We start from the raw sequence: 115544 nt of genomic DNA on the forward strand, positions 1-115544 counted from the left end.
AATCATGAATTATCCGGCTGTCTTTCCTGCGTCCATTCATTATTATTATTATTATTATTATTATTATTATTATTATTATTATTATTATTATTATATCAGCACTGTCTGTTCGAAAAAAGCTGGTTAAAACTCATAGGAGACGCTTGTATTTTAACACTGAAGCAGAGCTCAAAATAAAGAAATGTCCCAGCTTTTCTCTCATGACTCTTAAATTAGAAAGAGAGACAGAAAATAAACCTCATGACATTTTGCTAGGGTTCTCAATAAGCATAAAATACCCAACAAAGGGCACATTTTCTTTTGACATGTTAGTGCTGATGCTTTTCTTGGTTGCCATGGCTGCTTGAATTCAAGTGCTCAGATAAATCAAAAGAGAAAATCCAGCATAGTTGGGGATGCTCAGTGACCTTGAGGACATATGTAAAAGCTTCCCAGGACTTCAGCTGCTTACATCAAGGTCCAGGCAGAAACAGCTGTGGTGTGTTTGTCCCCTCTGGCTCTGAAAGGGGAGTAGAGTTGTTTCCCACAAATCCCCCATAGACTCTCATTGCTGCCCCCCCACATCCCATCCATCCCAAGCAAACCACCACTGCTGTAGCCTTTTACTCGCCATTACCTAAATACTAAGCCTGAATGACACGTCGGTAATGATTGTCACATCGTATTAATGGCAATGACCACTGGCAGTTTCTGCTAGTCATCTCGCTGTCAGGGAAATTTGGCCCATTTAGTCTGAGGGTATTACCAGTGTGTAGGTGTCAGCAAATAAGGGTCAGGTTTCCAGTGTGGAAAGCCTGCGAGGCGAAGACTCGGAGCTTATGCAAAGCAATCTGTCAGCGTGTCATTGCCTCCTTCAGCCCCATAGCTCTGGTATGAAAGGGTTAAACATGTATGTATTACTGTACACCTAGGAATGGTGGGTAGGTGAAAGCACATCCAGCCTTTCAACTGCTTCCTGTGAAAACACATAATTGTTGTCAGTTTGTTCTTTCAATTTGTTTTGTGCATTTATAAGGTCATTTTTCAGCTACTTAATCATCTTTCCACCAGTAAACCTGTACAATAAATAAAGCATTGCCAGCAAAAAAAAAAAAAAAAGAGTGTAAACTGAATGTCCAGGAAACGTAAGCAAAACTGTGTTTTCATCTTTCTTGCTTGTAAAATCTACAGGAGACGGTTTGGATGCTGAGTATAATAAATAAACCCCATGTGGGTGTTTGTGACTTTTTCTGGTTCCTTTATTATTTGAGGAGTCACAAATAAAATACAAAATATCAGCATTGCTTTTTCATTAGCTCATGCATGCTGGCTTTTCCTTATCTTTTTCACCTGCAAAATTTTTCACCAAGGTATAAACCACAAACTGTAGCTGTGGCAGGTAATGCCATTTAACTGACTTGTTATAGTCCGCCTGTGTCTCTTTCATGAAGCGGGATAATATTATCTGCCAGTCAGCAGAAGCCTACCCTCAGATGCAGATTATGACTGAATGCACACAGGTGGACGCTGTCTTTCTTTATGGGCAGCAGCGAGACAAATATAACTTATTTGGTTTTCTTGGTGGCAATTTGAAAGAATGTAGATTGAGTTGAGGCTGGAAAATATATTGATTTCAACATAACAAAATGCGTAAAGGAAAAAGTCATGGAAAATACTGCTGTGCAACATATTCAACTTCATTTATGAAGTACTTTTCATAGAGTAAAAATGCAGCTCAAGCAATACACCATCTACCCATGGATGTTATGAGGAGTTTTCAGTGGCAAACAGAGTCTAATGAATTTTCTGGCATTTATTTCTTTGTCCTTTTCACTCATCTGCATGAAGTTTGCATGTTCTTCCTGTGCAGTCGTAATTAGTCCCACAAGGAAACAAGATAGTCATGCTCAGGTGATGTATTTGTGAAAGGGGGGGGGGGGGTGTTGTCTTTCTCTCGGTATTAGCCTAACAGCTGGAAACTTACCCGAATGAGGATAATGTAGATTTAGATGACAGATATGGATCCCATGTCATTGATGAAGACTTATTTGTGTTATTTTGGACTCTATTTATCTTACTATCACGACATTTATAGACTTCTGTTTCTTTTAAATCACAATCCTGAACAGGAAAATGCAAAAAGAAGATTCGTAGCCAACTCATGTCTGCTGTTGCGTTCTGAAACAGCTTGAACAAAGTGTCTCACACTAATTGTTGTTTGGTTTGAAAAAAATGAAAAAATACCAGCAACAGGGAGTCTAAATACAAATTCACAAACACCTCAAACTCCTCTGGGCTGAGAAGTCCCAGCAGGTACCCAATTACTGACTACCACCCCCATGAATCTGCCCAAATTAGAATGAAATAAAAGCACATCCCACTGCTCTTGTTGTACTTGAGCTGTTCACGTTGGCATTTTGCCGCAGAGCTGTTCACAGTCCACAGTGAACAAATGACACTGTTTCAACTGCTCCCTCCTGGGGCCACCGCAGCGCTGAGTACCAGATCATCTGCATGGTGCATTTGGCAAAAGATTTACACCAGACGCAACCTGAACCCTGAAGTTAAGGGTTGAGGCTCTCGCTCAGGAAGGTGACCTGTGAGCGAGGTGATGTGAAACTTTCAGATACAAGATTAGCACTTTCTGCAACTTCTGTAACCACCCCTAAAGGTTCCTTTACAGACACGTGCTGTAATTTTTACCTGAACGTTGTAACCGTTGCATATGTCAGACTGCACTGACATTTGGTTCTTCATATACGAATCATTGAAAATCTTTCAAAAGAACATGTTCAACATGAAGATGAAGAAGTCACAAAACTACAAAAATTAAAAAAAATATCATTGTGTGACAAAATCATTAAATTTGCTCATATTTCTTGGTTGATAGCTCAAAGATTTTGTCTTTATTCCTCACTGAATTTATAGAATCAGTAATAAATTGTTGATGCATCTTATGCATGGTATTGTGTTATATTTGCTGCAAAGGTTTCAAAGCATACCTCTAATTCATACATTTTCTCCTGTTCTATTGATGCTGGGAAGAAATTTGGTATCACCGTTTGTTAATATTCTGGTTCTTTTGAAGTTGAACTGCCAGGTTTTTTCATTGCACCAATTAGCTATTCTTTCAATGTATGTTACTTTGAAAGAACAGCAATCAACACTGGAATTTGCCAAGTATTGTCACTTGTCAATAAATGGAAAGTGGATCTACTCATCCAGGACGTGTTTCTTCACTCTGATGCAGTTTACAGAATCTGTCAGCAGATGGCAGTGGATTCCTTCAAAATAAAAATAACAAATTGTCCTTTGTTTTCACGTGTCCAAAAAAGAAAAAGTGGTAACTAAAGACCAGCAGACTGGTTACTTTATGTCACAGTGATTAATTTATTCCTTTAGAGACCATGTCAGGGCAAAATGCCTTCACCTTAAACCCCCGGAGAGCCTTTTCTCATTATTTCAAATGAGTTTAGGACTAATTGCCGAGGCACCTGACCAGTGACCTGAAAACAAAGCCCTACGGACTCTTTTATACTTTTAGGACTGCCTCCATTGACATTCCTCATCACAGCTTTTTTGTTCATAAAACTGCTTTAAGTGGATGTTAGCGGTTGACCTTGGGTCTGTGGCGAGGCATCTTTTCGTTCATCTTTACACAATCGTCTTTGTAATTGTGGCAGTCTGAATGAAATAAACGTTTGAAGTTAAGAGGTTTGACAAATACACAACGCGGTGACTCATCAGAACTGTTTGATTCACTCGTTTGAATCAAACTTAATCAACTCGAAGATAAAATGTGGGGTTGTAGCAAATTTTGCATTCATAAAATAAAATCCTTCAGCATTGCATGGAGGCTGAGAGGGGCCTACGCCACAGCGCAGAGACAGAAGCCACAATGAAACGGCAAAAAGCCTCAACGCAACAGCAATTTGCAGTTGTATTCGAGGCCACCCCAGCGATGTCCAAACAATTTTAACTGTATTTGGAATAAAAACATAGTATCTGTAAATGAGTTCTTTATCATGAAGGTTCGACACTTGGTTGGTTTCATGTTTGATGGTAAATGGTTTGTGAACTGCAAATGTGAAAGAAAACACATGAATTTTCAAAAAATGTTGAAATATAGTTTTCAAGTTGGTCACTCACAAGAATCAATTGTGATTTTTTTCAGTGGAGATGTTAATTAATATGTGAACTCTTTTGAGAAACCTGTGCTTCTTTTTGCCTCAAGTAAAAAATAGTTAAGTTGAAAATATCTTGGTGACACTGAAATGGTAGTCCTTACTGTTGCCATCTGATAATTCTTCCATATCAATGTCCCGATAACTCTGTGTGAGCTCTGTGCGCAGTGTGTTGGCGAACTGGAGGATCTTAAAGTTATCTGAAGTAGGAAGGCACAGCTTTATCTGACTTATGGTGACTGAGGAACTGGAGTCGATCCCAGCTATCACTGGGCAAAGAGACAAAAAGCCCATCATGAGAGCCATGCGCACACACACATACACCCACAAACACACACACACACACACACGCAGAAAGAGAGAGCTCCAAGCTCAAAATCTAACCAGGACGAAGACTGGGTTATGCACTTTATCCCACAGAGATGTTTTCCTTTTCGTCATCTCTTTTAAAGCTGACTGATTGAGCTGCTCTAGGTTTAGACTATAGAGCGACTTTCTCAAAGGCAACAGATCTCTGTCTGTTATCAATTGTGTGTATTGTTCCTCTGTAGTTTATGATTGTCTCCTCGTGTCTTTTCTCTCTGAACATTTCTCCAGATCAATATATGTTGTTTCTGTATTATATGTTTTCTGTTCTTATTTCTGTTGCAGGCAATCTGTGTATGTGGACCCTCACCATCTCAATTCTTGTCAGACCTTCTCATCTATCTGCTCTGGGGCTGACCCAAACACCCCACCACCCTCCACCCCACTCTACTTCTCTCCGAAGAGCCCCTGGTCTGCATTATTCAGTGAGGCTCAGGTGAGAGTGTCTGATCATTCACCAAGAAACATTCATGTGAATCTGAATTTAGGAGCAGAAAATAATGACTCATCCGGGTTATTATTATTTTTATTATTTAATAATAATCACCAAGAGTTTCCATTAAACAATAGATTTGACTTTTTTAATTACTTTAATCTCAATAAGGAGAAGATAAGCCTTTTTTCTCCTCATGCCTTTCTTAATCACATTAGTTTTAATGTATTTCAAAAATCTTGCAAAATCTTGCAAAACAGCAATTGGATGATAAAAAGTGATTGACAGATGATTTAGCCAATGGCTGCTCCGGAATATATTTGATCAGCCAATCAGAGCGGGTGACAGATAGGGCTTCTGGACTTTTTTTTGGGTATCATCAATTGGACTGTTGCAGCCAGACTGTACGGAGGCCTTCTGTCAGTTGTGCGTGAGTTGTATTGTTCTAACTTTAATGTATTTTAATTATATCTGTTAAACATAATGTTGAGTTTTGTGTGAGTAGTTTTTCGGTACCTGTCGTTAATTCGCTCGAAGCACGTGTGCCAATTAGCTAGCTAGCTAGCACGTGTCAGATTCTGCACGGCAGGTAATGGCGCTAAAATAAGCTTTTTTTATTTAACTGATTTTAATTTTATAAAATTGAGAACTATAAAGTGTTTTTGAGCGTCACCAAAACTGTGCGTATTCGGATATGTTTTTTTTAATCAGGCGTAATGTGAGGAATTCTAATTTCTTCATACAGGTTCTCTCATTTTGAAAAAAGTCAGGTGTTTTTTTTATTGAGGGCACTAATTGTGTTTTTTCGTCTTTTTAATATACTGAATTGAAGCTTTTATCGACATATTATTAATTCACGTCACTATGGGAGATACATTATAAAGTAACCGAATCTTTTCCAGTGAATAAGGTGACTGTAATTTCCAGACGTGAATTGAAAGGCTGTACAGCAGCTTTTACTGGAAAAATAAACCCTCCCACACATGTAGCCGTTAACACAATATCAGTTCAAAGCGCTTTATGTTTGTTAAATTCTTCAAATCAGAATAAATGACATGAGGGAGGGGTGCTGTGGGCTGTGGCTCTGTTGGATAGAGAGAATCGTCCCAATGTGAGTTTGCATGTTTGATATCTCACCACACGTCGAGGTATCCTTGAGCAAGACACTAAACTCCAAACTGCTTCCAGACGATGGACTGAGCACCTTGAATATATATATATATATATATATATATATATATATATATATATATATATATATATATATATATACATAAATTTGATTTGCATGTGATTGACTTTGCTTCTCATTCCAGTTAAATCAGCTGATCTCGTCTAGGTTGATGAGATGGATCCAAGCAAACCCCCTGACTCCAGCGATAAGCCAGGCATCCCCTGGTTGGGACGTGGAAGAGGACTCCAGCCTCAAGATTTGGCTGTAGGACGCGGTAGGGGGCAGCTGCTCTTGACAGAAAGCCAGACTGTAGGACAAGCCAGAAGTTTTTCCACTCCTGGTGATCACCCACATGGACGGGGAGTGACACTTCCCATGACAACGTACCCCGTTATTGGACGAGCTAGAGGTCTGTTGGCACCTCATGATCAGTCTGTTGTTGGCCTAGCCCGGGGTCTGCTCCTCTCTGCACCTGAACCACAGATAGGTGTATCCACGACTGTAAGTCCGCCCAAGCCAGATCACCAACTCAGTCATGCACATACACTTGAAACTGAAAAACCAGGCCCAGCTGGGGACGCACCTACTGTGACAAAAGATGAGGTACGGCCCACAAATTTGCCTCGAGACTGTTTTTCTACATCAAATATGCTCTTTATTCCCTTACATTGGAAAATGCCAATAAATTTGTCTCCTTCTAAAAGGTTGCCTTGCCAGCACAGGGTCAAAGAACGCTGGTGTCCATGTTCAGAGGAATTGGTCTCGAGCCGTTGACTTCACGGGGAAGAGGAGACCGACCTGTTGGTCAGTGTTAAGTATACATTTTACATTATCAGGTTAACAGAAGCTCTTGTGGGTGTTGACTAAAGAAAATTGTGTTGATTTGTTTATGTGAACCACTTTCTTAAACTTTTATTGACAGAAAAGGAACATTTTTAAAGAATATTCGTTTACCATAAAAGTGACATCATAACATACAATGACATTGAGTATATTTCCCAGTAACTAGCATGATTTATTAGTTTCACCTGATTAGCAACATGAAATTCTATTTGCATCAGTTTGTCAGCATTGTTGGCCAAGTGTCAAAAAATCCACATTAAATTTCATGTAATGGAGATTGGAGTTAATATGTTATGACTTTTCCTGAAATTGAAGGAATTTCGTCATGAAAGTAGAAATATATATGGTCAGTGCTCAGATCTCAGTCCAAAATTGGGAGCGGTTTTATTGTGTGCTATTGCTAAATATATCACAAGCTCTTCTCCAACTGTAAATAAGTTAGAATAAGTGGGGCTTGTCTTAATATTCTGGGTGTGTTATGAAAAAAAGCACGACGGACTCAAAAACATGGTGGTGTTGAGTGTAATCTGCATACATGATGCAAAGTGTTCTTGGTAACAAGCAAGTCAGAGATGTTAACGTGCTTCATGGCAAAGGCTTTGATTGGTACAAAGGTTGAGGCATGACAGCTGGAGAGTAAGAGAGCCAGAAGCCAGAGGTCTGAAACACTGGCCAGTGTAAGTGTAAACTACAAGAGGCCACCCGAAGAGTTTCATTGTTAAGTTTGTTTGCCTCCATGTGTCAATGTGATGTTAGTATTTAGAAAATATTCAACAAATATGTAGTTCAATGTTATCTTTGTTCTGGATGGGAAAAAAGCATATTACAGTAACTATTCTCAAAAAAATGTTTAATAATATGAAAAATGCCCCGTCTGCTATGAATCGTTAGTGCTGCAAATACACAATTCAGGTATTGTTCGGACATTGGTTAACTAGGTGTTTAAGAAAGTCCTTATCTTGATAGCAAACTGGCGGTCGTACAACCGGCGTTTGGTTTTTCGACAGTTTCAGTTACATTTTCTGGATGTTGAGCTCAATCTTCTTTTTCCCCCTCCCAGTTGGTGTGCCGTTATCACATCAGTCACAGTCAACTGAACAAATTCAAAACGACACATTCCATGCAACTGAAAAAAAATGTGCAAAGTTGATTTGATGATTTATTTATTTATTTATTTTATTTTATTTTATTTTATTTATTTTTTTTTGCAGGTAGGGGATTTGTGGGCGACACAAAATTTCCAGGTGCCTCAGTGAGTGTTGTCAGCAGCCCCGAGAGTGTTGGCCAGGCTGGAGACACAATGAGTAAAGGCAGCAGGTAGGAGTGACGCCGAGCGCCCACATACTGCGGAACGGCTCCGCTGCGTTGCGCCGCGCAGGTCGCAGACGTTCCACAGCCGTATTAGTGCACCCACCTGATGCGGTACGGCTGCGCCACAGCACTCCGCCTTTTGACCAGACATGAGCTCAGCGCATGCATAGGATTATGTTTCCATGACGATCGCCATGAAAACATGGTTGAACAGGCACTTTATATTGTTACAATATACTTACTGCTTCTGCTGGTGTCTTTATTAAAAGGATGACTGGTGTCATAGGGTATTTTGTGCTCTTGTACCTCCAGGATCAGTTTCTCTTAGTCAACCATGCTGCTCTCGAGTTTAAAAACTTCAACTACTCCTTTGTTTTGCGATGCCAGGGCGTGTTCAGGTTTCAAAATAAAACACTCATCCATAAAAGCATATATTTCCATTTTTATTTACATGTAAAAACATGTGTGACAGCTTCAAAAGTAATCTATATAGATATTTATATAAATAATATGCCTAGGAATAAAAAGCCAACTTTTGTAGTAATTTGTTTTGATAAAACAGATGTTGCACTCTTTTAGTTTCCTGTTGGTGCTTTGACATTATGGGAAATTGACTCTGTCTCCGCTGCGCCTCCGGCAAAAATAGACCTGGACCGAAGTTGTGCGGAGAGCTCTCCGCAGTACGACGGCGGGCATACGCTCGACGCAGCACTCGCACAGGCAGTGGGCGCGCTCTGCCTGCGACTTCATTGACTTCAATGGGTGCGTAATTGCTGCGTGAGTGCTGCGAACGGCGGCGCGGCGCTGTTCCGCAGTATGTGGGCGCTGGCCGTGAGTGGAGAAGCTCACTGTGGTGAAACTTAGATAATCTAGATAATCTCTTTTCACCATTAGAAGTACTGGGTGGTTTTTAACCGTTCAAATCTGCATAACTTGCCCACATGGTTTTTGACTCCATTTAAATTTGGAGCTTGAGTCAGTAATAATTTTTAAATGTATAATTTTCTTTTGTATATGTTGTTTATATCATGTCATCTGCCCATACTTTACAAATGTAATTCCCCTCATAATAACCTTACTGAACAGTACATTTAGCAGTGTAGCTGGAAGCAGTGACTGTTTTATTAAAGCCATTGTTGGCCCTAGAAAAGTAATGTAACCATGACTTTTGTTACATTTCACCTGTCTACAGTGTTGTTCTTGGTCAACCTTCTCCGCCGAGTATGGGCCAGGGACGAGCAGCACCTTCACAGCTCACAGTAGGAAGAGGGCTTCCTATGCTGTCCTCTTTCCCTCCAGGTCAGGTTGGAGCTCTGTCTTCAACAGTTGCTCCCCAACCAGCCCCTCACCCTCATCCTCCTGAATCAGGTATTGAAGCTTAACTGTGAAATGATTCCAACATCATCTGGGTTCTGTTCAAAAATACCTCTGACTAGAAAAAATGATTGCAGTTCAGCTAACATTTGACATACAATGCAATGTCTTTAGAAAGTCATTCTTAACACACTTTTCTCAATCTAAATACTGTAAAGGAACTGAGCCCACAACTCCAGACCCACCTCAGCTTTCTGAAGATGAGCCAGGAAAGACGGCGTTGACAATGGAGGCGATCAGGTAAATGTGCTTTTTCACTTTTTGCATTTGAATCTTTAGGTCGTGAAGCTGACACACAAATAGATACTCATCATCCATTACTCTTGTTTTGCTGTATGAGCTCCAGTCCCCTTTCACCTGCTGTTGAGTCCATTCAGCCAGTTAGAGACTTCTTTACCTTGCAGTTTATAGCCGAGTTTTTTCCTAACATGCATATTTTTTGTACATCATCCCTTCAAAACATAGTGTAATTTATTTTGTTGTTGAGGAAAACCAAACCATGTGATGTGTGTAATATTTATTGAGCTTATAATGCAATGCTTTGACAGAGAACTAGACATTAAAGGATATTTTCTCCAGCTCGGCGTGTACAACGTGCATTTAATTAACTTGTTTTTGATCAGCATGCTCAGGAACACAGTGCATTAAAACGGCTCCTGTTGTACAACAATTTAATGTGAAAAGGAACCTAGTGTGATCTCACTCTTGCCTCTGTTGTGCACTGCAATTTTCTTTGATCACAGATGTTGTTTTGAATCATTCTCCTTATTATTTGAGGTTATATTGACTTTCATTGAACTGAAATATAACTCACTGTGCTTTTTAAGCCTAATCAAATGATATCTTTTTTTTAATTTTCTTTTTGTGTGCTCACAGTGAGCCACCAAATAAAGCTGGAACTAAAGGAGCTCCTTTAACGATTGGATCGAACCACATCCCTGTCCGGTGCAGAAATGAAGCAGTCTATCAGTACCATGTTACATTTACGTAAGTAGCACATAAGGTTTTTTCCCCCTCTGTGTAGCAGCAGAGCAACAGAAACTGATTTGGATTTTAAAAAGACACAGATCACTGTGGTCTGTTTTTCTGTGATGCAAGAATGTGTCTAATGTTGATAGAGATTTCACAGTTTGAACTAAAACTGAGCACAAAGAACAAGTTGAGATTACACCGGAGCGCCACAGTCAATAAAACCCCTGAAGGAAACGTTTAGTGAGTCAATGTCAGTTGAAGGGAGAAAAAGTGGGAAAGCGGCAGTGTGAGGGCTTTGAATGTGCTCCTCTGATTTTATTTTCAGTCCTCCAGTAGAGTCCATGTCCATGCGGTTCGGCATGATGAAAGAACATCGCCCCACTACCGGGGAAGTGATGGCTTTTGATGGCTCCATACTGTACCTGCCTGTGAAACTGAAAGATGTAGGTATCACTCATGCTGTTGATAAGCTTTGGTGTGGTGACTACACAAGGACAGATTCTTGACGCCAATCATACATTTTTATTAAAAAAATAATTATTTTTTTGAAGTTTTCCACTGATTACTTGTTTTGCAGTTTGAGTAAACTCACTTCCTATAATGTTCAGAATAAAAGTAAACATATCATAGAATTGTTGAACTTTTCTTTTTTTTCGTCTGTGCTTATGTTTTGATGGCATGAAGGTGGTGATTCTCCAAAGTGTGCGATTGACCGACAACGAGAAAATCCAGATCAAAATCCAGATGACCAAGATTTTGCCACCGAACTCTGACCTTTGCATGCCCTTCTACAATGTGGTGATCAGGAGGTAAATGTTGAAAATTCTGCTTCACGGTGGCCGTATTGCAGGGCATCTGTGATAACAGATGTTTCCTTTGATCTTCTGTTTGTCAGTGTGAATATTTCACAATGTCAGACATATGTAATGAATTTGTGTCATCTGGGTGTTGTTGCACACTCAAAGTAATAGCAGCCCATTCTATCCATAGCTCTTTTTTTTTTTACACAACAGGAAGTTCACATTTCCCACAAGTGACTGTGCTCAGAGAACAACATGCAGCAAAGTGTGTTTTCACGGGAATTACATGAAGTTGCACAGACATGATCAACTGAGGAAGTCCCCGCATAAAATTTTCTAAATTAAATCGCATGCTTCCCTTCATTAACATCGTACTTGGTGATTAACGCAAAATTGAAAGGTGAAAAATCAGGTTAACTCGTGTGTTAACATGAAAGCGCCATGCCGTCGTGATGCACTGCAGCTCCAGACAATGTAAATTTGTCCTCGTGCTACCCGACCTCCTGATGGAGACTGGTATTGGTGCTCCCACAATCTGTAGACAGATGGAAGACAAGATTGTTCTCCTCCATGAGCTGACGTACAAATATTGGAGAAGTTCTGATGTGAAAATGGATCTAGAGTCAGATATAAATAATATTGTGATGCTGTCAGTGTTTCTGTGTAGCAGCAGCAGAAATATTAGCTTTTTTTTTTCCTCACCAAGGTTTTATCTAATTTAATTATCTCTGAGATTGAGGTGGAAATGTTTATGTTAATGCTAAAAACATTAAAGATATTCCATAATGCCTCAAAGCTCAACATGTACTCACTTCTATTACTACGTGCGGTAATACTTTCTTTATGTTCATTGGTTTTCTCATTTCACCACCATAATTTTCCCCATGAGTTGATTCTATGGAATAACTTCAGTAATCTGCTGAATCTTCTTGTGTTTAAAGGATAATGAAAATCCTCGGACTGAAGCTGGTGGGACGAAATCACTACAGTCCTGAAAATGCCGTCATTCTCGGGAAACATCGGTTGGTAATCAGTTGTATTTTATTATTGAACCATGACGTTTCTGCTTCATCTTATCCTCTTTTGTTTATGTTGTTCTTGAATTACTGCAGGCTTCAAGTGTGGCCAGGTTATGAAACCTGTATGAAGCGCACAGACGGAGGGATCTACCTGTCTGTGACAGTCTCTCACAAAGTCTTGCGAAACGACTCTGTACTGGATGTTATGTAAGTTTACCTTTTTTTTTTCTTCTTCTTCTTCTTTTTTTAATGTGACTCAATCATCTTTGTTACGTTCAAGCAAAATATTTATATTTTAACCAAAATTTGAAAAAAACATGGACTAAATCCATTGATGTCATTGCTGTTATTGGATGCTTCATGTTTTCTGCGTCTGCGGACCACTTTGGGGCATACGCGGCCGCTGATGCACACGCGGCTCCTCTGCATTTTGAGCTCACGTCGCCAGCCGTTCCACATGCACAGATTAAACAAGCTGTGCGCATGTATAACCAAAATGGCGACCCAGCGCTCTGGTGCTTGCGTGATGGGCATGTTCAGTCTCAAAACTTCGGCAGGATCCACGTGGACCTGGGTGGGGTCGGACGGGTCGATGACGATTTTTACCACACTAGGACACGGAAAGCATGAATGAGCCTTGAGTCTTCAATTCATTTTCATTTTTTTCTTCAACATGGGCCCTCAGACATTCTCGTTAAAGTTTAAATCTTGTCTATGCCATGACCAGCCCACAGAGATGTATAAATATCATGTTCTATGAAAATAGCCATACATACTTTAATGTCACATTTGTTGTGGTGTCTGTCCTCTGAGACAGATCTATAGATAACTTCAGCTGCCGTACTCATTCTCTCTGGGGCTGAATAGTGAGGTAAACTAGAGGGTGAACAACTATACTAATGCAACAGGCTTGCAGAGACGATGGATTATTTATTATCGCGCCCCAGCTTTTTCTATGTATGTCTAAAGTGGAACAATGTAATTTTTTATTTTTTTTTTTCTGTCTTGCCTGGCAGGAATCTGTTGCACCAACAGAGCAGGGAGAACTTCAAAGACGAATGCACCAAAGAGCTCGTCGGCTTCATCGTCATCACCCGCTACAACAACCGTACCTACCGCATCGACAACATTGAGTGGAACAAGTCACCCAAGGACACCTTCACTTTGATGGATGGCAGCAAGACCACCTTTGTTGAATACTACAGGTGAAGCGACACTGGACACAAACACGCCAAAGCTGTACAGCAGCAACATGCCCAAAGTTGATTTGTGAAATTAAATGTTGTGCTTCAGTTCTCAGCACAGACCAGCTCTTATTATATGACTGACACTAACTCGGTTTGATTAATTTATAATATTACATGGTGTTTGGCATTTTAACAGCAAGAACTATGGGATTACAATCAAAGAGCTGGACCAGCCCTTACTTATTCACAGGCCAAAGGAGAGATCCAAGCCAGGAGGGAAGGTGAAATTCTCCTTCACACAAGTTGTTTGTCCATATAATAAAATGTGAATGCTTGCCTTTTAATGCCATCTTGTGGCTACAAATAGTCTCGCACTGTGGAATATTCCCCAGAATTTCACAGCATTTCTCACAAACACACGTGCTTACACTCAGTGGCAGCAATATGTATTGGTCAGCAACTAAAAGTATGAATGTGTAAATTATCTGTGTGTGTGATTCATTGATGTTTTGATTTTTTTTGCAGCAACTCATCACAGGGGAGATCCTTTTAGTGCCCGAGCTTTCCTTCTTGACAGGCATTCCTGAAAAAATGAAGAAAGACTTCCGATTCATGAAGGTAAATTTGATGGGGTAGTAAAAAAGAAAAAGGTTCTTCCTTTGAATGGGTGACACAGCTTAATCAGTCCAGTGTAACTATGGGTTTAATTTGTGTAAATGTAAAGCTATAGTGCGTAACTTTTAAATGTCTATGAATGTCCGTTTTAGCCAAGCCACTACTAGTGGAGATGACAAAGTGCAGATTAAGCCGATCGGCTCCTCTAACATCTCGCGGGTTTTTTCAGTATATATAATTCTTGCTTTGCTTGTCGACCGGCGACATTCCCGTGCTGGCGCAGGAAATTGCGCATTTTACGTCACAACAAGAAAGGAGGGGCAGGACGCGCAGAGGGTCTCATAGCAACAGGCAGAGCGAGGCAGACCGAGGAAGCGACATGGCGGAGAATCCAAAGAAACGGCCGAGAAAGTGTCCTGAAGTGGATCCTACCAACAAAAAAAAGCCTGGACAGTCTGGAGAAGGATTGCTGGCAAAGAAGGAACCACTAACCTGTCAGTTACAAATTAGCAGGCACCTTGTCTCCCGTTTCTAATAAGCTATTTGCGTTTCTGTGGCAAAAACAAAGAAAACAATAATTACCTCTTCAGAAGAGTCCATCTTTTTTTCACCAGGTGTCCTTATTCACACAGAATAAAAACCGTTTCCAACTGTGATTCGCGCTGTGGACGACACCGTGGCAGCGGTTGAGGGGAGGGGGGGACACCTGGGCGTACGTCATGTGGAAGCGCCGCCTTTATTGTTGTAAAAGCGCAGTATTCCGCTAGAGGGCGACCGAAGTTACGCACTATAGCTTTAAAGAAAGCAGTCAGAATCAACAAATGTTTTGATCATGCAGTGCCACCACAGTTACAGTTCTGCATTTTTATGAAGAGAAATGTTATCAGTGAGGATCATTAAGGTATTGTCATGATTTTATAGCATATTGCAATTCACAACAATGTCCCAAAACAATGTGGGGGGAAAATTGAACAATTTGCAAACTTTTTTTTTTTTTTTTTTACACTATAGGATTTGACTACACACATCAACGTGACCACTGAGCAGCACCTCCACTCGTTGAATCAGCTTCTGAAGGACATCAGAAGCAGTGCAGAGAGTGTGCAGGAACTGAGCCGATGGGGACTGGAGTTGAACTCGGGCATTGTGTCGGTAGGACGGAATATGCATCGCTGACAGAAGGAAACACTTCATAGTTTGTTCACCTTGCTCGATATCTGTAAGGAGGACACACATGCTACCATGCAGCCCTCATCCTGCACAGATATGCATGCAGTTCTATCACATTGAACATAAACATTTGTCTTTATGTTTTGTTTTTTGTTTTTTGCAGCTCAATACATCTGAATGAATAATAATGCAAAAATGACACAAAGTGATCTGGTACTGAGTGAGTTTCTAAGGGGCTTGATCACACCCTTAAGGTTTCCTCTGATTAAATCAGACCCAAAAGTGATTGTTGCATTAAGGTGGTAAAATTGTACGGTTATGAATGGTCCCCTTCAAATGTTGAGGTGCGACTAGACAGGGTTAAACGCTTCTAAAACTGTTCGTACTTAAATGGAAGTGCATACGAATCCACAAACAAAGCCACGCTCAGAATAGGATGGGCTTCAGAAGCTCTCTACACTTGGTAGCAGAGCCTTCTTTCATGGTGGGTGCAACAGGAAAAACTGCTCTTTTATAATCTGTTTCTGCACTCACTTTTATTAAAGTTGTGTAAAAGAAAGCCCCCTCACATCGGTAGCACTAGCTTTTAGCCTGGTACAGTCAAGTGTGTGCGTACACGTGAGACATACTGTTTGTCTTTAATTCAATGATGAAAATGTGAGTGTTGGTTGAAACAGAAACAAGTTTGTGTTCAATTGTTCCAAATTAGAGAATTTGCAAACAAAAACACAATAATATCAGTATAGAATGTTTGTCAATTTTAATGCTGCTGTCTTTGTGAAAGAGAGAGAGTGAGTGTGTGCATGTGTTGTAAACCTGTTGTGTTATTTTGCAGGTTCAAAGTAGAATTCTGCCAGTTGAGTCCATCTGTCTGCGGTCTTCAGTCTACGCGACTGGATCCAATGCATCTTGGGCCAGGGAGGTTGTGAATGACACTTCAATCAGTTCTGTAAGTGTAGCGACTGTAGTGATTACAGTCACAGCAATGAAGTTTTACTGAATTGATTAAGCTGGACAGCAACAGCATGGCTCAGCCTGGAGCGTTTTGTAAAAAGGGGAGGCTTAAATTTAGAACGCTTTCTTTGAAACAACAGTTGTTAATATCACTCCTTGTGTTTTTTGTCTTGGCTGTTTCTTCACTCACTGGCTCGCGTGACTTCCAGGTCCCCCTGAACACCTGGGTCATCATTCACCCTCGACACTGCGTACAGCAGGCCGACGAGTTGGTTTCCACCTTCAACAATGTGGCCAGGCCCATTGGGTTCCAGCTGGGGCGGCCCATCCGTCTGACGCTGCAGAATGATCGGACCGACACGTACATCAGCATGATCCAGCAGCAGCTCACCAGTGAGGTAACAAGGAAGGAATTCTTTTGAAAGCAGGATTTTGGTCCAGTATATCATATGGATTTGAGAGTGCCCTTCTTCAGCAGTCATTGCTGTCCTCATGAAGACGAACTAAAGTGCTTTGAGCCAAACTGTGTCTCTTCTCTCAGACATTATAGGCTTATTTGCGGTAACCTGTTCATTATTATTGATTTAATGCACCAGAATCTCATGTGTGCCACATCTTCTCTCAGTATCTTTTTAACAATGTTCATATTAATACTTAATCGTAATGTATTTATAGAATGTATATATACTCAAAATTAATACAAAAAGGACTAAAGACAGTAAAAATACAAAAAAACTTGTTTGTGTTGAGTAAAGAAAAAGAATAAAATCACCTTCTGCTGAAATCTGTGTGGAAGAACTTTGTGTACTCGATCTAACGGTATGGTTTGCTGTTATTTTCTTCTCTGGTTTTACTCTTAATGGTGGTTGCTGGAGTAATGAGACCTTAAAATGATTGACAGCACATTCAGGCTGGTTGCCAACAGACACCTAGACAACTCATAGCTATTAAAGTTTTAACGCAGCGAAGCCAATTCAGGACAAACTGCGCTGACACCGCTAATGGTGCTAAAATACTCAGAGTTGGGCTTATCTTATACACTTTTCCACCACAATTTTTTGACGATGTTTAACAGTTGGCATGCTTCAGGTTCCTGTCCTCTCTTTACAGCCCAATTTGCAGCTTGTGGTGTGCATCTTGGTTGGAAACAGAGAGGATCTCTACAGCGCCATCAAGAAGCTGTGCTGTGTGCAGCATCCCATCCCATCGCAGGTTTTTGTACTCAAAGGTTTATGGTTTCTCTTTATAAAACGGGGATTTTGCTGCTAAAACTAATTTTATTTATCTTTAGGCAATCAATATCAGTACAATTTCCCAGAAACCGAAACTGAGAAGCATTGCTCAAAAGGTGCTCATGCAGATGAACGCCAAACTGGGAGGAGAACTGTGGACCATCAGCATTCCTCTGGTGAGTGTTACGAGCTTGTAGTTGGGGAAGTTCTTGAAGCAGGGAAACACCACTTTTATATGTTTGTATTTGATAAAAAGTGTGTGAGAGATTGTAACCTCGCTCCAATTGAACAGAAAAACATGATGGTGATTGGAGTTGATGTCCACCACAACACCAGCAAGAACCGCCAGTCCGTCATGGGTTTTGTTGCCAGTGTGAACGGGTGAGCAGTTCATTAAATTGTACTTAAGACAGACTTCTGTTTTTCTCTGCTGATATGTGTGAATGAAATGATTCTCTGTTGACGTTGTTGTGCTGTAATCTGCGGTTAGCTGTTTTAAAGTTCCATCAACAGATGGAATCAAAAAGCATTTTAACATGTGGTAATAGTGACTAAAATCTTACAAATAAAAATCTTTTCTTCTTTTCCAGTGCACTGACCCGCTGGTATTCCAGAGTGACTTTCCAGAGGCCCAACGAGGAACTGATCTGTGGCTTCAGGGTTTGTTTTCTCGCTGCCCTGCGGAAGTATTACGAGGTAATAAATTGTCCAAAAGCTCATTAAGGCTCCTGAAGTTGTTTTTCTTATTAAGAGATCTCTTAATGAAAGACAGTCTGGCTTTGTTTAGGACGAGCCAGTGAAGCTCGTAAACGCAGTTCAGCAAAACTCTACCACCGACAAGCGAATCACCTTTGCCAGAAATGCTTAAACCTGAAAAAGTTTCTTGGTCTTTTCAACGCGCAGGTGAACCACAACTTGCCGGACAAGATTGTGGTGTACCGGGACGGCGTGTCTGAAAGCCAGCTGAAGGCCGTGGAGCAGTACGAGATACCACAGCTGATCACCTGCTTCAAGAACTTCACCGACTACGACCCCAAACTCACCTTCATCGTGGTCCAGAAGCGCATCAGCACCACGCTGTACTCTACCGCCAGAGGAATTGGCCCCCCTCCACCGGGAACCGTGCTGGATCACACCCTCACCAGTCAAAACTGGTCAGTTGGGGGGTAATCACATGGGATGGGTTGTTTCTGGAGCGGCGTATCGTAGTGCTACTTTAAAATTTTAGAGTTTCAGCCTAAACTGGAGGTGTCCCCGACTAAGAATTTCCATAGTCGAATCTGATTCGTCTGATTCTGCCAATAGTCGACTAATAGTCGACTCTGTCATCTTGTTGGTGGGGGGGGGGGCTCACACGGACTGTCGGGGCCCCTATGCCTACAGCCGGCCCTGATTGCACTCATAATAATAAATAATAAAAACAAAAAAAATTAAAAAAAAAAAAAAAAAGCCGCAGGCAGGTAAAACAACACTTATTTTTTTTCCAACACACTGAAAAACAGACTGGAAAAAAGTGTCGGTGACTCTAAACATCAAACAAATGAAGTATAGTTCAAATGACCAAACCCTCTTCTAACAAACGGGCTAAAGCGTGTTATTTCTTTGTATCTATAATCTGTGCAGATCAGCTCACATTTTTTGGCTAAACAATTTCTCACATTATCTGCTCAAATTAAATGCAATAGGCTTAATTGCGCTGTGTCGGGTCCGTTTCGCAGCGCAACATCCATGCAAAAACAAACACTAAAAAATTAAATAGAATTAGCCTTTTAGATAAATAAAAACAATTATATAATAATAAACCAAAATCTTACAATCAAACGAAATAAAAGTCAGCATTAAAAATGAGAATTGAGTAACAGAACCGTCTTTTATTAGCCCAATTATCTGGCTACTTACCCGTTTAAGGTGGAAAGCCATGTTGTTGTGAAGTGATATGAAAGGACACAACTTGCATTTGACTTTTTTTGGATCATCTTTGACTTGGTCTGAAGTTCTGTTTGTTTTGTTTTGTTTTTTTTTTATTGACATTTTGAGCCTTTTAAAGTGAAGCCAAATCACCACCAAGACGCTGCTCTGTGATGGAGCTCTGCGCAAAATTGGATTGTGCCACTCACCATGGTGGTTCATTCACAAACACTAAATAGATAGAATATTGAATAAAAGTACAAGTACATTTATCCACAGTGTATTTGATAGGCTAACATGGATATCAAATAGGCTTTATATCATGTTTATTTGGAAAAAAAAAAAAAAAAAAAACAAGCAATTCTATGTAAATTCAGTCATTCAGCACCCCCATACAGCTGGAATGGAATGGTCCTCATTTAATAACCACATTTTTTTCGATGCTTCGACTGCGTGATTGGCAGTCGAATCAGGCCCCTTCGAACGAATCATCGAATCGTCGACTATCTGAGGACACCCCTACTAAAGACTCAGTGAACCTGAATACTTCCTTACTGCTTCGATTGGATTAAAGTCAAAATTAGTCGCTAGGAACACCATTAGCGATGAAGTGATCAAATGTAAATATGAGCTTGAATCCATATGAAATGCACCCAAGGAAACATGCTGTCTTTTGGTTTCACGTGTTAAAGACAAAACAAACGGATGTTAAATAGTAAATGAGCTTCTTTGTCTCAGTACCTCTCTGCTGTTTTCTTTGCACATCTCCTCAGCAGTTAACCTACTTTTCACTGTGAGAATGACTGACAGCCTCTTCACTGGCTGCAGAGTTGCAAAGAAATGTTGTCCAAGTGAAGGTTTTAATCTGACAAATCTGCATGTATTCACAGTAACAGTAATTAATCAAACGTCAGATAAGTGACAGCAGGCGTTTGTACCTTAACCGTCTCATGATAAGGAAGCTCTGAACAGCTGTGATGAAGCTGCTGTTGATTTTTTAAAGCATGTTGAAATGAGGTTTTTCGTCTCCTGAACAGGGTGGACTTCTTCCTGATTTCCCATCACATCATTCGAGGCTGTGCGGTTCCCACACACTACGTCACCTTACACAACACGGCAAACCTCCCACCGGACCATTTGCAAAGGTATGTTTTTATTTGTCTATCCTGAATCCCATTTCTTAAAGCTTTATGTAATGGTTTGGGAGTTATTTGGTCATGTCGATATGGAGTACATTATTTCACTGGAGCTTTACTTGAAATGGAATCAAAATAATGAGTTGACATGGTGTAAAGATTACAATTAATGGTCAGTATTAGTACTGTGACGTGACCGTGCGCTCTCTCCATATATGTAGTCAGTCCATCAGCACTATGATCATATATATTACATGCAAAGTCAGTGAGACAAACCAGTAAGTTTTCTTTCTAATTTGGCTCTAGACCTGGATAAAAAACCCTTTTATGAGGAACCTGCTGAACATTGTCAATACTTAGTGTTATAAGTCCGTTGGAAAATGGGGGTGTAGTTATTTTTGATCTGTATTTTGCTTCTAATTTGTTTTTGTGCATTTCCCTATTGAGATTGAGCCGCTTTAAATGGTCGCGTCCATCTCCATGTAAGACACGTGTAACTGTGTTGATTTTCTTTCGTGTCAGGCTGACGTTCAAGATGTGCCACCTGTACTGGAACTGGCCGGGAACCATCCGCGTCCCGGCGCCCTGCAAGTACGCACACAAACTGGCCTACCTGGCGGGCCAGTACCTGCACTCAGAGCCGGCCATCCAGCTCTCAGAGAAGCTGTTCTTCCTCTGAGCTTCACACTGGAGGACTTGACGGAACAAATGTTATGAGGGGCAAAAAAATGGCAACAATTTTAGTTTGTTTTAATTCTCAGTGAAACGTACACAGTTCTGTTCATAAAGGGTTGTTGTGTTTAACAGGTTGTACCTAATATAACGTAGTTCATGTGTTCAAAATAAAGTTAAAAGCCATCAGTTGTTTGTTTTTTTTTCCAGCTGTGCCTTCAATATATCATAAGACAAGATGAGTGTTGTTCTTCTCAGTGTGAGTCTTTTCCCATCAAAGTGCTTGGTATCACAGGGGAGAAGACCCCAATAAGCCAGGTGCTGCCAGAGTAGCATGTGGAACTCATTTTGTTGATTATCCTCGAATAAAAATCCAAAAAGTCCACAAATCCATCAAAGGGAGGAGTTCGCCACAGACCCGGGCGCTAAATCCAAAAACACCGATCCGCCGCAGCTGAGAGCAGAACAGCGGGAGCACACAAACAAACACTCGTCACAGGCCAGGTGTGACATGAAGACTAGCACGACATCAGAGGGCACAACCGCCTGAGACATTAACCATGACAACAAATGTCAGCATTTGACTAAAAATTAAAATAAAAAATGTATGTGCTCCATAAAAACCCAACTTAAATAAGTGTAAACCTGTTATTGCTGCTACAGCTTCAGCATTATGGAGTTTAAGTGTTGACGAAGTGACCAAAGGTCACTGCGAAGGTATTATGCATTAAATATTTTTGACAAAATGTCCATTTAAAAAAAAAAGCTTTAGTAAATGCAGACCCTTTTATACTTTAAGCCTACAGAATAATGGTCTCCGTAGCCATAGTTTCAGAGAACACATTCGTATTGTATCTGTGAGGGGTCAAAGTTCGAACTATGCAAGAGGAAACTTCCCCTGAGAAAATAATTGTGAATTTCCTGGTTGTCTGGATTCATTCCAACTTTATTTCTTACCATTTGTAGCGTCTGCACATCCAGATTGTTTTTGACTTACACAAAAACACAAGTCAAGGAAGCAAAAGAAAGAGTTGTCTCAGGAGATTAGAAAGAAAATTATAGACAAGCGTGTGAAAGGTAAAGGTTATAAGACCATCTCCAATCAGTTTGATGTTCTGTGATCACAGCTGCACATATTCAGAAATTCAAGATTCATCGGACTGAAGCCAACCTTCCTGGACGTGGCCGCAGGAGGAAAATTGATGACAAATCGAAGAGACGGATAATACGAATGCTAGCAGAAGAGCCCAGAAAAACTTCTAAAGAGATTAAAGGTGAACTTCAAGCTCAAGGAACATCAGTGTCAGATTGCACCATCCGTCGTTTGATCCAAAGTGGATTTCATGGGACACCACGACCAAGCAGGACACCATTGTTACAAACAAATCATAAAAAAGCCAGAGTGGAATTTGCCAAACTACAGGTCTCAGTCGCAGGTCATGGGTCTTGCAACAGGACGATGACCCAAAACACACAGCTAAACACACCCAAGAATGGCTAAGAGGAAAACATCTGACGATTCTCAAGTGGCCTTCTTTGAGCCCTGACCTAAATCCTATCCAAAATCTTTGGAAGGAGCTGAAACATGCCGTCTGCAAAAAGTACCCTTCCAACCTGAGGTAACTGAAGCAGTTTGCTCATGAGCAGTGGCCAAAACACCTGCTGAAAGGTGCAGAATTCTCATTGACAGTTACAGGAATCGTTCGATTGCAGTGATTGCCTCAAAAGGTTGTGCAACTAAATTTTAAGTTAAGGGTACTATCATTTTTGTCCAGGCCGGTTTCATGAGTTTGTTTTTAATTCTGTTGAAGCATGATTGAAAAGCAATGCCTGGCTTTCATTGGTTAAATTTCATAGAATTTTTATTTACTACTTTTGTCAGATTGGAGTTGTTTCTCTGTCCACTGAGTTTTTCCTTTCACTAAACAAAGGGTACCAACAATTTTGTCCGCGTGTGGACATACTGCCAAGTGCAACACAGTCATTTCTTGACACATTTAAAGAGAAAACCCTACATTTAGGGTTTAGGCATTATAAAAGGGTCTCAGAGAAAGAGACCCTTTAACAAATGTTTAAAAGGATGCCGGGACACAGGAGTAAAGTTTAACTCACGTGCTTTATTTTTACCAAATTAAATTATCCAGGTCAAGGAAAACCCTGAAATAACAAAGGCTGGAGAGCCCCCCCCCCCAGCAAAAAAACCCCCAAAAACCCAAAAGACAGGAAGATGAGAGGCCAGCCAGTCACTCCCAGCATCAACCTCTAAACCTTCCTACACAAAAGCATCTAAGCCTAGTTGAACACAACATGCCAAAACAGAACCACCGGCAACCTCCAAACTAAAATAGACAGGAAAGAAACCCAATGTGCCGAGGGGAAAGAGGGTTAAAAATCCACTGGAAAAAAGAAAGCAGGACCAAGAGCTAGTTCCTCACCCTGCTGTCCACTGCTGCTTTCTGGAGTGAGTGTGTGTGTGTGTGTGTGTTGTCTGCCCACACTGCTCCACTCTGCGTATATCCAGAGCCACACCTGTTTTTCCTTAATTCAGCTCAGGTGTTCCTGTGGCAATATGATGAGGAGGCGGGAGCACACAGATACATGCAAACATGGCGCACACGTGTAACAGCTAAAAACGCATCTGTGGAAAAGAAAAGCTCCCTTTTAAAAGAAAGAAATGTTTGCAGAACCAGGTTCAGAGGTGGCAGCTTTCTGCTGCTACAGTTGAGCTGAGGGGATAGAAGGAGTGAAAAGGAGAGGACGGGCAGACTGATTTTCTGATTGAATTTGCATGTTGTACCAAAGAATATTTAGAATTCCATTCGGTAAAATATCCCTCAAACTCAAAAACCCAACACTTTAATAACACATTGATGTCTCTCCATTTCCAAATACCCAGGTTAAGATATTTCTCAGAGCTTATTCAAACCATTTTATGTCTGAAATAGCTACACGATAGCAAAAAAAAAAATTAAATGTCTTCTGTAGAGAAAATCAAAGCCAAATACAAGAAAACGTTACCTACTTCAAATAGGGAAGATTACAAGCAGTCATGTAATTGTTGCCAAATCTCAGACAAAATGAGCAAAACAGCCACTCAAAGCCCAGTCCCAGAATGTGAAATATACTCTACAAAACCATGACCACACCTTTAAATTAACTTCTAACCACTCACCTCACCACATGGTGGATGTTTGAACGTAATACAGCTTATTCACTTAATTCCACATTTTAAATAACCATAATAACTTCTTTGAAATGTTAAAACTGAAGTATAAGACATCTTTGAACCAAGACTGAAATGTAGCGTTGTTTGCTTCTTGTGACTGTACTACTGTGAAGCAATAAAGAAAGAGAGCAGTCAGCTGGAGAGGGTCGTTATATAACTTGCAGGACAAATAATAAATGACTGAACAAGTCTACAAAGGACATGGAGAGAACACTGTCTGAAGGCCAAGAACTTGAAGGATTCAGTACACAGAAAGCTGCCATTCACTTCATGTGAAAATGTCAAAACGTGTTTAAAGCTTTCATTACTAACTACTCACTACTTACATTGTTGGTGTTAAGCACACTGACCACTGACATCTGACAGATATTTGTTCATTTGTTCATGTTTTTATCAAACACACAAGTAATCCTAAAAATATATATTTATATGATGTGCATTACAAATGTTTATCAGAGCTCACAGAGTTGATTTGTGGTTCAGTTTTGACCTCCTGAAAGTGAAATTGCTGAGAACGGGATGCTACTTGTAGCTAAATCCATAACAATCCATTCAACAGAGGAGCCAGAGGAATTCTGAATGTGTTCTGTTCTCCAGGAGAAGTGTTACCTACAGCTTTGAGGCGACAGCAGAACCTGGAGCAGGTGACACGAGGTTGTCCTGTGTTTTACTGTCACGATGATCACTGACTGATAGGCATGATTCGCGTGTCCTCCGGGTTCAGCGGGTCTTCAGAGGATCCATGTGATGAGAAGCCCCCTGAAGACCCCGCTGCTGGAGAAGAAGATAAACACCCTGACGGAACCTTTGGAGGTTCCTCATCTGCGTTCCATAATCATCAGTAATGACACTGTGGCTGAACCTCTAAAAGAGATGAACCTAACCCAGCCAAGTCTTATATCTAAATAATAATTCTTTGTGTCTAACAGTGCTTGATCATTTCACTGTTTTTCTCAATCTTTTTTGTTTTGTTGTGAATGTTTCTGAGTGTGTGTTTCATGAAAGGCTGCCCCAAAGATGTGAGGAGGAGAACCCTGGTGCCGATCACATGGTCAGTTCTCAGTTATCTCATGTCTGATTGCTTTAACGGCCCTGTTTGACGGACCTGAGACTGCTGCGCTGTAGTTTTCAGTTCTGCTCAGCCACTGACGTCGTGCTCACATGAACTGATTGTGACCGACAGAGTGCTGAAGTCCTGATGCAGATACTGACGTCTCCGTACATCTCTGCTGTCCACTGCAATGAAACGGATGACCTGAAACTCAGCCATGCTGCGGACAAGTCCAAAGAAAACCTCAGCAAACTAATAATTCAGGTTTTCTATCATCTTGCTTCATATTTTCCAACCTCAACCCAATTTTTTTCTTTATTATTTCTGTTATACTAGATCACATTAGACTACTTAACAGTGTCTAATGAAACTTTTCATCTAAATTCCATATTGTACTGTTTTAATGGCAATATTTCATTTTCTGAATTTAAAAAAAAAACATGTTTTTAAAGGATTGATTTTAAATCTGCAGACAAATTTATCTTCCTTGCTGTCCCTGCAAAGAACCAACTTTTAAAATTTTTTTTCCTGCCTTTTGCCTCACATGTCCCAGATATTTCCCATGGGTTACATTGTTGCTACTGTTCATTGAGCAGTTAACAGCTGGCTTGAAGTTGTATTAAAAAAAAAAAAAAAAAAAAAACCCAGTTAAGTCAGAAAACTGAAAACAATCGTGAACGGCTGGAAGGATGAGGAAACCATAGTGGTTTGTTTCACAATCTTGCAGAAGAAGTCACAGAAATGCCACAAGGAAATTAAAGCTTCAAGTTCGAGTAAATTGAATTCCACTTGTTGGTTTTTGTCCTTTGGGGGGATTTCTTGCTCTGTGAGTTGCACATTTTGGCCAAACATTGGTGGTTGCAGATATGTTCAAACGGCACAGTGTGCTTTTTTTTTCTTGTTTGAGGTTACAATTAGGATCAGTCACACTGTGAGATGAGATCTTAAATCCTTTTCATAAACAAGCGGCAAGCAGATGACTACACATGTATTTCAGTTCCCACATTTCCAAATTAATCAGAAATACCTGATGATGATGATCTGAAAATTTGGAAAGCTTCAATACATTGAAGCTGATATAATTTTCCTGATCTGGGACCTTTATCTCTTTGGGATAAATGTTTGTCTCCATGGATTTTTTTTTCTCCAAAATGTTTGACAGTGAAGGGGAGACTGAACTTTGGACACATGATGTGATAACCATGCAATCTTCACTCAAACAAAAAGAAATATGTTTGGGTGAAAAGAAAACAGCAATGAAAGTTTTGATACCTTAGTTAGTCATTGACTGAAAGTCATTTTTAAAATCAGTTTTGTATCAGACACTAAAAAGAAGACAATCGCTGATTGTTTATTGAAGTATTCACATGGCATATAAATGGTTATGAATGTGTGAGATACATGTTTACATGTTTTGAGCCAGTATGGCCGGTCAATAAGCTGATAGCATCTTGTTAATCTTCACATACTATTGGAAACAACGGGTTTAAAGTTTGACATCTGGGGTGATGGGTGGATGACCTTTGGATCTATGGAAAAATCCTCTTGTAGTCTCTATGAAAACAAAGAACATGTTCAAAGGAAAAGCAAAGTAACCTTGTACTTTTTTCTCCTTTTTGTGAAGTTTTTGATAGGTAAATCCCAATATTCACAGGATGAGTGTCTATAATGGTCAAATTTAGGCTTTAAATTCCTAATAATTCTAGTTGTTGAATAACACACCATGTTGTCTCTTCTTTATATTGATCAATAACAGACTTGTCTGCTTGTCATTAGCGGATACTAGCTTGCTGATCTTTTTTTTTTTCTCTCTCTCTTGGGCAGAGAGAAACCAGATTTTGGTTTTTGTGGGATTGCCTGGAAACATTTTTGGGAGATGATGAGGAAGCGAGTGAACCTTGGACGACTGGGACCGGAGCCATGCGGTCCTCAAGGCGCCTCGAGGGAGAAATATTCGAACAGAGAGATATTTCAGGTATCTGAGTGCAGTTTGGATAAGGCAATTTTTTTTTTAAATGTAATCTAAGATCATAAGGCATCGGGGTTTCTTCGCTGTGGGGGAGTAAACAGCTGACAGGAAGCAGGACCACTTTCACCGGAAAGGAGGCGCAGTGTATTGTCGCCTGCGAGCTGCTGTAATGGCGGTGTCTCGTCGCTCCTCGCAGCAGCAGCAGCAGCAGACTACGTTACAGTCCCCGCCGAGGAACAGCTCTCTGTCGGGGGCCCCGCCGGCCTCTCCGCCGATGGCTCTGCTGGCCTCGGCCGTGGGAGCTCCGGAGACGGAGCGCGAGCGGGAGCGGGAGTGCAGCGGAGCGGGGATCGAGATGGCGCTGGCCTCCCCGGACCTGCCAGCCGCGGTCCTCGCGAGCAGCGCGAGCTCCACCAGCACGACTTCGGGCGGCGGCAGCAGCGGCGTGTCGAGCCCCGGCTCCGCGGCGGCCAGCCCCACGGACGGCAGCAGCGGCATCGGAGGGGCATTCCGGGAGCTGTTCGAGGCCTGTCGGAACGGAGACGTGTCCCGGGTGAAGAGGCTGGTGGACTCGGTGAATGTAAACGCGAAGGACATGGCTGGCCGAAAATCAACTCCGCTTCACTTCGCTGCGGGTAACGACGAGCTAAGCTAATAAACAACTCGACTTTCCCTCTGAGTACACTGAAGACAGCTCACTCCTGGACCATTATGTGTTCCATTCGTCATGATCTTTGTTGATCTGTTAAATGTTTGTTGTGTTTTTGTAACTTTGAACCGGAATAACAGTTTTTTTATCGTGATGCTAGTTTAGTGATGCTAACCTGCTAATTTGACTCTCGAGAGTTTCCGTCTTAATCCACGAAAACTCAAATCCTCATCTAAGAACGATATTATTGACACATACAATTACTTACGCATAGTATTAAAATAACATTGCATTAAAACACTTTATATAGCCGGTATGTCCGTTTAGTTTAATTAGATGAACTGTTTCATATTTATTAAGATAAACAACAAGCAAATGGATTCGGTATCATTTTCTGTTTCCATTTTTGCTAAAAACTTTGAATGATGTCCAAAGGTCCATCCTGTAACAGGAGGCCCCCTGGAAGAGAAAATGTCCTGTTACCTGATGTTATTGACAACCAAGTGTGTATTTTCTCTTATGGCTTCAAATTGCTGTCTAGTCAAAGTTTAGACTGATATTTGGGGTTAGATTACCTCTCCAAAGGTGATTACCACACACTGCTTGTTGACCTCTTATTCACACCATACCATTGGGTCACAAGGTAATTGGACTTCACTTATATGGCACATTTTCCACTGCTGTGGCAGCCTCAAATCACATTCACACTCCAGTTGTTCCTGGCAGCTATGCCAGGAGCTCTTGGGCGTTCTTTGTCTTGTTCAAATACGCCGGTGACCAATAAACGGATAGTCCAACAAACATTTTAATAACATTTTATGTCTTCAAACCACTAATAAACCCTATGTCAAAAATATATGGCTAGTAACTTAGGTATTAACAAAAGCTCTCGATGAAGGTCGCCACTAAACTGTACTGCAATTTTTAAGTTGGTAGTTTTCTCTTTACTGGTTTAGTGTTGCACTAGATCACTGGCATAAAGTACTCATCAGCAGCTGGTTACACTGAGAAAACCACACAGTTCAGAGTACTGACTGATAGCCTAAAGATCCAGAGGCTGAATGAACAAGCTCAGACATATTACACTTGAGTGTACCTGTGTCACTGTATTGTGACACAGTGTACTTTTTTACCACTTCACTAAAGGTATTGTGTCACTTAGACCTCTTTTTACCAAATTGTGTAATGAGAAGAAGCTACCTGAAGGTTCATGAGATCTTTTTGAAGCTTCTGGTTTCAATAGAGAGTGCTTCCTAAGCTGTTTGTTAATTTATTTAGTTATTTATAATTCTGGCTTTCTTGCAGGTTTTGGCAGAAAAGATGTGGTGGAGCACCTCTTGCAGACAGGAGCCAACGTTCACGCTCGGGACGACGGCGGTCTCATCCCCCTGCACAACGCCTGCTCCTTTGGGCATGCGGAAGTTGTGAGTCTCCTCTTATGCCAAGGCGCAGATCCTAATGCCAGAGACAACTGGAACTATACTCCATTGCACGAGGCTGCCATCAAGGGAAAGATAGATGTGTGCATTGGTAAGTTTTCCTGTTGTTCATATGTGTGTGTACGAGGTTTTAATTCCGTGCATTGTGTTTTATACATTTATAATGTCCCCGACCTAACTGTGTTAACATACTGAGTTGCACAGTAGGGGGAACATGAAGGATCAGTGGAAAGATTTCCCTCATTCTTTCTTCCAGTGTTACTCCAGCATGGAGCTGACCCAAACATCCGCAACACTGATGGAAAATCTGCTCTGGATCTGGCCGACCCTTCAGCCAAGGCTGTGCTCACTGGTAAAATCCCCCATGGTTCCTTAACTTTTACATTCGGACATTAAACTACTGGCTTTACAGGCAGTGATAAATGAGTATATGACCAAATAAAGCTCTAGTCTGCAGATAATTGTCCCTTAATGTAACTCATTGTAAAACATAGCCTGCTTTCATACAGGAGAAAGCCTTCATTATTCTGTCTAGACGTCAGTGTACTATATTTACAGCTAATCCGATGATGACAGAGTGTGACCATTAGATAATCAGGCTTCTTGTCCCCCAGCCCTAGTGGAGGGGTCTTAATTCGCCAGGAGGACATAAAAGGGTTACAAAGGCTTTTTGACACATCCTCAATTTGTTGGCTTCCAAACTTTCTTTGCATTAAAGAAATGCTATAGTTTTCCTTGGCTTCAAATGAAAATGAAGGGCACAAACAAACACACACATAGTCATATGTAGTCAGGAAGTAAGTACATAAATATCATGGAACATTTGAACTTCTTTTTCACGCATCTTTCTTATAACTTTTTTCCTCCAGGTGAATACAAGAAGGATGAACTTCTGGAAGCAGCAAGGTGAGTGTGTTTTTGACTACAAGGCACATTTGTTTTGATACAGTAATAGGATCATTTTGCAACGATGTATGGTAAATAGTATTTCTCTCCATTCCCCAAATGAAGGACAACAATCAAAACACAAACTACACACTTGGAATTTGCACATACTGTCTTTGTAAACTTTGGACTGCAGCTGACTGGAGCCACTTCCAGCAGGATTCACTCTGGACAGTTCACCTGTCCGTCTCAGGGCAAATACAGAAAGACAGTCACTCAGACTCACATTCATGCTTTAAATTTGATTTATAATGTCGGTTTTTGGACATTCCCAAGCTCAACCCAGGCTGGATCTTGCAGTATTCTCACTGTGAAACCAGACTGATGACTGCTACCCTATCATAAGCGTATATTGCACGACTCTTCAATACTGTCTTCGCCAGCCTCAGAGCCTGAAAAAGAAGTTCTCAGTTTTATTCAGTACTGCATCATTGCCAGTGGGGCAACACCTCAATATTGTAATCTCAGAAAATGTTATATTCTTAGTGACATTGCTTTTTCTCAACCATGTAAATTACAGGAGTGGAAATGAAGAGAAGCTAATGGCACTGCTGACTCCACTGAACGTCAACTGTCATGCCAGCGACGGGCGCAAGGTAAATGATCGACTCGTGTGTGTCACACTTGGTCAAACTGTGTTGGGGAAGGTTGCAAACTGGATTTTAATAGTTGTGAAGGAAAAGTAGCGAAGAGCCTCTGAGTCAGACACCGTGTGAGTAAAGAAATACACCCTGAGGTCTGCTTATCGATGGATTAGTTTGTGTGGTGCGGGCATAAAGAGGATTTGTGTCGTTGAGTGTTTAGAAGGATGTCCATGGGAACTGCTATACGTTTAAACAAACCACTGCCCCACGAACATTTAGGGAGATTATTTTTCTCTCTCATCTTGCATGTGTGATGCCAATAATGATAATATCGTTTTTGCTTGATCGGCCTCATTAATCCTCACTTGTGTGTGATCAGCTTGGGATTGTTTTTCACACTTTTAATAAAAAGCTCTAAATTATTGTAGATTGCTTGGTTAGGTGATTAGTTTTGGGTTTTTTTTTTTTGGCCTTTTTGAAAGTAAAATCGACACTTTTGTCACTTTAACATGTGGCTGAGTGTGTTTGGACACTGTCTTGACACAAGTATAATGTCTTTTTTCCTGGTGACTCCTCCTCGCCACATGCCAGGGTGAAAGTGTTTGTATATTGAACCCTGTTAAAAAGGAACAGTCGATTAAGCAGTTATTTCGATTGAACAACTATCTCTGCCCTTCACACGGTTTTTGTGTGATTTCTAAATGTGTGTTCTCTGAACCTGTATTTTTTTTAACTTACTATGTCATTGCTGGCTTGATCATGTTAGAGTATTTAGAGCGTTGTTTTATGTTGTGTTTTTTTGTGCTTGAGGTACATGTGGTTCAGAGTTAATTACTCTAACTGCAATAATGGGGCAGCCATAATCGTTTAAAGACACACATTTGAAGAGCATATTTGGCTCTCTTTTTTTTCTGACTTCAGTCTGTTTTTGCTGTTGCAAAGTCGGGTAAATTGTCATTTTTGTATTTTATCCCCACATGAACTGAAATATTTAATCCCACTGTTTTGAGTGTGTGAGGAAGTGGGTGGGTTTCTCTTAGTTAGGCCCCTTTTTCTCTTGTTTTTCTTGATATTTCAGTGGTCACACAAGCACTCTTTTGATAATAAATGCTTATAAAAACATAATTCCAGCTCCACCACCGCTCACTGTACAACAGTACTGGTTCAGCTCATCCATCCCTAACTGCATTTTCGTCATCTGTTTACACACTAAGACCTGCAGCGATGTGCGTGTTGTTAACCTCTTTAGAGCCGGATGCAGACGAGTTCACTACAAAAGATGCTATAATTGCTTTTAAAAATAAAGAAAGAGAGAGAGAGAGGGGTAAGAGGTGAAATCACGTTGCACTCGGCTCTAAATGGAGACAGTCGTTCCACCCAATCTTCAAAGAGATGCACACAAATGTCTCCTCTGATCTTGAGAGGTTAAAGTAATACCCCTTCACAGTGGATGTAGAGTTTGCATGGTGTTAGAGAGTCATCCAGTGAAGCTTCTGTGTGGGATTTAACCAGCAGGAATTAACCCGCCCTTGCTTTTTTTTTTTTAACAAAGGCACACAAAAAACCCGAGAAGAAAAAGTCACACTCACCCTGCAGCTACTTATCCTGCCTGACCTCGCGTCACATTTAATCTCCCACCATGCTTGACGGACCTTACAGATTTTTCTTTCTTTCTTTCTTTTTGTATCTGCGGTGTGTGTGTCATTGACTTTAAAGGGAGAGAAGAATTGCTGTGAAAAAGCTACTGTCATTTTTGTAATTTTTGTTTCGTTTTGTTTTCCGTGTGACTCTGGCAACATTTGTCGATCAGTCAACATCACAAAAAATGCTGGTAAGTTGACCTTGATAACGGCCACTTGATTGATGCACTGTTGTGATTTTATTTTTATTTTTATTTTTTTCTTCCTTCATAATCCATTGTTTTTATTTGACCAATAAGCTGGCTGTCACTTGTTAATTGCACATCATTTGGACCTGGGTGAACGGGTCACTCATGTCTCCTCCCCTGATGCTCCTCTGTTGTGTGTCTGTGTGTACGTGAGTGTGTGTGTGTGTGTGTGTGGCATGTGGGCTGAGCGAGCGAGTTGGGTTGGTGTCACGGTGACGACGCGTCCTTTTGTATTTGGAGAGGAGCTCAAAATGTGTCCACTGCCTGCGATTCTTCAGCTTCTGTCCTGTGCACACTCACCCACACTTCTCCAACTTTCAATCACTTGCTCATGAGTCAAATCTGGCCTTGGTTTTTGATTTTGTTTTATTTTCTTTGATCACTCATGCATGCCTGAAGGCCTGCCCCTCTGCATTTTGTTCAGCCGATCTCGAAGTCGTGTTTGTGAATCTGTGTCCCTCACACCCCCTGTTGGATCGGTTGGTATGCGGTCATGAATGAATTGCATCTCACCTGTTGTTCAAGTGCTGTGCTGCCATTTGTGTCATCCAAACCGAATGATGCCTCGTGATTCAGCTCGCTCAAGTCTGATTCCCATCACTGTGGCTCGACGGCTTTCACGTAGCGTTTTGGGTTTTACTTTAACATCACTGCATGGGGACGCGCACGAATGATGTCCACTACTTTTGATTGTAATCTTGAATTTAGCTTGTGATTTGAGGAGCTTTTGGAGTTGGATTTGCAGCTTTGCTTACACTAACAGTCTATTTTCTTGGCTGAAATAAAGCCGTTTGTTTGATCTCTTCAAAGCTTGGCAAAGCGCTTTCTTAAAAATTCCACCTTAAAGTAACTCCGCTGCACCTGATTACAGTTGGGACTCAACAGGTTTTCATTACGAAATCATTGGAATTTCATTAAAATCCTTCACTGTAACATTTTAGATCCATTCAGTGAAAATTATGACCATAAATTTAGTGTATTTCTTTGTTGTTGTTTTTTTTAGTAATCCTCACCTTGAGGTTAACCAATGAAACTTTGATGTTGAATCCCAGTCGTAATTCATACCAGCCATATTCAATTTGACACTCTTAACAGCGCACGTGCCTTTTGTGTTGCCACCTTCCTCCCTTAATCTTGACGGTATAAAGCCTGCAGGAATAGATCATTTTTGTTGGTTTTCTCAAATGGAAGTCGTGGTAAGAGTAATGGGGTTGAAGTTGCTTGAAGTTTTCCACTCAGGGCAGACACAGTAGTGATAATCACAGGATTTCGTCACTGGAATTTTGCCCAAAATCTTCATTGAACTTCCATCAACATCATCATCATCATCGTCATATCTGGCCTTCATCTGCAACTCACCAAGCACAGCCTGCTGTAGCACATTGCTTCTGGCCCTAATCAGCCGCTTGCTCCTGTGGCCATCGAAGGCAGTTCAAACCCACGTAGTGGTGTGTGTGTGTGTGTTTGCGTGTGCTCACACTCTGCTCCCTCCTGCAGTCCACGCCGCTGCACCTGGCCGCGGGCTACAACAGGGTCCGCATCGTTCAGCTCCTCCTCCAGCACGGCGCCGATGTTCACGCTAAGGACAAAGGGTCAGACCTTTTTTTTTTTTTTTTATTTGAGGCATAAATCAAACTTTTCATTTGTTCCTCCGTCGTTATTTTTAACGCCAGTTTTGCCTTGCTCTGCAGCGGTCTGGTTCCTCTTCACAACGCCTGCTCTTACGGTCACTTTGAGGTCACCGAGCTTCTTCTGAAAGTAAGACAAGGCGATCACTTCTCCCCCCCCATGACTGTGCAGGGAGAATTTTACCCAACGCTGAATTTAGTACACGTTCTCTAACTTACGATGATGGGTCACAGTGAGGAAATGGACATTTTAATGTCTTTTATATTGACTTTTCCATGGTAAAATTAGAATTTATTGAAATTATATACTTCACAGCTGAGCTCAGATCCAAGATAACCAGAGGTTAAATCCCTTATGTGTGAAATTATAACCGCTAAAAATTCCGAAGTGAAATAAATTCACAGTCTATCACTTTTACATAGGTTGTGCGGGTATCGTGCACTGTGGAAAAACGGATGCGTTCTGTGCACTGATGGGTTCTTGTCTTGGCAGCATGGGGCCTGTGTCAATGCCATGGACTTGTGGCAGTTCACTCCTCTTCATGAAGCGGCGTCCAAGAACCGAGTGGAGGTCTGCTCCTTACTGCTGAGCCACGGGGCCGATCCCACGCTGCTCAACTGCCACAGCAAGAGCGCCGTGGACATGGCTCCCACCCCAGAACTGAAGGAGAGGCTCACCTGTGAGATCCCACTCCTTCACAGACCATACTTTCACTCATGAAATGTTTTTCAGTCTTTTGCTCCAGACAGAAAACACATTATGGTTCAGTGTAGTAGCGTTAGTCTTTGATAAACTGGTGCAAAATCAGTGTATTTATTCGGGCTGTTGTTTTATTTCTATGTATTAATCCTTTTTTTATTTCCCATGTAGATGAGTTCAAAGGTCACTCGCTGCTGCAGGCAGCCCGGGAGGCCGACATGGCCAAAGTGAAGAAGACGCTCGCTCTGGAGGTCATCAGCTTCAAACATCCTCAAACCAATGAGACGGCTCTGGTAGGAGCGAGATCTTCCTTTGCTCTGGTCTCATCCTCACGTTGTGGTTGCAGCAGCACTTGGGATAATGATTAATGTCCTTGATGGATTTCTGAAATGTGTGTTTCAGCACTGTGCCGTGGCCTCACCCCACCCCAAGAGGAAGCAGGTGACGGAGTTGTTGCTGCGCAAAGGTGCCAACATCAATGACAAGAACAAAGAGTAAGTCAGTGGCGTTAAATCCCAACTGTCTGGAGACCGATCGGTCGAGGTGAGGGAGGGAATTCAGTCACAGGCCGTGTAGGTGGAGACTTATTGATGAAAGCAGCTGTAGTTACAGTGAGAGAAAAATACAAAGGAGTGAGGAGACATTAAAGAGAAAAACAGCCTAATTGCGAGTTAGTCATAAAAAGGTGCCTTTGGTTATATAAAAACGGTCAGATTCACTTTGAAACTAGTTAAACTTGTTCAGTTGCACACATGCTTAAAGAAAAAAAGCTCCCATTTTTATAACACAGTCAGGTCTTATTTTTCCTACAAAGGTAGAATATCACATTATTAAAATGTATCCTTATAATTCCCAGTTCAGTGTCATGTTTGCTTTGCTTTAAGATTCTTTTGATGTTTTATTGATATCATGGTGGATTTCTGCATGTAGCCCTTCAGTTCAGATAAATGTAGTGGAAATAGCCTTGAATTATTGCTTCCTGTATTTAATTGAAGTTGATACATCAGGATTTATGGATATATTGTCATGTATAACTTGATTATAATGCAGCCTAAACATGATGGTGCCGATTTCCTCCGTCAGTCCACCTTAAGTCAGAACTGACTCCCCCACACTGGTGCATCACTGACCTGAATCATAAAGCGTCATGTCTTTAACACCGTGCCTGTTGTGTCTTGCTGCGTCTTGTAGCTTCATGACTCCCTTGCATGTTGCTGCTGAGAGAGCGCATAACGACATCCTGGAGGTGCTGCAGAAACATGGAGCAAAGGTTCGCGTTGATTTTTTTATTTCTCACTTTTAAAAGGCAATTTGAAAGTGCGTATGCAGGAAAGTTGACTGGTGCTCGTGTGATTCCAGGTGAATGCTGTAGACACTCTCGGCCAGACGGCTCTTCACAGGGCGGCGCTGGCCGGTCACATCCAGACCTGCAAGTTGCTGCTGAGCTATGGCGCCGACCCCTCCATCGTCTCCCTCCAGGGTTTCACTGCTGCTCAGATGGGCAACGAGGCAGTACAACAGATTCTTAACGGTAAAATTTACACCTGATATCAGGAGGTTTATATTCTGATTCATGTCAGTCGTTTTTAAATTCTAATATTTGCTGTTATTCCCTCCATAGAAAATGTTCCCACGCGTAATTCAGATGTTGACTACAGGTTTCTGGAAGCAGCCAAAGCAGGAGATCTGGACACAGTGCAAGTAAGTTCGCTGTTTGCTGACACATTATTGTCATATGAAGGTCGATGCTGCACTGTTTTGGGTGATCGTGCCGCTTTGGAGACTTTGTGTTTAACATGTTGTTTCTGTGTTATGGCAGCAACTCTGCACACCACAGAATGTGAACTGCCGGGACTTGGAGGGCCGCCACTCCACTCCTCTCCACTTTGCAGCTGGTTACAATCGAGTGGCTGTCGTTGAGTACCTGCTACATCATGGAGCCGATGTTCATGCCAAAGACAAGGGGTAGATCCTTTATTCACAATCTATTTAAATTAAATTAAATTAAATCTTATCGCAGCAAACAGCCTGCTCCTCGTAACCACAGCTTCTAGACGATTCACGATAACTTAATTCAAAAACTACTTGAACTCTGAGAGCAGGTTCAGTTTTGACAGTTTGACAGATAAGATTCACCAGCTGATCAAACAATTATAACATGCACAGTTTAAAAAAATAATGCACAGTAATTCTGGAAAAAGCCCCAGAAAATGAAAGTTGAACTTAACTTTAAAAAACACTCGTTTATTCCACTTCTTTTCATTGCACAATTCTGTGTCCATCAAATTCTAACAACTTCAGGCAGCTTGAATAATAAACTCATAAGAAGCATAGAAATGCCTTTAAAGTCCTTGTGCGTGTTTCTGTTTTACAATCTGAGATTGTCACTGCCGTGACTGATTTTTCACTTTTCACCCCTTCAGCGGTCTGGTTCCCCTTCACAATGCCTGCTCCTACGGTCACTACGAAGTGGCAGAGCTCCTGGTCAGACACGGGGCTTCAGTCAACGTCGCCGACCTTTGGAAGTTCACGCCGCTCCACGAAGCAGCCGCCAAAGGAAAATATGAGATCTGCAAACTGCTGCTTAAAGTGAGCAACTCTTAGCCTTGTGTTAGTTACCACTGTGGTGATGGTCCTGATACGGATGAAAACTTGTCTCTACCCACTCTGTCTCTGGACTAATAGTGTGAAAGTCTTGAGATTAAAATCCTTTTTTTTTTTTTTTCCCCGTCCAGCACGGAGCAGACCCTTCCAAGAAGAACCGTGACGGCAACATGCCGCTGGACATGGTGAAAGACGGAGACACAGACATCCAGGACTTGCTGAGGGGCGACGCTGCCCTGCTGGACGCCGCCAAGAAAGGCTGCCTGGCTCGAGTCCAGAAACTCTGCTCACCGGAGAACATCAACTGCAGAGACACGCAGGGCCGCAACTCCACGCCGCTGCACCTCGCAGGTAACCGGCTGTTTTGAAGTGACTCTGGTTTAGCCATCTTACAAATGTTTCTCATTTGACATTTACTGTGAAGTTCAAGTATTTGTGTTTACTCTGTCTTGAAGCGTTGCACACATTGTGATGACTTCTGTGATTCATGCTCCTCCTCCACAGCCGGCTACAACAACCTGGAGGTGGCAGAGTATTTGTTGGAGCATGGGGCTGATGTCAATGCCCAGGACAAAGGAGGCCTTATTCCGCTCCATAATGCTGCTTCTTACGGGGTCAGTCCCAACAACATGGACATGAACACTCGCCAAATACAAATTTGATTCATTCATTGAATGTTCTTTATGAAAAGCTGCAGATTTATAAACTTAAAGGGTTTATGGTGTGTTTTTTTTTCTCTCCACAGCATGTGGACATCGCAGCCCTGCTGATCAAGTATAATACATGCGTGAACGCTACGGACAAATGGGCTTTCACACCTCTCCATGAAGCTGCGCAGAAGGGGCGTACACAGCTGTGTGCGCTGCTGCTGGCTCATGGCGCTGACCCCACCATGAAAAACCAGGAGGGTCAGACGGCTCTGGACCTGGCCACGGTGAGGCCATCATAATTTTATCGTCTGAATCTGCCGTGTCGGCTCCTTCCAACCCGTCTTTCTTTGCTCTCGCGGCAGGCTGATGATATCCGAGCTCTCCTGATGGACGCCATGCCACCAGACGCTCTCCCCAGCTGCTTCAAGCCTCAGGCCACCGTGGTCAGCGCCTCGGTCATCTCTCCCGCCTCCACGCCGTCCTGTCTGTCGGCCGCCAGCAGCATAGACAACCTCGCCGGGCCCCTCACCGAGCTGGCTGCCGCCGCCGCCGCAGCCGGCACCTCCGGCGTGGCAGATGGTGCCACAGGCACTGATCGCAAGGAGGGGGAGAGTAAGGCCGCTTTACGAAGATTTATCACAACCAATCACTTTACAAAACAATAATATCTGTGTTGTGGATTTTTTTTTTTTTTTTTTTTTTAAGTCTAATGAGCTGAAGTCAGTCTAACAGGATGTATTTTTGTAGTGACAATGCTGGATATGAACATCAGCCAGTTCCTGAAGAGCCTTGGACTGGAGCACCTGAGGGACATCTTCGAGAGAGAGCAGGTCAGTATGACATTTTCTCACCTTTCAGCTTATTCGATGCTTAACTAATAAACCAATACAGAAAGTCGGTTATTCCAAATGTTATCTTAGAGATCAGACAACACCATGAGATGCATCTAATGTCTGCTGCTGGGTTTAATGTTTTTCAGATCACATTAGACGTGCTGGCCGACATGGGCCACGAGGAGCTGAAGGAGATCGGGATCAATGCGTATGGCCACCGGCACAAGCTGATCAAAGGTGTAGAGAGGCTGCTGGGCGGCCAGCAAGGTGAGCGTTCGACTCTGGATCGTTCATTTGGCTTCATGCCTCCGATTTTTAGGTGAGATAAGTTTCCCATTGCACACAAAAGAAATTCACGCTGTGACTCTTTTCCGCTTCTCAGGTGCCAACCCATACCTGACATTCCACTGTGCCAACCAGGGCACCATCCTGATAGACCTCGCCCCGGATGACAAGGAGTACCAGTCTGTGGAGGAGGAGGTGAGCCCAGCATCGCTCGCCTTTCACATTGTTTCACTGCTGTGGTTAAGTGTCTGTGTAGACATGTTGCCAGAAAGTATAGTGGTGGCATTCAGATAAATGTTTAGAGAACTGATGAATCGTTCAACCTTGTACTATTGTGCGTATCTCAGATGCAGAGCACCATCAGGGAGCATAGAGACGGCGGCAACGCGGGCGGCGTCTTCAGCAGATACAATATCATCAAGGTCAGAACTACTAATCTCTCTGTACTCCGATTGTTTTGAAATTTCACGCAAACACAGAGCAGAAGACAGAAGCCACAGCATGTCCTTTTTAACAAGTCGTATTTTTCTCCACAGATTCAAAAGGTGGTGAATAAGAAGCTGAGAGAACGTTACACTCACCGGCAGAAGGAGATCGCAGATGAAAACCACAACCACCACAATGAGCGGATGTTGTTTCATGGTAAACACACACGCCATCTGTTTGTGTGTCAGCATCTGGCACCACTCACGGCCTATTTAGTTTCTTCAATCTTTATTTTGTTGATGAAAATCTTAACACCTGGATGATGTTAACATGTCTTCTCTCAGGTTCTCCTTTCATCAATGCAATCATCCACAAAGGCTTCGATGAGCGCCACGCATATATAGGCGGGATGTTCGGAGCAGGAATCTACTTCGCAGAGAACTCCTCGAAGAGCAATCAGTACGTTTACGGCATTGGCGGAGGCACCGGCTGCCCGACACACAAGGACCGATCCTGCTACCTGTGCCACAGGTAAGTGACTCCACTGCAGGCTGCTGAGTGAAAACGCAGTGACCGGAAAGCTGTTGTGCACTGTACATCTGTCCACGGTGTTTGTGACATTTTTCTTCTTGCATAAACTACTAGGCAAATGCTGTTCTGCCGAGTGACCTTGGGGAAGTCCTTCCTACAGTTCAGTGCCATGAAGATGGCTCACGCCCCCCCAGGACACCATTCAGTCATCGGGCGGCCCAGCGTTAACGGCCTGGCCTATGCTGAGTACGTCATCTACAGAGGAGAGCAGGTAAATCCAGGCAGCACTTCATTTGAATGTTTGCCAGCATATTGGCTGGATTTCAGAATGAACATGAACAGAAGCAAATGTGAAATAAGAGCACAGGAAAACAGAAAGGCCACTGTTTAAATTGCTGAATCGTGGTTTCATGTGCCTCCTGGAGCCTGAGAATTAAGACCGTCTTGATGCATTTTCCCCCAGGCCTACCCGGAGTACCTCATCACCTACCAGATCCTTAAGCCGGAGAGTGCAGCCCAGTCTGCTGCGGGAGCGGAACAGAAGTCGTAGTTACTTCAGCTTACACAATCTGACACACGGACTTGATGCTCGTTACTTTCTTTGTATTGCAAATGCCTAAACACCTTTTATTTACCAAACACATTTCCAGTCCTCTGTCCAGTAGAACCCATGGTGACCAGTGCTTCATGAGCATATATGCTGTATAATACTCTCTTAGTCCTGGTGATGACACACTTTATTTTGTATTGCATTGGTTGCATGTTAAGAAGCATGTGAGGCCCAATAGCGTGCGTGGGTTAGTTTTTGAGTATCTCTCCTCCCTCTCTTCATCGATCTGGAGGACGCTTGTAGAGACTTTGAAGTATCAGCATTAACAGTTTGACACTGTTTTGTTGTCTCATGTCATGTGACCGTGGAGAATCACCCCCAGCCCCTCATCCTCCCACCTCCACACAGACCGCCGAGGCCCGAAACCTGCAGACTGCATCTCCCCGGCTGTGTTTGGGTTCATCTTGTATAGAACAGCCTGTGATAACTGTGATTTTAATGCTAACCTGTAACACTACCAGACTGGTAACAGTGCATTGTTGCTATGCTGTAGATCAGACCTCCTCTTTAGTCACAGAACACTACAAAACACTGAACTGAAATGGTTTTTAGTAGTCTATCGGGGGCTGAACATGCTCGAGAGAGAAGGGGCTCTCAGTAAATTCACAAACTCGGACTCTTTCATCCACATTAACACATTTGCATTTGAGAGGATGCGTGCTCAGCAGTGCAATGTAAGGCATCAAAATTACTCAAGATGAAGTTGTACATTAAAAGCATTATAATATATGACTGAGCTTCATGATGTAGAGCTGGTATATATGTTGAAATGTGTTTGTGATGCCTTACACGTGAACGCCCCACAGCCGGCCAGCTCATCACAGCATCCTTTCCGTCGCCATGGTGTCACTCACACATCCCACGCATAAGGATTTGCACTTTTACATAGAAACCTATTTAAGTTATTTTGAAATTAAAATGCTAATTTGCTGAAAAAATATTTGTACAGGTTGTGTAAATGGTTGTGTATAACTATTGCTGTTTAACAGTCTCTGCGTTAAACTGTAAATGTCATCTGAATTTTTCCTTTCATGCCTTTTGATTCTTTTTTTTTTTTTTTTAATAAATGTCCCATTAACAACTATTTTTGTATTGATGTCTGAGGTTCTTGATGTGACTTGATAAACAGGAAGGCGTGTCTGTGTGGTTGTCCTGTGATGGACTGGTGGCATGACTCCAGCGATCCCGCACAGGATTACAACATATAAAGAAAGATCATGGGAAAAGTCAAAAGGCATATCTAAGGATAAAAACAACTGAAGTGATATAGAAATACTGCAAAACTAATCAAAAATCGAGAAAACGACACACCAGATGGCCTTGTTTTAATGCCATAAAGTGAAAAAAATGAATGCTAAATTTTACAGTGGTGGTCTAAAGGATATGGGATGAGGAGTTTGCAGGTTTGATTCAAACAGCGGTGACCACTGTGTCTCCCTGCGCATGGTCCTCGACCCCCAACAGAGGCTGATGGGAATGTCCTCAAGGAGATTAATAAGTATGATTAATTAGGTTAAAAACATAATGTTTCCTTTCTTTATCCACCAGTTTCTGAAGTAAACCTCAAACCAAATACTGCAAAATCCTGTCAGGGCTACCTCACATTAAATATATTATAAAGTCAACTCTTCAGCGGACTTTTATCATCCATTGTTCGCTGTATTGTCATTGTTAGCAGTGTTTTTATTATTTGTTTGGTCTTCCTTCCTCGCGGAGCCCCACTTCCGCCCAAAAGACGTCATCGCGTCACGTGACTGCTCCGGTGCGTCACATGTTGACGGAAGTAGTCTAGTTTTGTATATTTCATTTTCATTAGAAAGAAACATGTCTCATTGTTCTTTGTATTCATAATTCAATAATGTTTGAACCGTGAATTTAGTAGATAATTTGAGAGTTTTATCGTGTTTTTTTCGGCTGTCGCGGCGCACACACTGGAATGCTGAGCTGCAGACATGCTTTGGAGAACTTTTTCTCTCTTAGTTTTCCTCCTGAGGATCTCTCAGACTTCAGGTGCTTCTTATGTAGTCTCTGTTGATGCAGGAACAGCGAGAGGAGATCTAAAACACTTCTGGAGAAGCACTGGTTTCTGGTAGGTAAAAACAAAACAAACAAAAAAACAGTGGGAGTCATGAGACAGATTTTTTTTGTGATTTAAAGTATTATGTTTCTGCATATTGCTTTAACATATTGCAAAATTTGAGATTCTTGGCATGTCTCCAAGATGTGACAGCTGAAATCAGGGCTGGTTCAAAAACAGAGAGTCCCAGGTGTTAACAGCTGACATCTTGAAGCTTCAGTATACTTTGTTATAAAGACTGATTAGACTTTATTTTATTGTCCGTCCAGCCCTCCCCTCCCTCACACCCAGGCCCACCTGTATGACCTGAGCACCGACCAGCAGCTGAATCTGGCCTATGTGGGCTCGGTGCCCCATGGGGGCATCCAGCAGGTCAGGATTCACTGGATGCTGGAGTTAGTCTCTGCACAGTAAGTCACTGCAACACCTCACACTTCACCTGTTCACCTGAAAAAAACACTTTTTTTGTTTTTTAATTTGAAAGATGACAGACTGAGAATCAGTCAGTGGGCTTGTTTCATTTTTAAACTGGTCCTGATTTTATTGTTACAGAGATGTTGGAGGACAACCTCAGTATAACTTCACTAAACTCGACCAGCTGATTGAACTGTTATGGATTAATGGACTTCGACCAGGTGCTGCACCACAGTCACATTATTGTTTTCTGCATTATTAAATTCATATGAATCTTTTTTGATTCATTATTTTAATCACCACATTTATACCATTACAGATTGCTGCTGATTTTTTTGTAATTTAGTCACAGTGGAGCGCCTCCTCTGATAATTTCATTAAAGTTTCAGGCAGAGTTCATTCAGCAGCCAAATTGTGCTTAACTACATTTATGAAAAAGTTTCTCTGTGCTATTTTTAGGTTTCGAACTGATGGGCAGTGTCTCCAACTACTTCACTGATCTTGAGGATAAATTACAAGTGATCAAGTGGAAACAATTAATTTATCTCATCGCCAAGAGGTACATTGGTGAGTGAATGTCTATACTTAATGTCATTTACTGTGAATTGGAAACTGAAATATGAAAGCAACTGTAAGAATTGTAAATGAAATGTAGACTGAGTTTGTGGGTCTGGTGTGATAATAGCTGCTTTGGCATGAATTCCTCCCTGCCTTTCCAACTATAAGAATAATAATAGTAATTTTAATAATAACAATGTGTACTAGTATGTAAAAATATTAGAACTACATCTCATATGTTCATATAGTCCAGCTCACAAAGTGCAGAAAGACAAAAACAAAACTATGTTTTAAAGTTAAATAAAGTTTCAGATTATTAATGCATCATCTTACAGTTAACATATGTTTGTTTGTTGTTTAAATCTAATTTCTAGATAAATATGGTCTTGGAGCTGTTGCTCAGTGGAACTTTGAAACCTGGAATGAGCCCAACAACCACGACTTTGACAACGTCACCATGTCAATTCAAGGTAACCCCATCATCCAGATTGAATTTCACCTGGACTTTATGAGGGAATACCCATTTGTTTCCGTGGTTTGTCTCTTTTTTGTAAAAGGTATCATTAAAATGTGTCATTTGATAAATAATCAGTGTAAATACATAGACTTTTTATCAAGGGCACACATAAAAATACTTAGACCACCTGCGCCAAACCTCTGCTTCCCCATGCGGTCTAAGCTTGAACGCAGATGGACGGAGTTATTATCTAAAGTCTTTACAGCAATGTCCACATGTGAAAGTGTTATTTTCTAGCAGTTAAGGTTTGTCAGCTGATGGTAAGGTGATTTTTTTTTTTTTTAATTCACTTCATAACATTTTGCAGATTGAATTTTCCGAGATGAAATAACACTGAAACATATATCTCTTAGGATTTTTGAACTACTACGATGCCTGTTCAGAGGGCCTGCGAGCTGCCAGCGGTCTCCTGACGTTTGGAGGTCCGGGAGACTCCTGTCATTCCCCCCCACACTCCCCGTACTGCTGGGCTCTGCTGCAGCACTGTCACAACGGCACCAACTTCTTCACCGGGGAGACTGGAGTCAGGATCGACTACATCGCTCTGCACAAGAAGGTGGGTCACTCCGAGTTTAAACATTCAATTTGGTGCTTTATGTTTCCTGTTTCCTGTTTCTGCCCGTCGTCCTCTGGGATGGGCTGCAGCCTCCCATGGCCCCGGCTTGAATTGTTCACTTTGTGTTTGCGTCTTTCAGGGAGGAGGATACTCTTTGCCCATCCTCCAGCAGGAGATTCAGACTGTTGGGGAGATCCAGGAGCGTTTCCCCCGCTTCCGCAGCCTCCCTGTTTTCAACGATGAGGCTGACCCTCTGGTGGGGTGGTCCAAGCCTCAGGAGTGGAGGGCGGATGTGACGTACGCCGCCATGGTGGTGAAGGTGCGGAGAGTGAAGGTGCAGGCGGGCTGAAGGGTGCCAGTTGTGAGTTCATGTTCGTTCGCTCTCCACATGCCCTCCAACAGGTCATAAACCAGCACCAAGACCTGCTGCTGGCGAACCCAAACAGCACCATCAACTACACCCTTCTGAGCAACGACAACGCCTTCCTCAGCTACCACCCGCACGCTTTCACCCAGCGCACGCTCACCGCCCGCTTTCAGGTCAACAATACGCAGCCGCCGCACGTGCAGCTCATCAGGAAGCCCGTCCTCACCGTCATGGGCCTGCTGGCCCTGCTGGGTAACGCTCTGCTGGTCCTTCTTTCTTCAGCAGTTCACATCCACATGAATTAGTTTGGATGTATTTCATGATTTGTTTTTAAAGTAGCCGCTCCGTTGTTCGTTTAAAGGAGAGACTCAGGTCGTGGCTCAGGTCCTGAACCCAGCAGGAAGCAACAGCGGCGGCGGCGGCGGCGGCACGGTGGGGGTCCTGGCCAGCGTCCACACACCTGTAAGACCCGGCGGTTCAGACAGCTGGCAGGCAGCGGTGTTAATCTACAACAGTGACGACAACAGCACATCCACAAACACCGACGACGTCACCGTCTCACTGAAAGGACTGGCTGCTCACAAAGGTCGGATTTTTTGTCATGCGTTTGGATATTTGTCGAAGAAGTATTTCTTGGATTGAGGGAAAGAGTTTTAAATGTTGGACGGTGTTTGTGTCTGTTATCCAGATCTGGTGTATGTGACGTATTACATGGACAATAATGTGAGCAGCCCGTACCAGCTGTGGCAGAGCATGAGGAGCCCCGACTTCCCCACAGCAGAGCAGTTCAGACGCCTCCGGAGTCTGCAGGTACACAGTGGAGCACTTCAACCGGACCTCCTTCTGCAGATTGCATCAATATTATCCTCGAATAAACTTGACTTGTTTTTGTGAACATCTTATGAAAGCGCATCTAAAAATGGTGCACTTCATTAAAGCATTGTTTAATATCTATAAATAGGTCAGTTTTTTTGGATGTTTTCTTAGTGTATGTTGTGAAGAAAGCATCAGCGTGTAGCAGCTCTGACTGCACTCTGGATTTTGTTGAACTGAGTCCTGATGTGTTGTCGTGTAGGACCCTCGTACCGATGGACCCTGGGACGTTCCTGCAGGAGAAGCTCTTACTCTGAAGGCCACACTTCCTGTGCCCTCTGTCCTCCTCGTGCATGTTTGTGCTCGACCCAAAGCCGAGCCGGATCAGGTCAGTGCCAACGCACAGTGTCATGCTTCAAGCTTCCTTTCCATCAGCTGATTCTGTCTTCATTGCCACATTTCGTTTTGGACAAATTCCACTTCTTGTATTGTTTCTTTTCTTTTCTTCCAGCTGTCTGTTGGAGCTTGAAAGGATGTGCCAGTGTTTTTGTTTTTTTTTTAATTGTGCAGATGGGTTGTGTAGAAGGTTTATGTATTATTTCCTTACTGGCTGGAAGTGGCTGAGCTGAAGATGTCCAGGAAGAATAGACGGGTTTAGAAATGAGCACTTTTAGCTCCAGTTGGATAATCTGAAAGGAACGTGAGAGAAAGGAGACGGTGTGTTCATGTGTGGTGGGGAGATTATGTGTGTTTGGAAGGAGATGCAGTGAGAGAGGACACGGAAATGGAGAGTACAGGAAGGAAATGACCTGTGACCCTTAATGAGAAGGAAATGGGTCTCCAGCGGACTCCTCTGTCTTCTCTCTCTGTCCAGGTGAGCTCGCTGCGCTTCATCAGGATCACGAAAGGCCAAGTCCTCGTTATCTGGTCGGACCACTGTGTCCATTCAAAGTACGTATTTATTTAACTGTGCTCCTTATAAATTAACAAAAACTGAATCAGAATTCAGAGGAAAAAGTAATCATCTTGTGATTGTGCTTTTCAGATGCATTAAGACGTTTGAAGTGGAGTTTTCCACAGACCAGAAGGATTTTAGACGAATTAACACGCAGGACACCATTTTTACCTCTTTCGTCTATTCACCAGGTAACTATCTGCGGGAAACACTGTTCCCATCCAGAAACAGTGATTTGTGGTCTGACTGCATCTTTAAATGTGTCCCGTGTTGTGTTGCAGTGAACGAGGAGGTCAGCGGAGAGTACAGGGTTCGAGCGCTGGACTATTGGGGACGGCCCGGCTCCTACTCGCTCCCTCAGAGGTACTCAGAACAGGAGTAGAGCCGGCTCCAGGCCTTTCTGTAGATACTGAAGACTTAATGCACATGGATCAACGTGCAGATCTTTATTTTTATGTAGAATTTGTGAAAAAAAGTGTTTTCCTGTTACAATAAGAAGAACACAAAAAAAACCAAAAAAAAAACACGGCATTGGTTGTATTTTAGGACTTTTTAATTCCACTCTGGATTTATAAATTTGTCGATTAAATGAATAAATCTATATTTTTAATTCACCTCTTGGAGTGTTAACTACTCTATGAATGTGTAAATAAAATTGTTGCTGTTTCTATAAATTGTGTTCAGTGATTAAAACGTTTCAAAATAGACCAAAGCTTTGTAGCTCTACCCCTTTTTGACTTTGCCTATATAATCAGAAATTATTTGCACAAGTTCTTACATCCCAAAAAACACCCCAAATTCTACTAAACTATAGTGAATAGAGTATAGACCATCTGTTACTTGGCATTCGATGAGTGAAGTCGACACGGACAGCAGCAGGTTTCTTTACAAAATTTATTGTCACCAGTGCAGAATGTTCACACAGTGCAGATGTTTCCCCTCAGGGTGACACGTTTTGTACGGTTGGTTAGATGTTTACATTCACTGAGTCGGTCGTAGTTTCCAACAAATTTGCCTTCAGAATTACACATTAACCTTGGCAAGTTTAAATCTTTTGAGGGTCGTCGGATTGGAGTCGTCAATTAATTTGCTCCTCGTGACGTTGGGCCGTCACAAAATGATCCTAACCGGAGTTCTGTCTCCACTTCACGCTTGATCTTTGATCCACTTTGATGAAGAATCGCCCAAGAGAGTCCAGCTGAGTTTAGCAGGCTCCTGTTGAAAATGGAAAAGAAACGTGAGTCTCTCAGAAGAACAAGACACTTTAATCTGAAGTTTCCGGGACGTGTTTTACGCACCGGACTGCAGCACGGGCTGGAACTGTCCGGCCATGCAGATTTCCTCCTGCTTCTGGCGGACCACTCTCTGGATGGCGGGGGGGAGGCCGCGGGGGTTGCGGGAGAAGACCAGGGAGTAGCCGTCCTCGCAGCTTCCGTCGTCCTTCACGGTGCGGCAGGCGTAGGTGATGGCGTAGTTGTCGTAGTCGGTGTCGATGACCCAGTAGTTGTCGCCTAGGGAAGCAGAGATGGAGGAGGAGTTAGTGTCAGCTGAGTCAGGATGGAGAGAAAGAAGGGATGGCGTGTTTGAGGGGAGGGGGGCTCACCGCCGCTGGACAGGTAGCTGGCCAGACCCTGGTAGTTCATGAACATCTTGCCGGGGGTGCCGGGGTCAGGCACAGAGTACTGAGCAGCCATGTCAGCGCACACCACCCAGAATCTGCATGTTCAGCGGAGATGGGAGGAAACGTTACAAAACAGGAATCCTCTTAATCCCGTCTCGCTCTGAGGCTGCTGCTGTCCGTACCCGAAGAGAGTCACTCTGCCTCTGGAGGAAGCCACCATGGAGCCGTCGTCGCCGACTGTGTATTCAGCAGAGATGTTGTCCTGCAGGAACAGGCCCTCGGGGTCCTTCTTCTGCAGAGCGTACCACTTTCCAGCATACTGTAACACAAGCAGGAAGAAAAAAACCCATCAGTACAGAGACAGGCAGTCATGTGAACTGCCAGGAAATCAGATTCTCATGCTCTACATCAGGGAGTCTCAAGTTGTACTCACTCTGCCGGGGTCGAAGTCCTCCTTGACGGTGAAGCTGTCCACCACACATGAAGCCAGTCCCTGCTCCACACAGGCCAGGAGCAGCATCACCAGGGCGAAGATCTGGAAGTCCATTCTGGGAGAAGACCAGCAAAGCCTTTATTTACATCTGCATATTCAAAACGTCCAACAACAGCGAGCTGCAGTCGACTAAATAGTGCAACAACAGTGAATTATTCTCCATATTCCTCTGAACGCGGCGTCTTCTTACCTGAAGTGTCGGCTGAAGCCAGAAGAAGTTCTCAGCTCTCGCTTGTTGCAGCGTCTCGGTTGTGGTTAGGAGGCGGCGTTGTGAGCCTTTTTATACCCGACACAAAGACGAGCTCACTGATTATTTTCACTTCTTGAACCTAAATGCAGAGTTTAAATCTACCGCTAATCCAGTTAAGAAAATCCCCCGCCGTAAGCTGATGAACCCTCGCATTCAGCAGTGTATGGGCTTTATGTAATTGTTTGCATGGCTACATAATGGAATATGTAATGGAAGATGTCCTGACAGGGAGGGGTGAACGAGGTGGCCTGAGCCTCTCGTCACACGTCCACAACACAAGTGTTTACATGTGCAAACAGACATGTTTGGGCCTTTATCGTTACCTGAAAATGGAAAATACCACCGAGAATGAATCGAAAAGAATTCGTGATTCATTGATAATCACTGAAGTATCTTAGTAGTGCATCCCCGAAAACCTGTTTGAACACATTTTCACACATATTTAACTCCTGACTCTTCAATAGACTGTGCTATTTTCCATTTATTTATACAGAAAAATGTTGGAAAGTGTAAAACTCACTGAAATGATACACATTTCACCATTTACTCGAAATGTCATTAATTTTAGTAAAGGTTGTGAACAGATGTGTGAGTGTTCACAACTAAATATGAATCACTATATTCAATGGTTATTTATGTAAAGCTGGAAAAAGAAGAATGAGTTTCCTGTTAAATATGTCAAACAAATAACAATACTATAATCTAACTCTTTTCCTCTGTTTGTCTCGTTTTGGTTTAAATGTTTTACCCGAAATAACTACATTTACCCCTCAAAGTATAGATTTCAGGATCCCTAAATGGCAGAAACATAAGCAGGAAATGTTTAATGTGCAGCTCTGACGAGGCGCCTCACATGGAAACCTGCAGCGCAGCATTGAATAATGAACTCATGTCATCTTATGTCAGCACAGCGTCAGGTGTTGCAGCCGCTCGCTCGGTTAAGTAACCCACAGCCGTCTTGTCGGGAAACGCTGCCAGAGCTCCTTCCACCTGTAATCCCCTGTCAAACAGGAAACACCTGAGGTGTGAAAAAGAAAGTTTACAACACTTGTGCATCAGAAATAAAAAAATAAATATAGGCAGAAATGAGAAGATGCTGCTTTTCATAATGTTTTTATTCCCTTAAAGTTTTATTTTATTCATACATGAAGTAACCTTGTTGAGTTTATTCAGTCTGAGCTACTTTTAATTAATCGTGAGGATTTGTCTTAATTAGTTTTGACTTCTTCTACCAGATCTAAGTGTCATGTCACAATGTTTATTTTGGAATCTTCTCTGTTTGTTGCTGTGTACCAGAAACACAATTGTAAGCAGATCATGGTAATCCCCCTAACAACTTGCCTTCAGGAGATATTTTTATTTGACTGTAGGTGAGGCCTAAGAAAAGACGAGCGCCATGCCAGGAAGTCCAGACGTATATTTAGCCGGCCTTGGCATTGACCTTTGCCGTTCACCACTGCCCAATGCGTTCGGCTTGCACGGCGCGTGACATGCCAACGGTGTTAACTGTGGAGCTCTAATCTGAAAACAAAAGCTTGCTTTAAACGATCCTGTGGCAGACACACTGCTGCTGGCCAGGCCGCCTCCGGCTGATCACCTCTGTGCCTGAGCCACGGCGGGGGAAGGCGCCGGCGCCACCGGGCCACGTTGTGTAACGCCGCTCGAGCCTCTGCTCGAGCATCTCAGACAGGAACAGCCACATAAAGAGCATTGCGTCACTCCAAGGACAAATAGGTGGATTTCATTCTCTGTTTTGGTCGGTTTTGATGCTTTTTTCTCCCTGCTAACAACGATGTGACAAATAAGCAACTTTTTAACAGACCCTTCAGTTGTTCTTGACTCTGTGGTGGATTTGTTCTAATCATTGTTCCTGCTCTGGATCACTCTTGAATTTTTATGTGTATTTAAGCTTTTCTTTGCAAACTTAAAGATTTACCTTTGACTGAGTCGGAGGCCTTACTTCAGTTTAAGTTGAAATACTTATTTCCAGAAACCAGTTTGGGATTCCAAATCAGATTTTATTTACATATTCAAGATACTCAAAGATGTCTCATGATGTCAATAAAAATGAAAGGATGGTGCCTGTGCTTATGTATTTATAAAAACATTATTGAACTATTCCTAAAATAATCAGTTTAACAATCAGTGGTGCAAAAAATACTGATGGACATAATGCCTCTTCTGTGTCTAAAAACAAAATAACAGCAGCCTTTTCTTCTGTTTGTCACTGATATATTGCTAAATAATAAAGTTTTTAAAAAATTAAAAAACATCGAGTAATGTTTTCTTTCCTTCTTGGTTATTGTGTCAATAATAGAACAGTAGCCAGACAGAGATCCTTTTTGAACAGATTAAATGTTGTTGAGACGTCCCCTCCCTCTGTTTGTTGTTGGTGAGCATCGTAAAGCCGCTCACGTTCAGCCCCTCGGAGATTAACACAAACACAACAGAGTGCTGGAATATTCTGTAGTGAGTGACAATTTAAAAACACTGTCTCTTAGAAAACTAATGAAACTCAAGCTTTTTTTATTTTAAAGCCTCAAATATGAAAACTGGACACAGTCATGGTGAAGGTGCTCAAAAAACCTAATTTTCTACAGTGGGAAATGTGAAGCAGTTGTGATTAACGCATCATATCCACTAATTATTGTTGATTGTATTTCAACGTCCTACAGGCCGACCGAGAACCATCAGTGTCCGACTAACAAAAACTTCCTGCTGTCTCACTTCAGACTGAGCTGGTACTGATACTTATAACTAACATCAGTTGATCAGTTCAAATGTTTTCCAGTGCAGTGCACCATGAAGTACTGACATACATTATGACTTGAGACTTTCTGTAAAAATCCACTGAAAACTAACACAAAATAGTGCAAAACATGTTTAAACTTGTAGGGCATTAAATAAAACATGTTAAAAACTGCTGTAAAATCTATAATCCCATTTGGTCTTTGGACCAATCAACACCCTCATCTGTTCTGGACTCAGGTCACTCAGAAGCATAAACGCAGAAATCCATTCCAAAAATGTCACTGAGGGTATTTCAAGATTTACTTTTTTACTTGAAAAAAAGAAAATATGAAATAAACGTAATTCAGGTTTGATAAAAGTAGATGTAAAGTTGAAAACTAAAATTCCTACATTTGTGTGATATTCATCATTAAAAGGGTTGACCAATTCATAACGCTAATACAGTCCTGCAATATGATTAAAAATAAAAGTTGAAAATGATCAATGTGATCAGCATTAGGAGCATGTTTGAAGTTCTATTGCACTTTTTTATACATGTATATGATGAAGCTTGGTGCCAGTTAAAGATCACTCACCCTGACAAGATTTCTTTATGGTTTTATGAGAAGTGTAAATCTCATGTTTCATCATAATTTTACAAATTACAGAAATTTGGCAAAAGCTGAGCCTTTGCCAGTGTCTAGCAGAACTATTTCACCACGTTGCAACTTCAGAAATACACAAATCAAACACAGTCGCCCTGGGCTCCGTCACTGTTGTTTTTCACTGATGATTAACAACATGTCTGTGGGTGAAAGAGCATAACAGTAACTGTCCATTCATTTGCATGATAACCGAAGACAAACCAAACTCCATCAAATTATCTCAAACAGGACTGCTGACTGACACTGACAATGAACTTGAAATCTTATTTATTGAAAGAATTTTGGGATCAGGGAAGTTTTCATGAAAAAAAAGCAGAGGAAAGACTGTGTGACAGTCACCAATTTACCACTGTTAAGTTGGAAGAAGTGCACCAAATATAGTCTCTCACCAAATAAATATTTGAAATGTTTCAAGAATGCATTCCATGGTTAAAAAAGACAGACACCAGCAATCATGTAATTGTGTCTTTATAACATTGTTTCATTATAAACATTAACTGTATAAGTTAGGAGTGCAGCCGCATTTGCAGGTATACAGGTTCAAGAGCCATATTTCATGTCATGTAACTAACGTAAAGATGATCTATCTGGTCCTTCAGGGGGGCGTCGGGGTATCTGCGGTAGTAACAGTGTAACAGGGTAACAGTAAACACGTCCACAAAATGGGAGCGTTTGACCGGCTGTGACCTACAATTGTAACTCCAGAAAAAGGAGGAAGAGGCTGGAAAATGCATGGGGACGTGGACATCCTCACGCCGTGGTCTGAAGCTTTACTTCAGGATGGTGTCTTCACTCGCTGTGAGAAGAAAAGCAAAACAAAATAGATTTTAGTGAAACAAATGAGTTTCGCAACAATTAAATTTTAATGTGTAGTAAAATTAACTGCAGCATCAACTTATGAGTGGACACAGGATGTGTAAAATAGCATAAATACCTTCTGCTAGCTGCTTGGCGATGCGCTCCTGCTCTTCACGGACCTTCTTCTCCTCCTCCTCAATCCTCCTCTCCTCAGCTGCGATTGGTTTTAAATTATCTGCACAATGGAAAAGGTTGATTATAAAAGGCTCTCTCCTGGGATTCAGTGGAAAAAAAATCTGAATCGCTCATTTCCCTGTTTCTGTTGATGACAATGAGCTGCACATTCCTGTTTGTTGGTTTGCACAATCATTTTAAGGTAAGGTACTTTATTTTTGTCATCATACAGTCATGTCATGTCTACTTCTATTAAGTGAATTGCTCATTTGACTGAATTACAAATTGAATTCATGTTACATTCCCACAAACTGAACATTGCAACAACTTTGGTGTTACCCTTTGATGTCCTCTAACTGTGGCTCACACTCAGTTTGCCCAATTTCTAACATCGAAAATGTGTTACGCTACATCAGTTTTCCCATAGCTTTGTCAGATCGTGTGCCGTTTCATTAAAGGTCAAACACTTAGAATAACTCACCATATCTCTTCTTTCCATAGATGATCCCAGCGATCAAAGCTGAATACCTTGCTGTCTGTAAGAGGTCAATTATAAACATTAGAAACAATCACAACAACCACTGTTAAATCTTAAAACAAAGATTAGGAGAGTCACCAGATAGTTATCCCACAACTTGCTATTAATACACTAATACATATATTATGACTCACCCTGGTTCGACAGTCTGAACTTTGCCAAAAGTACATGCAACACATCAATCTGACTTAAGTACGATAAACCAAGTATTTAATTATATTGGTACAAAACTATTCGACAACTATCTTGACAGCATTGGATTATTTATTTACAATTTAGTGATTCCCACTCTTCTCCACGTCGTTTCAATGAACTCTATTAGCTGTTAGCAAAGTCAAACACGATGTCTCACAACTGCAGGCTTCACAACATGATGGCAGGAATTAACTGCAGTGTTAACAGTTCAGAAAGCATCTCAATTATTTCTATTTAGATATACACTGATCTCACTACAATAACAGCTTGGTGCAATATTACAGTTCACTATACCTAGCATACTCCTGGCTAACAGCTAGCAGGTTAGCACGCTTCGTCGTGTCGGTACATGCAAACACGAGGGTCTTTTAGTTGTAAAACGCAAGTAGGCATTTTTAAAGATATATTCGTCAATACGAACCTTAATCAGAGGAGATACTGCGACTGGAGGAGCCATGTTTAGGCAGCAGGCTAACAGTTAGCAACAGAGGTCACTTCAGCACCGCAGAGGAGACGCTCTTCTTCTCCGCTTCGTTAATGTGAGAAGAACTGACTGCGCCACCTCACCAGCCCTTTGGGCGCATACCCCCACCTGCTGGCGACACTCGGTATAACAAGGCAGATAGCCATCCAGGCACAAGGCATTCAGTACTAGGAAATGCTTTAAAACTTTAAGAACCATTAGGAAAGACAAAAATAAATAAAATAAAAAAACAGAAGCTTTATTTGGATAGAGTTGATACAATAAATTAAAAACTATCAATCATAAAGTCTGTGCAAATAATAATATTTTAAGCTCTTTTTTAAGATAGTATGTCCTTCTGGAAGTTTGTTCCACATGTGAGGAGAGTAGAAACTAGTAAACTTCAGAAGCATCTTCCTGAGGACCTCATGGTGCCTGTTTCATATATTAATGGTAAATCTGAGATGTATTTAGGCCAGATGCCTATCAAAGTTTAACAGAAAAGATGTAAGAATTCAAGTCAATCCACACAGGTAGCCAGAGCAAAGATTTAAGCACAGGTGTGATGTCCTCCACCTTCTTTGTGTTGGTGAGGACTCTGGATTCAGAGTTGTGTGCTGAAGTTGTCTGACAGATTTTTTTTCATTGAGATTTGTAGACATTCAGTTACAATAATCCAGCCTACTGAAAACAAATCCAGGAACAAGTTTTTCTTCGTCTTGTTGGGTAAGGAATCCTCTAAGTCTTGCGATATTTCACTGATGGCAATGAGCTGATTTTGTTATTTTGTCTGTTGAATTTCAGGTCTGAGGCTCTACCTTCACCCATATTTCTGACTTAAGTCATTGCCCTGAGTGACATGGAGTCACTGGCCTTTAACCTCTCCTCTCTGAGGCCAAACACTCCTTTTTTTCTGGGTTAACAGGCTACTTCTCAAACACATAGGACAGGAATATCTTACCTTCGTGTGATGCTCCAGCTCAGCTGAGGTCAGTTTGTGGATTTATTGATTTTTAATACCAAATACTGAGATTTTGAAGACCAGTCAATACTAGTATACCTTTTGGATTTAGTCTAAGCACTTTCTCTATTCTGGGTTGAAGTTGCAGATATCTTCCTACAGAGGGCAGCACTGATCTGTCCTAATGAAGGAATTAAACTGGCAGACTTTTCCCTGAACAGAACAGTCTTTATTGGAAACAGAGTGGAACTGAATGCCATAAATTTATTTCATTCAAGAAACATAAGTCATGCTGTATGCATTGTAGGCAAAACCGAGTATTGCAAACATTTAAAAAGCAGCACCAGTGTCAGAATGTAGTCTAAAGTCTGCAGGCCCGGACAGATCCAGTAGAGCTGCTATCAGAAGTAAACATTTGCTATTCAGATTTATGCATCTTTAAACTGCTAGAAAAGAGAGCCGCACAGTACATTGTGCAGTGAGAATTGTATATGAGAACTTAAATGTCTGTTCCACAACAAAGTTCATCCAACATTTATGATGTTTAGAGGACATTTCAGTTGTACTTTCATTTAAACATAGAAAACATCTCTCTGCAATAAATAACAACAATACATGTAAACATATCCAAAACTGAACTTCACTGAAGCCATTTGACACTTTAATCAAGAGAATTATTCAACCCCATGGTGACATGTATGTGTTTAAAAACTGTCATACTGACAGAAACAACATATTTGCTTCATTTAGAGTGAAAATTTGCTGTGTTCTGTATATTTGAGGGAAAATCTTAGGGTTCTCAATTAAATAAATGTGACTTTCTTTACCCACAGCCTTCAGATATTTTAAGAGTTCAGTCAGTCACATCCCTTTTCCTCGCTTTTCCTCAGTCCCCAAACTGTTGCGTAAAAAAAATACAAGCTGCCGAATACCGAAGCACACAGTCCCACTTCCTCCTCTCAGTCCTTTTTCACATTGAGCATTCCTGGAAGTCCTACATTAAAGCATTATATACACACATAAAAAGAGCAAAATGATAATAATAGTTAATGTGTGTGGCAGGGATGGCTTCCAAAGCAGTCATTCAGCTTTTGCACCGTCCGCTCGGCAAATCGGATTCTCCCTCGTTTCTTCAGAGAGGCTGTGTACTGATTGGACTTGAGCTTGGAGTAGTAGTCAGAGAACTTGTTGAAGAGGATGGAAATGGGCAGGCCGTTGAGGATGATGCCAAACGAGATGCAGATGAAGGCGAAGATGCGGCCCAGTACGGTCTCGGGGTAGACGTCTCCGTAGCCCACAGTGGAGATGCTGACCTGCAGTGGGATGAAGAGAGGAGTCAAGAGTGAGGAATGAACTGCTTATCCACCTTAACATGAGCCATGTTGTCTTGAAGAAAATCCATTACAACACAGTAGAGATGGATATATGTATAATATGTTTATAAATTTGTAAATCTGTAATTTTTAGTGTATTTCTTTCTTGTTCTGCTTGAGTATGATAACATTTCTTTCACGATGCCTTCTAGGCTTTGAACCCATCCTATTTATATTCATCCTGAACCTTTGGTGAACTCCACCTGGGTGGAGCAGTGCTCTGCTGCCGTGTGGTGCTCAGGGAGCAGCTGGGGGGTCATGGCTCTTGTTCAGGGACCCATAGTGGGATTGGAGCAGATTTGAACCCTTGAACTTACAATCCTAAATCCACTCCTCTAACATGAAGACCTCAACGGTCCATGTGAAACAGAGCTTAGCCACACAGAAAAAGCACAATCTGACTTCAACAGGAGCAAAAACTGCCTTATTGTTCTTTACAACATGATGGAAATATGTCAGCCGCATCATTCCTTCAACTGTTCCCATATCTTCTGTGAACTGCAGGCACATGTATACATTAAAAAGCACACCCTTCAACAAAACAAAAAGGATATTCACAATCCCATTAGCTCAACTCTGCTTTGTTCCTAATGGTACACATATAGCCCACTCACCTGATTAAATTATTCATTCACTGGATATGCTGTCTGTTCCCTTTCACCATTCACTCATTAGTAGATGCACGCGCTGCACCTATATATTGTATGTTGGCTGTTAGGAGGCATGCAATGCTTAAGTGTCCTTTTTCCTCTGCAGAGGCTGCACAATATCTTCATTTTCATACCTCTTCCTGCTTGAAAGGCGAACAATAGAGCCATGTTGTTTACAAATCACCCAATCAAAACCTGAAGAAGTGTGTTTTCGGGCATCCCTCGTCTTCTCCATGTCCTTCACTAAGCTATCCTGCCAACAGGCTGCTAACAAGATGGTGCAATGACTCACATGAGCTCATCGTGCCTCCTTCACTATGCCCATCAGTATCATTCAGAGGATTATCGTTTCCTGGCCATGGATTAGGAGCAAGATTCCCCACCAGCTTTAAGAGGGAGGGGGGTGATCTGTTAATGGGTTTATAAATGACAACCGGACAGACACACCGAATCAAAGTTTTGGGTGACAGTTCAAATAAAAAAATCACTTCAAACAACTTCAGACTTTCTGTTATTAAAACTGCCCTGTAAAATCAGAAAGGCGCCATGACTAAATTGAAAGGCAAATAAATAAATAAATAATTTACACTTTAAATCAACTCGTTAAGTGCAAAAGACGTACAAAGGAAAGGAGGAGGAGATGGTGCATCATGAAGTAAGGCTGACCTCAATGGGTTTGTGAGCCAAGTAGTGCTGGGGTGTAATCTAATAATGTCTGTTCACACGGCATTCAACAGTCACATGAGCATTAGACAGAATGAAGCGCGGCTCCATTTATATTGACACAGATAACTACAGGTCGTCCCTGATCTGTGCAACATTTCAGCATCTTCAGTCGTATAATATATTTTCAAAAATTAATATGCTTAAATACAATTTCCACCTTGTGGATAGATTATGAACAGGCAGCTTTGATCATTGTGAGGCTATAAACGTTTCCTCTTCTCGACTGAAGTATTAATCTGTTATTTAGCACATCTGACAAGCAAATTTATGAGAAATTATAACAGTCAATTTAATGAAAAGGCCTGAATGCATTTCACTCATTTTAATCAACATGCATACTTTGATTGAGATAAACAGTGCAGAGTGTTGATTCAATAGTGCTTAAATTGATGACCACCCTTTGCTGTGTAAACAGTAATGTGTTAGTTTTTGGTGACTGGTTTGGCAACTTGCGGCTGAGTGTAGCCGGGTTGCTGATTTCCTGCCACTGCCAGTAAGTTTGATCTTTTCCCAAACAAAATCTCAGCTTTAAATCTACAGATGTTCACTAATTAAACAGCAGATATGCAATTTTTATTTGGTTTATTTTTCTGAGGAATGTACTCTCATGGTACTCTATTTTCAAATAATCTAATCATGATGCGATGATGAAACACTTAACTGCAGTAATCAAGTCTCCAATAGCCTCCAAATTTTTTGAAAGCTTTGGAATTTTTTCTACCCTCCCCAAAACGGTGATAAGGAATTTGAGCTTCTGCAAACATGCACTTACTGCTGCCCACCACCAGGCGTGAGGAATGCTGGTGAAGTTTGTGTGCGGCATGTCGTGCTCCACCGTGAAGACCATGGCCGAGAAGGTGAAGATGCCCATGGCGATGAAGAGGAAGAGGCAGCCCACTTGCTGGTAGCACTGGCGCAGAGTGAAGCCGAACGCCCGCAGACCGGTGGAGTGACGCGCCAGCTTCAAGATGCGGAAGATCCGCATCAGTCTCATGATCCTCAGCACCTGCCCCAGCTTCCCCACCTGCCCCACCGCCTGCATGTCGGCCTCGTGCTTCACGTAGTTGTCGTCACTGTCGAAGAACTCGAGGACCGCCTGCAGGTACTGGGGCAGGATGGCGATCAGGTCCACGGTGTTGAGTACACTCCTGCTGAAGGACTTAAGGTCGGGCGTCGATATCAGACGCAGCAGGTACTCCATGGTGAAGAAGGCGATGCACATGGACTCCACGTATTCCCAGTAGGTTTTCCCACTCAGCTGGCCTGTAGCAGTCCTGTACTGCATCTCCTCCACCGTGTTCAGAGTCATGGCCACCAGGGAGATCAGCACGAACAGGCTGGAGGCGACTGCCATCAGCTTGGCTTTGACGGACGAGAAAGGCTTCTCCATCAGGTTCCAGATGGTCCGGCGCTCGTGGCCCATGAACATGTCCTGAAAGAGCTCCTCGTTCTCCTCGATCTCCACCTCCGCCTCCAGCTCCCGCTGGATCTTCAGCTGCTGGTTCAGCTCGTCCTGCCTCTCCTCGAAGGAGATGCGGCAGCAGCGGTGGGTGTTCTTGATCCTCACGCCCCAGTAGTTGATCTCCTCCAGGAAGTTGCGGGGACACAGCTCGTCTTTGATCCACAGCACTCCCGTCCTGTAGAAGTTGAATATGCTGTGGAAAACGTCCGGGTCCCTGTCGAAGAAGAACTCGTTGTTGGTGACCGTGTAATCGTCACACAGGTCGAGCTTCATGTTGTGGTCTGTGTAGGTGGCCAGGCGTCCTATCCTGGTCTTGGGGTACTTGGCTGCCATCTTGTAGGCGATCTGGTAGGGCTTCCCTCCCACGTTGATGTTGATCATGTAGTTCTTCTTGGAGAGATTGATCTGCTTGGAGAAGCCAAACGGAACAGTATCGTCCTCTTCGTCTTCATACTCGGCGTAGATGTCGTAGATGTCTCTGCTCAGCTCCTGCATGGAGTTCCATGTCTTCACGCAGCTTTCCTTCGCCAGAGGGTAAACCAGCTCCGAGGGTCTCCGATTAACTTCTGAATCGGTGACTTTGTAGTTGGGGAACAGGCTCTGCCTCCTGTTCAATATGTTGACCTTCTTGGTGCTCCCCATTTCGATGGCCCCCGGGCTACAGCGCAGACAAAACACTCCGACTGGCCAGCATTACTGCTGTCTAATACCCCCTCCGCCTAAGCATGGAGGACATGAGCAGGATGCCTCATGGCCCCATTAATGTTGCTGACTGAGAGGATCCTCGTGCTTACAGGACATCTAAATACTCTTATCCTCTGCTGAGCTGCTGCGCTGACATGACGTTGGCTGTGTGGCTCCACAGCAAATGACAATGAAAGGAATATGCTCACTTTCAGTAAGAACGTTGTGAAAAATTCATTGTGCCAAAAGGTGTCATGTGGATCAAAATAAAAAACCTTTGAGTTTTTATTTTTATTCACAGAATGCATCGGCACTGCGTGCTGCATTAATCTTTTTAAAATCCCTGCAGATTATTCAAGATGTCTTATTGGTTGACCAGGCTATACTGTTGCATGTCTTTGGTTGTTTTCAACCAAAATATTCCAACATTTAATAGATTTACTGATAAAATGTCCTTATTAAAAATATTTCAAACCTACATATTTTTAATAAATATGTCATTTGTTGACTCAGAATTGTTGGTGTTGATTGTTTTTCTTCAGGGGCTTCAGATTTCTTCAGTGGGGAGAAACAGAAGAGGGCTGGGGGATGCATAAAAGAGGATAAGGTCTTTAAGTATTGGCCTACTTCCTGATTAGGAGGGGGTGCAGGTTTCTTCAGACATGCAGCACGCACTGAAATAGTTTCTTTTTTTTTTTTTTTTGTTTTCAAGGTTAAACCTACAAGAACCCATCAGCTGCTACGCTGCCAAACAGTGTGAGACATTATTCCAGCAAGCACGTGAGGGGTTTTCAAACTGCTGGAATATTTACTCAACAAAAGTCTAAAGTTTTCCAGACACTGAATCCTCTTAATTTGGATCTCAGATTATTGCCCGGCTGATCACTTGAACAGGGCGACCAGAGACGGCGTAGTGAAACGCCACCAGCTGATGGCTTCAGACACAGCATACATTTAAAATAAAACCCTTATTCACCTTCCAAGTGCGAGCCAGCACTGAGTGGCTAACCGAGCTCAGGATTTAACTCATTAAAGGTGTGACACTGAAATACAGCTAAAAGACTTAAGGTAGTCTCGTTAGGGCAGTGTGTCGCCACAGACAGGGCAACGTGAAGGAACCAGGCCGAAATCTCCAAGGACAAAAACATTTATTTATCTTATCAGTCATAGGGAAACTCGTGTGCTACCCCAGCATGAGTCAAAAATAGGAATTAAGTGTGATAACTATTTTTTCAAGCTAGAAATTATAACATTTTAAGAAAAAAATGATACCGTCCACAAAAAAATCTGACTTCAGGGAGACGAATGGCCCAAAGGTTGGAATTTAGATGAGAATCTATTAAACAAATGAATGAGTTAGATGTACTGGTTCACCGATTAGAAGGGAAAGATACTCGCCTGAAGCAAAGAGGCTGCTGGTGTTGACGTTAGTATGAAGACTATTCATAATTTTTGGAAATGTGGCTACTATTATTTAATATTTTATTTTTGATGTGAGGGATGTGAAGTTCATCAGATTTAACAATGTGATAATAATAATCATTTTAATGATATGTGTAAAATAAAATTGCATCTAACTTACAATGACACAGCAGATGATACAGCAGATTATTAAAACTACTCAGAGATTACACTGTCATCCCAGCATTTTCCTTTGGTGTCGGAGTCAACCGAGATGACTCATAACATCCAAAAGTGAACACGCTTTCAATAAGAATGAAAGTTGAATGACTTTGTATTCAATATTCCTGTCTTAGAAGCAATAAAAAGGTAAATGAAACAGCAAATTGATTAAAACTGATAAAATACAATATTCTGCTCACAGATATGTTCAGTATTCACAGATTGTCATTCTAACCTGAGTCCTGACGATAAAACACTTCAAGAGGGTCACTGCTCACAGTCTTTATCTGGTGCTTGTTATTACACAAGAGAAAAAAAAAAGTTAATTCACATTCAAAGTCGACCTTTGTTGGATCATTGATCCAGGAATCCTTCAGGAAGCGGAATAGCAAAACAAGACATTCATCCCTCTTTACATTTCACAGGGATTAGAATCATCTGCTCTGGAGATCTATGGTTTCTTTTCAGTCGCAGCATGTCTTATAGATGAAATTTAGTCAAGTCTCTTTGTAAAGCTGCTTAGTAAAACAAGTATGTGGGTTATAATCCCTTCTATGGGCTAGTGAACCTCTAGCTCTATACATCCTCTGTTATTTACAGCTGAAAGAATCCAAACACAGATTGTTCAGTAACAATGCCAGTGTGTGTGTGTGTGTGTGTGTGTGTGTGTGTGGGTCGACCTCTGCTGATGAAATTATACAGTTACAGTGTCGGATCAAATTATCAAGCACTGGCCTTCATTGTGGCTGTGATCCCAGAGAGGGAGAAACAGAAAACACAGAAAAGGAGAACGTGGTGGTTCCATTAAAATCAAAGAGAGAGATTCACGAGGGCATGGCCATCACTGATTGTTCAACATCTTGGAGGCGGCCCAAGAAAAGTCACAGAGAGATCCAGAAGAACACCCTGTCTTTTCAAGCTTTGAAAAGGACACAGAATAGCATCCAATCGACAGCCTCGCCTCAACTTTTTTACCTTTTGGTGCAGCATTGAACACTATGGAGGACGGCAGTCAGACGTTTGGGTGATGTTAGGGCAGTCGCTCCAGTACAGCTTCGATTCTCCTCTTCAGAAAACGGACGGCGCGCCGAGTCGTTCACTCTACTTCTAGTTTCTTTTCAAACTGGTGGCCTTACAGGGTATACTTCAGTATATGATGCTCTGTGTACAGATGCACTGTATATACAGTATGCCAGTGTATGCAGACAATGTTTGTCAGTGTTGTAGTCTGAGTTGTAGCTGGTTGCGGATCTGGCGTGCATTGTCAACAAGCTCACACCTTTGATTGTGTATATTACACCTTAACTCCTGTGTGTTTGGTTCGGATCTCTTGTACATGATATTGCTGCCGTAATCTTATGATGGTGCAATATTTCCTCTCATGTTTTGATACTGTCTTCAGAGCTTTCTCCCATGACGTTTCTCACTCGAGGTGTTGGGGAGGGGAAGCAGGAGAAAATAAGATTTTTTTTTCTACATGCGCTCCTTGACATTTGAGGATTTTTAGATAAGACTCCACCTTAATTATCAAGCCTGCAGATTTTCTTCCAGTGGCACGCTGGTTTGTAGTTTCACTCCTCTGTGCTTCCAAGGTGATCCACTGACTGGGTGGGTGGGGGGCGGGGTGGGGTGGGCGGGCCTGACTGTTGTGAGATATGGCGGTGTGTTCAGGTGTGTGACTGTTGTTGTGTCGCCTGACGGTGTGTTCAGGTGTGTGACTGTTGTTGTGTCGCCTGACGTTGTGTTCAGGTGTGTGACTGCGCGTTTCACCAGCAGCTGTTAACATTTCACAGGAGTTTGGAGACTCAGGCTCAGTTTCACCAGAGCCTCTCTGCCCTCCGGCTTCATCTTCCAAAATGTTCATGTTGCTCTGCAACATTTCAGCGTCTTATTTCCGCTTCCTGCTGCCGGATGCAGCCAAAACAATCAGCGCAGAGTGTTTCAAATGTGACGAGGAGCGAGAGAAAGCACGGTGATAGATAGATTTCTGAAGCTGCTTCATGCAGAGTTAAATCCTTGGAGGATCATGTTCAGTGGTTCCCAAACTGAGGTCTGGGACCCCCTTTGGGGGTCGCCATGTCTCCCTCAGCCTCTCGCTCTCACAAGTAAATTCGCACATAGTACGAAAGTCCATAATGAGAGGATTTTTACTAATTGGAGAAGAGCTGGGGAGCTTGGAGTGGATTAAAAACAGATTCAGTCTACAGCTGTGACGGTTCTTGCTGATCCAGTGGAGTCCCGGTTCTGACCCCAGACCTGAAGGAACCACCGATCAGCTGATCAAGATCCACATTCTCCACTACGAAGACACACGTCTGTTTTATTGAAAATAAAAAGAACAAAATCAAGGAAATCCGTCGGCTGGTCGGTCAGTAAATCCCTGCTGGAAGAGTCCAGAATCCAGTCACCCCTGACTGGAACTCCGGCCTCACGTCGGTTTCAGACCCCGTTTACACCGAAAACATTTTCAAGTGAAAACGCAAGACTTTCCACAACGGTGCAACGCACCTTTTTGACAGCTGCTCCCAAAGTGGAACTTCTCGAAAACAGTCTGTCTCCATGGGAACGAGGAAAAACAACACTTTGTGGCAATGTTTGGGCGGAGATGCTAATGGCTAACTACTTCGTTTTCAGCGTTTCCGTGTAAACATCAAACTTTCCTGAAACAAATAAGCTAAAACTTTGCGTTTTCACCTGAATCGTCGTCATGCAAACGGGATCTTCCTCTCTTGGTTCTCAGAAATGGACAGTGTGTCAGTCGAAAGACGTTTCCTGATTCGTTGCTCCTGACTGAAGGTGTTTTAGTCTCGTCAGATCAGACTGAACATTTCGGACTCTGGTTCTGTCTCCGTCTCTTCGTGCTGGTTTGTGCTTGAACGTGACCAAGCTGCCGCTCCTCAGTGTGTGCGCGCGTGTGCATTGAGGAAATTTGCAAGTAAAGAATAAAAAAAAGAACATTATAAATTGACCAAGACTGCAGGATATTTTGTCCAGAGTTGTTGCTCATGTTCTACGTATACAGTAGAGTTGTACAGTCTGACAGACAAAACCAAAGGCTTCCTGCACCCGTTCATTAATTACAGTGAGAATGTGTGTGTAGCTACAGTCCATCAGAGCAAATATCAGATGTGGAGCTGCTGATAGAAAAGGAACAAAGAAAAGTTGTTTCATATCAAAAATAACAACAGAATTATTACTAAATGTAGTTTATTGTATATTGTTATGAGTTTTGCATTTTTTAACTTCATTTAACCAGGTAAGTTAATTGAGAACTGCTTCTCATTTCCAATAACGACCTGGGATGAATATTAAACCTGTTGGAAAACAGATGCAGCAGTGAGCAACACAAACATATTCAGACATTGTAAATCTCAGTCCGCCCAGTAATCGATGGTGGATTTTTCTGAGCACAGCTTCCTATCAGTAGATCAGCTGCCACATCTGTGCCTCAAATATTAGGTTTGGACCTGTTTTTTTTTTTACATGTGCAAATCTTTAGACCAGATTGTCTCCAGTGAAGAGTAACTGAAAATAACATTAGCATTGAAAGCCACAGTAAGTAATGTATCAGCAACCTTTTTAAAAACCTCCAAGCTTTCCCTTTTAAGGAGTGTCTGCTGCTGTTTGTACTTTTTTCAGTTTATTTTGCTTCTTAATGTCATTAAGGCTGTTGTCTTTCAAGAGCTGATGTCAAATTGAAGACAATCTTTCTCCCTCTAACTGATGTAACTTTAGTTAATCTTAAGGATTAAATTAGTCATTAAAGTAAATCACAGAGTGTGTGTCATGTGTCACAACAAGACTGCAGTATTGTAGTTATGTGCACACCATTAAGACATATCTAATTCAGAGATAAAGTTGATATTCAAACAAGAGTTACTTTCACAAAACACACGTACTGACACAATCAGCTTCTTACCTAATGTCATTTTTTTTGTACCTTGCATAGTATAACTATTTGAAACATCGGCAATGGTTCTAAATCATGGTTTTCATTCAGTGAAAGAAAGTGGCAGTAAGTCCTCTCTGTGAATGTATAATTAAAAAACACTTCCATCCATCTTCTGTACTACACTTAATGCTGTGCAGGGTCGTGGGGCGCTGGAGCCAATCCCAGCTCACTTATGAGCAAGTCGCCAGTCCATCACAGGACAAATGAAAGTTTAAAGTTAAAACACTGAGAAGGAAAAACTTCAATTCACTGATAAGTAAGAAAACTCTGTGTGCTTTGGTACAGTGTGTCTCTTCATTGACTTCACCCCGGCGATTTAACGCAGCACTTAATTTACATTGTCTTTGTTTCTTGAAGCCTTTGTGAACATTTTTGTGGACAGGAGCGAGGGAAGTGGTGGTATTTATCTCCAGCGGTGGTCCCACCTCAACCCCAGAACTTCATGTGTTGTAAAGTCGTTAAAAAAAAAACAAAAAACAAACAAACATGGTGCTCTGGACAGCTCAGATACTTCAATTATACCTGTAAACTTATGTAGCTAATATAACTTCACAGTTAGAAAGTTGCCACAAAAAGTGACCTGATGTTGAGCGTATTTCTGATCAAATACATCAACGTTTGAAATAGAAGATTCAGACGGTTTCTATGAATTAGTTTGACTTCTACGGGTCAGTCGGACTGAATATTCCAGGCTTAAATGAGACATGATGAGAAACTGGTGAGTTGAGGGATTTTCAGAGACACATTCTTCTCCTTCAGCACCGCGAGGCCGTAAACACGATGAAGATTTACTACTGATGCTGCTGATGGATGTATTTAAAACCTTCACTCTTCTGCTGCTGCGTCACTGACGTCTCCTCCTCGGGGTGCGGGCTGCTCCGATTCATCAGGATCCAGCGAACAAGGAGCTGAGCAGAGAGCAGACACACTGGATTGCTCTTTTATAAAGTTTTTGTGCAGGATAGCAGTCTTCATGCAAACTCACAGCCTCCTCTAGATCTCTATTCCAAACATCCAGGCAGTCCTGCTCCTGTCCTGAAGCATCCTATCCTCAATGGCAGGCTGCATCTCCTTCTGCAGTAAATTGGATAAAGTGAATATAACATTGTTTGTGAGTCTTCCAAGACTTCTTTGATGGCTGCTGATTCACTGTGTTGAAAATTACAGTTGAGGGTGTGTTTGCTTTATCTATGACTTCCCCTTACACTGTTGGCATTGAAGAATGTAACATACTTAAATAAATCTGAATTATGATAGACGATGACCACTGGTAAGCAATATTTCATCTGTTGAATCATAAAATATCAGTATTTACAGTAATTTAATCACACTTTTTTTTGTTTCTTCAAGAACAAACAGACATTTATTTCCTACTTTGTCCACATTTCAAACATTTGACCCGGTGCATGTTTATCTATCCAAAAGATGTCCAAACCCAAAAAAATCCTAAAAATCATTGTTAGTCTGACATTATTAACATGATTACTAACTATTCTCTCAATATTTAGTGCAATTGTGTTCTTTACCTCTCACAGGTAGTGGTTCAATTAGGATAATTCACTCGTTCTTTTCTGAAAAATGCATAATCAAACGTTTTTTTAATTGTTTCACCACTTCACTGCTTTCGAAAGACCAACAAATAAAACAATAGTTTTAGATGACATTGAAACATAACATTTGAATTTTTCCCCCGATTCTTCTCTGGGGCTCCTTCAGCTGGATTTCCAGTGTAAACCTGGATGTTCAATGGTGTTTGCATTACATGCTGCCCAGTTTTTTATCCCATATTTAGCTGTTTTGGAAGGCATGTATTGCCTAAATGGGCGGTGACCTCTGAATGCCTCCAGCCTTTCCTCCACTGTGAAATGAGGGTCTGGGTTATAGAGTAGTGGAGGTGGTTCTACCCACTTGTCCCACACTGTCCTCAGAGCTCCCAGGTTGTCCCTCCTGTCTACCAGCCCTTGTCTTCAGATTATCAAAAGGGATTACTCTGGAGAAAATGTGAAAAGTCTCCAAAGACATTGTGGCTCAAAATCTGGCCCTGCCTGTCTCTGCATCCCACAGACTGACTGTCGAATTTTAGCAATTTCTAGTTAAATACGAGATGGCATCATGCAAATAAAGAAGTGAACGCTAAGATCTCTAATTGATGGAGGTGAATCTTTCACAATCATTTGAACAGCAATATGGAGAGAAATGTCGACCCTTTTGGAAACAAACCGTCAAAGTAGATCTGATAATGTTATTTACATTTACCTAATGACACTGGCAAAATTATACTCCACCTACGTGAATGTTGTGTATTTCAGTTCACACTAATATATACCAGTGAGGGCTTAGACAGGAAGTGCAGTCAAACATGATATTGCACAATCTACCAGAAGGTAAAAACTGCTTTTTGACCTCCAGCGATTATTAATAAATCGAACACTACACTGTTCTGTGTGCTTAGATTAGGTATGTGACAAGGTTTAATTGGATTTTTGTTCTTGCTATGAAACTGTGTGCTCAGTTTGACAGCAGGTGAGAGTGCCAACACCCCCCTCGGCAGGCCACCCCTGCAGGGAATCATCTGAACACTGGAGTCATATCTATCTGCCTTTTTCCAGCTTTGTAAAAAAGACCATCCAAGCCTCTCGTGGAGACAGTGGGATATTGTCCTGATGAATTACTCATGAATGACTCAATTTTGTTCACACTAAAGCAAAAATTTGTGAAGTGTTAATAAGATGACTCAAAAGAGTGTTCAATTTTAAGTTTGCATTGAAAGATGAAAGATGACAGTGAGGCACAATGAGGGACTCAAGAGAAAATACAACACCAGGTCCATAATTAAACAGTGAACTATGTATAATACAGTATAATGTAAGTGTATAAACAATATAAAGAGCTTAGTCATTGCTGGCTCTGTTGAGCAGATAATAAATGAAAATATAGAAGAAAATAAAGTCTGAATTTTTGCTTTGAGCAGAGATGTTGTGCAAACTAAAATACAGATGGATATTGCAGCTTATTATAGATCAAATCAGATGTACAGTTTCTAAAGTATCCTTGGAATAATGCCAGCTATTTTTTGCTTTTAATTCCAAATTATTCCAAAGTATAAGAAACAAAGACAACATTCGACCTACTGCCCATCTGTGTTTTTTCACGTAGGATTTTGGGAGCTGGTTCTGATCCCAGGTGGTCACATGAAAGACCAGGTTCACCCACCAATCGTATTAAACTGGCTGTACATATAAATTAATTTTCATGTTTTTTAAACCACAGTGAATGTCGAAAATCATTTTCCCATTTTTCCATCTGTCCATGCATCATCCATGCATCTCTTTCTCCAGCGTTGGGTTGCTTGGAGCTAATCCAAGCCAACCAAGGCAGCCTACATCCTGGACATGCTGCCAGTCTATCACATGGCACAGAGAGTCATACACACTAACATGATGTAACATATTGCTGTGCAGTCTAACTAAAGGCAGCAAGTGAATGATAACAAACTATGATTAACTATGTTTTGAATTAAGTAACTGTCTAATAATGAAATGAAGTTATAAAAATATTCCATTTGAGAAATTCCTGTTTGAAAATTTTAAACAATAAAGAAAAAGTTTTTTGGAACATCGTTTTTTGTTATTCTTTGTATATAACTATCATACAGAGCCACAGACATGACACATGAAATGAAACTTGAAATTGTTGCCCACAAATCAGTGTTCTGTGGCCATAAATAATATGTTTTCTCAAACGATTATTTGGTGGACACAAAATATAAATTTATATACTAATTCAAGACCTAAAAATATTAATTCTATTAATATAGAATTAAAAATAATAATTTGTGGATAATACATACCAATTTGTGATCATAAAATAGTATATTGTTATATGAAATATTAATTTCAATCCACAAAATTCTCATTTGGGGCCATGGAATACTAATTTATAGCCATGAAACCTAAAATTTGAGAGCAGGAAATACTTTTTTACGGATATTAAATGTTAATTTGAGGCCAGTACTATTTTGTACATACTAATAATATTTTCAGGCTACAACATACTGTATTGTAAATATGAAATAAGGCCATAAAAATATTTTGTGACATCAGAATACTAACACAAGACCGACAAATAATAAACTGCAGTCATTGTGGTGGAAATGACAAAAGATTAATATACAAATGCAATTTTCTGGCAGAAATACTAATTAATTTAAAGTTTAATTTAAGATGCAGGTGTCTTGTGCTCCATACATAGTAATTGATCTCTGTGTAACTCTGTGTTTTGACTGCAGTGTTTCTGACCAGGTTCTCAGTAGACTTTTTATTGACCACTCTCACCAAAAACTCCAAAGGTGTTGCAGTGCAGGGCCTAACAGAGCACAGAGGTCTGTGTCAAGTTAGGTTATCTACAATAACGCCACAGATTATCAGATTATCACATTGTTTGAAAATAAAAGCCTTACAACTTTGTCCCTCAAGATATTCATTTATTACTCTCGGATCATTGAGGAATAATAGAGAAACCTTGGTGTGGATTAAACCCACACGAAGACTATCTAGAATATTAATTAAAATTGTTCTCTTGCTTATATATTTAAAGAAACAGTGTTGTCATTTTTATGATTTAAAAAAAGTTAAAATATCAAATATCAGCCATGTCTTTTATTTTGACGATCCCAAGCGGAAGTCTTTTACGTGGTTAGCTTCATTTGCTAAAAAACATTGTTTTTTTTTTTTTTTTAAGGAAACCAAGGTTGTTGAGGTCTGGTGTGGGGATAGCAGGTGGAAGGTAGGTCCAAACTAATTTTCCATAATGAGTTTCCCTGGCAGCGTTTGCATGTTGATCCTTTACGTGCTTTTTGTTGCGCCGCTTGTCGCTTATGTTAGCGGAAATGAAGCTGCGGCTAGCCGGCTAGCTGGGAGCTAACGCGGCTAACGGTACCGTGTCCCGGTACTCCGGGATGTGACTCCGCTCTCTCCGGTTTTAGCAGTACACTATGAATGAGCGAGTAAGTACAGTTAAAGGGGCACAGAACCTACATATTGTCACAGTCGTGTTGAATCTTCTTAAGTGCACTGGCGAATATTTGCTGTGAATGTCTGTGGGGTGAGTGGGGCTGTGATGCCCCCCCCTCCAGCACGTCACAACAGTCAGTTTCCAGTGAAATAAGTCTTTATCCTGGGTCATGTTGCTCCTGACACTAAATAGCACAATTTAGGAATTACTTGACTACCTGGCTTATATGCTTCCAAACTTTACCCTGCACTTCAGCTGCTCCACTTAAAATGTTAGATACTTGATACTTACATCTTGATACATAAGATACTTAAAACGTGAATGTATTTTTGTCATGATTCCCACATTGAGTTAAAATGATCAAACTCAGCAATGGTGTTTTTGTGGTGTACGTTGATGGTCTCTAGAGTATCTAGACCGAAGTTGAAAAAAGTTTGTATGTCAACCTGCTTGACTTCTAGTCAATTTATTTATGTTAATTTTAACCTTATGATAAGACTACTGCTTTGTGACGTTAGACGTGGTTTTCACTATGTCTTTCACTAACACTTTATCTCAGTGTATATCAATGGTCAAAGATCACATGTTCGGATGTGACACTTCTAACATTTCCAACATCCTGTGTTTGGTTTGTGGTGTATTCACAGTTCATTAAAACTACCCCAGAGTTGGGTTGGTTGGGAGGCAGACTGAGACCTGCTATTCAAACTTCCAGTCCACTTGTTTGGTTTGCATACTATGTGTGGTTTTGTACAAATTGTGAGGTTTGCGAAGTGCTGTCACAGTTGTAGGATCAAAGATAACCTGAGAAAATGTTCTGACAGTAGCTGCAGTTACACGGTTATGGTTTTTGTCAGTGTGATTAAATTGTTTTTGTCTGCTTGACTTGGACGTTGAATGAAGTGATCAAATGTGCTGGTTTATGTGCACCAAAAATATCAGCTGATCCAGTCAGTGGATTGACACCATGACATGGTACATGATCCCACATCCCAATTTACCTTGAAGTCCACCAGTATTGAAGATGGATTTGTTAGCTCAATTAAACTTCACAAGTTAAACTTGTAGTGTAAACATTCTCCTTTTTCAGTATATGATCTCAGGGCTCTGTTTGTTTTTTTGTTTTTTAGTTTTTTTGCATGATCTAGCAGTTTTGTCTCCTGCACCATCCAGTTTTGCTTTGTCATCATTGTTATTTTCAGCAGTCCATGTGTGAAGTGTCAAATGGTTATGTTACATAACAGGCATGTAACAAAGCTCCTTCAGAATCAATGCACCATACTGTTCTCACAAACTTTGAGTGGATCATAATCGGGGTTAGTCTCACTCCTTTGATCGGGTTGGTATTTGAACTAGACAGGACCAATATAATCAGATGAATGTGTTTACATGACGCCATTTTAATCAGATCAGCATTAAATTAGATTACTTACAGTTCATGTGACCGCAACCACTGACACACTGCTGCTTCCATGCACTGCTCCGTGTGATTGCTGCCATGATTCAAACCAATAGAAATGCAGTGGAAAAGGTTACAAGACCAGATATTCGGCTTCCAAATGATACTTTACTAATTTCTATATAAAAGCTTTGTAATGCCAAGTTTTTCTCCCTTATGCAGGATGGTGTAGATATGTATTGAAGTATGTCACAGCAGTTGCTATATCAAACAGTCAAAGTTGTTAGTGGTTGGAGTAGCTGCAGTGTTTGACTGTTTGGCTGGTCTCTTTCATATGGACTGCCACAAGTCATGACAGTTCCTACCACTTTACTGGCTAGTTTTACTCCAGGTGCCATTCCTGCCTGGTCAGATCAAGACTTTATCAGAGGCACCTTGTAAACTGACTAACATCTTACATATTATAATAATGAGATATTAGCAAATCTTCTTTTTCGTTTATACACGGTATGTTATGGATCCCACCTCCTGGCCCAGGACACTCTAATAAGTCTAACGGATAACCTAGAAAGATACACATATCACAACCAAAATGAGATGCAAAACATATACAAATGAAGACAAAGGTGCCAGCATTGCAGAACAGAATTACTCATTAAGAGATAATGGAGTAATGCCAACTGACCACAGTTGAGATCCATAAATGACTAGCATAAGATGCAGAGTGATTAAAGTCTAATGCAAAACCAGCAATAGGAAACAGATTTCCTGAAAAGCATATTAATAAACCAAAAATGATCGTAGTGTCCAGTTGCACTGGTTGAGGGCCGCTGACCAGCGTGTTTTATGCGCTTCTCTGAGCGCACTGATTGCAACTGAGCGCAACGGTTGACTCATTATCAGGCTTTCAGTGGAAATTGATGCTAACATATTCATGAGATTCAATTGTGTCACAGCTGGCAGACATCCAAGACATGTAGGACAGTGGACCTCGAGGACCGAGACTGGACACCGTTCTTACAGAGACCCTAATCAGGCATTATTGCCGACACTGTCAGTTATTACGCCGCTTCACAAAGTCCAAACAATTTAAACTTAATGCTGATTCATTATCTCTCACATACACAGGGTGTAAAAAAAAAAAGTTCCCAAATCAATTAGGACATTCACAAATAGTTTCGGCTTTTTTGTCTCTTTCTGTATAGATTTCTCAGTATCCATACTTAAACAAATAATCGTGTCCGTTTTCAATAGTGCTGTTTGCTTTCCTCAAAGTCAGAAAAATACCTGAATGATTAGTCATTTCGTTGACCTCTTCAGTTAGTGCACACTCCAGAATTATTTCCCAACCTTTCCTTGTTTGTGTAGGTGAGCGGAAACACAGTGTCATGCTTTCTGATGCATGCTCGGAAGGTTGCATCTTTCTTTTTGTTTTTGTGGGTTTTCTTTATCTTATAAAATTTGTCATTTTGCATTTTTACTATCTGGCGTGGAGAGGTTTAGAAGAAGTGCATCTTGCGGTTTTTGCTCTGACGTCGCTCATATCTCTACATATAAGACGGCAAACCAAAAACTTTTGTTCAATATGACTCCAGGTCTGCTTTACACATTCACACCAGTTAACGACTTTGCTTTACACCAAAATGCACAAGAGATATTACTCTTGAATGCTGGAGAGCTGCTTGTGTTGGAACAATGAAAACAAAACGAAAACGACCTTGAGGGAAAAGGTAAATATTCTCTTATGTTTTAATGAGTTTTTTTTTTTTTTTCATTGTGCTGAAACTGATTTGGTGTTACCAGAGAAACTGGACAAATTTGTCAAATTTATGCCATTATGTCAAATAAAAGTGGATTGCAAGGACTAAAGAAAAGATTGAGATATTAAAAAAAAGAGAGAAAATTCCAAACAAAGCAGTCGATGCAGAGCTTTAGAACGGCCGTGGAGCATAATGTCTGTGTCCTCAATGTGACTCCAGGTCTGCTTGATAATGTCTGTTCAGAGAGGAGCATGTGTGGCAGATGGGGATGGTCATTGAGACGGATGAGTCATTGTCCTCTGGAGTACCGAGGATATCAATAATGGACATGGTGTTGGAAACCAATTAACCTTTAAACTACATCCTTATCTTTAAAAAACAAAACACCTGCTCTCCCGACAAAGCAGTTACTAAACTCACCACTTACAGAAATGGAAAAAAAAAAAACATGTAGTCTGAGATACTGTGAACATCCATAAAAATGTTTTCCACCATGACCAGAAGGCAAAACTAGTTTCCACTCAAAATTACATAATTATTTTATTGTTTTATTGTTGCAATATATTCACAATGATCTGCCTCTCTACAGAAACATATTTTAGTGTTTTAACACTTCAATGCCCTCGGGGGTATATGTTTATATATAATAAATTTATGTTTATTTATGTATAATATGTTTTGCCCTGATTATGTTTTGCAAGTATCTGGCTTTTGCATCTGCTCTTCAAACCTCTTTTCTGGGATGAAAGCCCATCCTAAATATTTGAATCTCCATTTGTTTGAGTTTACTGAATAAAGTAAAGATACTAGTGCATGTATAAACCCTGTTCTGGTTTCTGACAGCTGCCACTTACCCACACTGACGTGACCGAAACCAAGTTATGTAACCAAAACACAAACAGTGGCTATGAAAACTAGGAAGAACTTCTGGAAGAGGTCTTTGAGCCCCAGACCTTTATCCTCTACTCTGATGCAGTAGTAGCTGCTCGTCACTGTAAGACACCTGGGAAAATTACTGTCACTGTTATTTTTCCCATATTGTTCAATAATTCTTCTCCAATCACATATTGAGAAGGATCAGGGCATTTAAGATATTTTCTTTGAGGTTTGACTCAAAAAAGATGAGAAAATTTGATTAAAAACAGTACCCATTAAGATCTACTGTATATACTTTGACTGATTAGCATCTAATAAATGTAACCATCACAAATATCATAAATCTTTAACTTCTATATATTACTGAAATAGTTTACAATGGAGAAAATTTTGAAATCTGACCTCAACATTCTTGCAAAAAACACTTTGGGCTTTCCTCTGTCTTTCATGTATTTAACCTTAAAGTTCATGTAATCAAGCGAGTGATCAAATGCTTCAGAGTTTTATTAGCTGGGCATGTGTCAGTGTCTGTTAAGAGACAGCAGAAACATTTTTAGCTGTATACTTAATGTCAAGGCTTCCTCCAACCAGCATTATTCACAAATCAGATCTTTATATAAGCAGAAAACCTCTTTAAACAAAGCCTTGTTTGTCAGCTTGACCTTTGGGGATAAGAACGCCTTTTTTGTGTGGATTTATTGAAGTCCCGCTCATCTTGGTCGACTCTGTTTTCCCTCCGAGCCAAGGACACACTTGTAACTGTACACTGAGTGAAGTGGCAATCCCGTCTCGTGCCCCATGTTTCTCCACCACAGAGATGACCTTGGCTACACTTTGCCCTGACATTGCCGTTTACAGCCTCATTCTGCCGCTCATTCTCTCTTAAAGAGGCGCTCTGGTAGCTCATGCGGTCAGTATCAGTGTCATGCTACAGAAAGTCTCCGTTTAGAATGTTGAAGGTTGGATGGTTTAGGAGTGTATGAAACATACAGCTTTATGCAGAGACGTTTGACTGCAGACAGTGTTTTGGTTTACAGTAAACACCAGTCTTGTCTCTATAAATACAATTTTGCACTGATGCTCTGCAGCGATAGGGGAAGAATTAATTCCTCTCAGGACTGTGACACATCAGGCATCTCCTGTACGGTTATCTTTCTGTTCGGCGCCAATGACAGCCGTTGAATCAGCGGCCTATGAAAAGACTTGAATCAGATTTTCAGTTGTGTGATAATGAGAGACTCATTTTTGTTTCTCTCTGTAGCTGTACGTGCACATTGAGCAAACTCTCTGTCATGCAGGAATTCAACATATGCGCACATCAACCGGTTGTCAGTTGTCACCTTTTATTATTGTAATTTAGTGTTTTCTGCGTGTCTTTTTTTTTGGTTTAGAGGTCGTCATTTATGTTTAAAAAAAAGAAAAGAATCGGTAAAAAGTATGAGTTAAAGGGAACGTGCTTTCACACCTGTCATTGTTGGGTGGACTCACTTGAGGTGTGAGGTCGAGTGCAGTAGTCCAGGGTTGCTGTGAACAGGACAGTTTGACTACATGCAGTCAAACATAATAAAATGCTAACAATTCTGAGCAGTACAGTCAAATTAGACTAGTCTCTAAGAACCGTATTATCCATCCATCCATCTATCCAGCACTTATCCCATTTTAGATCCCAGGTCACTGGAGCTGATCTTAAGCAAGAGTGACAATCATACACGCTAAATGTATTTCATCATGTGCTGCGCTGCACTTTAATCCTGTTTGCTGCTGTACTTTATCCCGTCTTGATGGTGCTGACTAAGCGACTGTGCGTACTGAACTGCCCCTGACTAAGTGGCCAATATTGCTGCGAATGCCTCTGTCTGTATTATGGTTTGTGTGATATTGTTTTATTTTTTTCCACCGTTTTAATGTGTTTCTTTACATTCTTTTACATTTCTGTACATTCTTGTTACTGATGCATAAGAAACCACCCATCAAGGTCGAAATATTAAAGTTGAAGTTGAAAATTCACACCTACAGGCAAAATTCAAGTCACCAATTACCCTCAAATGAATGTTTCTGGAATGTAGCAAAATCCCATGCACGCTCAGGTAGACCATGCTAACTCCATAAATATATAATGTGGCTGGATTTCAGTCCAAAAAGTGGAGCTCCTGTGAATTGAAGAGAGTGGCTCCTCTGCATGTGTTCAGATGCAGTATTAGTGTAGCTGCAGCTGCTCTGCTTCATGTTCTTCCGATCAAGACATCGTTTGTCTGTTGAGCCTCATTATCGTCGGTCAAGTAGCCCGTGTTTGATTGGATGAAAGGACCTTCAGGATGTGCTCTCAACAGGAGGTTCAGAGATGATTACGCTGTTTTTTGCATAATCTGAGAGAGTTGGTAGATAATTTGCTGCTATTTTAATCATGCAACAACCTGTCTGATTTTTGAAAAAACTTGTGCAAAGTGGAACTTTCTCCATAGAATAATTTTTCGAGCTCCAGAAGTTTCATCCGTCTGACTGCGGTGCTCTCTCCTCTGTCAGGTTGCTGCCGGTTGCAGGACCCTCTGGAGCTGAAGAGCTGTGCCATTCCTCCTTTTCTCCTCTCATGTCCCCACGTAGCCAGCTCACTGCCAGCCCAATGACTGCCTGGATCGTCCTGCCTGTCAGCCTGTCTGCCTTCTCCATCACAGGAATATGGATCGTGTGAGTCGCAGTGGGAATGAAAATGCGTCCGTGTCACATAGCCTGTCATATTTAAGCCGACTGTTCTGATGTTAGCAGGTGATGCTGGAACAAGGACAGTTATATTTATATCTACGTATGGCTCTGTAAATATCTTGTGTCATCAGAGATTAAGTCAGTTTCTGCTGCACACGCAAGACACAGTAGAATCAAAGTCCTGTCTTGACTGTCCTCCCATGGTGTCAGCATGTATTCATTCAAACACGAGGAATATAAAATATTGACCAAATATATCACCCAGTATAATTCAACGGGTCCTAAATGGCGGTGTCCTCTTCACCCTGCAGATATGCCATGGCTGTGATGAATCACCACGTGTGTCCTGTGGAGAACTGGTATGTAACCTTCTCTGGAAGAAAACCAACGGTGTCGGGTTTTTATTCCTTTTAAAGCCGTTTCCAGTCAAAGAATGAACTGATCTCATTATGTCAAATCTGCAGGTCTTACAATGTCACATGCACAGAGGAGCTACTCCGACCAGGCTTCCCCAAGACGTGCTGCACCGTCCAGGACATTCCCCTCATCAGGTCTGCCTTTGTACCTCTCCTCCTCCTCCTCCTCCTCATCTTCCTCGCTACTCTGCACATCTTTGTTTCTGCACAATACCAAAGCTACTTTGTGTGAGACGAGGCCCCCAGGCATGAATTAGCACCTTGTTATGCTGTAACTCAGTGACAGTCATTAACCCACGCCTTGCAGGAGTTGCACTTGTTTAATCTGCGAACGAGCCTCTAACTACAGACGAGTGAAGGCATCCTTGTGCAAAAACATCTAGAAGACTGCGCCTTTTTATTATATTGCAATTTCCTCAACTACATTTCAGTTTTGTAGCTGGATTACAATCAGAACCATAAATAAGTGGCGAAGTTTGGAATATTGTGACTTTATTTTAGGGAAAAATTCTGAAGGAGCAGTTTGTAGAATTGTGGTTAAAGGTGATCATGAAGTGAAATCCATGCATTTGTTGTTAAAGTGTGATTGTTTTCCTCCACAGTAAATGTGGCTCCTACCCTCCTGAAAGCTGCCTGTTCAGCCTGATCGGCAACGTTGGAGCCTTCATGGGTAAGGCCTCAGATTGTTGTCGTTGCTGCAGTTTGTCCAGCGTTAAAACAGTGTTGCTTTGAAATCATTAACTATGGTGATCCCTGTAACAGGGAGAACCAGAATACATCAATGTCAGTATTACTTTTTGCTACTGTTAGTCAGAATTTGTGTTATATTTTGTATTATTTTTAATTTTCTACATTTATTTACCTCATAAGTTAGTTTTGGCTACACTTGATCATGTATGTTTGCATGGATAGTGTTGAGTAAATATGTCTTCTCTGTTAAATACCAATATTTTTCTAGGTAAATACTGATTTCACAGTTTTAATCTGAAGTCGTACAAGTGCAGCATGAAAAAGTGTACTAAGGTGGTGTGTTTTTTTTGTTTGTTTTTTTACATATATACAAATATTGCATGATGTCCTTAAAAATAATAATTTCTTATTTGAAAAAAATCAGTTTAGATCTGTGGCTCACATTTCAGTGACAATAAGACGGCTAGCTTCTGTTCGGGAATACAGACGTAATGAGCTGGTGTGGAGCTGAGGTGAAGGTGCTGAATGTGTCTCCGCTGTCCGCTCCGTGTGTCACATTAATCCTCGGTGGCGCCTGCAGACGCCAGGCGCTAGCCTCCCAGAGTCACCCAGGGCCCTGAAATAGCCCGTGCTCTCTAATCAATAATGAATGCAGTGTTCCTTCCACTTCCCCCCTCTGTCCTTTCCCCCTGCGTGTTCCCTCCATCCACGGCCTTTTCTTCCTGCGGCTCATTTCATCACGGCTCACTCCTGCCCCAATTTCCAGCAGTCTCACCTTAATTGTGTCTGTCCTGTAGCTCTCCTTCATTATTCACATCACCTTCGCTCCTCACAGGCATTCCCGTTGGATTCCAGCCCTCCTTATCTTCAGTTCCTTTGTATTTCTGCTTCGAGGGATTTTGTTCACTGTCTCATCTGCACTCACCTTCCTGCTCAGGTCTTTTTTGTTGTAGCTGTGTGTTTCCTGGGTCGTATTCCTCTTCCTGGGCGCAGGTCTTTAAACATTGATGCTCTGTCTGCCAAGAACTCTGCCGTGTTACATAATAGGAGATGTCAATAGTTGAGAGTGTGTGAGACAGCAGTAAAACAGCTCCGATAGTCGAACGTCAGCAGAATGACTGAAGCCACTTCACTCAGCCTTTCATTCAGCTCAGAGAACAACATGAACTCAAAGCGCTCACACACTAGATGGGAAAGCGTGTGTCCACGTCTCAGGCTTTTTCCTGACCTCTGCCATCAAGAAGGCTTATTGACTGCATCGGTTTTTAGGGCCGTAGGTGTGAATGTGTGTGTGTGGGGTCTGTCTCCATGAGTTTGCCGTGTGATGGAATGCAGCCTCATTCTTGGTTTTCCCAGCAGCACTCCAGGTTTCTGCAGTCCTCACTGGATTGTGCAGTGACGGCTTCTTTTCTTCCGTATTCCCTCCGGCAGTGGTGATGGTGTGCTATCTGCGCTACGCCCAGGTCATCGAGCACAGCCACCGGTGCTGGATCAACACCAGCGCTCTGGTGTCCGGCTGCACCAACGCCATCGGCCTGGTCATGGTGGGAAACTTCCAGGTGAAGCCACGCTCGAACGAAGCCGCCAGCGAGTTGAGACGTTTGTCCTCACAGAGTGTTTGTGTGTGTGTGGCAGGTGGACCATGCCAAATCAGTTCACTACGTGGGCGCCGGGGTGGCGTTTCCAGCGGGGCTGCTGTTTGTGTGCCTGCAGTGTGTGCTCACCTATCGGGTGGCTGTGACGGCGCTGGACTACTGGATGGCTCACTTCCGGGTGGCTCTGGCGCTGGGAGCCATGATCTTTCTCGTCCTCAGTATCCTTCTCGGCAGATCAGTCCTGCCGCTTGTGATTTATCTCCCCTCATTATCAGCTCTGAGTTTTTTTCTCGCGCCTCAGTGAAGAGAACTTTTCCCAGAGTGTTTCTCCGCCTTAACCGGTCTTCCTCTCAGGCGGCATCTTCTTCATCCACGAGAGCTTCGTGCTGCAGCACGCCGCCGCCATCTGCGAGTGGGTCTTCACCGTGGACATCCTGGTCTTCTACGGCACCTTCACCTACGAGTTCGGCACCGTCACCAGCGAGACCATGACGGCGGGGCTGCAGCAGAGCCACCATCACGGCTCGGGCGTCATCATGGGCCCCCGGGCCCGCGGCGCCGCTCTGGGCGGCGCCACCAAGGGCCTGAAGTCCCCCGGGGGAAGCAGCACGTCCACACATCTCAACTGCACCACAGAGAGCATAGCCATATTGTAGCTCCAGCGTCACTGCAGAGGTGCATTGTGGGCTCCCATGTGGCAGCAGCCTGTTGGAGGAGAGTGAGTCCTGATACGTTTGATCATCGATCCATCAGCAGCTAACTTCATCGGTAATGCTCCGCCATCTTTGTTTCCACCCCCGGCGTCGGTGCGAGCGGCTGCGGCGCCGCGGTGCCAGAAAGGCGAATGTTTTCTGAGATGTTGACGCGCGCGGGTTTGCTTTAGAACGGAATTGAGCGTTTAAACAGCTGTGGAAACAGGAAGTCCAGTTCTTCTGCTTCCCAGACTCTCACCTCCGAGGCTTTGTGTTGCCCACCTTTGGCCTTTTTCCAAATCTCTGCACGGCACATTTGTTTCTGAATGAAAGAACCGTTTCTGTTGAATTTTTGAGTTTGTGTAGTGGGTAGAAAAACACTGAATGTTTAAAAAGTGAATAGTTAATGTATGTTTTACGGGCTGTGAGCACAGCGGCCTCTCAATCAATTGATCACACCTGATCCGGAAAAAGATCTGTAAACACGTTTGGTTTCACGTTGCTGTTTTTATTTGGTTGCACTGATAATTCGATGGTGAATGCCGATGGCGTTTATTTCCAAAATCAAATGTATCCTGAGCCACTGTCATTCTCCAAATCACAGCGACCGTGAATGATGAATGGTCTTTTCTTTCAGTCACTTTAAGGCGGAGTCTTCTCCGTCGCTGCCATTCCCCACCTGTCACTGCACGGCCTCTCCTCGTTCCTAACATTTTCATTTTATGCTCTTTTTTTTTTTTTTTTAATGTCACGTCCGATGCAATAATTGCCATCAATCATTGGATGATTTCCGCTCCGCTGGAGTGAACCTTGCCTTTTCTTTTTTTTTTCGTGTGTCCAGCGTGTCACAGTTGAACACAGGGCTCTTCTTGTTTTTAACGACAGTGAGACATTTGAATCTGAGAGGAAAACAAACTGATCCCACTGACGCATTAACTTCGGTCCGCACGTTGATTTGATTCCAGGCTGGACCCTTGGAAGCCTTATCTGAGTTTAGAGTGTTGAAAAGCCTTCTCAGTACTTAAAGATGTCACCTGAAAAGTGTTTCAACCAGAAGATTTCAAACTGATGACAAGGCCGTGTATTTAGGATCTCTTTTCTTTTCTTCTTTTAAAGGGCCCGTGTGTAAGATTCTGTGAGGACATTTTTAATCACTTGATTTTAGTTCTTTTAACATAAAGCACAGCCTGTTTGTTGTGTAGAGGGAGTTTCTCATCTTCAACTGCAGAATTTGCAGTGATATTTTGGTTACCAGCAGGCTAATAAGAGCTTTACATGGAGATGCTAAACTGTCTGTGCCATGTTTACACACTGACAAACAGAGGAAACCTTTAGGAATATATTATCTGTACTCTGGAGGAGAGTTGCTTTTATCTGCAGTTTGTAAGAAACTGTTACAAATCGGAAAGTATTGATCATGGCAAGCAAATTTTATGCCTTCCTTTATTTATTACTCATACAATATGGACACTGGAAAAAAAAGAAAGAAATATTGAAACTTTGAAAACTTTTCTTTCCTTTGTTTAGAATTAAAAATCCATCAAGTTAAATTGTAAATAATATCAAGTTCTGACCAGATATTTACCGGGTTGGAAAGATCTGCACAATGCATCACTTTTAACATCGGGATCACAAATATCACCTGCTTCTAGGTTTTAGGACGGAGTCCTCCCACTCAACAATCATCTGTCTATTGGTTTATTTTTCATGGCCTCCGCAGGTTTTCTTTTTTTCATTTGGTGAATGAATCGGAGTCTTACACGCGGGTCCAGTGAGGACTGCCACACACACACACACCACTGCTCACAGTAAAGCCGACTGACATCCCTAACGCACACACTCCCGGTGTTCTGCCTGTCTAAAAGCACTGGATGCCAGCAATACACACGTTACAAAAGGTCACGTCACCTACCTCTTTATCTTTTAACGCGTTCAGTGTTTGGAAGTGACAGCTACGGTTTCACCACAGTGATTTGAAGTATTTAACACGGTGGGTCGGTCAGTGATTTACAGAAGTCTCTTACAGGTTACACAAGATGCATAATCATCTTTTTTTGTTGTTTTTTTTTTAGTCCCATTCTCTGTGGGAATACAGCACTCCTGTTTTGTTCTGCAAATCTTGCCAAAAAAAAAAAGACTGGACTGACAGGAGCTTTGATTGTTTTCTTTCTGTCTGCCTGCAGCGGGTGTGTGTTTCAGTGTCCGGTTTGAGCCTTACCCCCCTTCGGTCTGCACCAGGGGAACTTTGTTTCGTTTTTTTTTTTTTTTATGTTCAGCTGTAGCCGAATTCACCAAACTGTAAGCGAGTCGCGAGACTCCAAATGGCAGCTCATCCGAGCCCTCACACCAGGGCCCAGCTCAACCTGTAACACCGTCAGACCATCGTCCACAGGCCAAATATTACTTTCAATGGTGGATATTTCAACGTGTCTTTTCTTTGTTTGGTTGCTTCTCTGTCAGAATATGCACTCCAGTGAGCCGTCCGGCGGGATTTTTGTGGGAGAACAAAATAAAAGTTAAAAAAAAAATAAAAAATAAGGCTGCCTGACCTGTACATGTCTCTACAACACAGAAACCAATGTCAATAAAATGTACTGGTTGGATTTCTTTGTTTTTAAATTTATTTGAAAAATGTGTAAAAGAATGAAAACGGAGGAGAAATCCCTGGGGAAAAAAAAAAATCTAGTCGACACAAATGATTCTGTTTCCTTTTATAAATTGTGTAAATATGTATGATTTGTCTATCAGTTAGGTATTTTCTTTTGACAGAGATTTATATTCAAATATGGAATAAAAATGATAAATTATTACATGTTGTTTGTCTTTTATTTGGTTTATTAACAGAAATGTGTTTATTATGACTGAGTCACTCACTGTTGCCGATCACATTTATAGCTTCACTTCCTCTTCATAGTAAAAAGGAGATCGTGTCATTTGAGCTGAATGAATGTCCCATAACCAGCAGCCTGATCCACTCGCTTTCTTTTAAACTGCAATTCACTTCCAGTTTTTCTTCTTTTTTGGGTTAACCTGAGTGGATCACCATGGTAACTTATTCCACAAACACCCTCATCTGAGCCAGGTTATGTCTAAGATCAAGATGTGCCACAGCGCCACCTCCTGACCAATCATGTAAAAACTTTAATTGTCATCATGCAGAAGGTAATCACAGAATGCCTGGCAGCACTGTTTTTGTTGGTAAAGTTATGACGTCATTCAGAACTTCACTGATGAATTGGCAACAATGTATCAGTTTTAAACGACGTCACTACTTAATTTGACCTACATATGCAAATTAGATCATGGCGTCACCGACTAGAAGAGAGACAGGTCATGCACATATTTACACTGTATTGTGTTTGTTGTCTGTATTCTGTGTGTTTTACTTCCTTAAATCCTTTGTTTCCAGAGTTTTTCAGCCATCATTATTCCTCTCAAGGGTTTTGGATTTGATCACAATCTCCACAGAGTCAATCAGTCATTTCCAATAATTCCCTGACTTTCTTCACACGTTACATGAATTTGTGACATTAACTGAGAAAAGTCTAAAAGACAAAAATTAACATATTTCAAATGTCTTCAGTGATCATGAATGAAGTTACCACATAGCTCATGTTTGCTTTGGTCAAAGTGTTTCAACCTTTTATCATAACAATGATCTTATATGATGTATTCAGTGTCTGTTAATCTGCACATTTTGAAAAAATAGCAACAATAATCTATCAACCTCACAGAAAGCCAGAAACTATCATATTATTTCCGTTTTTATTGTGCAGAGATCATTTTTGTAGTCTTCTTATATCAATTAACCCACTGCAGTTATTTTGAAGGCTCCAAACAAGCAGGCGAGAAACATCTGCTGCTCAGTTTTGGGTTTCTTAATCTGGATCACAGCCTGGTGAAGTGATTATGAACCCGTACTGTAGTTCACAGCTCCAACAGTCGTGATCGACGTAGAAGCAAACAGAGAAATACTGCAGAGTGGAATCAGTGATGCAAAACACTCCCCATGTGACTGTGCAGCCTTCGAACTATTCAGATCTGCTTTTAACACACATTCTCAAATATCAAAACAACATCATGGGATGTGCCGAAGGGAAACGGGCCAATTTTTCAGAGAAAGGCTGAACTCACTGAAAATGAGGGATAGGAGTGCAGCAAAAAAATAAATAAACTGATCTGAGGGTCAAAAAAGGTCACTTTTGCATACTTTGACAAACATATTCAGCGCTGTGGAAAACTTTCAGGGAGGTTTATGGTAAAAGTGGCACGAATTCTTCAAGAAGCAGGAAGGTTTGAATCTATTGTGCAACAGAGGAGAGCGACTCCCAACAGGCAGCCAGCGTCATCCACAACTATCTTTAGCGTGAATACGGACGGTGAGTCCTGCAGGCGATAATTTGGCCTCCATGGAGGGTCGACTGCAGCCAGGTGGAATCCGTCTAGAGTTACAGGAAGAGACTGAGGAATTTATCCAGCTCAGGGTTACTGCGTGCTGGAAACAATTCCAGCTGGTGAAGGCGGGATCAGACCACCAGCTCATCACAGGACATCACAGGACAAACTGATGAACTGATGAACACATTTCTTTTTAGGATGATCTAATGATGGAAACAAAGTATTTCCAAACAGTAATATTTTTGTTGAATGTCAAACTTCTTGATCTGGTGAGTCTAATCTTTCCACTTAAATATCAAAAGGCCAATGTCATGCTGAGAAAAGGCAAACCCTTTCATTTTTGTTTTGCATCAATTTATTCAAAACAAAATTTCCATCCATTTTTATGAATTATCAGCAAAATATCAGGGAGGATTTTTTCCATCTATTACAACTATCTCATCTGTCTCTACAACCTTCAGACTGGACAAAAATAAATACATGTATGATTCTGCTACCAAGTGTCCACCCTGATCACTCAAAGGAGAGCTCAAAAGACAGAAGAAAACCATACATACCATTATAATTTCATAAAAGAAGTGTATTTACATCAAGTTTAAAAATTACAGCATTTATTGAGTTATTGCAATAGATATTCATTCCAATCCTGGTCGAATGAATTTCCTGTTCTTGTAGACTGTAAAGCTTCTGGCATGCTGGTCCGGCTTCAGTCTTCATGTCCAGTTGTCTGTCTGACAGAATGTTTATGCCACTTGCACACGTACGACGCAGGACCTTTAACTTTCAGTGCACGTTTCACCGCTAGCGAGCAGAACGAGTGTGCTCATGTTAGAAAACACCGACACAGAACAAATGCAAACCAGTTTAAAATCAATATTTATATAGCAGGGGAATGGATAAACACAGCTGAACAAATCATTGTGCATTCAAAGCGCATAGTTTTTTTATATATAAAAAAGAAAAGGAATGAAGAGACTGGAGTTCTGAAAGTAGTGCAGCTGCAGACATTGGTTTTAGAATATTTTTTTTTTTCCTATTTGGTGCGTTAAATGTTCAGCGACCAGGATGCTTCAGCTGCATTCACACCATTTCACACCGCTACTACAACGTCACACATTATTTGAAAATATTCTCTCTCTCTTTCACACAGGAGATGAGCTGACATGAAGGCTGAAGGTGTTTATGCAGTAGCTCCAGTCTGAAATGGTGGGAATGCAGCTTCCTGCTCAAACGTCTCATTTCTCCTCTAAGGCTTCAGTGTGTCAGACGCCTGCACCGGCGCTGTGTGTCATGTGTACATGGCTTCGTGTAAACCCTCCAGCCGGTGCTCCCTCTGTTTTCTCCTCTCCTATGGATCAGAGAAAAACAAGTCATTTAGCTGGAGATGTACTCAAAACGTAGAAACAAACACAAGTTAATCATGGACACATAACGGGAAATCAACGGTGGATGACAGGCGACTCTCACACTCACCTTGTCCTTTTTGAACTCCTCGTACTCCGGGTTGTCAGTCGGCAGTTCAAGTCGACAGAGCGGACAGGAGTTTGTCTGCAATTCAAAAACACAAAGGATTCTTCGGTATTTTTTCTAATATGAAACCACATTCAGCGTGGCACATCTGTGAGCGCTACCTTCCCCAGCCAGGGCAGTATGCATCCTGAGTGGAAGAGGTGTTTGCAGGGCATTTCTCGAACCGTCTCTTGCTCCTCAAATTCCAGCAGACACACCGGACACTTCAGACCTTTGTCTGAAACAACACGACATTACAAGATTCAAGTTTCATCACACATTGCTGACTTAACGAATAGAAAGAAAAAAAAAGCATGTCGAACTCTGCTTGAGATGGAGCGTCACTCAGAGGACTCTGGCTGATTTCTGCCGTTACCTGCTTGTTCGGGGGAAATGATGACCACTGTGAGGGTCTGAACTGCAGTTTTAGCAGCTGGAGGAGGAAGACGCTGGTCCCAGTCCGACAAGTCGAAGGCCCCCGAGTCCATCAGGTCCAAGCCCTGCATTAGTGACCTGCACACACAGACCAGCCATCACTCTGAGGGCTGCACACACCAGGGGACGGCACAGAGCTGGAAACTCCTCTCACTCAGAGCAAAACAAGTTAAAACAATCTAAAAAAAAATCATTAGAAAGTAACTTTACTCAAGTGGATTTCTCAGGGATCTGTACTTGAGGAATGACTTTCCCAACCACATTTATTTCCTAGAACTAAAAACAAGTCTTTGTCTCACTGTGTGTGTCATCCTCAATCAATCAAGACTCAGCATAATATTTACCATGACCTAATATATTTACCTAATATAAATGAGTGTTAGTGTGTATAAGGATGTGTTTTTTGCTGGTGAAACAAAACAATTTCCTGTAAAGAATCAATAAAGTGCTGATTATTCTATTCTATATGAGATGTAACATCAGAGAGAGGGAAGACACCCAGAGAAACCAGGAATAAAAACACAAGCAGCAACATGTACAAACTTCCTGTTTCACCATCAAACTATTTCTTTACATTTGGATGTAGAACTCTTTACATTTCCAAGAACGCCTTTATACTCCATGACCACATTATTTATTTTAAAGTATTGATCATTCTGGATTTGTTATTTAAAATTATCCTGCATATTAATACAGTTCTGGTTTATATCAGTGTATTTCATATATTTCAAGATTTCTTAATCTGTTATGATTTCTTTGCACCTAAAAACATTAAGCCTAAAAATGAAAGAAATGAGAAATGAATATATATATATATATATATATATATATATATATATATATATATATATATATATATATATATATACACACACACACACACACACACACACACACACACACACACACACACACACATATATTTTCCCCCCAACTTCAGAGTATTTCTTTCTGTACTACTACTTTACTACTAGTTGGTTAAGTACATTTTCCAAAGCTGTTTTCCTGCACTTTGTGATCATAAAATGATTGTCTCTCTCTCTTTCTCTCTCACTCTCACCTGGCCAGTTCCAGCAGAGCATTCTGTCTGTATTGTTCCTCTGGATTTGTGGGTTCACAGTCATGTTCATCAAAGTAGGATGCCATGGTCGTGCAGCCAGAACGAGTTTCTTCTTTACATCAAAAAATCTGCAAAGGATTTCACTGCTTAATGTTCACAGTTTTCTCAAAGAGAGCTTTTCCTGGTTGTTGATAAACATGATAGACATAAACTGAATTTTTAGATCAAATTAGGACATGTGAAGTGAAACATTTGTAAAGAGGAAAAAAGAAATAGACAACAGCACCTTAATAACATCACCAAAAGTAAGTAATTACTTCAATAACTGTATTATTATAAACATATTTGATCCTGTGGAGTCTGGATACTCACTCGGAAGTACAGTACTGCTAATACATGAACATTTTCACAAACATACAAGCTGATTCCTCTTATTCCTTCACAGGCTCAACACAAACAAACAAAAGTGATCAAAACTCATGAATGTGAACAACCTTCAAAGACTAAACCCTGGAAACTGTCACAGAAATGTTGTTTACTCACCGAGTTGAACGGAGTTACGCCTCTGAATTAAGTTGTTTGTTGCGGTTTTGTCAGCTCGGGCCGAAACACAGCAGTCCACTTGAATGACACCGCGCTTTTATCGATTTTAATCCGGAACAGTTAAGCTATTCGCAAAATCTGAAATGTTAGCAATGAGCATGTCATTCTTCCGGGTGTGACGTCGTCAGTGACGTGTGTGTTGTCCAATCACAGAGAGTGAGTCTTCTTCGTTCCTCCTAAAATGATAAACCACTGCCACCTAGCGGCGAGAAGTGAGCACTGTTGCTTATCTAAACCACTGATAGTAAAACAAAAAATCACCAAAGAAACTTATCTGACGGGTGGTTTCTGTTTGATAGTCCAGTTGCAGGAAAAGCGCGGATTTTAATGTGGCTCTTCTTTTTGTCCTGAAGACATTTTCTGTAACATTTTCTTTTTTGTTTTAGACATGTTATAAGCTTTATGCCTTCACTTAATTGTTTTTCTTTGTGCTCATTTTGCACCTTCCTGCAGTCACTACCTCCTTTTCTCTGTATTTCTTGAAGTTCTTCCGTTTTGGGGTATTTAGGCATCGTTTACTGGCTGTTTCATGTCTTTCTGTGGTAACTTCAAGTGTATATATGGTACTTGTGTCACTTAATGTTTTGGTTTGTTGATCATGGTCTTTTGGGGGTTGTTCTGCAGCCGTTTTCATGTATTCTCTCACTTTTGTGTGTGATTTTTTTTAATCAAATTTGTGGTCTTTTAGAATTAATTTACTTGTGCCTTCACACTAAACTGTACACAAACATATTTGTACCTGAATATGTTTTTAAGTATTGTTTACAAAAACAGAGGAATATCAATAGTTAACAGACTATAAACCTTTCTCCCCTAAAACAGATTACAGACAGTTATAGATTTAGTTCAAAAGTAATGCATAAAAAAAGCTGTTTGACAACATCGTGATACCAAAACAGAATTTATTTGGAAATCGGACTAGAATAGAGGAATTTCACAATTCATATCATTGACATTCAGAGTGAAAATGAAACAAACAAAAAAAGTGAACAGACAAGAACAAATCAGAGAAGGTATGGCTTTGGTTAAATAACTCTAATAAACTGATTTGAGGAAACAACTGTTAAATGATATCTTAAATAGAGTGAGAGAAGATTTAAGGCTCCAGAATTCCCTGAAAAGACAAAAGGCCGAATATATCTGCTGCCCACCGAGCAGACCACCAGGCTCGCATTGTTATTTTTCAGTGGACTCACAGACTAATAACCTGAAAACAGAGCCGACGGCTGTCGGTGTTCTGCTGACTTTTCCAGTGTTATTAGACACGAGACTCATACAAAAGGTTAAGGCAACCTGTTAACAAATACATGCTGGTGCTGTTTTACAAAGTTATTAATCCACAGCTGCATAGTTACTAGAAAATCACAGACAGGTTTTTTTTTTTTTTTTGTAGTGTTTGAGTAATGCACGTCTTTCAAAACAAACATTCACCAGCTTCTCAATACAGTAATGACAGCAAAGAGTATCTCTGCTGTGCCTCCCCAGCAGCCGCTCTCCTTCCTTCTTCTTTTCAACGAGTGGTTAATGAACACATGTACACGCCGAGCATGTCAGCGCTTTGCTTACACCGTAGCTGCATCGGATATTTACAAGAAGAAACTCTGTGGGTTTGAGCAGGAACAGTCATGGCTGTGTAAAAGATACACTATTTACTCCCAAAGTCTTTGACTCCACTTTGCTGAGCGAGACGACTTTCAGGTCGTTTTTCTCTTCTCTTCAGTGAAAAAGACAAGGAATGATTTGGCAGCACGAAGAATGTGAAACGACATGCTGCGATTCATCTCTGCCGTTAAGTATCCACACAGACGCGCTTGGTTTTTGGTTTAAGAGCAGGTTAATAAACTGATCTGAGAACAGTAGAACTGCTCTGAAACAGTGTCCACCCTCATAATCTTTAGGTTGAGGTGTGAAAATCAATACGATTTCACACAGAATAATGAATGCCAACGTTCAGACTTGAGCCACCGCGGATCCAACTGCATGCTACAGATAAAGTATCAAAACTCAATTCGCCCTCCGTTGTAAAAACACTTGAGTGAAATGCTAAAAACAACAGGTCACCTGTTCTACTTGATACTTTTCTTAAAATTGTTTTAAAAATGACAAACTCAACCAGTGAGCATCTTTCAAACAAACAATATTTTATGAATTTCAGGAAGAATTTTCTGCCTCTCAAAATTATTAAAAGTTAAAAATTTTGACAAAGTGACTGATGGAGGGTTACATGAAACATGAACTGCTTAACATCACGGAGAAACACAGGAGGGGATCGACTGGGAGAAAAGTTCTCTTGATTTGGTTTTCCAGCAGCACAAGATTTTTGGGGCAAAATAAAACCTCTCCAGAACCTTTAAATACTGAATAAGTCAGTGTCACATTTACTCATAAATGTAAAAAAAATCTGAAAATCTCCAAAAATAACTGGTGTCAGTCTAGACAAAAAGTTATTTTTTTCCACATTTCTGAAGAAACGTTCAGTTTGGCGGACATGCACATACCTAAACCCACACACGCTTCCAACTTCCTCTGATACAAACAGAATGCATTCTCACTCTACCTGTGCTAAACCTGCCTCCTCTACGGTCTGAGCTAAACGCGGCGTGGGCCGGCGCCGCCTAGCTGAAGAGCTTGATGAAGCAGCCGTGGCAGTAGGGCTTGTCGTTCTGTTCTTTAAAGGTGCCTTTGTTGAGCTGCTTCAGGCAGAAGGCGCACACAAAGTGCTCCGGGTGGAACTTCTTGGACATGGCCGTGATGCAGCGGCCCGTGATGGGCTTCTGGCAGCCGGAGCACAGCGAGCCGCGGCGCTCGTGGTAGTGCACTTCACAGTAGGGCTGGCCGTCGTGCTCGAAGAAGCTTCCGTTCACGAACGGGGTGAAACACTCCTGCGGACGCACAGGCGAGGCTGCCGTTAGTCTAGTCCGAGAAGCAACTCCGAGTACATTTGAAACAAAAATGTTTTAACCAAATTCAATTGTACAAGCCTCACTGCGGGTTTCCAGTCAATTAATGTGTCGTAGTAAATATTTATTTCTAGGATGTTAAAATATTGAAAAAAAAAAAAAAAAAAAAAAAATTAAGCAAAAATCTTTATACAAACCCTGCAAACAAAACACTCGGGGTGCCACAGAGAGTTCAGTGCTGAGATGTAGTTTTCCAGGATGGCTCTGGCACAGCCGCCACATTTGGGTGCAAACATATCAAAGTAATCCTTCCTGCAATAGGCCTTCCCATCCTTTTCATGAAAACCTACAAAGGACAGAGACTAATCAGAATACAGCCCACACTGAAGTTTTGACAGAGGAAAAGTAAAGGATGTAACGGAGCCGTTTACCTTCTGGGCCAAAAAACGATCCGCACTGAGCGCAGAAGAAATGTTCAGGATGCCATGTTCTATCCAGCGCCGTCACAACTTTCTGAAATCAGGCGACAGAAGGTTTTACCAAGCAGCCGATCCACCCAGACGGACGGCACGGAGCAGGGACTCACGTCCAGTATGGGCCCGTTGCAGTAGTAGCATCGCGGAGAGAAGAGATTGTGATAATCTTTCTCACAGTACGGCTGTCCATCGCGCTCGAAGAAGTTCCTGGAGCCGATCTCCTCTTGACAGTGTGTACACACAAAGTGTTCGGGGTGCCATGTGCGACCCATCGCAGTCACAACCTGAAAGGTCGAACGAGCTGCAAAGTTCACACTGCGAACGCTAAACGATTAGATTCCCTACATCTCCACATTCCAGAAGTGTCTCACCTGTCCAACGATTGGCTTGCAGCAGGCGCCGCACACTCCTTTAGCTACCGTCTGCACTCCCAGCTTGTTGAGGTCGGACTGCAGACTGCCGAGCATGTTGTCCAGCTTGTTGACCTGCGTTGGGTTCGAACCCGGGACGCCGCCTTTCCCCTGTGCCATAATCTGAAACGGTTCAACACCCAAAGTGTTCTTTAGTCTCCGATACGTCAAATGTGTGCGATATTTCAAATGATTAAAAACAGTCATGGTGGGCTTCTAGAGTGGTGTGAAAAAATGAGGGAGGAGGGCGGTGGGGGGGCCGTGCCTGCATCGGAGGGAAGACCGGGTCATACTCTGTCTGACAGCCTACTGACACCAGGACTTTGGGTGAAGAGGGTGGGGGGGGCTCCACTGCTGGGGGGTGGGCTGGACTGCGCAGGAGAGGAGGTGGGGGTTGTGGTACTGGAGTGGGGGGGTCCTGACTCAGGGCCGGTGGAGGGGAGCGTTTAATGATCTGCTGGGGTGCAGGGGGGCGCGGCTCCTGAACCTGGACCGGCTGCGGAGGAGGAGAGGGTGGGGGAGGAAGGGGTGGCGGCATCGGGACGGGGGGGTGCTGCACTGGGATCGACTGCTTAGGTTCCTCTAAGACGGGCGGGCGGGAAGGGACGGGGGGTGACAGAGGCGGGAGCACCTTCCTCACGGGGACAGGCGACTCGGGGGGAATTATGATCTGAGGAGGAGAGAAGAACAGAGAGAGCGAGGAAACAGAGGAAAGTGTGCAGAAAACCAGAGGAGGTGCATCAAGAGGAAACAGGAAGTGTGGGAGAACTACTGAGCACACAGCCGCCAACCTTGTCGACATCGCTGCCGGCGCCGTCAGGTCGGAACCGCTGAGGTTTGGACATGACGATGACGCCTTCGGTCAGCCAGTCGTCCGACTGTTTGCGCCGCCGCTCTGAGCGGCCGATCCCGAATTTACCCTGCAGCTCCTCTATGAGGCGGTCCTGAGACGTGTTCTTATTGACGATCATGGGTCCCATCTTCCTGCGCAGGTGACCGTCTCGGTACATAGGGTGAACATTGGGAGTCTCCTTTGTGCGTCTAATCACTGACTTTATCTACGGGAGACATAGTGGGCACCTCCTCTTACATCCGTCGTGAAAAAAAGGAAAACAGCTCGAGCAGCAACAAGTGTCTCACGCAAACTGATTCTCAAATCAAACATGCCGGGATGCAGAGGGGGTCAGTGGAATCACACTGCATGGACTTCATGCATGCTCACTTCACCCCGGGTCACACTTAGGTTTAAGGATTGTGTTCAGTTAGTTATAAGTCCACAGCAGCGCAAAAATCCTCTTGATTAGCTCGTTTCTCCTCCTCCAGCCTCTGCCTCAGTTTATTTCTAGTCGTGTTTTTCGTTGCTATAGATTTAGCTAAAATAATATCAGATGAAAAACAAAATTACAGCGTATCAAATCTGAAATCCAGTTTGATTTTGATATCGACCTAAACATGAAAACGAAAAACATTTATTACGCTTAATACCCTCGACCACGTTGAGCGCTGAGATAATTACGCTCAGATTATTGTGGTCTTATTTTCACCTGCTAGGAGCTCAATATAAGATTATTAAATATATAAAGTAGTCAAAAGAGCATCCAGAGTTTGGCCCATTTGAAGCACAAGTGGAATCATCCACTCCTCTCACTGTAGAATCTAGAACTGCTGCAACAGTAAATATCTTGTTAACGCTACCCGGCAGCAGAATATGTCACTCAAGGCAGAGACTAGGAAGAATCTAAGCATCAGGCTAAAAAAAAAAAATAAAAGAAAAAGAAAAAGAAAGCCAGGCAGCCTTGTCGAGATGCGTACATGTCCGGATGCAGAGACTCTGTCTATATTGGGAGACTGAAGGAGGGGCAGATCCAGGGCGACGTCGGGGGTCCCGGGGCAGGAGGACGGGGTCATGGACTCGTCCATCCAGCTGGCCTCGGTCAGCGGGGTCATGCTGCCGTCCGTGTACGGCCTCTCGGTGTACGGAGTCATGGTGCCGTCCAGCCCGTCGTGCAGCGACATGGACAGCTCCTCGTCGGCCCAGTCCAGATCCCCGTTCCCGTCCGTGCCCCCGTCCACCGAGTCGTCGGTGATGGTGTTGGTGGCGCTGGTGAAAGTGTCGGGTTGAACGCTGCCTCTGTCCATGGGCAGGACGAGCTCCTCCTGCACCTCTCCGCCCAGACACTGCGGCTCCATCTTCAGCTGCGCCTCCTCCACACTCGCCGTGTGATTCTGTGCGAAGCTCATCTCCAGCAGCTTGTCCAGCGCCTCGTCCAGGGAGGGCTCCGCCGCGGGGGGCGCTGCCGTCAGGGGGCTGTCTCTCTGGGCTGCGGGTGCTGCGTCCAGCAGCGGTCTGCTGGTGGTAGTGAAGGCCAGCGGCGGCGGGACGATCAGCGGGGACGCCGGGGAGGGCGAGGGAGCTTTTGAGGTGGCGCGGCCGGAAGGCGGCGATACGGAGACGGCAGCGGGAAGAGGGGAGGGCGTTGAATGAGGAGGGGTGAAGCTCCTCAGAGGAGGTGGAGCAGAGCAGCTGACATTCAGATCATTAAAACCAGTAGGCCCTGCATTCTCAGGAGCACAAGGAAATTTACCAGCGGCGGCTGAAGGTGAAACTCGTTCCACAGACGGACTCGGAGACTTGGAGGACTTGTGGTCGAGGACCGTGTTAACTGAGGTGAGTGAGGGGGTGGTGGTGGCGGTGTTGGAGGAAGTCGGGCTGTTTCTCATCAGGTTGGAGTTAGACGACGCCGACTGATACAGGACGAGCAGGGACTTGGTCTGGCTGGACAGCATGGTGGCAGAGACGTCGATGACAGAGTCCAGGTCCAGATCGCTGGCTGCCGAGAGCGAAGACGTAGGACTGAGGGGAGGCAAACGACTCAGGCGGGGCTTCGACGCGCCATCGTCTCCTCCATCCTCATCTATGTGCAGCTCAAAACCAGCGGGTAAAGAGAAGAGAGGGGAGGCGCAGGCAGACGGGTGGGAAAGAGGAAGGGAGGGAGAAGCCACTGGGGTGACGGAGGAAGAGATGGCAGGATGGTGAGAGCTCGAAGACGCTCCTGCTGGCTCCAGCAGGGAGCCCAAAGAGCTGGGCTAGAGGACAGAGAAGCAGAGTAGAGGTAAGAGGAAGAGGGCAGGAAAGTCTTGAGTTCTGCTGGCTGAGTGGAGACTTTCCAGACTGCGTTCCAGCTGCTTTGTACCTTAAAGTCAGACAAAGAGGCCATCAGCTCGTCCAGCTCTCTCGTGGCGCAGGAAGCTGACATTCGGGCTTGCTGCTGAGAGGAGGAGTCCAAGTCACTGTGGCGAGAGGAGGGGCTGGAAAATTAAAAAGAAATAAATGTTGAGCCTGTCTTCACCCACAGTCAGCCTTTTCCTGTTTGTTACATTCTAGGAGAACCAATAAAAATGCAGGTGAAAGTGTTGCAGCCACGTGCAGAGCAGTGCCAAACTTGCTCCAGTGGAGCTCAGATCCCAATAAGCCAGTTTTACCTGGGTGACGGCACTGAGCCTTCCAGCTCGTCCAGCAGACTCTCCACAGTCGGCCGTGAATCTTCCAGCTTGGTGCCGTTTCTCTTGGGTTTCTCCTGAGCTGGCGGGCTGACCAGGATGTCCGGAGCGCTGCCGTTCTCATAGTGGGTGATGCTACAGGATGGTAAAGGTGGAGCTGCCTCCTCTGTGGACACATATCATCAAAGCTCAGCCTTCTCATCAAAAACAGCCACTGCATCTTCAAAATGAAAGGAACAGCTGCGATAATCGTAAAGTGGAAATCTGTAGCGTCTACCTGTGGTGGGGAACGATGGGGAGCTCTGCTGCACCGCGTTGAGCTCCAGCAGAAGCCTGTCCAGCTCTGAGAGGTTACTGCCCAGTGCGGAGGTCATGGCCGCTGTCGACGAGTCGGACGTCTTCTGCTTGTTTGGAAAACTGAGGAAGACACAGAAGAGGGGAAACTGCCAATAAAAGAAGATGACACATGACGAAAATGCCAAAAAAAAAAAAAGATTCCAAGTATGCAAAGGACACCTGTAAACGTGGTCCTCTTCAATGTGAGACAAAGGAGAGCTGCTACTGTCCCTCGACCATGAGCTCTTCTGGGCTGAACCTAATGACTGTACAGCATCATCGAGTCAGTGAGAAGTTTAGCTTCTGGAATCATCACTTATTGGACAGATGTGTCGCGTCTTGACAGCTACCTGCTGCGAGGAGTGGTGGGAGTCTGGCTGGTCCGCCAGGGACCCGTTCAGCGCTTCAGCTGAGGGCGGAGGAGGGACCGGAGGAGGGACCGACAGGTCTTGGTAGGAGTGTCCCCCGGTCGGGATGGAGTACGGGGTTTCATCAGGCAGGAACACTGGCCGCTTCGAGATGTGGGATGTAGTAGATTCCAGGTCCGCCAGCAACGCGTCTGAAATATCAGACACGAGACCACACACATTTACAGTGACACAATCTTAAATCTGACAGAAAAAAGAAAAAAAACATTCCTTATCAACATCAATTTTTTTAAAAAAAACTAATAATATCACAGCCAGATTCCTAAACTACTTTCATAAGATGTTTCAGTCGGCGAACACAGCTGCGCTGCAGACCAGTGAATTCTTTAATGGGGTTGTTGGGTGCTCTGAGGAGACTATTGGCCGTGGTGTTGGGCTGCAAACACACAATGGCTGAAAGTCTGACACTCTCTTACCAACACTTCTGCAAAAAAAAAAAAAGCTTTCTCCTCAGTGCAGATCATAGCGGGGTGTATCAATTCACACCTGCAACCGCAAAATATCCCTCTGAAGTCCCAAACATAGAGCACTTTTTCAATCTGTCCACACTAAAAATACAGACCTGCGATCTGTTCAGTCAGTCGGCGCCTATGATTAGCCTCCGTTTTATGAGAAAGTGTGTGAACTTAACAGGAGGGAGCGATAACGGAAAGAGGCAGACGGACAGAAAAGTGTTTCTGAATCCTGTCCAGGGTTGATGGGGTCCAGCGTTACCCTGCTGAGGAACGCAGGAACAAAATAAACCCTTACGTCACACAATCCATCCTTCGTCAGTCCGTCTAGAATAGCCCGCTATCACCGGCAGTGGACTGTAGCACCGCAGAGACTCTGACCTGTTAGTCGGCCTTAAACAATCACCACACTGATTTGATATTGATGAATTCAGAAAAGCAGGATGGAAAACTATCCAAGAGGAAAATGTATTTTAGCAGAGTCCTGCAACTAAAGCACAATCTGTATGAAACAGTTTGAACTGGTAAAAACTACACTATCCCATCATCCCTCAGTTATTCTATGAATGTTTCCCATCATCCTTTGAAAAGGTTTGAAAGAAGCTTAAATTTTAACACATACAAAAATAAATATGACAAACATCCTGGATAGGTAAATATATGAAATATACCAGACAAATGATGATGTTGATATAGATAACTAACAACAAATCCTTGATGCTGTTGTAGACAGAAAAGAAACACAGTCAAAGTAAACCACCATTAGAAATGCATACTTTTCATAGAAAGTCCAAAATCTATACTCACATTTTTCTGTAATCTGTAATATCCTCCACAGAGAAAAAAACGCGTGTGTGTGTGTGTGTGTGTGTGTGTGTGTGTGTGTGTGTGTGTGTGTGTGTGAGGCAAACGGCAGCAAAGCCAAAGACAGTATGGAGCAACAAGCAGTGATGATAACATGCTGCCAGCCTGCTGTGGGAGTGGTTTCAGGGCCAAAACTAAACCACAATATCCTTTCAGTGTCCCTTTATCTTAATCTCTTAAACTCTACTTCATTAGTTACACCACCGCAACAACATTTACATGTGAATACAGCCAAAAGATTTACAACTTTGCAGATGACAGGCTGACGCGCCAATTAAAAGAAAAGAAAAATAACTTTTAAAATATTCAACTCATGCCAAGTATTATTAGAGTCAAGGGTTAAATAAACAGTTGTCTCTCTCATGTCTTTACACCTCGACTTTCACTAAATTCAGTCTTGACACTTCAGTGTGGCTGGACCTCAATCCAAATGGGGATTTACCCAGAAGCCAAATGTTTAAGTCATGAAGTTTGACATAAACCACATGGGAGCACAAGCCTATTTAAAGCTGTAAGCTCACAGAGTAACCCATGTCTGTGCAAATGTGCTGAAATATCACGACCAGCTCAAAATAATCTGCACCTGGTGCTGACATGCTAAACAAGGTCCTACTGAAGTTGACTTTGTCGCTCATAAAACAAAGCCTCCAGATAGAAAAATACCACAACTGGCTTTGGGACAAAGGTGAGGCGTGTCAGGGGAGGTGCAGATTAAAGCCTCGCTTGTTCAAAACTCAACCGGCTTTCAAACCACAAAATGAAAACGTCAAGACTTAACAATTATGGTAATGTATCCCAAGACAGTTCTTCATGGGATTGTGGGAGGAGACAGCTGTCGAAGCAGAGGGCCTCCAGAATACTCGTAGACAGCCAAGTTTTTGAATGCTTTTCTAACGGTGTCTCTGCGCTGGTCGTGCTCCTCCCGCCTGCTGATACGACACATCTGTGAGCTGGGCTCCGGCTCCTGAGCTCCACAATAGGCCTCTGCAGGGAACCTCCATCGCAACGGAACAACGGTTTGAATTAACCATTGAAGGCCAGTCAGTGTTTTATTAATGTGTTTAATTCATGATGAGATGAGCAGCTACAGCACATGCTTTGTTTCACAACGAGCAGTCATTTCTGGCTAATGTCAGACATGCAGGCGTTTTCATGGAGATATTTTTATCAATTAAAATGTTTAGTGGTTCAACTCTCCACATATTTCTCTTTATCATTGCTTGTTTTCAAACAGCCCCTGATTTTCCTGTTGCTGCGTCCACGTGAAGCCCGTCACACACTGAAAACTGCTGATTTGGCTGCTGTTCACAGTCAGATGATGGTGAATCGCAGGCTCCTTAACATCCTAATATTTCAAAGACAACTATAAAACACAGAGAATATGATTTCAGCTATTTTTGTCATTTTGAAAAATAAAAATGGAAGCCCATTTATTTTAGAGCTAGTTATTGAAAGGCTCTTATGCTCTATTTATTTGGGTCATGTGGCCAGAAATTAAAGACTACATATTAATTTGCTATACTAGGCTGTTGGTAAGCTACAATCTAACTCCGGGTGTTGTCACAGTACAATACAAAAAGTAGATGGTGATTTTTTTAATTTTCAGAAGCTAACCATTTATTTCACCAACGTGCATTCAGGAACATAACATCAGTTTTGACACAAGAAAGTGAGTGATCAATAAAATGTTGCATTGCTGAGCACAAAGACGCGTTGACATTAAGCATCAGGAACTACTAAATTCAGAACAGTTCTGCATTTCACAGCAACCATAAAAAGACAAAGAAGAAGGATGCTACTAAGCGTTCCTTTTTTGCATCCCACATTTCCCTGTGGAGGGCAGCATTGAGTCTGGCGTGGGGATGGACAACAAACCACAATAAAACAACTTCGGTCCACAAAGAGTTAGAAGCATTAAGAATGCAAACACGCACTGTAAGCCAAGAAACAGGCTAATCTTTTCCATTCCAGACAGGGGGCAGGAGCTACAATGGACAAGGTCCAATTCTGTTCGAGCAGCACCCTGACTCAATGGGCCATTGTGTGACGTTTGGAGGAATGAAGCTGTCATCTGAAAAGGACACGACTGGGTCTAATAATTCAAGATGAATCAATCAGTCCTCAATCAAACCACCTACTAATTGACAAAGACAGCAGAGCGGCCCCGTGAGGGGATCCAACCACTCTTTGTTATTTTCAACAAACGGCTGAAGTCATGTGGATACTGTACACATTCCTGTGGCAGTGGGTGCATGTACAGTCTCGTCTGCGCAGCCCTATCCACCCACCAAAGGCCCTGCCACGGCCCTGCAGTGTTTATCAGATGGGAACCAAGGTGCATGGGGAATTCCACACATTCCTCTGTCCACTCTGCAGAAAGCGAGCTACCAGGCGGGGACACGGGGAAGGTGGCTCACTTTCGCCAATTCAGTGAAACCTCATTTATACACCAACCTGTCTAAAATGTGGTAAAATAAATAAATAAATAAAAAAAATAAAAAAGATGCTTTGCAATCAAAATCTGCCCAAGCAGTACATTCCTACAATACCACGGGATGCGATGTAGTGAGCCTGTGAAGAATGCGCCTGAGAACAAAACACCATCTGTCAATTCAGAAAATGAAAATAATGTGTTGACAATTGAAGGAGCCATTCCACTAACTACAGCATGCTTTGAATTCCAGGATAAGGGAGACGTCAATGTTTTTACTGCCCGTTTCTCACAACAGAGGGAGAGTACAGTGAGGGCAGGCAGGCGCAGAGGAAACCAGGGCTGTCTAATCTTTTCTATTAACATGTGGGCAGCAGTGATGGGCCACCAGGGTCCACAGCTCACCTGTTTATAGCCCGGGAGCAAAGGAGCAGAACTGGACGCGGTTCCAAACCGAAACCCTACCCCATCAGGCCAACCCAACACGATATTTATATCAAATAAGACAGGCAGAGGCCAACAAGAGGGGGTGGCGGGTGAGATGCCAGTGAAACAGAAAGGGAAGGCTGTGTAGAAACAGCAAAAGAGAGAAAACGAGCCAACATCAGACAGATCAAATTAGAAACCAGGAGAAAAATATTCTAATAAATGTCAAGCTTGGAAGCTTTTCTGGCAGCCACCTGTTTCCATGGTAGGACACATAACCCCAAACAGACAAAGGATGAATGAAACGGCACACTATCAGTAAGACAGAAGCATCTCAGGGTGATTACTACCTAAAAATACCCAGCCGAGCAGCCCCATATCCGAAAGATGACACTCCCCTTCAGCCATCGCTGGACCAAAATAAAAGTACTTCCCCACAGACCAGTAAATCAGATGACAAGGGAAAGTCTAAAGACTGATGTAACACCCAGTCACTGAGGACACATTCACAGCCGCGCATGTATGGAAACCGTATGTCAGTGAGGAGCCTTTTTGTGCAGCAACAGTCTGTAAGTGGGGAGACTGGCTGTCAAAGAAAGGCTGTTTTGTCTCTCGTGCACTTTAATCAGAGACTGAAAACATCCAGTTGTACTCCAGAAGGAGAACTATCACACGGAGCAGAGGTGGCACACTCGTTTGAGTTCAGGGCCACACGCAGCACCATTTCAGACGGGACTGGTGAAATTACAGTACAACAAAATCTATCATAAACAACCTGATGATTTCTTATTCATTTGTGTAAAATTGTGTGAAACACCAAGGTAAATTTGTCACATTTTGACATTTTTTCCTGAAAGAAAGGTACAACAATCTGACTCTAACATCTAAAGTCTTATCATTTTCTCAATCTGCCCCCTTATTACAAACTGAACATCTTTAGAGGGCATTAATCAAAAACTGCTTGAACACAGTTCCATGCACACTTACAGTATCTGCAAAGAATCGAAGATGTTTGCAAGCATGTGCTGTCAATAATTAAAGAATATTTTTTTCTGACTTTTAAAAGATTCAAGGTACAAATGCCAGCACACACGTGGAACAAAATGTGAGGAGACTAGTGTGTTAATCATTGTGAGGGCTGTATTTGTGTTTGGTAAACCGGAGTGAAAATACCTGCCCTGCAGGCTTTAAGTTACCCTGCCTGGAGACACACACACGGTCTTTGGATATGCCCTGAGGTGTCCTCAGCTTGAGGTAACACTGTAAAAATCCAGATTCATGCTGCATTACCCAGCCTATTAGGAAAACAAACAGGACCGTTATCCAACTGACGTTACGAGGCCTTGGCAAACAGCATGGCAGAGAGGAAGAGGAAGGGTGCTTCTAGTGGAACAACGGCGTTAAACAGAGAGAAACGCTGTTGGAGCAGCAGGACGACAGACTGAAATCTCCCTCCCCTCTTCCAGTGTTTGAGCAGAGTCAGTGGCCTGCAGCACTGACTCTGCTCATTGTTTTTCTCCTGTGTTTCCTGAGGATGTGGGGCAGGCGGTGTTGCCTAAGCGATGAGGTCAGTCATGTAGCTCACTCTTCCCCAGACCCCGGACAGGATGGGTGTGGAACTCGGGAACAAGCCTGATTTACAGTCAGCAGCTTCCTTCTGGCCTAGAAGGCCGGCTCGCTGGTTTAGGGGTGGTATGCACTAACCTCACAGCTCTCATGGGGTGATGATAGCTAGTTTGGTAACACTAACTCCACACTGGGTCATAGAAACCACTGAAGACTTTCTAAGATTTTTGGTATGCTGTGCAAACGCTGTAAACATTTAGGACCACGCTGCTTACATCTCAGCCAAGTCGCACGACCGTACTAAAAGCAAGGCCTTCCTCTGGAAGGTGATCAACTGATACTAATACAGTATGAGGCCGCTAAGTGTTTGCAAAAGGCATGCTTCAGAGGGTGTTGCTGTTTTAGACTCTCAGTATGTCTGCAAAACGAAGCCGAGTGGCTCCCGCTGTTTTAAAGCCTGCCTTGGGTTTGAACAATAAACAGCACCTGCTGTCTCCTGTGCTTTTCCTCAGATGATCAGAGGAATAGTCAGTGTTTATAGGTAGGCCACTGCATGCTGGGGTTTTTTTTTTCCTTCAATCCATTCCCAGATTGATGTTTATGTGCTCAGCTGATGGATGAAAGGATTAAAACAAATCTAGTTATCATGGTGCAAAGTGAGCAATTCTGATGTATTTACACAACAACGCTTTAGTGAAAACAGCAGATTTTCAGACGGGCTTGTTTTTTGACAAGACAGCTTTCAGCATCACTAACAGTTGAACCATTAGAAAAACAGTTTCCAGAGTTCCCCTTACTCACAGGGAAAAACATAGCTGTCCTGAAACAGTGTTACTGCACATGTGCACCACAGCCACAGCAAATAGTTCTGCACGTGCACAGCAAGTTCGACAGTAACGATGGACTCCATGTGCTGCTCAATGTAAGATTTAACAGCGCATCTCCAATAAAGCACACATTTAACACTGTCATCTGCAGACGTTTCTTTCATACAGCAGACACTGAGTGGGCCTGTGCAATGATGAAAGACAGCTGCCTGGTCAGTAACCTTTAAATTCATTCTTCAGGATGATTCTCACTTCAGTTATGAAACTAGACTAGAGTCAGAGTAATGCCTGTTATGCATACGAGTCCGAGGAATTCACAGACGGATGAAACTTGAACTTCACAAACAGACATTGTGCCACAAGTGGTTTCAGGCCCACATCTCTGAATATCTGTCCTCTCAGTCACACCAGCAACAGTGCACAGCGACAGTGAAGCTGAGGCCAGCCGCCACCTGGTTTGGAGCTCCTCTGGAGAAACCGGACTCGGGGATCGACTGGCAGCACGGTCACGCTCTGCCGAGAGGTTTCCCTTTGTGGAGCGGTAAAAAAAATGTCCACGGATCAATATGCACAGACAAACAAAAGGAAAGGCGCAGAGAGATGGATCTCACCAGGTTCTCACTCAGCTCCGCAGACGCCTGTCAGTAATCTGTGGGCCTCAATACCAGGATCTACAGGGGCTTGTTAACTGAGGTATACTGGAAGTGCAGTCAACCACATTCCTGAAGTATTTACAAATATTTACTATGGTTTGCTTTTGGAAATTGAGAGGGAACACGGGAGGAGACTGACGTACGAAATGTTTGAAAGTGTTTGGTTTGCTACAGTACGGTTGGTTAAAATCCATTTAACTTGTGATTACACTGCTACCACACTTCAGAGAAACTTATCAATAACCGAGTGTCTGCAATTGTGAGAGGGCGCACATTTAAGAAAGACGGTGTGAAGCCAGCAGCCCTCCCTCTGGTGGCAGGAGGAGCGGGACTGGGAGTAGTGGCAGGAGGTGAGTCATGACCCACAGAGTATTTGGCCTTGGACCCTGACACACAGTGATGTTCGAAATTCCTCTGCAGCCTTGCCTCCCTCAGACTGCCGTTCAGGCTGCGAGCTCCCCCTCAAACAACAATCACTCCTTTCAGGGTCCTACGGCGGCAGCAACAGCATCAAGCGCCGCCTGGAGGTAACGCAGACGGCGGAACGCGGTCCGCCCTCTCTCCACTCCGACGATTCACAAATCCATTCAACTACCAATAACATGTCACGCAAAACAAGCCGAGTCGTTTTGATTTAGTACGAGTAAATATAGCCGAGCCACCAGCTGCCGAACACTATAACAACAGAATTAGAAGCTCGGGGTCAAAGGTCAAGGGACAATGATTAGCGACATACAAAAAAAACAGATGAAGTCAATAAACGCTGCAGACAGTGAGTGAGCTGTATGACTGGCTGTCATTATTGGTATTGGCGTTAGCGGGTGAAAGGCTGACACTGGAGTTAAAAGGCTGAGTCGATGACTGAACGATTGATGGCAACAGAAATAAATGGTGTCTGTTACATAAATGGCAATTTTCCCTCTTTTCAGGCTAAAAATTACATTTTTACTAAGCGGCTTTGTCCATACATAAAAAAAAAAAACAAAAAAACAGCTAAGGTGTTGGTTTTGGCTTTTCATGACCCATGGTGTACATTTTATGTTTCTTTGAACAAAAATGCAACAAAAACATTGTATAATAAATTAATGAAATTATCGATTTAATATGAATTGAATTTACATCTCACAATAGAACTACTTCCTCTTCCATACACTTCTTTAAGAAATAATTTTGCAATTTAACGATTTAAGCAGTCAGAACCTAAACCAATGATGAAATAAGGTGAAAATACAACCTTAAATATATTAATGCCAACTAGCAGTATTGAAACATTAAATAATATTTGGAGTTTTTCCACTTACATGTAATGTAATTTACTGTGATTTCCCCCACTGCTAACAAATATCAACTTTGATGAGACTAATTTTAATCACTAAAATGCTCACCTGGTTAATCTAAATTTAATCATTTTATTGCAGCAAAGGGAGGCGTCATCAAACAGGCCGGCGCTCATAAAAAAGCTTGTCATGAATGTTACACGCACAGGAAGACTTTTAATTCATTCACGATATTGTTAGAACTCTCTAATGCAATACTGTGCTATGTTCAATATTTCATCTACATCTATATAAGAAAAATAAAAGCAAATCAGGGCTGATTGCCATCAGCAGTACGCAATGGAAACTGAGCACTAGGGCAACATTTTAATCCCCTCTAAACCAGAAGTGAGGTCACTGTGTGGTAATAGTGACATAAAACGGTCTTTCTACCACTGAGTCTGAAGGCAACTGTAAAACTATTAGAGGCATATATTTGCAGATTTTATCCTCTGTGGTGCTCATGTGGACGGGAAAGGGCTGCAGTCGCCTCCGCACATAAAGACTAACGCTGCAGCCAGGAAAAGCCATCAACTACATTTGAAAACAATAGAAACTGTAATCACAACTCAAATTCTGCAAAACTGAATGCATTTTCATGCGGAAACAATCCAACCTAGCCACAAAGTGGCACAGCTCAAATACTGGCTGTGTGGAGTTTGCATGTTCTTCTCGCATTCCTAAAACATGCATGTGAGGTTCACTGGTGACTCTAAACCGCCCCTGTGTGAATGTTACTATTTGTGGTAGTCTTTTTCTCAGTGTTTGCCCTGTGATGGACTTGGTGACCTGTCCACAGTGTAGCCTGCCTTCACCCACAGTTAGCTGGGATCGGTTCCATCATCCCACGACCCAACACAGGGTAAAGTGATATAGAAGATGGATGGATGGATAATCACATGCATTGATTTTTAATCAACTAAATCTACATATCAACACAAAGTCATATATATTAAAAGGTTAAATCAAATATTGTTGCGGTAGAAGGGTTCCAATACCTGAACCTGCTGAGAGGGAGACTATGATTCTCCCTATAATGAGATATGGGAACTGTAAACCACTGGATCTTTTTTCTTCTTCTGCACATTAAACACAGCACCAGCCTATTCCGGATTGGAGTGATCACACAGTCTTGAGAGTGTGCGACAGTTTGCTCCATCAGGCAGGTTTGAAGTGAGTCCAGCAGGAGCTGAGCTCGGGCTAAATGAGGAGGCCTGTTGACTCCTCCACTTCAAAGCAGGAATGAATAGCCGGGGGGCAACAGTTGAGGAGGTAACGCTGCAGATCGGTGTCAAAATGTCAGCCAAATATCTCCTCCCTGTGGCACACATGCGGCCCAGAAGTGGCTGGTTTAAAGCGGCGGGGCTGAGCGCTGTTGTTATTAACACCATGAGGGGAGCAAAACGGAGATAGAGGCTCTTTAACAGGGGGAGGTGGTGAAAGGCTAGCAGCGACTCGACCGCTAACTTACAGCGATGCTCAAGTGATCAAAGTGTCAAATTCCTTCCTATTTCGCAGTAATACTTGTCTTATACTAACAGGTTTTCATTTCAGCCAGAGTCGACTAACTTCAGGGTGAAGCAGAAACAGACTTTCCAACGGTTTAAAATCTCGTCGTAACATTTAACCCACTCCTCCTCCTCCTCCTCCACCCTGCTACCCGCTCTTCAATGAAGGGCAGAAAAAACACCAAACTCTCCAAAAACTACCCAGAAAACTCACCGAGGTCGTCCATAGCGGCGGGCTGGTTGCGGACTGCGTCAGTACTCGCTTTTTCAGACTTTGTAGTGTGTTTACGGAGTCTGCCTTTCCTCTCCAAACTTCACCACCGCTGCCTGGAAGTTGGTTAGGATTTGCTCTTCGTGAACGCGCTCCAATGTGTGCATGTGTACTTTACGAGAGCGCGCACCACGGCTGCAGCTCAGTGATGAGTGACGCCTGGCGGCCAGAGGAGGGAACTACACCGTGTGTTTCGACTTTTTATATGGATTATCGTTTTGTCTTTCTTTTTGCAGTTGTTTTGTCTCATTTACATAATTTTAAAGCATTTGTGCACATTTGTAGTTTTCGCTTTATATATTTTCTTGAAGGTTTGTGTCTTTATTTTTTACTTTGTGCATATTTTAAAGGCTGTGGCAATGTGTCTTCACACTATTTAGTTTAGCACTTTTTTTATAGACATGTTTATTGCTCTTGACCCATAAATAGATCTTTTAAAGCTGATGGTTTGTTTCTCTGAAATCCTGTAGCATACTTGTTGAATCTGTGGATTTTGTGTTGTCCCTTTATTTGCAGTTATTTTGTCTCCTTGTGGTCAATTTATCTTGCGACAGTTTTGAGACTGGCATGGTTATTTGAATCCTAAAGCCAGTGTTATTTGGGATTGCTTGTAGTGTCTTTGTGTCTCTGTTGTTTTACCAGTTTTAAATCTTTTACTTGAAGTTCTTGGTGTCTTTGCAGTCAATGTGAGACAAATTCTTTCATTATTTTCTGTTCGTGTGATGATCCCACTCACTTTTCCTTTACTTCTGTATCCAACTTGCTCAAGTAATTCATTTGTGCCACAGACTACACTGTTTCCATACGCATGCTTAAAATTGTCACACCTTCTGCAGTGTGACACAAATATCTTGCTTGCATGTGAGCGTTTGTCACATCTTTCTAAGGTTTACAATCATCAGAAGAAAGAAAACAGTAAAAATGAGGAGATATATGAAGATATATGTATTTATTAAATAATACTTTATAAGACACTGTAATGTGACCATGAATGGAAACATTCACCGTAAGTGAGGGGGGATGGGGATCATAAAGTTTAACAGAAAGAACCAAAATACAGCAGAAGGGACAGTCATCGGGTGTTTCCTCAGTGCCACAGTTGCTGACTATTTGAATGCAATGGCCTGAAAGGTGTGTTTAAAAACATAAAGCTTTTTTCCCCCCAATCAAATTGAAGCATGAAGCTGAAGCAAATTATACAGAAACCCAATCACAACATAAATAGATAAATGTCAAAATCAGATGTTCTTTAATGGTATCACATTTATACAAGTAATTTCATTTTGCTGCTATAAAACTGCAGTAACGTTACTTTCATTGCTGCACCTGCCCCGGATTTTGTCAAGACTTCTGAACGGAAAAGCTGAAAAATTCAACAAATATCCCATTAAAAAAAACAAAAATATCAAATTTGGTTTTTGAGCTGTCTTTTTCCATAAAAATGCAGAAATAACAAAAAAAAAAAAACAGTCTGTTTAAAATGTCATTATATACCCTACATGTTAAGTGTCAGACAACCATCAAAAGTCTACTGATTTCAGCTTCCTCTCCTCCTTCTCGGTGAGTGGCTGCTGTGACAGCAGTTTGTCGTGCAGGCGGTGATGCTTGCCGATACCCAGCTTGGGCAGACCCCGGTTCAGCCCCTCCAGCAGCACGCAGGACTTGCAAAGCGCCTGGCTGGAGATGTATCCGCAGCGGCTGCAGGTTCCCTGAACGGGCATCTTCACCCCGTCCCGCACGGACAGGTTCTCTCCGGAGTGGATGATGTCTATTATGGAGCTGGATCTGATGCTCTCCAGGTCTTTTAAAAAAGTCCTTGCATGGCCACGGTACGCATTAGGGGAGTAGATGCATTCAGTGGAGAAGTAGTCCAACTTCTTGAAGTAGGCGTACAGGACAATCTCCTTTTCGTAAGCATACTTGAGGGGCTTGCAGCGTGGAACGACCCCGTCGCCCTCACTAGTTGTGGAGATGGCGGTGCAGCGGCGCAGTCGGGCTATGTCGCCTCGTAAAACGTTCATCAAAACCGTTTCAGCCACGTCGTCAGCGTTGTGACCTGTAAAACAAAACACACATCCAGGTATCAGAACATCAATGGCAGGTTAGGGTTAGGGTTAGGGTGCATTTCAGTTTTTCTACCTTTGTTTGAAACATTTAATGATTTTTAGAAAGAAGTGATAAAAACATTGAAAAGAAGCCTCAATGAATCCATCATGCTCTGAACCTACCTGTGCATATCTTGTCCACTTTCAGCATGATGGCTCCTCTATCCAGAGCCTGTCGTCTGAACACTCCACAGAAAGTGCAGTTATTTTTCAGTCCCACCTGCTTCACTATAGCGTCCATAGTCCATCCGTACAGCTCCTCGTATGACACGATCTTGAGCGGCAGCTCGTACTGCTGCTGGTTCCTCTTCACGGTCTCCAGCGAGTCATCTCTGTAACCTGTGATTCCCTCATCCACCGAGATAAGCATGAGGTCAAGGCCATAGTTGTATCGCTCATTGAGGAGCTTCATGACGTGTGCGAGCACAGTGGAATCTTTTCCTCCAGAGGCAGCGATTCCTACAGACTCCCCCGGTTTGAACAGCTCCGCTGCCTTGATGGTCTGATGCACTTCCTCCTCAAAGGCCCAGAAGAAGCATTCCTTACACAGCGAGTGGCCCGTTTTTGGACGTTTGAGCACAGCACGCTTCTCACGACAGCTGCTGCACTGAACAGGCATCTTGAGTGCTGGAGGAGTAGAACAAAAATGTCATTAATCATTGACGACATTGAAGGTAAACTACAATTTCAGTGAAGAGTCAGCTAATAATCTAGTAATGTGTATGTGTGGAACAGAGAGAACAGAGAGAAAAAAACTGAAAATTTGTGAAATTGATTCAACATTTTGAAATTCCAATCAATATATCAGTGTTGATCTTTTTGCAGCATATTACTTATCAAACAAGTAATAAAACCCCAACCTTATGTTATGTAATCACCCACTCAAAATAATGATATAACTGTTACTTCTTATTTATCAAGGCTTTTATGCTACAGGGGTTTAAAATAGCATGATCTGTCCAACTAAGGATGTTGACCATTTAACCTGAGGTGGCTTTTAATGAAAACCTGCTCAGGCAAAGAAAGTCTCTCCATATTGCCATTTGTCCAGGTAATGCATGTCAGGCCAATTGAACTTGGTCATATGTTCTAGAAGACATTTTATCCTGAAGCCACTTTATTTTAAGTGGCTTCATAAGTTCATCCTGCTCACTAGATTGAAATGGCAAGTTTTTCAGGCAGGCTGGCTGAAAAAATTTAAATTTCATTTTGGACCAAGAGTGTCTTAAGCTTTGAGTATATAATAGTTACTGGAGACCCAATGAACCAAAAACATTACTGCCATAATATGTACGTAAAATTCTAACAGAACCATGATATTTTGACTGTGTTTAATATTGTAAGAGGGTCATGCATCCTGACATGGTGCTCATGTACATGTTTTCTCTCACCATAGTGTAGGCATGTTATAAATGAACAATCAATGATACACATGTCTTAGTATTATCACACTAAGAGAACCACGTGGGAAAATAACTACCCTACTTGATGATCTGCACATTAAACGACCTTAATACACGCTGACGTGTATTTATTAATTTATTTCTGTTATAAATACTAAAAAGCCTAGCTTACAAGTAAGGTTCATAAATGAAAGTCCAGCTACAAGAGAACTATAATTTCTTATGTCCTTTTTTTCTCAGTGTTATGATGGCTCTATTACAAACCTGAAACGGGCTTTTAAATACTTCAAATTGTTCACATTTTCAACTTAGTCCATTACATTGACAGTAACAAAGAAAGAAGTGTTTCTGCTGCAAGATAACTTCTTAAAACTTACGACAGGCAATTAACTTTAACAGGGCCACGATCATTTATAGTGATTGGAAACAACAGATTACAAAAATGAGAAATAATAGAACCAGAAAGTCACGACTAAAAGACGCACCATTACAAAACTACCGCTATGCTAGCATGCTAAGCTATAATAAGCGCATTTATATAAAAATTCATTTCCATACCGAAGTTTTCAAAAGTGGCGCGTTTCCAAAGAGAGATGTCCAGATATTGTAAACAAGAAATATCCTTTTAAAACATGAATTTCCTCATTCAAAGCGCGAAGCGGTGAGCTAGCGGTGAGCTAGCTCCGAGCTGCGTGTTGTTTACTCGTGTGCTGTCTGCCTGCTTCTTCTTTGGTATTTTTCAAAGTGGCTGTGAAACGTTACAGCGCAGCCTGCTGGTGGAGGTCTGTCAGTGCAGCTGGTACAGCCTGCAACTACAACTTCACTAGCAGTAATGGTGTGTTTTTTTAATATTAATTTTTTTTTTTCTGTTTTAATATTGCAGAGATGAACTGAGAGGGAAAAAAAATCACTCAGGTAATCAAAATGTAAGCTTGGAGGATTTATTAATTTGCTTCAAATTACTGCAACAGCTGCAATAGACATCAAAATGTTGTCAGGTGTAAAGGGAGGACAAAAGGAGCCGGGAGAAGGGTGGGTGCTGCTGAAAGGCAGGAAAGCCACTGAGGTCAGGATTCATGTGAGGAAAAGAGTCACAAACTTAATTGACGGGGTGAAAAGCACCCCTCTGATGCCACTGCATGTCTCTGATGCGCCGGACCGACTGGATCTGAGGGATCTGGGCCCCAAACTCGGAGCTGTCCTTGTACTCCCCCTTTTCAAACAGGTACTGATAGCCTCTGTAGCCTGGATACTGGTAGCCCACCCAGCTGGTGCACCGGGGAGAACAAAAAGAGAGGAAAAACATTACAATGGATCACAGAAAAGCACTGTCGCAGCTATTGCAATGCTGTGCAGTGGAAACCCAAACAAGCAAAAACATCAAACCGAAGCATCAAGGTTTTAAATATAACACTAATTCCTCATTTAACTTATTTTACTATGTGTTTCCTTTTTGTGTACATTTATTTCAATTAAAAAAACAATTTGCATAATGAACCATATTGTTTTCTTTTCTATTTATCTATCAGCAACATAATGCTCTGAGTTACAGTGGAGCATTTTTTTGTGTTAACTTGAGGACTATTATGAGAATATACATGGAAAGCCTAAACACTCCAAAATAACAATAAAACTACTCCAATTTCTAAATTCATTTCATGAAACAACTGAGTTTATCTTATCTTCTGGGGATTTTTACACGGTGTGTGCAATCTAATGCAAGTCTAATTAAAAAAAAAATGGAACAACTTCAATGAACTACAATAACTTTTGGAAAATGCTGTAAGGTTGTATGAAGGTGACAGAAAATATTCAGGCTGTTGCTGTAGAACCTAGATTTCTGGTGATCTTTCGGGATCGGTGTCAGCTGGGAGGTTGGACTCACGTGCCGCTCTGCACCCGAACAGAGGAGACTTTCTCCTGGTAGCCATGTGCGTGAAAACTGGGGACATCATCGTCAATGATTTCTATCTTCTTCCCAGCAAAGCCGGGGTTTTCGTAAAGGACAATCTTGTGCTCCTGGCTGTCCTGAGAAATCAACAAAGCAGCAAATGATCAAACAACTGACAGGATGAAATGGATTTGACACAAAACAAACCAAAAAAAAAAAAAAGTGTATTTCCTCACCACTTTAATGGGGCGGAATGCAACAATGGTGTCACTGCGCCTGCTGTTGGTCCAGGAATCCCAGCGAGGATACTCCCCCTTCTCAAACACATACTGCTCCCCCTTACAGTTGGCCTGCTCGTATCCCACCCATCTGAGGGGGCCCAACAGAAAGGTGCAGGGTTATTGTTGGTGCAGCAGGACTGAGAGCAGACGCTGATTTGTTTTTCGGCCCTGTCATTCTCTCTGTCATCAATCCCCCATTCATTCGCGCCCCAGGATTTCTTTCTGTTTTCTAGCTTTCTGTCCGTCTGACCCACACTCACGGTCCACACAGCACCAGTATGGAGCCCACTTTCTCCACGCCTGCTTCCTGGAGGTTGTTACAGGGACCAGTCAGCTCATGGCAGCGTCCCTGGAAGTTTTCCTGTTCATAGATGATCAGCTGGACACGAGGAAAAACGAGAAACTTGTGTGTCAGTGTTGCTGAGGTAGTAGTTACAATTCCAAGCAGGCAAAATGATGCAAATGATGCATTGCACACCTGCTTTTTAGTTGTTTTTGTAAGTGTACTTAGAGTTATTTCTGTTTGCTGTGTTCAGTCTCACCTTGAATGCACTGGTGCCTGGCTGCTGCTGCTTGGATGCAGGGTTCTGGTGGTCTGTGGCCATAATGAACAAATCGGCAAAGATGAAACTGAAAACAAAAATAAACAAATAAATAAACAAAACAACAGCATTAGAAATTCATTGCTTCTGCCCAAAAATGTTTGCTCTCTTTACAAAAAATAAACATAAATATATCCCCTTCTAAAGCACAAACAGCTTAAAATGTAATGATTTTAAATATTCTCTTTCCTCTCAAGTGTGCATCTCACAGCCTTATGAGTAACAGAAAATAATAACAAAAAAATAACTCCAAAATATGCAGAAGAAGGCATATGATATTAAATAAAGTTAGCACCCAAAATAAAAATAAATTCATCCTGACGGACATGACCCTCTTACCAGTACCTGTCTGTGCCAGTGTGTTTGTGATGGCACGATGAGCTCAATATATATGGGACGCCCAGGGGTGGAAACTCTGCCAACAGTACCCACAGTGTCCAAATGGGCCACCAGATCGGCCTGCCATAGGCGATCATGAGGGGCGACCATGTTACCCCACCCCCTGACCCCCCCACCCTCCTGCGGGTGTCACACCCCCGCAAAGTTATTTCATTAGTTGTCAGTTTTGTGCAGCCAGTCATTGTGTGATATCCACATGATTCAGCACAAACAGTGCCAAGAGTCCCACACCTACAATGAAAGGGAGAGTGAGAGGGAAGGACGGCAAAAGATGGGTTTCACAGTGAGATCCAAAACAGTTTGAATAACAGCTGAAATCCTGCAGAATGTTCCCACAAGTGCACATGTATTTATTCATTTTTTTATTCATTTTTCTATAGATAATCAGTT

At 42.3% G+C, this 115544-nt stretch overlaps 10 protein-coding genes across 16 annotated transcripts; 4 read left to right on the plus strand and 6 right to left on the minus strand.

The window, feature by feature from the left end:
- Window positions 1–6310: 6310 nt before the first annotated feature.
- On the plus strand, window positions 6311–21336 carry piwil2 (piwi-like RNA-mediated gene silencing 2). The gene is made up of 23 exons (XM_030104140.1): window positions 6311–6637; window positions 6841–6940; window positions 8191–8296; window positions 9483–9658; window positions 9823–9904; window positions 10541–10651; window positions 10962–11079; window positions 11321–11445; window positions 12378–12458; window positions 12549–12662; window positions 13472–13660; window positions 13839–13923; window positions 14168–14260; window positions 15269–15409; window positions 16263–16376; window positions 16591–16779; window positions 17492–17593; window positions 17673–17789; window positions 17906–17994; window positions 18204–18309; window positions 18517–18767; window positions 20559–20666; window positions 21180–21336. Exons 1-23 carry the CDS (start codon window positions 6311–6313, stop codon window positions 21334–21336), a joined length of 3081 nt encoding a protein of 1026 aa, XP_029960000.1.
- A 6374-nt stretch (window positions 21337–27710) lies between these two features.
- On the plus strand, window positions 27711–42423 carry LOC115397982 (poly [ADP-ribose] polymerase tankyrase-1-like). Of its 2 annotated transcripts, XM_030104554.1 has the most exons (28): window positions 27712–28210; window positions 29530–29754; window positions 29920–30015; window positions 30533–30569; window positions 31129–31204; window positions 33003–33023; window positions 34578–34672; window positions 34772–34838; window positions 35202–35388; window positions 35580–35701; window positions 35811–35902; window positions 36600–36678; window positions 36768–36939; window positions 37030–37109; window positions 37228–37373; window positions 37832–37997; window positions 38144–38363; window positions 38517–38626; window positions 38758–38946; window positions 39025–39274; window positions 39410–39492; window positions 39642–39762; window positions 39878–39975; window positions 40128–40202; window positions 40317–40422; window positions 40551–40737; window positions 40852–41008; window positions 41201–42423. In XM_030104554.1, exons 1-28 carry the CDS (start codon window positions 27745–27747, stop codon window positions 41285–41287), a joined length of 3810 nt encoding a protein of 1269 aa, XP_029960414.1. In that variant the 5' UTR covers window positions 27712–27744; the 3' UTR covers window positions 41288–42423. The 2 variants fall into 2 exon arrangements, with proteins under 2 accessions (XP_029960415.1, XP_029960414.1); XM_030104555.1 differs by lacking the exon at window positions 33003–33023 and having other exon boundaries at window positions 27711–28210; window positions 41201–41341.
- A 708-nt stretch (window positions 42424–43131) lies between these two features.
- On the plus strand, window positions 43132–48797 carry idua (alpha-L-iduronidase). Its single transcript, XM_030105212.1, has 14 exons — window positions 43132–43436; window positions 43694–43834; window positions 43977–44059; window positions 44298–44405; window positions 44771–44866; window positions 45267–45469; window positions 45609–45788; window positions 45872–46088; window positions 46198–46422; window positions 46525–46646; window positions 46912–47037; window positions 47524–47600; window positions 47695–47795; window positions 47886–48797. Exons 1-14 carry the CDS (start codon window positions 43300–43302, stop codon window positions 47984–47986), a joined length of 1917 nt encoding a protein of 638 aa, XP_029961072.1. The 5' UTR covers window positions 43132–43299; the 3' UTR covers window positions 47987–48797.
- LOC115398457 (purpurin-like) lies at window positions 48661–49994 on the minus strand. 2 transcript variants are annotated; one of them, XM_030105213.1, is made up of 6 exons: window positions 49909–49994; window positions 49659–49773; window positions 49408–49544; window positions 49208–49320; window positions 48903–49115; window positions 48661–48819 (listed from the first exon to the last, which is right to left on the minus strand). In XM_030105213.1, exons 2-6 carry the CDS (start codon window positions 49770–49772, stop codon window positions 48809–48811), a joined length of 588 nt encoding a protein of 195 aa, XP_029961073.1. In that variant the 5' UTR covers window position 49773; window positions 49909–49994; the 3' UTR covers window positions 48661–48808. The 2 variants fall into 2 exon arrangements, with proteins under 2 accessions (XP_029961073.1, XP_029961074.1); XM_030105214.1 differs by lacking the exon at window positions 48661–48819 and having other exon boundaries at window positions 48895–49115.
- Window positions 49995–57538: 7544 nt separating this feature from the next.
- LOC115398216 (potassium voltage-gated channel subfamily V member 2-like) lies at window positions 57539–61353 on the minus strand. The gene is made up of 2 exons (XM_030104890.1): window positions 60014–61353; window positions 57539–57805 (listed from the first exon to the last, which is right to left on the minus strand). Exons 1-2 carry the CDS (start codon window positions 61343–61345, stop codon window positions 57539–57541), a joined length of 1599 nt encoding a protein of 532 aa, XP_029960750.1. The 5' UTR covers window positions 61346–61353.
- A 10294-nt stretch (window positions 61354–71647) lies between these two features.
- Window positions 71648–84912, plus strand: LOC115398004 (transmembrane protein 150A). 2 transcript variants are annotated; one of them, XM_030104614.1, is made up of 8 exons: window positions 71648–71747; window positions 78534–78695; window positions 79022–79069; window positions 79175–79261; window positions 79729–79796; window positions 81248–81375; window positions 81452–81629; window positions 81766–84912. In XM_030104614.1, the coding sequence occupies exons 2-8, from the start codon at window positions 78598–78600 to the stop codon at window positions 82065–82067; spliced, it is 909 nt and encodes a 302-aa protein (XP_029960474.1). In that variant the 5' UTR covers window positions 71648–71747; window positions 78534–78597; the 3' UTR covers window positions 82068–84912. The 2 variants fall into 2 exon arrangements, with proteins under 2 accessions (XP_029960474.1, XP_029960473.1); XM_030104613.1 differs by lacking the exon at window positions 71648–71747 and adding an exon at window positions 71875–71967.
- A 2448-nt stretch (window positions 84913–87360) lies between these two features.
- rnf181 (ring finger protein 181) lies at window positions 87361–90226 on the minus strand. Its single transcript, XM_030104615.1, has 6 exons — window positions 90049–90226; window positions 89506–89633; window positions 88387–88523; window positions 88133–88248; window positions 87975–88049; window positions 87361–87849 (listed from the first exon to the last, which is right to left on the minus strand). Exons 2-6 carry the CDS (start codon window positions 89589–89591, stop codon window positions 87790–87792), a joined length of 474 nt encoding a protein of 157 aa, XP_029960475.1. The 5' UTR covers window positions 89592–89633; window positions 90049–90226; the 3' UTR covers window positions 87361–87789.
- A 1222-nt stretch (window positions 90227–91448) lies between these two features.
- pxnb (paxillin b) lies at window positions 91449–108556 on the minus strand. 2 transcript variants are annotated; one of them, XM_030104612.1, is made up of 11 exons: window positions 108417–108556; window positions 98082–98290; window positions 97912–97997; window positions 97673–97812; window positions 97378–97561; window positions 97089–97203; window positions 93856–94017; window positions 93595–93768; window positions 93440–93521; window positions 93206–93354; window positions 91449–92990 (listed from the first exon to the last, which is right to left on the minus strand). In XM_030104612.1, the coding sequence occupies exons 1-11, from the start codon at window positions 108427–108429 to the stop codon at window positions 92724–92726; spliced, it is 1581 nt and encodes a 526-aa protein (XP_029960472.1). In that variant the 5' UTR covers window positions 108430–108556; the 3' UTR covers window positions 91449–92723. The 2 variants fall into 2 exon arrangements, with proteins under 2 accessions (XP_029960472.1, XP_029960471.1); XM_030104611.1 differs by lacking the exons at window positions 91449–92990; window positions 93206–93354; window positions 93440–93521; window positions 93595–93768; window positions 93856–94017 and adding exons at window positions 94037–94564; window positions 94686–94952; window positions 95707–96981.
- An 857-nt stretch (window positions 108557–109413) lies between these two features.
- On the minus strand, window positions 109414–112704 carry ctu1 (cytosolic thiouridylase subunit 1 homolog (S. pombe)). Of its 2 annotated transcripts, none has more exons than XM_030104749.1 (3): window positions 112673–112704; window positions 110702–111208; window positions 109414–110529 (listed from the first exon to the last, which is right to left on the minus strand). In XM_030104749.1, exons 2-3 carry the CDS (start codon window positions 111195–111197, stop codon window positions 109994–109996), a joined length of 1032 nt encoding a protein of 343 aa, XP_029960609.1. In that variant the 5' UTR covers window positions 111198–111208; window positions 112673–112704; the 3' UTR covers window positions 109414–109993. The 2 variants fall into 2 exon arrangements, with proteins under 2 accessions (XP_029960609.1, XP_029960608.1); XM_030104748.1 differs by having other exon boundaries at window positions 110702–111205; window positions 112540–112694.
- A 234-nt stretch (window positions 112705–112938) lies between these two features.
- On the minus strand, window positions 112939–115206 carry crybb2 (crystallin, beta B2). Of its 2 annotated transcripts, none has more exons than XM_030104920.1 (6): window positions 115101–115206; window positions 114696–114783; window positions 114414–114532; window positions 114109–114241; window positions 113867–114009; window positions 112939–113249 (listed from the first exon to the last, which is right to left on the minus strand). In XM_030104920.1, the coding sequence occupies exons 2-6, from the start codon at window positions 114756–114758 to the stop codon at window positions 113081–113083; spliced, it is 627 nt and encodes a 208-aa protein (XP_029960780.1). In that variant the 5' UTR covers window positions 114759–114783; window positions 115101–115206; the 3' UTR covers window positions 112939–113080. The 2 variants fall into 2 exon arrangements, with proteins under 2 accessions (XP_029960780.1, XP_029960781.1); XM_030104921.1 differs by having other exon boundaries at window positions 115095–115171.
- Window positions 115207–115544: the final 338 nt, after the last annotated feature.

Source organism: Salarias fasciatus, chromosome 12 (assembly GCF_902148845.1).
Source record: "Salarias fasciatus chromosome 12, fSalaFa1.1, whole genome shotgun sequence".
Taxonomy (NCBI): domain Eukaryota; kingdom Metazoa; phylum Chordata; class Actinopteri; order Blenniiformes; family Blenniidae; genus Salarias; species Salarias fasciatus.

Bases quoted from the DNA above. Each gene is read 5' to 3' on its own strand.
- piwil2 (XM_030104140.1), top strand. From the start codon at position 6,311: ATGGATCCAAGCAAACCCCCTGACTCCAGCGATAAGCCAGGCATCCCC. The intron at 16,377-16,590 runs GTAAGTGTAGCG...CGTGACTTCCAG, and splicing joins ATGACACTTCAATCAGTTCT to GTCCCCCTGAACACCTGGGT. The intron at 18,768-20,558 runs GTCAGTTGGGGG...TCTCCTGAACAG, and splicing joins ACCCTCACCAGTCAAAACTG to GGTGGACTTCTTCCTGATTT.
- LOC115397982 (XM_030104554.1), top strand. From the start codon at position 27,745: ATGGCGGTGTCTCGTCGCTCCTCGCAGCAGCAGCAGCAGCAGACTACG. The intron at 29,755-29,919 runs GTAAGTTTTCCT...TCTTTCTTCCAG, and splicing joins AAAGATAGATGTGTGCATTG to TGTTACTCCAGCATGGAGCT. The intron at 39,275-39,409 runs GTAAGGCCGCTT...GTATTTTTGTAG, and splicing joins TGATCGCAAGGAGGGGGAGA to TGACAATGCTGGATATGAAC.
- idua (XM_030105212.1), top strand. From the start codon at position 43,300: ATGCTTTGGAGAACTTTTTCTCTCTTAGTTTTCCTCCTGAGGATCTCT. The intron at 44,406-44,770 runs GTGAGTGAATGT...TCTAATTTCTAG, and splicing joins CATCGCCAAGAGGTACATTG to ATAAATATGGTCTTGGAGCT. The intron at 45,470-45,608 runs GTGGGTCACTCC...TGCGTCTTTCAG, and splicing joins ACATCGCTCTGCACAAGAAG to GGAGGAGGATACTCTTTGCC.
- LOC115398457 (XM_030105213.1), bottom strand. From the start codon at position 49,772: ATGGACTTCCAGATCTTCGCCCTGGTGATGCTGCTCCTGGCCTGTGTG. The intron at 49,545-49,658 runs GTGAGTACAACT...CTTGTGTTACAG, and splicing joins AGGACTTCGACCCCGGCAGA to TATGCTGGAAAGTGGTACGC. The intron at 49,116-49,207 runs GTGAGCCCCCCT...CTGCTTCCCTAG, and splicing joins CAGCTACCTGTCCAGCGGCG to GCGACAACTACTGGGTCATC.
- LOC115398216 (XM_030104890.1), bottom strand. From the start codon at position 61,345: ATGGGGAGCACCAAGAAGGTCAACATATTGAACAGGAGGCAGAGCCTG. The intron at 57,806-60,013 runs GTAAGTGCATGT...ATCCCACTGCAG, and splicing joins ACGCCTGGTGGTGGGCAGCA to GTCAGCATCTCCACTGTGGG.
- LOC115398004 (XM_030104613.1), top strand. The intron at 79,262-79,728 runs GTCTGCCTTTGT...TTTCCTCCACAG, and splicing joins CAGGACATTCCCCTCATCAG to TAAATGTGGCTCCTACCCTC. The intron at 81,630-81,765 runs GTATCCTTCTCG...TCTTCCTCTCAG, and splicing joins CATGATCTTTCTCGTCCTCA to GCGGCATCTTCTTCATCCAC.
- rnf181 (XM_030104615.1), bottom strand. From the start codon at position 89,591: ATGGCATCCTACTTTGATGAACATGACTGTGAACCCACAAATCCAGAG. The intron at 88,524-89,505 runs GTGAGAGTGAGA...CTGTGTGTGCAG, and splicing joins GCTCTGCTGGAACTGGCCAG to GTCACTAATGCAGGGCTTGG. The intron at 88,050-88,132 runs GTAGCGCTCACA...TTTGAATTGCAG, and splicing joins TACTGCCCTGGCTGGGGAAG to ACAAACTCCTGTCCGCTCTG.
- pxnb (XM_030104611.1), bottom strand. The intron at 97,562-97,672 runs GTAGACGCTACA...ATGTGTCCACAG, and splicing joins CCCATCGTTCCCCACCACAG to AGGAGGCAGCTCCACCTTTA. The intron at 94,953-95,706 runs GTACGCATCTCG...TGTCTCCCGTAG, and splicing joins GAGTCTCTGCATCCGGACAT to ATAAAGTCAGTGATTAGACG.
- ctu1 (XM_030104749.1), bottom strand. From the start codon at position 111,197: ATGCCTGTTCAGTGCAGCAGCTGTCGTGAGAAGCGTGCTGTGCTCAAA. The intron at 110,530-110,701 runs GTAGGTTCAGAG...TTTGTTTTACAG, and splicing joins AGTGGACAAGATATGCACAG to GTCACAACGCTGACGACGTG.
- crybb2 (XM_030104920.1), bottom strand. From the start codon at position 114,758: ATGGCCACAGACCACCAGAACCCTGCATCCAAGCAGCAGCAGCCAGGC. The intron at 114,010-114,108 runs GTGAGGAAATAC...TTGATTTCTCAG, and splicing joins CATTCCGCCCCATTAAAGTG to GACAGCCAGGAGCACAAGAT. The intron at 113,250-113,866 runs GTGAGTCCAACC...CCGGTGCACCAG, and splicing joins GTTCGGGTGCAGAGCGGCAC to CTGGGTGGGCTACCAGTATC.